Genomic DNA, 128,253 nt, shown 5'->3' with positions numbered 1-128,253 from the left:
ATTGTGTGAACAGATCATAAAAAATAAATTGCAAATCTGTGTAATTGTTTTACAAATTTGATGAATTCCTGCATCTTTAAGTGTTTTGTGACATTTCTCCACGTCTTGACGATTCTTTTCCAATCCCTCACACACCTGCCGTAACTCATTGTTGTAAATCCCTCACTTTTTCATTGAAAAAATTCAGTGTGGCTCCAGTTACACACACTGGGGGAGGGGGGGGGGGGGGGGGACCAGTTTTTCAATAAGAATCTGGTACACGTGTGGGTGTGTAAATTCAGTGCACCAGGCCACTGACTGATGGAAAGCTAGACTCACAAAGATGTCTCAGATAATCGTCAATTCACAACGGACCTGGTATTTATCTAGAAGAATAGAGGGCGTGCAGGATATAACGTATCCAGTGGTAGATGTGTTGGAGGCCTTAGAAGCAGCAAGACTGAAAATTTTTGCTCCCTTATGTACAACTGAGTCTCAACTGAATTAAATGACAGACATGAGTTTCATGCTTTTCTTTAACAGTAAATTCCCAATTATTGTGCAATTTGCTCACTGAATTTTTTCTCTCTTATATATCTGAGCGGGCTGCACAGTGGGCGAATGGTTACCGTTTTCGCTTTGCAGCAAGAAGCTCCCCGGTTCAAATCCCGGCCTGGGCCTGGGATCTTTATGCATGGAGTTTGCATGTTCTCCCTGTGCATGCATGGATTTTCTCTGGTACTCCGGCTTCCTCCCACAGTCCAAAACTATGCTGACGTTACTTGATAACTCTAAATTGTCCGTAGGTGTGAATGTGAGTGTGATTGTTTGTCTGTATATGTAGCCCTGCGACAGACTGGTGACCTGTCCAGGGTGTCCCCTGCCTCTGCCCGAGTCAGCTGTGATAGGCTCCAGCATCCCCCGTGACCCTAGTGAGGATAAAGCGGTGTATAGAGAATGGATGGATAGATATCTGAGCTGGCTAACTTTGCCTAAGTTGACTGTACTGTTGTCATAATTTCTGTTGTCAAGATTAGTTACAACATTAAAACCACCGACAGGTGAAGTGAATCACAATGAAAATCTTGTTACCTGTCAATTGGTCTGATATATTACACAGCAGGGGAACAGTCAGTTCTTGAAGTTGAGGTATTGGAATCAGTAAAAAAAAAGGTCATTGTAAGGATCCGAACGATTCTGACAAGGGCCAAAGTGTGTTGGCTACAGGACAGCAGATCTTGTGGGGGTTTTCGAGCATGAACTAGTTAGCAGATGGTACAAGGAAGGACAATTGGTGAACTGGGGACTGAATCATGGCTCAGTGATGCATGCAGGGAGTGAAGGCTGGGCCATCCCACTGAAGAGCATCTGTAGCACAAATTGCTGAAAATCTTAATGCTGCTATGGTAAAAAGGTGTCAGGACACACACACGTATTTGCAGCTTCCTGTGTATTGAGCTGCTTATCCACAATTTGGTGAAATGTCCATGTTGATACTTATCCACCCCTATAAGAGCCTACAGTAGGCACACGAGTATCAGAAACAGACCGTGGAGCCACAAAATAAGGTGTCTGGTCTGATGAGTCATGTTTTCATTTCCATTACATGGACAGCTTAATGTGTGCATTGAAAGCAGCAGGATGTACTGTGGGAAAAAGCCTGGCCACAACAGGCAATGCGATGTTGACTGGAAAACTTGGGTCCTGATATTCATGTGGATGTCACTTTGACGCATAGCACCTAAAAATTGTATTCATGTATTCATGTATACACCTTTTTGCTCTATACTGTATAACACTGATCCCTAAGGAGCCCAGACTTGCGACATTTATAGGAGGATAACATGACTTGGCTGTCCAGAACGTCACTGTTAGGATTCGGCCCCAGTTTCTGCCCTTTCGTCCTTTTTCTATTTTTCCTCGCTTCTTGTCTTGTGCCTCTGGCTACCCCTGTCTGCTGCACCCTGTCGACTGATTGCTGTCAGCTTCTGTAATCAGCTCAATTCCATTCACCTGGTCCCCTCCTCTGCTATTTAAGCTCTGCCCTTTCCCTCAGTCTTTGCTGGCTCATTGTTGGACACTCACGTCGTCACAGACTCCGCTCCCTCGCCTTCCCTATAGCTCTGGATTACATCAGCTTCATGGATCTCCTTGCTTTTTCCCCCTTTTGTGGATTACTCCCTTTTGGACTCATTTGGACTTCAGTTTGTTTTTGCCTTCAGTTATTAGTTCCCTCGTTAGTGAGTATCTTTCCGTAGCACAGTTGTTTGCCACAGCTTAGTTTCTGTTTTGTCACTTCAGTCCCGTTTTCTGTTTTATAGAAGTTTGGATTAATAAACCTTTTTTTCATTATGCCTGGTTGTCTGTCTGTTATGTCTGCATCTGGGTCCAACCACAACCCCCCCACCCCACCCCCCCACCCTCCCATCGTAACAGTCACATTGCACAATCTACAAGGATCGTATATTCCAGGTATAATGCACCATAGCCCCAGCCACATCCAGCGGAGTACCCTCAAGAGGTCCATCTCAGGTGATTGTCTCATTTAGAATCAGCATAAATACACAGCATTTTCACCATCATTGTCCTCCTGAACTGTATGTCTACCAGGTGAGGCTGAGATCCGTCTGACTGCCAGGAGGTCTCCAGGTCATCATCTACAATTCTAAAAGTCTACAATTTCATTTAGCAGATACTTTTGTCCAAAGCAACGTACAACACAAGCAAGAATTCAGACATAAGGAAAAACCTTTAGTAAGTGCAAAAGTGCCTCAAGTGCGATTGGTCAAAGGTGTTGCCATCAAGTTGCAGAAGAGTTGTCAACCACCACCACCCCTTTTTTATTAACTTTGTCAGCGCTAAATAAGTGCTGGGTTTTGGACCACCTGACTTATTCTACCCCTAAGGTGGAGTCGGATTAAGTGCCTAGGTGTACTCTGAACAATTGAGTCTTCAATTGTCTCTTAAAAGTAGAAAGGGACTCAGCAGAACGCACAGAGTTTGGTAGTTTGTTCCACCATTTGGGAACAACAGAGGAGAAGAGTCTGGTTAGAGATTTCGAGCCGTGCTGGGCTGGAAGCACCAGGCGTCTCTCACATGCAGAGTGAAGTGGGCGTGAAGGGGAGTAGACCTGGATCAGGGAATCCAGGTAGGCTGGGGCCGTTCTTGTAAATGTTTTGTAAGCCAGGAGGAGAGTTTTGAATTTGATTCTGGATGCAACTGGAAGCCAGTGAAGCTAGATGAACATGGGAGTGACATGAGCTCTTTTGGGCTGGTTGAAGACCAGATGTGCTGCTGCATTCTGGATCATCTGTAGAGGTTTGACTGTACATGCAGGGAGACCTGCCAGAAGAGAGTTGCAGTAGTCAATGCGTGGCATCACAAGAGCCTGAACCAGAAGTTGTGTGGCCTGTTGGGTCAGGAAGGGTCTGATCTTCCTGATGTTGTAGAGGGCATAACGACAAGATCGAGAAACCGAGGCCATGTGAACCTTAAAGGTCAGCTGGTCATCAATCGTGACACCCAGGTTTCTGGCTAAGTTTGTGGGCACAAGTAGGCTTAAGTGAAGTTGGACACTGATCATCTCTCAGCTGATGGACTCCAAAACCAGGTATACAGGAGGGCAGGGACCACACCACCTTGGAGCTGATCTACCTCAGGTGTGGGGAGTCTGCAGTGAACATCCAAAAACATCCCACCAAACGATTATGCTCTTAACCCTCAAGCGACCGAGTGGGGTCATTTATGACCCCAGCCATATAATTATATTTGCCGTTTTTATATCTTTTATCTGAAAAATGTTTCCTACCATGAATTTGTCAATCTACTTGTCCTACAGCTGCTCATAGTTTTTTGTAGAGATCGGTCAACTGGTGTGACAAGGATAATGGAAACTTGTCTGGGGTCACTTATGACTCCTACAACCCCTCTGACCACCACCAACATTACACAGCATACACATTCATACACCAGTGTAAGTGGCAGCACTGGAGGTAAGGTGGGTAAAGTGTCTTGCATTGGACGAACGGCTCTGCCACATGAGCCACAGCCGCCCCTAATCTAAATACTTCTCTGCATGTTACATTGCACACATACAGACAAGATGTTTGTGTAGATTTTATTTTTATGTACTTTTGATTTACTATTGAGGAAACAAAAGGAATAAAGTTTTAAATGAAGTGGCAGACAAAGCGTGTCTAGATAAATGTTATTGTGTTCTTACAATGCATCATATTGTTCATATGGTTTTACTTTAGCTCTGAGTCAAAAATGATTAAAATCCATGAATAATAAAAGAAGGTTATTTTAGAATATCCATCTTAAAATGCAGTGGAGTGGAATAGGTAAGAAAGCACAAAAAAGGCACTAAAGTCGGCATCCATCCATCCATCCATTTTCTATACACCGCTTCATCCTCACTAGGGTCGCGGGGGGTGCTGGAGCCTATCCCAGCTGACTCGGGCGAAGGCAGGGGACACTCTGGACAGGTCCCCAATCTGTCGCAGGGCTACATATACAGACAAACAATCACACTCACATTCACACCTACGGCAATTTAGAGTAACCAATTAACCTCAGCATAGTTTTGGACTGTGGGAGGAAGCCGGAGTGCCCGGAGAAAACCCACGCATGCACAGGGAGAACATACAAACTCCATGCATAAAGATCCCAGGCCCAGGCTGGGATTTGAACCGGGGATCTTCTTGCTGCAAAGTGAAAGTGCTAACCACTACCCCACTGTGCAGCCCACTAAAGTAGACATTCCTGTGTAAAATATAGTGAGGTCATAAATGACCCCAGTCGGTCATTTTAGAAAAATGAAATAGCTTGGTCGCTTGAGGGTTAACAGTCTCTGATCACAGCTGCCTCTTTCAGCAGAATAACACTCCCTGGCACACTGCAAACATTGTTCAGGAACGGTTTGAGGAACATGACAAAGAGTTTAAGGTGTCGACATGGCCCCCAAATTCCTGAGATCTCAACTTGAACGTGCATGTGTGGGATGTGCGGAAAAACAAGTCTGATCCATAGAGACCTTCCAACTTCCAGCACTTAAAGGATCTGCTGCTAACATCTTGACACTTGATACCACCGAACACTTTGAGTGGTCTGTAGATTCCAGGCTTTAAAAGATCAGAGCAGTTTTTGGCGGCAGCAGAAGGCTCTAGACCAGGGGTGCCCAACCTTTTTTGACCCAAGATCTACTTTTCAAGTAGCCAACCTCCCGAGATCTACCAGTCCAGTGTCAACGTCGCAAACCCACACACATCGTTTCCAGCCTGCAGTAACAAACCGAACAACATTTTTTCTTGTTGTCACAAAACCACTTGACGTCACATCACAAACCCTCCCTCTCTCATACACACACACACCCACTCTCTCTTTTCCTCTCTCTCACACACACACGCCAATCTGCATGGTGAGCAATAGCCATAACAAACCTTGATATGATCTAAACAGAAAAATAAACGAGACAGGTAGATCTCTGAGTTTGAAAAAAGGAAATCCCTTCCTAGCTTAGTGGGAGACCTGGCACTGGGAGGAGGAATCTAGCTTCTCGTAGTCAGGAGTGTAGGAGTTGGTTGCAAGGCGTAGACAGGCTGCAAGGTGGTCATCTGTCATTGCTGATCTGTACTTGGACTTGATCATTTTCATGTGCGAGAAAGCACACTCGCACAAATAAGTTGATCCAAAAAGAGATGTCAGGTTGAAGGCACATCTTCTGAGATTGGGATATTTCTCCTCCACCACTAGTTTCCAGAACAAAACATGCTCTCCAGGTTGAGTGGATGTTGATCTGGCTTTGATCTCAATGTCATTTTGTAATGTCAGAATCTCATCCTCAAGAGCAGAGCTTTCCAAGTCGAAAAGTGATTTGACTTTGGCGGCAATGTCACCAACATCAATACTTGCCCCAAATGGATTACACATATAGCTGGCTATAGGCTCGATGGATGCAAAATCAGTGAAACGTCTCTCAAACTCTGAAAAGATGCTCTGAACATGCTCCTCATAATGTGCACTGTCAAGCTGTGTCACACCTTTACCTTGGCGTTGTAGTTCTGCTTGCATGTGAGGGAAGTTGCGCAGGTTACCACGCTGCAGCCTGCTGTACATCAGCTGTAGCTTGCTTTTAAACGTGTTCACTGAACTCATCATGTTGACTACATCTTTACCCTTACCCTGCAGCTCTAAATTCAATTCACTGAACTCGCCAGTCAGATCAGTGAGGAAAGATAAATCTAAAAGCCACTGGAGGTCCTCTAGCTTTGTATGGTAATCCACATGTTTTGAAACCTTCAGGAAGTTCTTGATTTCAGGCAACATCTCCATAAATCTGGCCAAAAATTTACCTCTGCTTAACCACCTGACATCCGTGTGAAGCAGCAGGTCTGTGTGTTCAGCATCATTCTCCTCCAAGTGAGCACGGAAAAGCCTTCTCTGCAGACTCCTGGCTCGAACTGAACACACAATCTTCATCGCAATATCCATCACTTGTTTCATATTTAAAATCTTTCCACACAATGCTTGCTGGTGAATTATACAATGATAATTCAGGATATCCGGGAAAGATTCACATTTTTTGCACAGTGCTATGAACCCACTGGTGCGGCCCATCATAGCAGGCGCCCCATCAGTTGTGATGGAGATCAGCTTGAAGAGTGGCAATTTTGTCTTGTTAACAAAGCCCATGAAAGCATAAAAAATATCCTCACCTCTGGTGTGTCCTTTTAATGGCAAAATGGTGAGTAGCTCTTCCTTGGTGCTCATATCTTCAAAAACCATCCTGATGAAAACACACAACTGAGCCACATCCACCACACAAGTTGACTCGTCAAATTGGAGGGAAAAACACTCGCAAGCCTCAATATCCTTCCTCAGTTGCTCCTTAACATCCACAGCCATTCCCTCATATCGCCTTGTAGCAGTATTACGGGAGAGTTACACTTCTTTAATGACCTTCACGATCTCAGTTTTATTTTTAAAGTCATCAAACAAGCTATCTGCTGCCTCGAGAAAGGCTTCCTTCACAATATCTCCGTCACCGAATGGCTTCTGGTGTTTAGCAAGGACGTGACTGACTCGATAGGAAGCAATAGTTGCAGCCTTACCCTGGGTCTTCGGTTTGGCGAACACTGACTGCCGTGCTGCAAGCTGTGCTTTCAAATCTCGCACTTTTGTGGCACGCAAAGGCGTTTTTGTCGGGAAATCTCTCTTGTAGCTCCCGTGGACGGTTTTAAAATGGCGCTTCAGATTGCCTTTCTTTGCCAACGCCACCGTTGCATTGCATATCAAACAAATAGGCTTTGAATGAGAGCAAACAAAAAATAGTCTTCCTCCCATTCAGAGTGAAAATGGTAGGTCTTGGCTCATTTCCCTTCGGCCATGTTCACGTTTAGGAGTACGTGACTGCTCTAGCTTATAGCTGTTAGCTACTGTCGACTTCCTGTCATACATGTCACGCGCTACCATAGGTTAAACGTGACCAATTTCTTCTTCTTCTTCTTCTTGTAAATTTCCGGCAGGCTGGATGCTTTGCGGCACATTTCGTGACCAATTTTTTTTCATCCATTTTTAAAATATTTTCTTTCATGTGGAAGTGTGTAAGAGACTGATAGGGTGCACAACAAAATATACAGTCACAAAAAAAAGATTTTTAAAATTTTTTTTTCCTACAACCCTCGCGATCGACTTGGGATCAGCCTGCGGTCGACCAGTAGACTGCGATCGACTGGTTGGGCACTCCTGCTCTAGACAGTATCAGACAGGTGTTGTGGTTCATTAGTGAAAGACAGTAATCTCAGCTCATCCTCTCACACTAAATTAAACAGACATTTTCAATTTCTGTGCATCTTTATGATAGCAAACGACAATCACGTAACAGAATTTTAGATTTTTTTGCAAACGTTTGCAAACAAGCGATGAGCATCACTTAACTGTTGTCATTTCAATGGTAGAAAACATAGCAGAAGCTAATCTAAATATAATAAAAATATACCAATATAAATATTGACCTTAGCAATTCATTATGTTAATATATGAATATAAATATTAGCAATAGCAATTCATAATGTTCCTTTAAAAACCTAAAGTGAGGCCTGCTGTGTTAAGCTAACAAAGCTCAAGCTATCAAATCCCAAATGCTCACTTAATCCTCAAGGAGTGCAGTCTGAAGCTAACAGCTAACAGCTAACAGCTCTAGCTAGCAGCCTCCCAGTAAATCAAAGTATACATCATGTGAAACTAATTTTACCAGTTAGTGCACAAATAACTCATAGTTTATAATTTATTTATTTTTTCAGAATTTACATATGTTCTTTTTTCTTCGGTTTGGCAAATTGCAGAAGATGCCGAGGTCATGCTAAACAAAGCATTAGCATTTGTTTGTTGAAATGATATATGGCCCATATTTTTTATTTTTGACATTTTAGTCCAAGACTGAAAACTTCACCCATAGGCGAAAAACATACTTGGAATTATGTATTTAATGAAAAACCAAAATTTATTTAATATTTTTCACTAGTCAAAGTAGCCACTGTTTGCCTTGACAACACTATTGCACTATTGGCAATATATCTTTCATATAATTAGCATTTTATTTAGTATTTTTTAGTATAGTAGTAGTTAGTATATTAGAATGGGGTGATGGCCTGGAATTGTTCTCAGTTAAGAGATTACTCTTGTCAAAAGTCGATCTGTGGACTTTATTGCCTTTTTAATGTGTCTGACATTTTAATTTTTGCTTTTATAAGGTTGTGTTTGGTTCGATTTTTGTAGTAATCCACATTATTGCCCAACTAAGTAAAGAGAAGCAGCAGTCCATCATTATTTAAAGCCATGAAGCTCATTCAATGTAGAAAATTTTAACTTCTTTGAAATCTAAGGCACATTTAGTTTCATTCTAACACATTCCTTGTCTTCCACATGAATTGGTGCACAGTTTCACATGTCAGTGCCTTTAGTTCTTCTGTACAGTCAGTGTATTGAATAATTACAAGGTGTGCCCATACTTTTCACTTGGCACTGTTGTTTACCTGCATACCTGTTTGATGTCTCCACAGCCCTTATTTCCTCATGTCTTAAATTGTGAAGAAAATCTGCTGAAAGATGGACTATCGTCGGCAGCTTCTCTCTGGTGACTTTTTGCAACAATAATCATCCACAAAAATGACATGAACAGTAATGAAGAAAAGAATTACGAGAAGGAAGAAGAGGAGGTAAAGAAGGATACATCTGGTTAAAGCAAGGGAGGACAGAAATTTAGCTACACTGTAATAAAACCAGTGTCCCATATAATTTTCCCTCAGCAATTTGCTTTCTAACCACTGCACCACAGTTTTAATGTTGTTTTACTCTACTGCTGGTCAGTTCATGCTTCACTTCAGGTTAAATGAGTCAGCAGCTCAATGTGTCAAACATGGTTCAACCTGAATGGCAATTTAAACTCAACACGAACTGCAATGAGACAACCAAGGTATTAATTGAACACGTAAGAGTTTGTTTCCTTCGGTAAAACAAGTCTCTTGTTGTTCCTGTTGGCTTCTTAAAGCAACTAGCAATTATTGTCTTCCCAGCATACCTATAATTAAACCAGTATCAAACCAACCAGAAGAGATTACTTGAAAAGTGAATACCAAACTGCTGCGCTGTATTGTCATGCCTGATACTTACTTTCAGTTTTTTTTCTCATGTTATATAATGCTTTCTGTCATTATCTTATTAGTATATCCATCTTATAGGCTATTTGTTTAATTTAGTCAATTTTATTCCACTGTGTGTATATCTTGTGTGCAGATTTGGGATGACAAAGTTGGCTTGACTTGATTAACTTGAAATTGTTGCACAGAAGCTGTAATAAACTTAATGCACAAACAGGCTGCTCAGCAGTGAGTAAATGCAAATTCATGTTGCATCTGTGCTGTATAATGATTTTTTTTCAGGGTCACATTGGCAACACAAATAAGAAGTGTCCCTAAAATGTCCAAAAGACATCGCAAAACCTAAAGACATTTGTTCCATAGTGCCTGTCAGATGTGTTAATTTGATTAGCTTCAGTTTATCACAGTTGTAATTTTTAAAACAACACACTGAATAATGTTCTTTGCTTTTCTATTTATTTCCCTTGTGTGTGAGAAGGTTTAAACTCAGATTTACTTTGCAACTTCTGTGACCTTCTGTCTCAGCAGATAAACACACCAGATTTGACACTTTTTTCAAGAATTTCTGTATTGGTTTGGCTTTAGGTATGTGAGCCTGATGGGAGAAGAAAAGTGATTTTGTCAGACATCAGTTGTCAAAAGGAAACTAGCTAATTCAGACTAAAGAGTCTTTGCTGCTGGCCACGCTAAGGCCTAAAGCTATAGAAGTAGATCCACTAAACACTGGTTTTAAATTACACTGATGACAATCAGAAAAGAAGAAAATGTGATCAGAGAGAATACAAATATCAGAGTCTTACTGGAAGTGCAGAGAAACCTGCAAAGCAAGTCCTCCAGCCTTGATGCTAAGTGGAGGTTGTGTTTGCGTTTGCTGTGTGTCAGTGCCACTGTATGGTGGACTCTATGGAGTCTGTTGCTGAGATTGACCAAACACAGAGAGATTTAGGCAGGGGTTTGGTGTCCTGTCTGCAGGTACAGGGTGACACAAAAAAACGGGAACTTTTAAACAGTCTAATAAAACCAAGAGTGATGGAAGAAAAATATTTTATTCATAATAATTGAAACCTTAAAACATGCCATTTAAGAAACAATGATGGAATTTATTTATTTTTTTTATTTACTTCCTGTAGATGGAGTCCTGTACGAATGCTTTCTTGAAGTCTACCTGGGGCCATCTCAAGAGTAAAGCGTACACGACTCGACCAAGACCTCTGGATGAATTAAAACAGAGAATTCAGGATGAAATTCACAATATCCCGGCTGAGATGTTGCAGCGGTCAATGAGGAATCTCAACAGCAGATTTCAAGAATGCATTCGTACAGGAGGACTCCATCTACAGGAAGTAATTTTTAAAAAAATGAAAATTCCACCATTGTTTCTTAAATGGCATGTTTTAATGTTTCAATTACTATGAATAAAATATTTTTCTTCCATCACTCTTGGTTTTATTGGATTGTTAAAAAGTTCCCGTTTTTTTGTGTCACCCTGTATTTTCAAGTTGACGGAGGCAAACCTGATGACTTCTGAGCTCTGCCATTCCTGTTTGTGAATAAGGGCTATTCTAGCTACTCTATCCTCTTTGTTCCCTTTGCTTTCCCATACTGTTAGAATCACTTCATTCTCAATTTCAGTGTGACTACTATTGTCCAGTGATCTATAGGTTTGTGTACTCTAGGCCAATCAGCCCCTAGACCCGATTTCTTTAAATTAAATTCATTGTAATTCTGCATTGCTCCCTTTTCCTCAACTCTGCTCCACCAGCATCGAGACTCTGGGAAGATGCTGCTCTGATGTCCCTTCTCACTGAGTCAAACTGCCAAAATACCTTTTTTTCGCTCATTTTTCAGCTATAGATTTACCCTTTTACTCTTAAATGATGTCTCATTATTGAACTTTAAAAGTGGGCAGTTACATATATGAAAGAGTCGCTTTCATCTTGCATGACACTTGATGCCTAACTATCCTGCCAGGTTGTGTGAAGTGATGCCTTCATGCTCAAACCGCATGCTCAAATCGAAGATTTGGAGAGTTTTTGTACCAGAAGCTTAGGACATACAGTATCAAAAGCAGAACTAAAGTCTGCAAAGAGAACACATGCATAGGCCTTTGGTTCCTCTAAGTCAGTGGTTCTCAACCCTGTTCCTCAGGACCCACTGTCCTGCATGTTTTAGATGCTTCCCTGCTCCAACACACCTGATTCAAATGATCAGCTCGTCATCAAGCCTCTGCAGAAGCCTGATAACACAGGTAACACAGGCTCAAGTCTACAGTGGTTAAGATCACCTAGTACAAAAGTAGGAGCGCCAGGAGTACGTTGCATTTGAAAGTGAATACAGTCAGCTAGCCTGCTGGCTGCTCTCGCTGCATTAGCGCTGGGTGGTACATAAGCAGCACAAATAATAATGTTCCTGAATTCCCTTGGTAAATAAAACGGTCTCAAAGAGAGGCAAAGCAGTTCAAGGTCCGGGTCACAGTGCTTATCTCTGATCGTGTATTGACTGCACCAGCGTTTACTCATGTAGAAACATAGACCTCCTCCTCTGGACTTTCCAGACGTTTCTTCCCGATCTGAACGAAGTAATGAAAAAACCTCAAGATCAAGGGTAGAGATGGGTATATCCTCACGTAGCCCCGTTTCAGTAAGTACCATGATGTTAGCCTCCCGGTACTCATGGCTGAATCTTGACAGTAGACGTAATTCATCCATTTTACTTCGAAGGGACCTCACGTTGCTTAGGATGACAGAAGGCAGAGGAGGCTTATTGCCCCTCCGGCGAACACTTTGTCTGACGCCACCTTTCCGACCTCTTTTCCTCCTTCTCGTTCTCCAGGCAGAACTGCAGGAGATAGCCGTGGGGAGGTTCGCTGGCGGAGTTTTTCCTTCAGGCCGTAGAGTGAGCAGAGCCTCTCTCGTATAAGTTCTTGAGAGTTAGCCCCGAGCCAGAGACTGGCTGGTTGGGCTAGCTAACTAGCACACCACACAGTTGCTTACAGCAGAGCACGAGATCATAGCATCCAACAGTGTCAGTCATTCCTCTCCATTAATGTCTGTACAATGCAGAACGAGACAAGTAAAACACTAAAAGAACGATTAAAACATGATGCAGCCGCACGCAGCCCGAGTCTCCACTGTGCAAGCGCCTCAAACAGGATCAAGTATAGTGAGGCCGATGTATAGTGAGGCCGATGCAGAATAGACTTGTGGAAGTCAGGAAGGTCAGCAGCAGCATCCCACAGTGGACATGATGGAGGCTAGACCAGTTGGTGGAACAGCAACCACAGATCTGAAGCATACAGCTCTGGAACCAGGGACACTCAGAGAAAAGACACAGGAAGAAACAGAGTGAGTGTAATGCAATAACGGTATATTTATTGAATACAAAGGTAGACAGAGAAGGGCTCAGTGCATCCAGAGAAGTTCCCCAGCAGTCTAGGTCTATAGCAGCATAACCAGGGGCAAAACTAAAGAACATCAAAAGGGGAAGTCAGTTGTGCAAATGAAGACACCAGCTGACCCCCTCAGGGTCACCCGAGTCGGCCCTGACTATAAGATAAAAAATAAAAGGAAGATTTTAAGCCCGATCTTAAAAATAAAGAGGGTGTCCACCTCCTGAACCCAAACTGGGAGCTGGTTCCACAGGAAAGGTGCCTGATAACTGAAGGCTCTGCCTCCCATTCTACTTTTATAAATTCTAGGAACAACAAGTAAGCCTGCACTCTGAGAGCGAAGAGTTTTGCTGGGATAATATGGTACTGTCAAGTCTTCAAGATATGATGGAGATCGGTTGTTAAGAGCTTTATATGTCAGAAGAAGGATTTTAAATTCTATTCTAGATTTAACAGGAACCCAATTAAGAGAAACCAGCATAGAAGAGATATGATCTCTCTTGCCAACGTCGTCAGTACCCTGGCTGCAGTGTTTAGTCAGTACTGTAGCTGCAGCGTTTTGGATAGTAATTAAACTTTTTTCAGCTGTAGAGATCAGCCCTTATACTGATGTCTACGACCTTTAAACTCAGTGTGGGCCTCAGCACCATCGTCTCTTGTGGCTGCTAATACAAATTTAACTTTTAGTTTTATTTTTTGCTTCTTGATGGCCTGAACAGCAGAGCACACTGACAGGCTGTAATTAATGTTAACAAAAAGTCCCTTTGATTTTTTTCTACTTCTATTTGCGTCCTCATTCTTCTTGTTTTTAAAATATGCTGCCTATTGTTTAACATTAACTAGGAGGTGTTTGGTATGTTTTTTGAACACAAAGGAAGGCAGTCGTGACCTAGATACAATAGACCGACAAGACGTTCACTCTGCCAGCAGCAATATATTTCATGCCATTCATTCATAAATGTATTCAAATCCTTCCACTCTGTGCACACTTTATTTTGCTGTAGATTTCATTCCTGTCACCGATCTACAGTCAGATATCTATAATGACAAAAGTTTTGTTTTTAGAAGTTTCTGCCAATTATTAAAAAATCAATAAGTAAAATCTCATTTACAAATGTATTCAGACTTTTTGCTGTGGCTCTCCAAACTGTGAAAAGCTGCTTTCTGTATGCTTTAATTTGTCTTGAGATGTGTCCAAAACTTCATTGCTGTCCATGTGTGACTAACCAAACTGACTGGACATAGTTCAGTGAAGAAGACATTGATGTGTATATAAAGGTTCCACAACCTATGACACATTTAGGGACAAAAACCAAGCCATGAAGTCTAAAGTACTCTCTGTCGACCTCTATGATAAACTTGCAGCTAAGGTGTAGATGCAACACAATAAAGTCTGCAAAAAGTGAAGGGTCACTAACAATACTGCAGGCCATAGACCTAATATAAACTGTGGTTCAAACTAGTGCTGGGGCTGAGGAATGTCACCTCTGTATGAGACACTACATAAGATAATTGCACTCGTATATGGGCACCACCTCCCTAGGTGAGGAATTAATTTAAATTTTGATCAGTCTTATATCTTAAAGGCTTGAATCCTCAGTTAAAATTGACCCACATTCTTGCACAAGGAAACACTCAAAACTGTAATTTGGTCTAAAATGAAGCATTTATTGACTATTCTATGGGATAACACAGTTGAACTATATACAATGAGAAATGTGATGTGTGTGTATGTGCCTGCGTAACTACGGGTGTGTGTGTGTGTGTGTGTGTGTGTGTGTGTGTGTGTGTGTGTGTGTGTGTGTGTGTGTGTGTGTGTGTGTGTGTGTGTGTGTGTGCGTGCGTGCGTGCGTGTGTCTGAGAGACTGGCGTGTGTTCAAATTAGCATATTGAGACCGGAAATATGGTGAGGGAAGCCAGATAGCTAACCTAACTAGATAACGGCAATTTGGACAAAAATTAATGATTTGTAAAAGAATAAACTGGCTAAATGAATTAATTAATCCAGTGATTAGTAATCAACCCAGGAAATCGAATCAGAGCATTTCAGCTGGCCTTACGGTAACAGAACCATTTGTCGGAGTTGACTCCTGGCCTGGACTGTGCGAGCCTTCAGCGGACGCTTCACAACGCACCTGGACTTGCTGGTTCTGGAGCGTAGTATCGTCGTTATGGCAAAGCATTGATTTCCTGCCGTAAGTGATTGGTTCAGTGCACGGAAATCTGGTCCAGCAGATTTCCGGTGTGGTCAGCTGAAGGAGTCGGTTGATCAAGAGTCACTTGATTTAAAAATGATGGTTCTCAGCCATTAGCCAAGTAAAGGAATGGACGTTCGATGAAAAAACCTTAAAAGCTAAGAAAAAGTAAATCGGTTCTTAACCGGTTCTTGTCAAAATAACGGATAAAAAAACTTGAAAGTGAGCAAAAATGTCTAAATTAATTACAAAAATTGAAAGATCAATAGTTGACAAACTTTGAGATGAAGAAAATTCAGGAGATAGAAAAAACGCACTTTAGATAAGGAAAATAATGAGACAGAGGAGAGGGGAAGAGCAAGGTGGGAGCTGCTTGGGGTCTTATTAGGCCAAGGCGGACCATGGGCGGAGATGGAGTTTCAGCGCAAATTCTCCACTCGAAATTTGACCCTTCCTTTGTTCTCAAAGAGAGGCAGAGAAGAAGGAATGATCCATAATGGATTAAAATATTGGGATAGTAAACAATTAAGCGGTCTGTCTATCCCTCACCATAATCCAGTTAAGCAATGTACAGGTTAACAGATATGTATTATGTGAGTTATTTAATTCATAACTATATGTTCAATGTGTTCTAAATACTAGACATATATATGTCACAGTGAAACTATGATAACAAGTCATACATCTGATAATGAACAAACACAATTTTCATCCTTTCAACCTGAATAGGAAATAAATTCAGAGATTAATAATGGAATACTGTGAGACTGTGGAAGAAATTGAATTAAGCATTTTGATATCTGGACTTCTGTAAGAGATAGGATGTTCAAATTTGGATATGTTATAGAGGAAACACTTTCAGTAACTTTGGTGAACATGAAAGCACAAAATACATATCAGAAATATGAATGTTGAAGATGTTCTTTGTTTCAGCTCAGAAAGTGTCTCTCTCTGTATCGGTCTCCCATGTGCTCCAGCCTTCAGAGTCATTAAGTTTTATGGCTGTCATTTGATCCCGATGGAATGTGGAGATGTCTCCTGAGGGGGTCTCCTAAAACTAGGAAGGGGATTTTAGCATGAAAGTTCATTAAAAAACATCCATAGCATAAAAGGAAAAGTTCCTCCAGGTGTAGGTTCAGCAGGGAGATCCATCTTTCTGTGAATGAAAATACACAGACATACATATGTCCCAATCTTAGTGTAGGGAGAGAGTTCAGTGCTGGGGAGTAGAGAGTGCTTATCTGAGTTTGCCTAGGCCTTTGGAATTCCAGAGGCCTTTTCGATTCCTACACCTCCTTGGCCTGGATCTCCTAATGAACTTCCCCCGATGGTTTTCCAGGCATATCCAACTTGGAAGATACCCTGGACTGGACCTAGAACACTCTGGAGGGATCACACATCTCAGCTGGCCTTGGAATGCCTCAGGTTCCCCCAGAGGACCTGGAAATGACCTCCTAAAGCTACTGTCACAGCTACCCAACCCCGGATAAGCAGCACAAAATGGGCAGGTGGATGGATACTATAGGCCTTGTCACAAATCAACTGTGTGAAAGAAATAAAGATGCAATATTCATGTAAATGCCAATAGTTATGACCTTGTAACATTTAATATTACTTAACCTATACAAAATACTTATGTGAGTCAGTTTCTGCCAAAGAAATATAAATATGTGCTGTTGCAACTGTTAGAGTTGAATTTGTAAATACATTTATCATAATCGAGCCTTAGAGCATTAACTGTGTATGCAGTGTATTTTACATGACCATTTTTATAGAATACCACTCACTCACTTCTATCTGCACGTCTCTCCCTCTCTCTCTCTCCCTAGTCTCCACATCCCAGTACATTTCCACTCTTTCAGCTTAGCACACCCTCTTGTGTAACTCGAGCTATTTCTTATCTTATGCCATGTCTTCATTTCTGCTCGTGTATAAAATAAACCTTGTATGGGAGCAGTCTTTGTAGCTCGCACTAATGGGTGATTCTCATTAAGTCAACCTAAGCTATGTCTTCAAAGATTTTAAGGACATACTTGACCTGTAACCTGAAATATTTAATTTTTATTGAAAGATCATTACATCTGTTACGTGGCATTGTCCATAATTTGTTGCCAAAATTGTATTTTTTTTTGTTTTTTAACTGATTTTGGAGCTTTATATTCATTACCGTAATGCGTCCAGTGAAAAATTTAATGGTTTCACCTCAATGTAGCATCATGAATATTCAAGCAATTTTACAGAAAATTATATAAATCTGTTTAAAACTATATTATTTAGCAGATTATGATAAGCTATAATGGTTACCTAAGTTGTTTAAAAAAATATTTGAGGAAAAAGGAGTGTCCTAACATGCAGCTTTCATTACCGTTACACCTTGTTCATGGCCCTGTCATAATCACAGTGTTATTTTAAATAAAGTTATTCTTACCCATAATGCATCACAAAGAACACAAGAGGAAAGATGGCTACAAAGTAAGATTGTTTGGCATTGTTTGATGTTGGTAATCGTTAAGTTTATCGTTACATCTGTCTCCTTCCACACCATAAGTGATCATTACCGTAATGTGTAATATTTCATGTTCTTAAAAAGTTTTCTATTAGATAGTTTACTGTAAAGAAAGTAGTAGAGAGCTGACACTGCTGGTTAAAATTTTTTTGCTGAGGCATTATAGCATACTGCCATTTTAAGCTAGTTTAGGTAAATGTCATTCATTACCGTAACGCGTAGCTTTCATTACCGTGTAATGTGGAGGCCTGTTGCGGTAATGAAAGATAAGATTACGGTAATGAACAGTTTCTTTTAAAAAATAAGAAAACATTTAGAATACATAAACTATTCATAAATTTTGTTATTACACAATGATTAAAGTGTTTATTATTGTCCATATTGTTTTACTGACTTAAGCCAACCTAAATTCCTCAAGAACAAAAGAAAGTGAAATAAGAGGGCTGCATCAAGAGCTAGGGTGGAGAAACAGACAAAATTTATATCGTATAGAAAAAAAGAAAGAGAACGGTAGGCCTAAGTAAGGGAAAGAGAACAGCAGAACACACATTTGTGAATCTGTGTGTGTGACTGCAAAGCTGCCTTCACGTGATCAGCAGTAAAAACACTTTGTTGATCTCTACCTAGTGGTGAGCGAAGCGCCAACTGCTGATCAAGTGAAAACAGCTTAAGAACAGTCCCACACATACCATTGCACTTTTTAATGGATACTTCTCATTTAACAGATATCAAAAATGCAAGGAAAAAGGGTTGCTGAAGGCAGCAGCAGACCTGACACCCAGATAGCTGCAGAAGCAAAGACAAAAATGGAGAGAAAATTCGAACAGATACAACAAAAATAAAAGAGCTATCCAAAACATAATAAACAAAATCCCTCCTTCAGCTAGGCTTGCGCTAGCCGATCGCCACGCCATTGGCGCATCGTTTTGCTGGATGGCGCAGTCATTCTGAACCGTGTGAGCCACAGTGGCACTATATTTTTCTTGTAAAAAACAACAAAAAAGGGTTCGACTTACTTTTTCATAAAAACGCCCGAGCGATAATATAAGAAAAACAAACGTTTTCTCTCGGCAGGCGTCGGAAATAGTTGGAGCCACCAGAATCTTGATCATGCGCCCGGGTCATGACCCACTCTCGGCCAATCACAGAAAAGCATGCTATTTTTACTGCGTGAAATCTCTGAACGGTGTGCCACAAGGCGAGTCATTTGCAATCAGGAAAAGCAAGAAAGAGGAGGTTTTTGTTGAGTTTATGCTACAGTTGTGAGATATGGTACATACAGGCATGTTATTTGGTCGCGGATACGCGAAAATTCGCATATCGAGGTATCAATTTTGAGACCCAACGTGAATCGCCCAAATTGGATGAGAAAAAAAATATGGGGTGTAAGGGGTATAGGGTTGGATCGCACGTAGTTGTCAACAGTGCGCTGGCTTGTAATGTTTCCTTTGGCGTACATCGTGTTCACATACGATGAGACAAAATACAGTGACAGAGGATGCCAAGCGCTGATAGACCACATGAAAATAAAAAATCATGCCAGGAAATTGTACAAAAAGCGCTCTAACCATCAAATGGCCAGCAATTTTTTCACCCGGCGGAGGAAAGAGATGTGACAACAGGACCAAACATACGGGATCAGTAGTGTGTACGTGCAACAACCCAGTGGCATTACCCCTCAAGTTCCTAGTGCCGAGAAGGTCCCATACAGACATTTTTTTAAGCCTTCATGTTTAAAGAATTCTAGGTGTCAGAGTTCACCAGAATGCTCCATTTCAGCCTTTAAATTTCAAAAGTTTCTTGCAAACCCTCCCCCCGGCTCGGTCGCTCCTCTCCCTCGCTTCCAAGGATTCACTTATTTGGTAATTTCCCAGTGACATGCCTGTACATAGTGAGGGTTGAAGAATTGGACATAGGAGGAAAAGAAGGTAAATTGGACATGAAATTAATATTTTTATGGGTCAAAAAGTTTTGATCATGAACATGTTTCAGATACAGGTTTTTAAATGCATATATACATGGGAATGTCTCTTCACCCCTGACTGCCTGTTTTTATGAAAACAACATTAAATTTGGATCTGAAAGTTTAGCAAAATGATATAGACTCACATGTTGTGATGATATTTATATTCAGGACTTAGACTTAAACATTTCACGTTCGGGGGGGGGGTGTAAAAACAATGAAAATAACAACATGCATACATACAAGTAGAAATAAAATAGTTTAAATAGAACTGTTTATTGTTTACTGTTTAATTAAAGTAGTTAAGTTTGAAATGTTCATTTCCGAAACATTGTTATTCATTACCGTTACATTTTTTTTCATTACCGTAATGTACATTTTTTGATGAATTTTTACAGTTACATTATTTAATTATTCATAACTTCTAATCTTTTAATTAAATGTGAAAGAGCCTTTTCACTATTGTGTTATTGTTTTTTCAGTGCAATGTTTATATCCAAAAACACAATGAAAATCGATGTAAAAAATTGTTTCCATGTTACGGAGATGAAATAAATGTTTGTACAAAAATAATATGATTTGTTAGTAATAGATATTTTTTGTGGTACCCACTACCCTTGATCACAAGAAAGTCTTTGTTGTCAAAAAAAAGGCAAGAAAAAGTTTTGTTCTTTCATAATTAAAAACATGTTACGGTAATGAATGTATTTCCTCAAAGTCTCAAGAAAAATGTCTGAAAATACCTAAAAAATGTGAATATACTTTCTAATTTCAAACTGAATAATGACATGAGATCCTATTTTATAAAAAGAGGTGGAAAAATAGTGAAATTAATGATTTTTCAATTTCGCTAAAAGTTGTACCATGTTCGTGAGAATCACCCCAATGTGTCTTGTTACACTGTGCTGTGGTACCCTTGCAAGTAAAAGTTACAGTCTCCGTGTCTTTCTGGTTCGGTGAATATCTTCTTATGTTATGTGGGAGCTCTCAGCGGAGCTTCTCTCTGACAGCAACCTATCACTTTTTTGACTTTTTCTTCGTCAACAAACCGAAACATTGAAAACACACACACGCCTGCATCTCCAATTCTAATCTGACACCTTCATGAGCAGGCCCGCATCATTTTGGCTGTACCTGCCAAAACCATTAAAAATCACAAGGTTTGGATCAGTTTAGAGACAGAAAAACTTTGTTCAGACTCTTAGTGGAGGTTAAGGGACTAAAAGCATCCATCCAGCCCAACTTTAGCCTTACACGGTGCAAGGACCTTGCCCTTGAACTGTCATGATTTCTACATTTACTAAATGGTTTTTACACTTCAAGGACCTTGCCCTTGAACTGTCATGATTTCTACATTTACTAAATGGTTTTTACACTTGAACATAACACTAAATAGTGTTTGAAAACTACTGCTGCTTTCATAATAACTGGGAGGACTATAAAGGCGAATAATTACCCCTTAAACACGGTGACCTAGGAGCGTAGAGGTGATTTTCACAGGATAGACTAAACCCCTGCAGGTTCTACATACACAGCATTGTGGATTAAAACATTATTTTATTACACAACACAAATCTAAAGTGCTCTTAAAGATTAAACTGCAGCTTTGATGACAGAAACAGCCTCAGGTGTTTTCCAGACCTGGCAGTGGCTTCAGCTATTTGTAGACAAACATGCTGCTGGCAGCCACATCAGGGTTGAAAGCCAAGAACCGGTTCTGCGTTGGTATGAAGTCATAAATTAAACTACCCAGAGCAATGTGTAGAGATGCTCATGGTAAAAATTCTGTTGTTGTTGGAGTATGTTCCTTGTGTTGTGGTGAAGAACAAAAGGGTGCGTTGTGTTCGGATGAAGCTTTATTCCGATGAATGAAGTTATACAATTTACACTTGTAGTTTTATGTCATCACCTTGATCTATTACGGGAAAATGTCCTGTAGGATTTATTCATCAAGTTCTTTCTATGATCTCATGCTCTGGTTTTTCACTTTTATCTTCTTTTACACTGAAACAAACATACAATATCAATCGTCTGTACTGAAGTTGTGTGATTCCTCCCCAATCACTACCTGGTGCCGTGTTTTATTTCCGCCATTTTATTTGAATGTCTGAAATCTCAGTTTTAAAACCCATTCACCATGCATATAAACTGTAAAAGGTGACCTATTCTATTTTTTTAAAAACATTGCATATTTTACATTTTATACTTTTTCTATTTATATTTATATTCTTAGGACCTATTTTTCCACTCATGTTTATCGATATATTTTTGTGTTGCTTAAATTCCTAATACTTTGAATGGGAGCAGCTGTAACCTAGGCAACTTCCCCCTCGGGGATCAGTTAAGAATTTCAGATTCTAGTTTGGATTCTATTCCCACCACTTAATGCATGGTTGCACGATTTAATAAAAAGGAATCCGATTTAATAAGTCAGATAAAACTTTTAATTTGTAAACATGATTGTGATGGGTTGGTTTGACATAACAACTTTGATCACTGCATCAGTTAAACATTGTGTGCAATTTAAATTCATATTTCTGTATTAGTTGATCCAAAATGTGATTTAAATTGAGTTAACTCAATGAGATTGGTTGAATAACTTGTTTTATATTTTGCTTCAGGTGAGGGTTTCAGGTTTATAAAACAGTCAAGCCTTGCAATTAAAAAAATGCTTTGACTGTAAATGAAAAACTCTTTCCTCAACTCAATGTAGTTTGTTGGCTGAACATAATTTTTTTTAGAAGTTGGCGCAACTCAAAAAAGATTGACTGTTGTGTAAATTTTTGTTGCGGTTGAGCTGAAATATTATTTTTCCAACAGTGAAATACAAAAAGTATCTTCTATCTAATTTAAACCATCCCATAGTTCAGTGATTCACATCTGCCAGATGGGAAAATGACAGTTCTGCGGCTCAGTGATGATGATACCAGTCTGATGTCTAAGCTTACTGCTAAATATAGAGGAAACCCTCCACAGTCTGCTATACTGCATAGATAAATGTCACATTTGTTCAGAATTGGAATTTTTCCAGTTTGTCTTGCAGGTTGGACATGTTTTCTGTGCTTTTGATGGGTGAGCCTTGCTCAATGCATCTGAATGTTGGGGTTTTCCATATTTGTTTCCAACAAATGGCTACACAAATTATGTCTAGAAGAGTTCAGCATACAATAAAAGCATTAAATGAACAACGTAGCCGAAATTTTGTTGGTGATTTATGGCTTTGACTTGCATGGGACCCCTGACTGCTTGGCCTGACAGTGGATTTATCTGAATTTAAATCTTGCTCCCACTGATGCTGTGACAAAGTCTCCCTGATGCTTTGTGATATCAACTTACCATTAAATCGTTTGCAGATTTCTCAGATCAGGAAATATTCCTTTAAAAAAAAAATCAATAAATCTGCATACTTGTAAGAATTTTTTTTAATCTCACTTTCACGCACATTTGATGAAAGGTGACAAGGAAAGCTGATAATATTTGGATGAGGAAACTGAAGGAATCATTAAACCTGTTGAGTCACTGCCAGCTCAGTGCTACTATATTTCAGGAAGTTCTCTTGTTTTCTTGCGCTGCATGTTTCCCATAGTTCAGCATACGGGTTTGACAGCCTCTCTGATCCACTACTGTTCTGCAGAGCGTCTTTTAAACACATACAGGGAATAATTACAGCAGAGAAGACAGAAGAGTCATGGTAAGGAGGATGATTTACACCTTTTTTCCTGCGAACAGGCTGACTTTCAGTAATAGTATTTTTCAACAGAATGGGCTGTTTACACTGTATCCTCTCATCTGATTATACAAGTTGCATTGTGTGTTGGTGTTTGTGCATTAGCGTGAAGTAACAGTGAAGTCAGTCTGTTTGCTTTGACTCCTCTGCATCATTAACTCGAGCTGTCCGGTATTTACTGTCTGTTCAAGGTGACTTTATAGGATAGTGTCAGCTCAGTCACACCGACAGTGTCATTGTGGACAGACAAAGGCTACACTTACCATGGATAATGATTTCTTGACATGAAAGTGAGTTAAAAGAATCATTTTTATTTGTCTCTGGGGATGCATGTGTGTTTCTACAAACTGAAATACAGTGTGGAATTACTGCAGGATGTCTGAAATTATTCCTCTTTAGCCCAGATTAAAGAGAGTACTTGTATTTTACATTTGATTCTGTGAAAGTTTGGCTCACCTACACGATGAGCCATCAGTAATAATGCTTATACTGATATTTAGTTAAAGCTGTTAACCAAAATTAGTTTGATTTAACAAACTGAAAGTAAAGTGACGATGCTGTGAACACTTTGTCTTTTAAACAGTTCAACTTCTCATTGGTATACTTGAACACAGTTTTTTTTAAGCATCTCTGAGAACAAGCTAAGGTTCCTCTGTGATTTAATTTGTCAGTGTCTTCTGTCACTTCATATAATCGCAGACTGTCGTTTGGGAGCCATAATGTCTGCAGAAAGACTCATTATGATTTGTGCTGATTGAATGCTTTGGGTTTGTGTTCATGTTGCTGAATGATTTTGTTCAAAGGCTTCATCAGCGCTTTTGCATGATGTTTCATATAAAAACACAAAGACTTTACGAAGCACTCTTTGTATATATGTAATAGTATAGTAAATATCACAATATACACAATGAGTCTAATCAAGCACAATTTAAAAATACTCTAAATTTCTGTTTTAACTTTGACATGATGACTGGTTCATTATTCTTAGAGAATAAGCAAGAAAGCAAGTGCTTTGCAGCATTTCACTCTTTTAAAACTTTTATATTGCTCATACTGCTGGGTGGTTGAGGCTATTGAGATAAATGCATACGGTACTTGTAATTAAACTTACCAGAAAATGATGGATGAACAGCTGGCAAAGGGCAACACGAAGCCAGGCAAGGGTAAAGTAATGCAAGACAATTATGTTTAATGTCAATAGGTGCGCACTCAAAAACACCAAAGAGAAAGTAAAGGTTTCTGATACAAGATGAAGCTAAAAGAATGACTTGTTTGAACAACATGATTATATTACCTTCCTATATTCTATTGCATCAAATATCTTCAATTTGAGAACGGCAATGGCTAATTGAGAAGTCTTTTTGTCTTATTCTTGACTTTGTTTTTTTCTAGAACATACAGTATACTACAGAAGTGAGCACAACCTTGTGCAATATTCCATAAATGTCAAATGATCCAAGACAACTTTTGAAAAACTGCACTTTTTTTAAGTTGACAAATACAGTATTTTCTCTTAACAGTATAAGACAAGTACTTTAAAAACACTTAACTGAAAACATAGCTACAATGCGTATTTTTCATATTATATTTTACATTGTTCATACATATTCTAACCTTTTATACTTTTACTGTGCCTTATTGTATTGTAGAGTAATGCACTGTTGGATGCCTCAATTTCCTTTGAGATTAATAAAGTATATTTTGATTTTGATTTGATTCCATGAACGTTGTTATAAAATGACTTGTGAACACCAGAACTTTCTCAGTTTTGGGCATATCTGTTACATAGCTCTACATGAAAAAGCTGTGAACCACACAAAGCTAATGACAAAAAAAAAAAAAATTATGACAAGAACAACTTATTTTTTTCCAAAAAATTACTCTCTTGTTATATTTCATATTTTCAATTAATTGGCCTAAGTTTCTAGAAATTGATTTTCACTTTGACACAAAAGAGTCTTTATTTGTAAATTGTTGTCAAAAAGGCCAAATTAAAGTGACCATGATACAATGTTGAAAAAGAATGAAAATTCTAAGGGGGTGAACACTTTCTACAGGTACTAAATGTATTACAGTGTGAAAGAATATAAAATGAAGTGTAATAAAGATTCACTTTTTTTTTTTATCTTGTATTTACAAAAATATCCCTTCACTTAACCGCTTTATCTCACTCTGACTCGTTTAATTTTCTAAGTTTTTGTCACGAGTGGTGGGGGTAGAACCCAGGCGCAGAAACCAACAGGCAGGCACAGGTGCAAGTAGTGAAAAAAGGAGTTTATTTAACAAAAATCCTAAACTCTGTAACAGGAACTACACAAGGGACACGTACTCACTACTGATAATCCTCTCCAAGAGACGTACTCACAACAGGAAGGAAACAGAGGCGGCAAGTCCAAAAACGCAGAGTCTTTAAAAGGAGTTGAATCCACAAACAAAAACCAATAACGTCAAAAGCGTTAGAATCAAACAGCGGAGAATCCTCAAAAGTCCAGAGGCGGGGAAAACGGAAGGAGTGAGGGAAAAGCCATATATTGGAAGGTCTGAACTGTGATGCTCCCACACACACTGAGGGGAGCAGAGGACTTTTAAACAGAAAGGGGAAGACAGGTGAATCGTGTTGGCTGATTACTCCACAGCTGAGTCTCATGCTGCAATTGTCTGTCCTTCAGCAGGTAATCAGCTGAGAGAGAGGGAGACAGGAACAAACACCAGGCAGGAGCTGAGACAGCATCCTGACAGGGGCAGAAACAAAAAACCAGTCAGGAGTCGGACGGCTTCCTGACAGTTTTGCTTAGTTTCTTGTTTTGAAGATCTTGATGTATTTGTTTGACAGTTTTCCAAAAGTATTGTAGACAGCACACTAATGCTAGGAAAGTTAGTAAATGCACACTAAAACATTTTAATCAAGATTTTTAATTTATTCATTTTCATTTTTGCCCTAATATGAAAGCAGCCATTAAATCATAAACAGACTCCAAAGTCAAGGACATCACAAAAAAAGACCTTTTCCTGTTGTGTCTTTTGATGGATACAGGAAACATTTCATTTACTGCATTTTTTCATCTCTGGATCGCCGTAATCTGTGGATAAAGAGCTCACAACAGAGAGCGATTCTTTTCGAACATATGAATCAGACTTTAAATCACATGACAACAGCTCATTGTCGAGCGCTGCACCTGTTCTCTGATGCTAATGACTTTTAATGACATGTTCCTGACACTGATGTCCTGACTGACAGCTGCTGTAGGTTTAGTTCATGTCACTGTGTCGTGCTGAATTACCTCGACAAAAATGGATTTTTATGTGCTACTGGAAGCGCACATTCTATATCTTCATTTACACATGCACATATTTCTAAATTAGTCTCTTTTCTGGCATCTTAGACATGAAGAATCTTCCTCTGATGTGCCACCAGGCAACACTGGATCTTGCTGACTCACACTCAGCACAATGTGTTGAGTGTTCCAATTAGCCAATGACTGTTTAGTGCAATTACTGTTAACTTGAGGAGGACCAGCCATAAAAGGTGAGCCCACTGGAACAATGTTGGATTTTGTACGAGAGTATACTATAGTATGTGAATTACATTTTCATCATTTTTCATTGGCACTGTATTCTACTGAAAAAAATGAGTAAAGGGACTTAACAACTGGAACCAGTTGTTGTAACTAATTGTGCTTTTTGGAATTTAGAAAATCCAACTTCTTGAAGCCAAAAGTTATTTGAAAAAAAACAAAAGGACTTAAAAAGCAAATAGAATACTTTATACAATACACAGTGAGTACACTCGTATGCACCATCATTAATTTCAAATGAGCTCAAATTGTTGCATGTCTCAACAATTGCATTATTTCAAAGTTGACAAGTAAGTTTCTTCTAATGAACAATCAAACCTAAATATGTTGAAAAACTATATTGAAAATACAGGCCCCAAATTTGAAAATTAATTCATCACTAAATACACCAATTATTGCTCAATCTAAGGTGTGCGCTGCGTTGATTTCCAATTAGCCAAACTGCACAAACATGGTTATAAAATGAGCAGTGGTCATCTTCCAAAAATGATACCATAGATGGTGTGTATCACTTTCACAATCTGAATCTGATAAACAAGCAAGGAAATGGTTTAGACTTGGCACAGTTGTTATCAGTGGAGTTTCTGGAAATATACTACATAATTTGGCATTCAAGAAAAATAAACCCTTGCTTCCTCTTCAATACTAAACCTGCAATATTAAACTCTGCTAAAATGCATGAAAAGAAGCCTGATCAATACTCGAAGGGCATGCTTTGGTCCTTTTAAATTTATTTAGCTGAGATTGGATCCAGCACGTTTGATGGGAACCTGACCTTGACTTATCACAGTGAAAGCATAGTCCTGACAGTGAAGCACAGAGGCTGCATGATCGCAAAAGACACTGAGTAGATGGCATAATGAATGCCTGCAGATTAACCACAATACTAGCTGACAAGATGACTTCCAGTCTGCTGAGGTTTGGCAGAAGAATATTCCAGCATTACAATGATCCAAAACACACTGATAAAATCACCCAAGAGTTTCTAAAGAAGGAAACAGTGACCTGACCAAGCATGTTGTCAGACAAGACAAAACAAAACAACGATGCATTTGAAATGTGTTGATTCTTCCCTCTGCAATCAGCCCCTGAGAAACAAAACTGAAACAGTTAAATTTGACAGAGTTGTGTTTTTCTCTGTGAAGCAACACAGACATGAAGAGATTTCAAGAATGAGGAATAAGCATATGTGAACCTTTGTACCTCTGTTGATTGGCATCTGAATAGCAGCTTTGTACTATTATCTCATCTTTCTCTAACTTTCTTGGAAGGAATGGAACTATCCAAGAATGTCTTGGTCATCTTTGTCCTTGCAGTGACACTTATTTTGGAAACAAGGAACTTCAATGAATATTCGAGAGTCGTTTTACCGGTAAGCCAACAGTCTTTAGTAATCACGATACTCGTGCATGATCTAAAGTTTTAGTTAATAATCATGTAAATTTTGAAAGTTTCATTTTTTGTCCAAGGAAAATCATGATGAACACTTTCTACCTCACACCCGGCAAAGAAGGGAAGGTCAGTCAGACCACTGAACAGGAAAATAATATTTTAAATTTTGATAATTTGATCATTTTTGGGAGATACACTTATGCAATTACTCAATGAGACTTAAATCAGAGGATTTATACTACTCTCATAATCCACCTATTTAATTTTAATCTTTCATCTGGAGATTAGATTAGCTTAGCATGAAAATTCTAGTTAAGGAAAATCATTACATACATACATGCATAATATGGATATATCTCTGCTTCTGCCATTTTATAGCAGAGTTCTGAATTGTTTGAAAATAGAATATACTTTGTGCTGTTTGGATGTTTTAATGAAAAAAATACCAAAACCAAGGGAGACAAAAGAGGACAATTTACAGGTAAGAAGTTATCTTATGATATTTTACTGTTTTGGACTCTGAAGTTACCATATATCAATGAAAGTCATTGTTGATTTTCATCAAAGATATTCTTTTTTTTTTGTCTAATTGTATTCTTCTTAGTTGCACAAAATTGTAAAATTGTTTCAGAGCGGGTCAGAGGCTGTTTCAGAGGCTCAAACACGAGATGACAAAACAACAAATAGATATTTGAAATACAATTTACACGAAAGCTGCGAGCAGCATTGAGCGAGTCCTTGCATCCTTGCTGGTCAGCGAATCCAAGCACGTCCACCAAGTGGTGCTGTAATTGAGAGTGTATTTTTGACATCTGGATGTGATGAGGGCTGGAGTCTCTTGACATATGTAAAGTTTGAGGCAGATTGGAGCATGTACAGGCTAGTTATACAGCATTTCCTGTGTCATGGCCAATTGTTGAAATTCCGCCAGCCACTATTTTCACACCCTCAAACTTTTGGGGAGCATTTTCATAACTTTTGATCACCCATGCCTGGAGTGCATCTTTGTCAAATTTCAGCTCTGTCAAGGTTACCCTGTTTGACTTTATAGCTTTTGAAAAAGTGCTAAAATTGGAAAAGTGTCGTCCAAAAATTGACACATAATTCAAAATGGCCGACTTCATGTTTGCTCTAAATGGGGCCATAATTTACAACATGAACATTATGTTGTATTCAAAAACTCTGAAACTACCAACTGAGACCATAAACTCCTGATGAAAATGTTTATTGACATAACAGATAGAGTGACAGTTGGGATAATTTTCTAATAGACTTCAATACAATGAAATCAGATGAGTCAAACCCTGCTGATCAAAGAAAGAATAGAGGTTTTAATGATGAAAAGCCAAAAGCTATGTCGATCTTTTTAAGATACAGCCTATAACAGGGGTGCCCAACCTTTTTTGACCCAAGATCTACTTTTCAAGTATCCAACCTCCCGAGATCTACCAGTCCAGTGTCAACGTCGCAAACCCACACACATCGTTTCCAGCCTGCAGTAAATAACCAAACAACACTTTATCTTGTTGTCACACAACCACGAGACATCACATCACAAACCCTCCCTCTCTCAAACACACACACACTCTGCCAGTTTGCATAGTGTGCTGTAGCACAAACATGCTCCCTCTGCTCCTCTCTCATACACATGCCAATCTGCATGATGCACAATAGCAATAACTGACCTAAATATGAACCGAACAGAAAAACAAACCAGATACAAAACAGATAGATCTCTGAGTTTGAGAAAAAAAGGAAATCACTTCCTAGCTTAGTGGGAGACCTGGCACTTTGAGGAGGAGGCTAGGTTCTTGTCGTCAGGAGTATAGGAGCTGGTTGCATGGCATAGGTAGGCTGCAAGGTGGTCATCAATCATTGTTGATCTGTACATGGACTTGATGATTTTCACGTGTGAGAAAGAACACTCACACAAATAAGTTGATCCAAAAAGAGCTGTCAGATTCAAGGCACATCTTCTGAGATTGGGATACTTCTCCACCAGTAGTTTCCAGAACACTATATGCTCTCCAGGTTGAGTGGATGTTGATCTGGCTCCAATTTCAATGTCATTTTGCAATGTCAGAATCTCATTCTCAAGAGCAGAGCTTTCCAAGTCGAAAAGTGATTTGTTACCATGTCTTCAAAAACCCTTCTGATGAAAACACACAATTGTGCCACATCCACCATATCAGTCGACTCCTCAAATTAAAGGGAAAAGCACTCACACGTCAATATCTTTCCTCAGTTGTCCCTCCACATCCACAGCCATTCCCTCACATCGTCTTACAGCGGTATTGTGGGAGAACTGCACTTCTTTCTTGGCCCTCAATATCTCTGTTTTTTTAGTCAACCATTGCCTCAAGAAAGTCTTCCTTCACAATATCATCGTTTTTTAATGACTTTTTGTGTTTAGCGAGGATGTGACTGACGTGATAAGAAGCAATAGTTGCGGCCTTACCCTGGGTCTTTTTTTGATGAAGATTGACTGCCGTGCTGCAAATCCCACACTTTTGTGGCGCATAAAGGCGTTTTTGCAGGGAAATCCCTCTTGTAGCTCCCATGTACCATTTTAAAATAAGGCTGTCATTTCCCTTTCTTTGCCAGTGCCAATGTTGAATTGCAGATTAAACAAACAGGCTTTGAATGAGAATAAACAACAACAAATGGTAGGTCTTGGCTCATTTCCCTTCAGCCATGTTGACGTTTAGAAGTGCATAACCGCTCTGATTGCTAGCTACTAGCTACTATTGACAGTTGTCAACTTCATGTCATGCATGTCACACACTACCGTAAGTTTAATGTGACCTACTTTTTTCTTTTTCTCTTTTTTTTAAATACTTTTTTGGACGTGTTTAAGAGTCTGATAGGGTGCGCAACAAAACTCATAGTTACACATAGAAATCTTTATTTTTTAAAATTTTTTCCTACACCCCTTGTGGTCGACTTGATCAGTCTAAGGTCTACCAGTAGACCGCGAACAACTGGTTGGGCACTGTTGACCTATGGTTATGGGAAGGGTTTTTGTTGTTACTACGAGTTGGATAGGCAACCAACAAAGTCTAGAGAAAGTCACTGCATCTTGCTAAATAGACCAATGCAAACCAAAAGTTGCTGGTTTTCAGTTAAGTTTTGATATAAATCACACAAATACGAGATACCATGTGAATGTGGAACGTTAGAGGTGGTTGTAGGTGTGTTTTTAGGAAACGATAGTCTCCAGTTGCTAAGCCAAAGTAAATATCTCCTGGATGCAGCTTTTAACAGACAGACATAAGAGTGGTATCAATCTTCTTTTTCAACTCTCAGCCAGAAAGCATACAAGTGTATTTCCCAAGTTATAATTTTATATCTTGTATACCCTATGTAAATAGCTATGGTAAAAACTGACAATGTTTCTTTTCTGATTTAAATCTTTGCAGCACTCTCAGACCACAGGAATTACACTGTTGATATTATAGTGAATGTGTCTGATGCAGAAACATACCAGAACATTCAGTTTGCTTTGAATGCTACTAGTTTTCCCATTCACCTCAATAACAACACAGAAATCACTGAGATTAGCGTCACAACAGGTGAGTGTCAATCCTCAGTTCCTTTCGAGAACAATCATAACAAACATTGTCCAAATTGCTTGTTTTTGAATACAGATCTTCTCTTCTCACAGTTTGTTTCTCAACCGGCTCCAGCTTCAAGTGTAATTGTGTGGAAGAGTTTGCTTGGTCTTACAACAACTGTGTTACATATGGAGCCTGTGATTCCATATCCAGTGGTATTTGTAAATGCATCAATGCCATTCCACCTGATGGCCAGTCCTGCCAGCCAATATCAGGTAATCAGGCTGTTTCTTCTCTATTAAATGCATTCACAATGAAGACATATATTTCTTGCAATTGGTAATAATTACCATTGTTTGTCAAGTCTCCTACTGGATTTCTGAACAATATCACCTGCAAACATTCACGTCTGCCCAATCGGAAGTCCCACTGATTTTGTCATTCTCCACCCTGCAGGGAATACATGTCATTTTATGGTGTAATATTAATAAGGGGTGCATACATGTCTGCAGTAACGTAGCAAGATTTCAACTGCATTCAGATTTATTACATCTGAAATCATCATATTTTTGGGAACAATTCCTTCTTGACCATCTCTGATTTGACTTGAGCCACAATCAAATATTATTTAATCAACTTGTCCAATATTGTAAATTCTGAATGAATGAGATGATAAAAACTGTGGTGAACATTTCAGGCTTCTATCTGTAATAGTTTTAGAGACATTATCAGTCAAACATAGACTCAAATTCTAAGATTTCACAGAAAGAATTTTAAATATCCATAATTCATAATTAAAAAGCTTAAAGCAAATCAGAGAGTGTAATGCAGAAGGCCTTTGATTTGAGATGTTCATACAGTCTTTGATAGTACTTGTTTAACATAGGCAAGAAAAAGTGCTTTGACTTTGAAGGAGAGTTGACTTTGACCAGGATTTAAAAAAAAGGGGTGGCATGGATCAGTGGGTAGCGTGGCCGTCTTGTAACTGGAAGGTTGCCGGTTCGATCCTTGGCCTGTCGTGCTCATGTTGAGGTGTCCCTGAGCAAGACACCGAACCCCTAATTGTTCCTGGTGGGTTGTGGTTAGCGCCTTGCATGGCAGCTTCTGCCATCAGTGTGTGAATGGGTAAATGTGACATATCATGTAAAGCGCTTTAGATAAAAGCGCTATATAAATACAACCATTTACAAAGGCCATCTCAACCCAGACATGGCAGATTTTGGCTGGTTCTATATCAACACTTTGCATGCAACAAAGTCAAATTGATTTCCGGCTTTGATGGTTGATAAATTTATCCACATCGGACTTGCCTTGTTTTGCTTTTGTATTGGAAAGAGCTGCTTTAATCTTCTTTCAAGTCTATTTATTGACTCCATCCTTGTGATTGAAGTAAATTCTGGCACCTGTATTTCAATTTTTGACTACCTGATAAACCCAGAGCAAAGTTAAAACTGTCTGTTCCCATCAGGCTCACGTTGGGTCCTGCAGGATGCCATTGCAGTCCTCTGTTATGGACTGCCATTGATAAATATCATTTAACATTCTGCTTTCTCTTTACTCAGCAGAGATTTTTAGTATATTTTAGTTCATGTTTTGGTGTCCTTAAACACAATGTTACTATTTTACTGTAGTCCCATTGCTCTCACCTGTTTTAATATTGACATTTGCATGCAAATTATAGTTAGTGGTAGCGACTAGCTGGTGTACATAGTGGAGTATTTAGGTTCTCAAGTGTTTCTCAGGATTTGATGAAGTTTACAAACAGAGATTAAAGGAACATGAGTACTGAAGTTGTGGGTATTCATCATGTGGTTCAACAATGAAATGATAAAGGGTTCATTTTTCCTAATGTAGCACTTGTAATGGATCGGTGGGCTAAGGGCTAGGCTATGGAAAAGGTTTGGCTCTGGGAACTGTCTGAAAATTAATGAACACAAGACTCAGAAATTAGATTACCGGTAATGTATTAAAAAATAATCAAGGCTTTTGAAAAGTGAATGGTTTCCAGAGATGAGTGGTGTGGGGTGATCCTGTTGTTCAAATTACTGCTGTGTGTGACTGAATGAAGCTGATGTGCTTCAAACAAAGGCATGGGTGGATTCCAGGTGAGAGAGAGACTGCTGGTGATTGGTTCAGGTGTTGTGACTGACAGTGAGAAGGTCCAGTAATATGGAAGTGACTGACTGTGACTGCTTGTGACTGGCAGGTGTCTTGTTCATGTTGGAATCTTGATGGCCAACAATGAACTATTACAGTGCTACACTAACAAGTAACATATATTGCCATGCACATATGGAGATAGTATGTTAGTTTTATGTATATGGTTTGTTTCTGCTTTCTAGACAAAATGATTTTTTAAAAAGTATGAAAACCATATAATTTAATATGAAGGTAGCTCCTTACATTACTATATTTGAATCTGGATTTCTGACAGAGTTCACAAGTCAGTGAACTTTGTGTACCTCTGTAAAAATGATTGGGGCATATGACACATATCAAGGCCATGCAGTTATAATAAAAGCCTTCATATGAAATTCAAAGTAGACATTTAAGGCAATTATAGATTCCAAGAATGTTTCACCTTCATCACAATGTTGAAATTATACGTGCATTTGTCTGCAATGCTGTAAAGGAAAGAAAAAAGCTAAATAACGTTGTCATTTTCTTGCAGAGCTGCTTGCTCAGGTTGAGTATGAAGTTGAAGTGGAGCTGAATGTAACAGATATCGAAACACTGAACCACCTCAGGAGCCAGCTGATCAATGGCAGCTATTTTTTGGCTTTGGGTCCCACTGTGAATGTCACACACATTAACATCACTACAGGTAAGAAATGAGCTTCTTCTGGCCCTACCAACAATAGTGAAGTTCGTCATGTCATTTTTTTTCCTTTGGTGATACATTCCATAAAATCAATTACTGGGTGTATTCAAGTGTGATATTAGGTATTTTTGAATAAAAAGCAATGTCTTATGGTAGATGGTATTACTGTCACTTACAAGAATGTCTGTGGAGATCAGTGCAATATCAAATGTTGACTTGGCAGTTCCTCGCCCACATTACGAACTCCAGATCACTGGAGGAAGTGTTACTGTGATTAAAGTCACGAACAGAGCTCGATACGCCTTCTTTACACATTAAACTGAATATTACTGGGAGTTTCCCTGCTTTGATCCATTTGTGATGAATAACTGCAGATCAGTTTTCAACTAGAAGAATTAGGTACACAAGCTTGTCCTTGGAGGAACTGAAAAGGGACACTTCTTTTAAGTGTTCTCGTAAACAACATTCAGTTACTCAACTACAAGGTGTGGAGCCCTAATTAATGTGTCAAGTCCATTTCTTTCTTCATGATTATACAACAAAAGATATCCTGTCACATGCAGCATTGTTTGCATGCATGTTTACCAGCTTGCAGTCTGAATTCCCACTTTCAGTCGCATGTCGTTCAGTGGAATAATATGAAAAAACTTATAGGTCCATGTATTGGATGACTGACTCATGTATGTACGTCCTCATGACTGTACATAATATCAATTAAAAGTGAACCCACAAATTCACAGAAAAACAGCTCTGCAGTGCTACTGGAGGTCAACACTTCTATTTCCTTAGAACACAAAACAAATAAGAAATCTATTAATAATCTGCAGAGTTTTGACCTGTTCTCTCAATAAAACCCGCTCTGCCCCCTTAGGTCATCATATGGTTGTTTTCTAGTTTTTTTCTGAGAAGAGGGCTGTGATCTGATACTGTGGTTCTGTTTTCTGAGATGTGTCAATTAACAAAATGAGAAAAGGAGACAAACTGCTTCCAACAGCAAGAACCAGAGAAGCCGTTTCTGCATGGTGAAAAGATAGTCAGATCTTTTGTTTAGCAAAAGTACCAGCACAGCACGAGGTCTCTTTAATGTATTGCTCTTATATTACACGTTACTGATGCAACATTATGTTTCACTGTAGTAGCAGGTAGAGGTGGAGTTATTTTAAATGATTTGATCTTACATTTAGTTAGTTTCGTCGGGTGGTTTCCAACCTGGCAGTTCTTCAGCTGTATGAGATGGAAGCCCATATTTTACCCCCTTTTCTTTTACATAAATGCTTTTTTGTGCATCTAAAATGTCTGCAAACTTCTAAATCCACACCAAAGAAGGAGATTTTTTTTTCATAAAACGACAACTCTGCCTTTTACCTTTAGTTCAGAGAGGTTTGCTTCAGGATTTGGTGAATTGAGATGAAGTAGGAAGCTAACAACTCAAAATACTCGTGAGCTTCTCTGAATATCAACCATTTCCTCTTGGGATTCACACAGTTAGGCACCTGCAAAGTGTTTGCATACACCCGCTAGTTAAAGTTCAACAAGGAACAGAGCAAAATCAAATTCAAACAAAGTCAAACTAAAGCATCTGCCCAGAGGCTGTTCAAAGTATCAATGATTAATATAGTTGTTGTGTTACTATTTGTATTCAAAGTTCTCAGTCATGTGTCCAATTAATAAGCTGCAGATGTGCCACATGACTACTTCTGCTGGCTCTGTTTGTTGTTTTCTGTTCTAAGCTCTTTAATGATATCCAAATGGTACCAACTTCCAGTGCAGATGTGACAATGACATGTGAGGATGTGCTGATCACATCAGCATTCTGTGCTGATAAAACTAAATGCATTCAATTTAGTCTCATTTCTTTATAATTGATAAATCAATTTTTTGTAATTGATAAATCTAAAAATAATAGGTTAATGGTGGTGGGATTCCATGTAGCTGCTTTGCCTTTAAAGTAGTGGCAATGTGAATAGACAAGAAGGACTTTTTTAATTCTCAAGGGGAAATTCTGTAAGGTGCATGTTGGCTCTCTGAAGCAAGAAAATCTATTAATAATGTTATTAGCAAAGCCTGAGTATCTCAGTGTTTGCCTATATTGCCATGTGCTTTGGGGCAGTCATAGAAATGGCAGCTTAAAGCTTTATTGATTGAATTTTGGTCTTGGAGATACATTCACAATATATCAGAGGTTAAAAACAAAACCAAGCCAACAATGAATTGGAAACTTTTGTTTTTTCTCCTTTTAGCTTTGTTTTGGTCTCCAACAATTCCTGAGAGAAGCATCTGGGTCTTCAGCATGCAAGCTAGATTTATGACTTTAATAGATCAGTTGTCAAGTTTGTTACATAGTCAACTGTTTAGGTAGCCTAGCAGCGCTAGACAACCCACAGCAACGAATTTAATTCTCTGCCATGGTGGGTCTAGTTACCCTCCATAAGGCTCGAGGTTGGATGCTCCTAAAACTGGCTGACGAATCACCATGAAGTGTAGAGTCAGAAGGCGGGCGTAACTAAGTGATGACAGAGGCACGACGATTCTTACAGAAACAACCGGAAACAACTAGCCTAGCCGCGCTAGACAACCCACGGCAACGAATTTAATTCTCTGCCAGGGTCGACAACAAAAACGACAACAGTCGTTGAGCTACATTAGCACCGACTCTGAATAATCTTTCTGTTAACATGTCTGTAATATACTTGAGCTTCACCCATTGACTGTATAAATAAGGCTTCACCGAACTACCGCATCCTCGGATTTCCGGCGCTCTAGGAGCCTATTCGTTGCGCTGATTGGTTGTATACCTGCCCAATTGCTGCAGAGTGATTTGCTAGACAACCTTTTAGCCCGCCTCCCTCCCTGTCGAGCGTGCCTAGACCCTTGCGTCTTCAGAGCATGGGTCTAGCGCGGCTAGGCTACTGTTTAGGGTTTGTAAGTTAAAAATTGTCTGAATCTCTGGCTTGAGACAGACGATTTTCAACTTCTCTCAAGTAACTTTGTCCGTTTGCTGTTTGGTCCTAGCTGGTAGCATATGTAAGCTTCAGTAGAGTGTTTTTATATACATATTTTGTAGCTTTTTAGCAGCTGCCTCCTGCTACAAAATTAATGAGGTAATGTTAAGCAAACATGGCTAAAAGGACTGCTGTTAGGTGGTATTTGTTATTACGTTTGCCACTACACAATAATAATTGTACTTTAAAACATTTTTCACTTTTGTTGTGTAGTACTCACTGCTTTACGTAGCAAGCAAATACCCACTAAAAATATGTTCATAGTACAATTTTACACAGGCGTTAAATGCTACCAAATTGATTTTGATTTTGTTTTGAAACTCTGAGTTCTTTCTTAAAGTTGTATATGATACAGTTGTAAGCTGAATATGTTACTGTTTTGTTTAATTTGCTTGCAATCATTGCAGCTAAGTGTCAAATTTTCCACTTCCGTTTCCAGTTTGCTCTCTGACCATCGATGGCTTCCAGTGCAGATGTGAGGATCAGTTTCGCTGGTCATGTGACCAGTGTCTAAAGTACGGATCTTGTGACAATATCACTGATGGCACATGTGGATGCATTGGTACTGTTCCGCCTGATGGACAATACTGTCAGTCTGTGTATCAGCACAGTAAGTTCATTTGTAGTAATTAATATTTGAGATGAATCTTACTAAGCTTTAAGCAGCACATTGAAAAAATCAAGTGAGATATGAAAATAATAGAAACATGGCCCCAATTTTGAATCTATAAGTGGTATCAGAATTGGGGATTGTGCTGTTAAATGATTTATTAACTTTTGGGATCTTTTTGGCCTTGGAATGTTGGAATGTGACTCTGTTTGGCACTGTTTCTGGTCTGGTTCTTGTTTCATGATTTGGCCTTGCTGACAAGCATTAACAACTTTTTCGTGCTGACTTGGTTTCATCTGCTTTGTAACTATGACACTTGCTCTGTCCCTTCTGGCTTTGGACCTGTCGAGCTTGTTTGGGTGTGAAACAATCTTTGGGGTATGGTGCCAGCTGCTGAAATACATTTTAATCTTCTTTCCTTTGAACGAGGAGGCCCTTCTTTTTTTCAAATCTCATTCCCAGAAAAATACAGAAAGTTATGCTAAGGCTGATTCAGCGTGTAAGGCATGCTGTAAGTGTTCTGACTACTATCTTAGATGTGTCAGTGTCTACATCTGTTTATTCAGTCACTGCTATTCTCTCTCTCTCCATCATTACAGACTTTACAGCTTGTCCTCTCACAACAACGAATCTACCATCAACAACAAGTAAGGCTGAAAGAGAATATTTAAGCCAAAGCCATACACTATACAAAAACAAGCAAACAAAAAAAAACACCTTAAGAAAAAAAGAAAAATTGGCTGCAACGAAGCCAGTAAAGAAAATACTACAAAGCTTTTAATACTTGAGAATGAGTGTTGCTTTATGATTACCTAAACTCAAAATGTATGATTATACATTTTATTTTCAGACACAACCTCAAATATGACAAGAACAACACTGCAACACCGACAACTACAACAATAGTTAAACATAAGTCTGACATGGCAGCTCCTAATCTATAACAAAACCTGCTTCTGAAACACCAGTATGTTTCTTATGCCAAGTTTCTTAAAACATCTTCCTGCAGCTCCTGCAGTTGTCTTTGAATACCTGATTACTGTTGAGCTGAACACCACAGATGTCACACTGATCGATGGACTGAGGAACGTTCTGAACTCCACCAATTACCCCATCATCCTCAACGAGCAAATACAACTGTCTGACGTCAACTTTACTACAGGTGAGAACTCTGAGTGAGTCAAATAAAACACAGTAACAGTGTAAACATTCATTCTACAGACTGACCAGTAAATCTGAAACAGTAGTTTATTGTTGTGACTGAATATACTCAGTTTTCATTTTAAGTTTGGAAGTTACTTTCTGAAAACATGGTGCAACAACCAAGAAAAACATCCTTGCAGATGATCCAGATGTTTTCTGTGTGTGTTTTCAGTTTGCTCTATGAGCAGTGATGGTTTCCAGTGCACATGTGAGGATCAGTATCGCTGGTCATGTGACCAGTGTCTAAAGTACGGATCCTGTGACAACATCACTGATGACACATGTGGATGCATCAATGCCTTTTTTCCTGGTGGACAACACTGCCAGTCTGTGTATCAGCACAGTAAGTTCATTTGTAGTAATTATTACATTCACTCCAGTGCAAGATGAATCTTACAGTAAAATCCATTCAGCAACATGTTTTTAAATTAAACTGAGAACATGACGCACATTCTTTTATAAACAGATCTTTACATATATTGTCACACTGAAGGAAAATTACAATCAAGGAGTCCATAAAGTATGAACCAATTCGGTTACTAAACTACAAGAAACATGACAAATACCATTTTAAAGAGAATCTGGACTGAATCATGCATCTGTTTAACAATGACGTCATGTGCTTTTTACATTGTTTGAAGATCTTTACTGTTTAAGTTTGTCTTTTTAGACCTAAAATCTCCTTATGTGACGGTGTGTGACACTGTTTCTGTCCAGGCACTTATAGGATGGCCTCACAGACAACCAGGAAAAACAAGCCTGAAATAAATGGTATCAATGACTTGTTTTGGGTCAGTTTAGTGCTTCCAAACACATACTTTGTGCCTCTGTGTTCCACCTGGCTCTAAAGCTGTTGAGCTTTCCTCAGTCAGACAGAAACTATTGGAAATGCTGCCATCTGCTGTTGAGAACACATGAACACATTTTGATTTCTATTCCTCTGATGGGAAACGGATCTTTCCTTTAAATGTAATCCCCATAAAGGCGTAACGAGTTACACTCAGCCTTTTTCAGTGTGTAACACATACTGTTAATATTGTGGCTCTTATCTCTGAAGCTTCAGTTTCTACATCTTCTCTCTCTCCATCATTACAGACTTCACAGCTTGTCCTCTCACAACAACTCAACCACCAACAAGTAAGAATGAAAGAGTGTTTAAAATCTGAAAACGCACAAATGTAACACAGTACAGATATTACAGTCATATACTGTAGCAAATTTAGTTCAATTTCTGCATTTCTTCTGATTTCCCTCACAACAGCTCCTGCAGTTGTCTTTGAATACCTGATTACTGTTGAGCTGAACACCACAGATGTCACACTGATCGATGGACTGAGGAACGTTCTGAACTCCACCAGTTACCCCATCATCCTCAACGAGCAAATACAACTGTCTGACGTCAACTTTACTACAGGTGAGAACTCTGAGTGAGTCAAATAAAACACAGTAACAGTGTAAACATTCATTCTACAGACTGACCAGTAAATCTGAAACAGTAGTTTATTGTTGTGACTGAATATACTCAGTTTTCATTTTAAGTTTGGAAGTTACTTTCTGAAAACATGGTGCAACAACCAAGAAAAACATCCTTGCAGATGATCCAGATGTTTTCTTTGTGTGTTTTCAGTTTGCTCTATGAGCAGTGATGGTTTCCAGTGCACATGTGAGGATCAGTATCGCTGGTCATGTGACCAGTGTCTAAAGTACGGATCCTGTGACAACATCACTGATGACACATGTGGATGCATCAATGCCTTTTTTCCTGGTGGACAACACTGCCAGTCTGTGTATCAGCACAGTAAGTTCATTTGTAGTAATTATTACATTCACTCCAGTGCAAGATGAATCTTACAGTAAAATCCATTCAGCAACATGTTTTTAAATTAAACTGAGAACATGACGCACATTCTTTTATAAACAGATCTTTACATATATTGTCACATTGAAGGAAAATTACAATCAAGGAGTCCATAAAGTATGAACCAATTCGGTTACTAAACCACAAGAAACATGACAAATACCATTTTAAAGAGAATCTGGACTGAATCATTCATCTGTTTAACAATGACGTCATGTGCTTTTTACATTGTTTGAAGATCTTTACTGTTTAAGTTTGTCTTTTTAGACCTAAAATCTCCTTATGTGACGGTGTGTGACACTGTTTCTGTCTAGGCACTTATAGGATGGCCTCACAGACAACCAGGAAAAACAAGCCTTAAATAAATGGTATCAATGACTTGTTTTGGGTCAGTTTAGTGCTTCCAAACACATACTTTGTGCCTCTGTGTTCCACCTGGCTCTAAAGCTGTTGAGCTTTCCTCAGTCAGACAGAAACTATTGGAAATGCTGCCATCTGCTGTTGAGAACACATTTTGATTTCTATTCCTCTGATGGGAAACGGCTCTTTCCTTTAAATGTAATCCCCATAAAGATGTAACGAGTTACACTCAGCCTTTTTCAGTTTGTAACACATACTGTTAATATTGTGGCTCTTATCTCTGAAGCTTCAGTTTCTACATCTTCTCTCTTTCCATCATTACAGACTTCACAGCTTGTCCTCTCACAACAACTCAACCACCAACAAGTAAGAATGAAAGAGTGTTTAAAATCTGAAAACGCACAAATGTAACACAGTACAGATATTACAGTCATATACTGTAGCAGATTTAGTTCAATTTCTGAATTTCTTCTGATTTCCCTCACAACAGCTCCTGCAGTTGTCTTTGAATACCTGATTACTGTTGAGCTGAACACCACAGATGTCACACTGATCGATGGACTGAGGAACGTTCTGAACTCCACCAGTTACCCCATCATCCTCAACGAGCAAATACAACTGTCTGACGTCAACTTTACTACAGGTGAGAACTCTGAGTGAGTCAAATAATACACAGTAACAGTGTAAACATTCATTCTACAGACTGACCAGGAAACTTGAAACAGCAGTTTATTGTTGTGACTGAATATACTCAGTTTTCATTTTAAGTTTGGAAGTTACTTTCTGAAAACATGGTGCAACAACCAAGAAAAACATCCTTGCAGATGATCCAGATGTTTTCTGTGTGTGTTTTCAGTTTGCTCTATGAGCAGTGATGGTTTCCAGTGCACATGTGAGGATCAGTATCGCTGGTCATGTGACCAGTGTCTAAAGTACGGATCCTGTGACAACATCACTGATGACACATGTGGATGTATCAATGCCTTTTTTCCTGATGGACAACACTGCCAGTCTGTGTATCAGCACGGTAAGTTCATTTGTAGTAATTATTACATTCACTCCAGTGCAAGATGAATCTTACAGTAAAGTCCATTCAGCAACATGTTTTTAAATTAAACTGAGGACATGACATACATTCTTTTATAAAGAGATCTTTACATACATTGTCACATTGAAGGAAAATTACAATCAAGAAATCCATAAAGCATGAACCAAGTCGGTTACTAAACTACAAGAAACATGATAAATACCATTTTAAAGAGAATCTGGACTGAATCATTCATCTGTTTTATCAATTACTTCATGTGCTTTTTACATTGTTTGAAGATCTTCACTGTTTAAGATTGTCTTTTTAAATCTAAAATCTCCTTATGTGATGGTGTGTGACACCATTTCTGTCCATGCACTTATAGGATGACTTCACAGACAACCAGGAAAAACAAACCTTAAATAAATGGTATAAATGACTTGTTTTGGGTCAGTTTAGTGCTTCCAAACACACATATAATTTTAAAAAAAATGTATTTAGCCTTTATTGAACCAGGTTGGTCCCGTTGAGACACAATGACCTCTTTTTGAAAGGAAGCCTGGTCAAGACAGCTGCCTGAGAAACAATAAAATTGCAACAATTGAAACAGACAACACCAACTCACACAAGAAAATAAATAAAATGTATGTTAGATAAAAGCACAGGATTAGGAATTTACATGAAAAACAACAGCACTTAGTGCCTCTGTGTTCCACCTGGCTCTCGCTTTCCTCAGTCAGTCAGAAACTATTGGAAATGCTGCCATCTGCTGTTGAGAACACATTTCAATTTCTATTCCTCTGATGGAAAATGGCTCTAAAAAATGTAATCTCCATAAAAATGTAGCAAGTTACACTCAGCCTTTTTCAGTGTGTAACACATACTGTTAATATTGTGGCTCTTATCTCTGAAGCTTCAGTTTCTAAATCTTCTCCTTTTCCATCATTACAGACTTCACAGCTTGTCCTCTCACAACAACTCAACCACCAACAAGTAAGAATGAAAGAGTGTTTAAAATCTGAAAAACAACAAACGTGACAGCCATATAATGTAGCAGCTTTAGTTCAATTTCTGCATTTCTTCTCCAATTTCTCTCGACAGCTCCTGCAGTTGTCTTTGAATACCTGATTACTGTTGAGCTGAACACCACAGATGTCACACTGATCGATGGACTGAGGAACGTTCTGAACTCCACCAGTTACCCCATCATCCTCAACGAGCAAATACAACTGTCTGACGTCAACTTTACTACAGGTGAGAACTCTGAGTGAGTCAAATAAAACACAGTAACAGTGTAAACATTCATTCTACAGACTGACCAGTAAATCTGAAACAGTAGTTTATTGTTGTGACTGAATATACTCAGTTTTCATTTTAAGGTTGGAAGTTACTTTCTGAAAACATGGTGCAACAACCAAGAAAAACATCCTTGCAGATGATCCAGATGTTTTCTTTGTGTGTTTTCAGTTTGCTCTATGAGCAGTGATGGTTTCCAGTGCACATGTGAGGATCAGTATCGCTGGTCATGTGACCAGTGTCTAAAGTACGGATCCTGTGACAACATCACTGATGACACATGTGGATGTATCAATGCCTTTTTTCCTGGTGGACAACACTGCCAGTCTGTGTATCAGCACAGTAAGTTCATTTGTAGTAATTATTACATTCACTCCAGTGGAAGATGAATCTTACAGTAAAGTCCCTTCAACAACATGTTTTTAAACTAAACTGAGGACACACTTTCTTTTATCAAGGGATACCTTGTAAGTATATTGTCACATTGAAGGAAAATTACAATCAAGAAATCAATAACCAATCCACAAGGCATGTGCCAAGTCGGTTGCTAAAGTACAAGAAACTTGACAAACGTGATTTAAAGAAGAATCCTAACCGAATCATTCATCTGTTTAACAATCAATTAGTGCATTTTTTAGATCATTTGAAGATCTTCACTGTTTAAGATTGTCTTTTTAGACCTAAAATCTCCTTATGTGACGGTATGTGACACCATTTCTGTCTAGGCACTTATAGGATGGCCTCACAGACAACCGGGAAAAACAAACCTTAAATAAATGGTATCAATGACTTGTTTTGGGTCAGTTTAGTGCTTCCAAACACATACTTTGTGCCTCTGTGTTCCACCTGGCTCTAAAGCTGTTGAGCTTTCCTCAGTCAGACAGAAACTATTGGAAATGCTGCCATCTGCTGTTGAGAACACATGAACACATTTTGATTTCTATTCCTCTGATGGGAAACGGCTCTTTCCTTTAAATGTAATCCCCATAAAGATGTAACGAGTTACACTCAGCCTTTTTCAGTTTGTAACACATACTGTTAATATTGTGGCTCTTATCTCTGAAGCTTCAGTTTCTACATCTTCTCTCTTTCCATCATTACAGACTTCACAGCTTGTCCTCTCACAACAACTCAACCACCAACAAGTAAGAATGAAAGAGTGTTTAAAATCTGAAAACGCACAAATGTAACACAGTACAGATATTACAGTCATATACTGTAGCAGATTTAGTTCAGTTCCAGTAATTATTAACTTTATTAACTTATGAAGTTATTGTTTCAGATTCAACAACAGTTTCCACAACAAACAGCAACACAACAGTTACCACAACACCGATAACAAATGTAACAAGTACTTAAATGATCTTTTACTGTACTTGATGCAGTATTTAAACACTCGACCACTGCTGCGAAAAATAATCTACAAGTTCTCGTGGTTATTTGCTCCATTGACAACTGTACCAAACAATTTTTGAAAATTATCTGTTGTGATAGGATTTCTTGTTCCATGTTATTTATGGTAAAATATTTAAAACCTCACGGTGAGTATTTTTTCATTAATGTGTCATCAGTCATAATGCATGATTTTACATTTTCTTTTCAGGCCCAACCCCAAATAGGACAACAGTGAACAACACCACAACACCCCCACCTACAACAATAGTTACCAGTAAGTATGAAAAATAAATGTTCATCTTGGATACAGCACTGTTTTGCAGAATAAGTTGAAAAGACACTTCAAAAGCTGAAAGTATCACAAAATGATGCTTAAAATTATAGTTACAGTAGCCTAGCCGCGCTAGACAACCCACGGCAACAAATTTAATTCTATGCCAGGGTGGGTCTAGTTACCCTCCATAAGGCTCGAGGCTGGATTCTCTTAAAACTGGCCGGACCAATCACCATGAAGTGTAGAGTCAGAAGGCAGGCATAACTAAGCGACGACAGAGGCGCAACGATTCTGACAGAAACAACCAGCACACAATAAACACTTATCTTTCGACTCGGCTTTGGCCACAGCCCTTAAAGATTTGAAGCTAAAATTCAACTTGAAAGATAAACAAAGGACGGCACTGAAGTGTTTCATTGAGAAGAAAGACGTATTTGGCCGACGGGGTATGGCAAATCCTTAATATACCAGTTGGCTCCGCTGGTTGGGAAGCTAATGGGACTTAGCCACAATCCGCTGGTGCTCGAGGAACTACGTCAGCCTATTCGTTGCGTTGATTGGTTGTATACCTACCCAATTGCTGCAGAGGGATTTGATAGACAACCTTTTAGCCCGCCTCCCTCCCTGTCGAGCTTCCCTAGACCCTTGTCCCATCAGAAACATGGGTCTAGCATGGCTAGGCTATAGTTACAGTGCTTTTCTGAGTTATAATCAGGCAGACTTATGTCGTTTGTAGTAATGGAATGGCTGCATTTCACATTGTTAAAATGTGTAGCAGTAATTAACGTTCACTTATAAAATGATCGTTTCAGATTCAACAACAGTTTACACAACAACTGGCAACACGACAATTACCACAGCACCGACCACAAATACAACAAGTAAGCACCTAAAAGCATTCTTACTGTACTTGATGTGGGCTTTGGTGCTCTTTTGCCACCGTAATAACACATGATTATACATAGGCTGTTGAATGCTGTATATCTGAGCATTGCAGCACTTAAACTAGACCAAGAGCAATGATTTATTCTGCATTTATCACATTTGTACCTTGTGGTGGATTGGACTGATCATGCTAACTGTCACTTACTTACCTACTAAAGGCCAGAAAAACCCCTGGCTGCATGACGTCAGTATCTATGGATCAGAGCAACTGCAAATGTTACTCTGAGGAAACACAAAACTTAATGCAAGAGAGTACAAGCAATCCAGAAAAAAAAATATTCCTGAGAGGGCTTCATTGATTTTCCCTAGCATTTAATTTGCCAGCTTTTCCAGTATTTTTATAACCTGCAATTGTTTTTTCTCTCTTGATTCAACGACAGTTCCTACGCCTTATGTGAATACGACACCAAGTACAACACCAACAACAGACGTAACAAGTAAGTTCTTTAGGATGATTGTTCAAATGTAAAACATCTGTCACAATGGTCTTTGCACACTGTTGCTACAGGGCATGTGAGCAGCACAGCACTCGCATCTTAACCAATAACTGTTTTTAGAGTAAATGAATCAGGATTTATTTTAAATAAACTGTAAAAAGAAATGAAAATAAAAATATTAAAGTAACATAATTTCATAATCAAAGCAGCTATCTAGCTTTAATTTTATATGCAGTCATGTATTTTTTTTTGCTTGTTAACATTTATTTTATGAATATATGAGTAAAAAACGGAGGTTTCTTCATTATCTTTCACTTCATTTGATTGTATTTTTTTAAACCAGATTCCACACCTGTTGTTACAACAGCTGCAACAACTGTAACAAGTAAGGGGCTCAAAATAATCTTCACATCATGGTTTTATGTGACATACAGTCATATTTAAAAAAAAAAAAAGATTACTCTGGGTGATTTGTTCCTGCTTGCCATTTGGTTTTTCTTAATTATCTCTGATGCAATAACAAATGATCATGAAGTGGTCTTTGCAGAATTAATATTTTTACAAAACCCACAAATTCACCATCAACTGTGTTATCGAGCTGTCAAACTTTTGTTTAATGAATACCGTTCTAAACTTGTCTTTTCAGATTCAACAACAGTTGCTACAACAGTCATGAATACAACAATTACTTCCCCCCAGCAACAACTGTTACAAGTAAGTGCTTAGATATACCTATTAAATTATACAAATGTATATAATTATGATGATATTGATTTAAACTATTTTATTATAGCAATAAAACACAAAGATAAACTGGTTACTGACTCAATAACAGCGTTACTACATTGTATTTGATCACTGTACCAGAATAACACTTTCCCTTGTCTCTCCCGTGTCTCTCATTGAATTTAATGTTAATATTAAACTTATGTGACACACTGATCCTGAAAATATGCAGTACAAAACAGCAAAACCATGTAGCAAGTAATATTTGTCATTTTGTTCTCTGTAATCAACATCAACTCGTAGATTCAACTCCTGGCAGTACAACAAATCTGAACACTACAACACCTCCAACATCACCAACACCTACACCAGATACCTGTAAGTTTTAAGAATTAAGGCGACAGGAATTTGTACAGCTTCTGTTTAGTGTATGCTACCATCGTTGTTCTATAAACTTCAGCTCAGGCTTACACTGTTTTCTTGTTGTTTTGCTACAGAACCCAAGCTGTGTAGAAATCTGCCATTCTGTCATATCTAATCTATTTAAGTTTGATGTTGCTGCTGTTTTTTTTGTTTTGTTTTTTTTGTTTTTTTTGTTTTTTTTGTTTTTTGTTTCTGTTTCTTTTTTCTTCTTTTGCATTATATTTTACTTTTGTATATTACAAAACATATAAAACTATGATTGCTTTGTAAGAGACATGTATTCTATCCAATGTACAATTGGCAATAAAAAGAATATTTAAAAAAAAAAAAAAAAAACTTTAAGAACATTCGTAAAAAAATCCGAATGTTGATTTTTTCCGAATGTTCTTAAAGAAAATATTAGAAGTTTTACTGATGTATATGGAATCACTTTAGATATTTTTAGGATTTCATGGGAAGATTTGAATTCATTTGTTGAAAATATTCACAATTTTTATATATTTATTTTTATTTCTCGCCAAATTTGGGGATTTTTAAAAAAATATATAAACTTTTAAGGGAAACTTCAAAGAAATTTTCTTCCTGAAGATTTTGCAAATTTTTTATAAATTTGGGGAATTTTTTGCTTGAATTTATTATTTTTTCAGACAAGGCAACAATATTTTTTGGTGCCGTAAATGAAGACAGCAGGAGGGTTAAGACACCTAAGCTTGATAATCCTGGTAAAATACAGCTTAAAATAAGTTTTCCAGCTAATTTTAAGATCTCAATATTCTACATATCAGATTTTATTTCAAGAAATCTTAACAAGACATTTTACACTTGTTCTATTGGCAGATTTTTTCACTTATTTCAGAGTAAAAGTTCCTCGAAATAAGTTTTTTTTTTCCTTGCTTTGAGAGGGGCATTTTTTCCAGTGCAGAAATAATATTTATTTTCCAACTCAGCTATGTCAATTCTAAGCTGAAGATACCTTATTGTAAACTACCAATCTCCCAGCAAACCAGGTTTTCTTTAGATTACAGGCTGCTTTTAATGACACGCAGACCTCCCAGTTACTGACAACTTGTCCTGTAATCTCCTCAAAGGGCAAAATCTTTACATGTTCCTACACCTATCTGTCTTTAAACTGAGATCTAAATGGTACACTAAAACATTATACATAGTTGGAAAAAGACTGTCCTACAAAACTCATAATGCTCCAACATGCAACAGCAAAGTTGAAACTGGACTCCTATATCAGAATGTAGTTTTGTTTCCTCCTTTAAAAACAGACAAGCCATCATACTGTCTACATTAGATTATACAGATATGTTGTTTGCTCATACTTCCCTTAATCCACTGGATACTATTGCAGTACCTCTCAGACTTTGGGAGACTTTAATAAATAAAACTTCAGCAACTCATATTTCCAATAGTATTCGTGAATTATTTTCAAATAATGTAGTTCTGAATGATTTTCATTGTTGTGATCTTGTGTATTTATAATTTGCTCTGTTGTTTGTATCTGAACTGGACATAAAAAAACAAATGTTTATCCATAACTTTGCTTGTGTTTTTCATCTTTTCATTTTTCTTTTAAATCAACAGTAATTAATGTGACGATGTCAATCAGATTAGACTTGGAATTCACTGAAAGCTTGACAGATAAACTGAGTCCTGCATACAGAGACCTTGAATCAAGGATTAATTCAGTGGTAAGTGCAATATTACATATATATCAGAATATTATATATATTAAGTGTAATTGTTAGTTATTGTGTTCTTCTACTGACTTCACTATTATCTTTCCAACAGTTACAGGAGCAGTATAGAGGTATCAGTGGGTTTCACAGAGCTTTTGTGACGGGATTCAGGTACAGTGATTCCTTCATTTGCAGAATAATACATAAATAAGAATAAATATTTGGAGTATGGAATCATAGTACATTTTACAACATAACTTTATTTTCCCTTTTAGACCAGGAAGTGTCATTGCAGATTTTGTAGTTCAGGCAACAGAGGTGAATGCGCCTGAAATAGCTGAAGCAAATAACAACCTCCCACAAGCCATGGAGTCGATTGCCCCAGTTTTTGATCCAGTTGTTGCCCAGTACACAAGTAAGTTCAAAAGAGTTAGTTTATTTATTTTTTCTTAAACTTGATTGAATTCCTGACTGATCTCTTGACTTTCTTCAAAGGTCCAACTCCACTGAATGTTTCAGGCCCCATTTATACCGGTGGAACCATGATGCTGACATGTGGCCCCCCAGACATTGATGTGGGAACAATTTCTGGTTCTGTATGGAAATTTGAAGGGCTGGCAATTAATTCTGACAGAATTAAAGCAACCACTGCTGACAGGCAGTCCACTCTTATGGTCAACAACGCCATTCCTGCTGATGCTGGTAAGCCAATGCTAGCCTCATTTGGTATTAAATCAGTGACCAAGAAATCTCCTGATATTTTACGCAATATAATTGTTGCCTAAATCAACAACATATGAGCTGGATTCTCACCTTACTTCTGTATAATAGCTGCAAAAGGCAGCTTTCCACTGCAGGAACTTCGGGCAGGTGCGAGGTGGTGCAAACATGCTTACATTTATTATAGTTTTATTATAGTTTGGGATCAGAATACTGTTTAACAAAAAGATTTTTAAAAAAGTACACTAAGTAAACATAATTCCTTTCCTAGAATAAGCGTCCTGTCCATATTTTAATACTACTGCAATTATAAATCCCCTGCTATCCACTTTGTGGTTTGTAGCATACTTGTGCATTCAATAATACCTACTTCTTTTAATTGCAGGACTTTATGAATGTACGCTGGAGGGCAGAGATTTGCATTTTGTCCAAACGGGAAAAGTGACAGAAATCATACAAGCTCCCATTGTGAGACTTCAGAGTAAAGTTTCCGTTCAATGTGAAGAGGGAGATGTACAGCCACTTCAGTGTTGTGTGCAGTCCCCCTACACAGTCAGCTGGTTTAATGGAATCAACAACTTAACATCAAGTAAGCAAAAACTGAATCTCCTTAATCTATCCATGGTGAAAAGTTGGACCTCTCTCTTAACAACTTCTTACTAACAACAATGGTAAACATCCCCAGGTTCTGCTGAAGAAGCCAACTGCATCCAGTATAATTATACAATGCAAAACTGCAACAGATCACAGACAAGAGAAGAAATTTTCACATGTAGGGTTAATGAACTAGAGGGCTATGACCAGACAACAACACTGACTGTTTTCATCCAACGTAAGAGCAATCTTTGGCACTTAACTACATCCTGTCCTTGTTGTTTTACTGTCCTTTTGACTAACTGATTATTTAACTCTCAAGCTGCTGAATGTAACGACACTCAATATGGGACTGGACGAGAAGATGACACAGTGAGCGCAAGGTGTGATGCAGGTCAAGAAGGGGAAAAGACTGCACGATGTCAGAACGGACAGTGGAGACTTGTGCAAGACACATGCATTGTAGTACAAATCAAGTTGTTATTAATTGAGTCGCAGGTAGGTGCTCCACGAATGTGCTCTATTGGTCTATATACGCAGATAAATATTACTGATGCTGCTTGGGCAGAGGTTGGGTGCCACCTGATTCTTTCATATACCAAAATCAGACAGTATAATCATTGCTTGTTAACCTTGAGGTACTAGTAGTGGTGATAACAGTTTTGCATTTGGATTTATTTGTCCTTTTGTGATTTTAATCTCTTTTCTTTTATTGCAAAAATGTGATTATCACATCATCTTTCAGGACCTGGTTGTGGAAACAGTGCCAGAATTTGTTGGGAATCTTAGTAAAGCCGTCATGACAGACGCAGCACAAATTTCCAATTCATCTGCTACAATATCCGCTATTGTTGACATCATAAATAACGTTGCAAATGTAACCATTGTTGTCAGTGATGACATCATGGAGGCAAGTAACAGATTTGTTTTGTTACATTTTACAACTGTACTTTATGACTTTTGGTCTTACAGTGAAATATTTCTTTATTTGCAGGGTGTACTAGAAACCATTGATGTCATCATTGGTGACGATTCAAGAGAGTCCTGGTCGTTTCTGAATTCAAATCAAACCAGCAATGTCAGCTCAGAACTGTTGGGTTCACTGGAGACGCTTTCCAATGGACTGAATGGGACATTGACAATCGAGACTCAACGGATCCAACTCAACAGAACTGTATTCAATGATTCTTTCAATGCAATGCTGAACTCCAGCGTTGCCATAAATATTCCAAATACCAACTTTTCCAATGTGTTCATCACCACTATCATTCTGTCCACGCTTAATAATGTTATGCCAGCAAGGGACTCTACATTTAATGTCAGCCTCTTCAATGCTACCACCAATGAGACTGTCCCTGACAATGCCATCAATGCTGCTGTGTTGCTTGTACAAATAAGTGAAACAATTTCAAACGTCACCCTGAGCTACAACAAGCTAAACGAATCCCTGTCACTGCACCCACAGTGTGTCTTCTGGAATTTTACACTTTTTGATGACCTCGGTGCTTGGATGATGAGGGATGTACATTTGTTTCTGATATAAACAATACGGTAACCTGCAGCTGCAACCATCTGACATCTTTCTCAATTCTGATGGCAACTAACATCCCTCCATCGATAAGATTCGCCTTGGATTTGATCACTTATATTGGAGTTGGGATATCTCTGGCAAGCTTAGTTATATGTCTTATTATTGAAGGGTACGTTTGGAAGGACATCACCAGAAACAGCACTGCCTTCATGCGTCACGTGTCCATCATTAACACCGCCCTGTCTCTGCTGATCGCTGACATCTGTTTCATTATTGGTGCTTCTTTCGCTAAGAACCCCCTCGAAGATGCTGGAGATGACTACACAGTTCCAGTTGGACCATGTAGCACGGCAACATTTTTCATGCACTTTTTCTACCTTGCTCTGTTCTTTTGGATGCTTGTGTCAGGCCTGCTGCTCTTTTACAGGATAGTCATGGTCTTTTCCCACATGTCAAGTCAACCATGTTGGCCATCGGCTTCACTTTGGGTTACGGCTGCCCTCTGATTATAGCTGTTATTACTGTTGCCGTCACAGCACCAGGAAATGGATATATAAGGGAAGACAATGCTTGTTGGCTCAACTGGTTTGAGACAAAAGCCCTGTTGGCCATGGTGATACCTGCCTTGACCATAGTTTTCATTAATATTTTGATCGTAATCGTGGTCTTGTTCAAAATGCTGAGAAGGGGTATGGGAGACGCTGCCCAAACAGATGAAAAACATACCATGGTGGTCATTATAAGATGTGTGGCCATCTTGACTCCTTTGTTTGGACTCACCTGGTCTTTGGGAGTGGGAACCATGATATCGTCAACAGATGTTGGAATCCATATTGCCTTTGCATTCTTCAATTCGTTACAGGTATTTGCACCCATGGACGCACAAGGCAGTAATTCAATGCTGATATTAATTGATGCACCAATACATTTTTCAGGTTTTCCACTGATACTGTGTTCATACACTAAAACAACCACATACAACCGATTTGATAAACTCTTCATGGCAATGTAGCATTAACTTCTAGTTGGCTGAGCAGGTAGCCAGAGCTGGAGTGTCGCCAATATCATTAGTTTGGAATATTAAGGGGTTAGCAATGATGACAAAAGGAAGGCCAGTGTACTCTCATCATCTCACAAAGTCTGAAAGAGTCTATGCTATCTGGGCAATAGTGTGTATGTACAGAATTCGTAGCTAACAACCATTGTGCATATATGCATCGGAGTCTTCCAAGTGGACTCCCGAGGACTAGAAAATAATACAAGTATGCATTCATTGGTGTCAGAAACGGCCTTTCTAAGTGCCTCCAAAGGAGTATAATGAAGGTCTGCAAGTGAAAAATAGCTCCTTTTTAGCAATTCGAGCAAATATCTCCAGAATCAGCACAGTGCAGAGTTCAAGAAGTTTGATAATGGTTGAAGCAACACGTGAGAGAGAAAATGTCTAGAGCAGGAATGTCAAACTCATTCCACAAAGGGCTCTAGGCTACAGCATTTAGTTCCAACATATCTACAGCACACAGTCTGACCAATCACCTGTCTGGAGACTGAGATCGGTTGATTAAATGAGTCAGGTCTGGTGTGATGCTGCTTAGTTGGAACAAAAACCTGCAGCCACACCGGCCCTTTGTGGAATGAGTTTGACATCCCTGGTCTAGAGTCTGTAAATATGACAGAACCTCTTGGAGATAATTTGGGATTTTGTTTTAAGAAAGGTCCGGTTTTGAACCAGCAGCTCCACAGGTAAACCTTTAACTCACTGCGCTACAGATCAGATTAGTTCTGACAGTAATTTGGGATTTTGTTGTTTTCTCAGCGTACTGGAACCTATGTACAGGATTCTCTAGTATTATTAAAAGAACTAATGCACAAAGCACCGTTTAGTGAAAAAGCATGTCAGCAGCCTGTTGCGGGACATTTTGGGCACCAGCTTCACCACCGATACTTGGATTAGCATTGTCAGCCAAATCTGTTTAACTACAAAGAGGATTGATTTGATCCTTAGATTCATTCTACATGCAAAGCAGTTTCACAGTTGTATTACGAAGCAGTGGCAAGTACCCAAATCTAAGTACTAATATGTGGCTTGACAAAAACTGGTTTAGAGTATCTCTACTTATAGTGCAGTAATTTTGTACATTTCATTTATTGTGTTATTTCACTGTAATGATTTTAAAAATGTTTGTTTGGTATTCCTCAGGGTTTCTTCATTCTTGTGTTTGGAACATTAATGGATTCAAAGGTATGTTGACCTTTACTAGAACAATTTGATATTTTGGAAAGTCATGCACTCTGCACAGGCGTCATAGCAAGAGCAGTATGTTAGCATAGCAGCAGTGCTGCTATGTATGTGAAATGGAAGAAAATGCAAAAGCACATGGCAGTGATTCTAACCGTAGCGATTCTACTGCAGGCACATGAGATTTTATTGATAAAGATTATATTAATACATTTAGTGATTGCACTGTACAAAAAATGAAAGTATTTTTGAACAGATTTTACTAATTTATTTGGACAATTTGGACTGGTATTTTACAAATCTTTCCTCTAAGATATTTTCTATTACAAATGATATATGTTGCAAAAACACATGATATGTATGTATGTAACACCAGTAGTAATATAAAATATGTATAGATGAATAGATTAGTGCCTCCCCAGTGTCACGTTTTTCAAAAAGACATTAGGGTGGAATCGGTCTTTTCATCTCACTGACAACAAATATAACAATATAACATCTCACTCACGCCAAGAAAGCTTTTTCAGAATGTGATACCGAGCTGAGCTAGCGTGTTTCCTGAGCAGTTGTATGATAAAACGTACATGGAGGAGATCATTTGTGTTGCATAAATACACTTTTCTCCCAATCAGTAAACCTGTTAAACTAATCTTACCCAAAATTTAGTTAGTTTATATTTCATTCACTGACAAAACAAAACAAAAAAACCCTAACAATTCAACACAATACAAAAGCAAAAGTTTCCAAAATTCTGAATGAAAGGGAGCAGAAAGAAGAAAAACTTATGTAATCTGCCCCTTTATACTAAACAAACAAACAGTTCACAATGAGTAATAAAACAAACAACAAACAAAATGACTGTAAAGTCTGAGAGTCCTGCACAACCACTCTCTCTCATATCAGTTTTCTCTCTGTATTTTGATAGTATGCTAGTTTTAATTACACTTTAAAGTCTAGCATGTAATTTTGATTCTTTTGATTCCTTGTCTAGATCATTCCATGCATTGACCCCTTTTACAGAAATGCAACGTTCCATTAATTTTATCCTAAATCTGCTTTTTTTTTTAAAAACAACAACAACAACAACAACAACTCTCTGTTCCTTTACAGTTATACTTGCTTTCTCTTTTTACAAATCTGTTGTGGACATTGACTGTTAAAGTTTGTTTATGAGCTTTATGCATAATTTGAAGATTACTGTAATCTACTATGTCGTGGAATTTCAACTATTTTAAATGAAGAAATAATGGGTTTGTTGGATCTCTATATTTTTTCAACTGATTATTCTTATGGCTCTAAAATGAATTCGGCCTTTGACATGAATTTGATTGTGTCTGTAGATCCGTGCTATTCTCTCAAGAAGCACCTCTACACCAGCCTCTGGCTCTAATCAAACAAGGGTAAGTTCTTCTGTTCTTTTTTAATATAACAAAACTATTTCTGTTGCACTAAGCTATTTTTCAGTTTTCACCTTTACATTTCTTCTACTGTAGAGCACAAGTGGTGGCATTTCCTCTTTCGGTGGGATGAATTTGATAAACCGACTCCGTGGAAGAAGAGGTAAGTTATTTTACTTTAAGCTGCTTTGCTGTTTACTCAAATCGACTGTCCAGTTGACACTTTTGCTGTTTGTCTTTCAGATGTCTACCGTGTTTCAAATGCTGCAAACTCCAGCAGCAACAACAGCGGTGTATCAGACACATTTATTAGCGTACATGAGTAGTGGCTCAGTAATGAGTCATTAATTCTGCTATAAAAACAGTCCAAAAGAAGGAAAACAAGTGTAATATATCTGAAATGTAAAGTACAGTCAAACAATCGTGTGAATGAAACTGTTAAATAGCATTTTTAAGAGCTGCCACTTGAAGCAGTGTTTTGTAACACTAATGTTGGAACAATGGCCAGAATAGTTAGTAAAGAGCCTGTTAGAAGGTTACAACTTGTAAAAACTATTGTCTGACTGCAGTTTCATGACCGCATGTTAGCATGACTGTACCTTTAAACAGAAGCAGATCAGGCTTTGCTGAAGAAGCTGACGATTGAACAAAGTACAACTCAACATCTTGTGTAAAGTGTTACTACTACTGTTTAAAAACAAAGTCTTTATGGTATACTTTTAAATTGTGTTGCATCAATAAATCTTGTTTTATTTAATACCATTGTACTGGTTAAGTGTAGTGTGTGTAGCAAGATTGTTGCAGAATTAGCCTCCTACTGCTCCAAACAATGTAGATCAAAATGTAGGCTGCAACATACCTAATAGTAGAAACTACATTTTATGATTTAAATGTCACTCGTTAATTTAGGGTTTCTAAATGTTCTCAGCTTGTCTGAGAAAATTATCAATTTAGACTAAGTCCCAAAGAGACTTTGATGAAAAAGAACTTTATCAGTCCCATTATGGAAGTCATAAACTCTGATTTCATTGACCTCTAGTTCCCAAAACAAAGAAATGATAGAACTGCTGATAATTAAGTCCAAACATGTATTAACTACTACGACAAACAAACAATAAGCAACAAAAGAAAGTGAATAAATGATTGAATAAATGCAGATAAACTAGTAAACTGTGATCTTCACTGGAAGCAGATGATAGAAAAGGTGATGAATTTAGAATTACTTTGAAAATTGGAAAACCAATTGTAATTTATAAAATCACCCATTTCGCAGAAGGAAAGTGATACTTGCGTAGCCTTTGTAGTAGCAAGAGGGAGGCCGCTGCAGGATGTGGAGTTGTGATGATCTGCTGGATGAGTTGGCTCAGAAAGGCAGAGACAAGGAGACATTTTGGCAGGTTTGTATTGCAAAAGTGTGCCAAAGTAAAACCACCGAGTCAAAGCCCATAGTTATCAAGAAAATATTTGTGCTGTCGTAGTTTCTAAGTAATTCTTAAGCCAGTTGTACTCTTCTAAGAGACAATTTTTCTAAGATCCCCATGTTGTACAAGCCCATTCTTACAAGCCCAAGTTGAATTTTTCTATTAGCCCAAGTTACATTCTTCAAAAAGCCCTCTGTTGCATTCCAGTGACTTTCCTCCTTATAGAAAGTTTTGCTCATAAGGAATCTCCAGACTTGCTCTTGCATCGCTGCTAGAGACAAAGAGTTTGATACTTCTTCACTGGCTGGTGAAGGATAGAAAACAATACATGTGCTATGGTTTCCATTCTGACAGGTGGGAGGTTCATGTGTCATGTTACATAAAGTGACGAGTGGCAATGTGACCATTTATCTATCAGAATAAATGTCAGTTTAAATAACATGTTGAAACCATCTATGGAGAACCCTGTGGTATGTAGACACTCATGGTCATTATAAAATGACCATGAGTCTGCATTATTAAAAGCTACAGCTCAGTTTTTCCAGCAGTTATTCCTGTTTTATAGGAAATCGAGACACTGACAGCAGATTTAGACCCTTTGTATCCCTGAGTTTTGTTGCAATCATCAGCACAACTGCTTTCATCAACATGTTTGTTGGAATGGTCATAGCTAAGAAGACGATTCTCAAAGTATGGAACAAGGAGATGCCTCCTAGTTTTGAGGCTTGGCTCAGAGTTTTCGAGTATGTTGCATTTAGAGAACATTCGATTTGAGATTGCTGGGAAACCAGATAGATTCCATCAAATATGGCAACCGTTTCTTGATCACATTACACAATCTGGAGGACCCTCATGACACCTCAGTTATTTTGATTGTCTTTATCTGTTTATTTTCATATTATTTTAAAATGTGATTACAGTTATAGATGTGTCTGAGTACTGATGGTTTTTTTTTTTTTGTTATTATTGTTGTTTTTCCCTTCTATCTTTTTGTTTGTCTGTTTTTTCTTTTTCTAACCTGCTTCGTGGGAGAGGGGTGGGAAGAAAGGGGTATCTGTTCGGGTTTGTTCTGTATATTTGAAAATAAAGTATTTTAAAAAAAAAACGTGTTTGTTCATTCTGTCAGGAGCTGTGGTGCTAATAACATAATGATTTCATCTGCACCACTCCATCTTGGTTATGAAGGCTAATGTAATTACTTCTCTTACCAATTCCAAACAAGAAAATGTTTTACTGGGAAGCCAGTCAGTAACAAATGAAATGGTACGTTAACATGTCATTTAAGCCAGTTGTTACTGAATACAGGTATGTTTCAACATTCACAATTGAATTTTAGTTTTCTGACACCAGTTGGATGACAGAAACCAGCTTAGTTGATCCAGCCTGACTGCATTTTATTGTTGAAATGAAGGTCTTTACACTTTTCACAACAAAGTCATCTACTGCATAATCAGTGTCTAACCTGTATCAAGAAAAGACTCCTCTTTATTAGTTGAAACCATCACAAGTTTTCATTTGTACTTTCTTCCTTTCACCATCAGTCAATCAACTAATCAATCGGTGCTGCTGACTGATTCTGAACTGACCTTAGATGCCATGCTAACATTCTAACACTAAAAAACATTAACAGTGGTAACCTCAGAAACACAGAAGAAATAAAAACAGGGCGTTCAACGTGTCAAAGCTCCAAACTTTAAAATGCTAGACAAAATATCAAGAATTCCAAGAGGAAACAAGAAAAACATCACAGGAATAAAAAACTATGGTGGATATGGTGGACAGGCCAAGCAAAGGTTAAATGTAATTTCATGTTTAGTTGGAGGTCAAAACTCAATCAAGTAAAGAAAATAAAACAGTCAGAGATGAGTGTTAGGTTTCTGGAAGTCAAATGTCAGAGTGATCAGGTGGAGTAAAAATGTCTGGGGTCCTCTCTGCGTCTTCTGCGACTTTGTTGCTCGAAGAACTCACGGATGTCATTAGGAGTCACAACCTATCAGAGAGCAGACAGCGAAATCACACAGAGAGTCACGGCATATCAGAGAACACACATTCTATAACACGTCTAACTTTCTACTGACGGATTCCTGCAGTGCTATCGCAGACAGACAGGAGCCGCTTCCACAAAAATAAAAATTCACCTTTCCATCTGCTGCAAATCTCTGCAGGAAGTCCTTCAGTTCTGCTTTCATGTCGTTGTATCCTGAAAGAAACGCACATACACTGTCAACAGAGCCACATGTCAGCATGGAAGCTGTAGCTCTATCTGGGGGACATTTCTTTTCATGTAACATTTGGCACTTTTTGTGAGATGTGAAGTGTTTTCAGTGGAAGCTCTAGTTTCATATGTGATACGAGTAATTTTATGTACCATAGGCAATTAAATTGGTTCACATTGTACTTTTATGTGTAGTACATGTAGCTGCATACCATGGATGATCTCAAGCTGCTGTACTCGGTTCAGGTTGTCCAATGCTGACATCAGAGGGTCATGTCCTTGCTGTCTCTGTTCATTGTTCTTTCCTTGGTTTTCGTAGGTGAGGACAGTGTCTGACTCGTCCAATAGGAAGGACAGATTGGCCTCAGACAGACGTTCCTGAGGAGACAGGCCAAAGATATATTTATGCCTACCCACCTGTCAAAAGTCTGGACATACCTTCTCATTCCGTGGTTTTTCTTTAATTTCATGACATTGTAGATTCTCACGGAAGACATCAAAACTATGAATGAACACATATGGAATTATGTCGTTAACACAAAAGTGTGACATAAATCCAAACATGTTTTATACTTTAGATTCTTCAAAATAGCCACCTGTTGCTTTAATTAATGCTTAGCACACTCAGCATTGTGTCAATGAGCTTCATGAGGCAGTCACCTCAAATGGTTTTCCATCAGTCTTGACATACACATACAGTATGGGCTGGAAGGCACGTTATCCTACTGGAAGTACTCATCAGATGATAGTGGTTATAAAGAAAATATCACCAGCCTGAACCATTGATACAAAGCTGGGTGGATCCATGATTTTATGTTGATATGCCAACTTCTACTTTGAATCTTCTTTTGTCCAATTTTGTTGAGCAAACTCAAGCCTCAGTTTCCTATTCTTAGCTGACCAGAGTGGCACCTGGTGTGGTCTCCTGCTGTCCCAACACATGTGCTTCAAGTTTTAACACATTTTGCATTCAGAGATGGTCTTTTGCAAGCTTGGTTGTAACAAGTGGTTATCTGAGTTACTTTTGCCTTTTCATCACCTCAAACCAGTCTGGCCGCACTACTCTTACCTCTGGCAACAAGAAGGCATTTTCACCCATATCATTGCTACTCACTGGATATTTCCTCTTGATCAGACCATTCTCTGTAAACCCTGGAGATGGTCGTGCATGAAAATCCCAGTTAAAAAAAAAGTTTCTGAAATAGAATGGTCTGTCTTACACAAACAACCATTCAAAGCCACCTAAATCACCCTTTTTGCAAATTCTGATGCTCGTTTTGAACTTCAGCAGTCATCTACATGCCAAGTGTGTACCTCCTTTACCTCACTTGATTCAAAATAGCTGCAGCCAACTGATGCTAAAAGTCACTCAGTCTCTGTTTCACCTGTTAGTGAGACTGAAGTATGAAGACTCCTGTATCTGAAAGGTCCAAACAGCGGTGAATCAGTAATCCTGGCTATAACTACATAGTGAAGACAAAAGAACACTGCAAGGAACTCCATGAGAAGGTCACTGAAAACCATAAGTCTGGGGATAAGACCAGGAAATTTTCAAGTGACTGAAAATGCTTTGAATACAGTTAAATCCATCATTAGGAAATATTGGAAATCTCACTACAGCAAACTGTCCTTCAAATCTGAACACCTGTGCAAGAAGCAGTTTAGTGAAGGAGGCCACCAAGACACCTATGACACTCTGAATGAGTTCCAAGCCTCAGACTGTGCATACAGCAACTCTTGCTGCTCTTCGACAGGCAAAGCTTCATGGGAGAGTGGCAACTGTCATGTTAAATCTTGACTAGTGTCTGCCAAACACAGAGTCTACTCTCATGGCCAAAAATTAAAATTTTGGTCTCATCAGATCACAGAACCTTCTTCGAGTTGAATCTCCCACACTCCTTCTGGTGTGGGAGACTCTGAAGCGTGAAGCATGATAGTGGCAACATCAATGTAGACTTTCAAATGAATGCAGCAAAGCATGGAAAAGTCTTGGATGACAACATGGTGCAGTCTGCAAAAGAACTGCAGCTTGGGAGATTTGTTTTAGATCAAGATAATGACCTGTAGCATACAGCCAAAAGCAAAACAGAAATGGATTAAAGACAAGGTGGATATTCCGGAGTAGTGGAATCATAAGTTGGACCTCAATCCAGCTGAATTTGTTTGACTGGACTGCAAAAAGGAGTTTCACTCACAACTTTTCATGTTGCCCGGCAGAGCTTGAGCAGTTTTGCAAATAAGAAAAAGCAAAAATTGCAGTGTCCACATCTGCAACGCTGACTGAGACCTATCAAAGTGACTCTGTTGAAGAGAATGATACTTCTGCACTCACTTTTACTTTATAGTTTTAGTTTATTGATATTACTTTGTAGAACTCTGTTTCATTTTGACATGACAGAGCCTTAATTGAATTGAGCATGACCATACGTATGTTAAATAGCAAAGGAATGGAAAAATTTCCAAGAGGGTAAATACATTTTATAGGCACTGAAATGACGTGAGCCATTGTTCATAAAGACTTGTTAGTCATTCCGGTAGACTTGTTTTTAAAAGAATTACTAAACATTTGAGCGTGTCACAGAAACTACACACTTAACCACAGTCACATCATCAATGCCCTCAGTCAATAGGAAATCAGTCGAATGTTACCTGACAGGCGTTGCAGGAGCAAAGTTTGGAGCGCCATGCTGGTGGCCAGAACACAGCTCCTGACTGCATTCTTTTCTCACCAGTCGCTTGTAGTTGCCTCAGTGTACAGTCTGGCTCCTCCTCCACACGGCTACGCTTGGAGCTGGGCTCTTTCACATCATCATCCTGACAGATTTTTGATCATGATTCAGTTACACTGATTGGTGCAAATCTGTTACTGTAGGTACAAATGAAACATTATGTATTGATCCATGTTTTTGTGTTTTCTTTGTATGCAGTAATTTTCAATGCTGGTGAAAGGATCTGCTATCATAGATTAAGATTTTTACTGCCTCATAGCTGCTCTAGTTTCAAATTTGCTGTTACTATGGTAACCACATGTCAAGTCAGCAAGACAGCAAGACAGCATTCAAATCAAACTAATCAGCTGAGTCTGCTTTCTCACCTCTTTTTCACTGTTAGGAATGTTTCTTTTTGAGTCTTCCAGTTCATTTTCGACCTTAACCTCTACTGCTGCATGTTGCACTAATGATGAAACACACACAGTTTACGACACAAGACAATGCAGATCTAATGTATCAGAAGAGCAGTATAAAACACAGCACTGGGACGATTTACCTGCAAGGTGTGCAGCATAGGTCCAGAGAAATGGGTTTTTGTTCATACAGGACTCACAGATCATCTCCTGCAACTCCACACAGTCTGGAACCACACAGCCTAGGTGCTGTGTTTAAAGAAACGCGTGTAAAGGTACGGGTACAACACTTTGGTGCCAGAAACGTTTGGTGTCACCCAGCATTTATCTGTGTGTTGTTGGACTTACCCTGCCATGCAGCCAGTCCTCACACACCACACACTGAATCATCTCATCTTCTACCTGAAGACACAAACAAGCCAGTAACAGACGGACACTGCTTCAGTTAGACCTGAGACCACAGCAATTCAATTCATTTTTTAAGAGAATTCCAATTCACAATATATCATCTCAAGGCACTTCTCAAGGCATCAAGAGCGTGTTGGAGAAATTCAACAAATCCCATATTTTATTTTAATTCCTTTAGAGCAAGCACTTCATAACAGGTGAAGTTCAGGTGTGTGTCCCACCTGGTCATCTGGGTCTGGATAAGGCCGGCCGCAGGTGCAGTAAACTCCAAAGAAGTTATGACTGTATTTATTCAGATTGTTGACCTCATCCTTATCCTTGAGCAAACACACATGGGCACACACAAAGTATCTTAGTAAGTCTTTGTATGAACCAGTTAACAGGGGTTTAAGAGTGAATCAGTAGTGGTTCATTTAATCTTATTCAACACCAGAACTCACAGGGTGAAGTTTACACTGCAGCTCTGTGAACTTCCTGTTTCCACAGTCACAGCGAAAGTTCCTGAAGAAAACACAGGAAAAAATCTAAATCAAAGAAGCAGAAAACAGAACAAGATAACGGGGAATAAAAACACAAAGAAAGCACAAATTAGATAAATTCCCATCCTATTTGGTGGGATAAATATTTGTCATGCAAACCTGCTGACACACTGACACCCATTATTACATTAGAATATAAGGATTCTGACTGAATTTTTCATGAGACTTCCCTTTTATAAACCACTCAATTGTTTCAAAACTAGATGTGATTGATCACCTCCAAGGCTGCATCGACAAACTGATCAATTAATCTGTCAGCGTATGAAACGCAGAAGTTAAGCTGTACCTTTACAATTCTAAACATTATTGTCCTTCTATGGTCATTAATTTCACCCAGAAACTTATCTCTGTATATCAGATTGACATATTCAGAAGTTTTTTTTTATCTGAGAAAACAATCCCTTCATGCCTTAGATTAACTACCCCATTTTTTCTTTCGGTATGTGCAGCCTCCATCAACCCTTCCCCAGTCACTTCAACTGGAGCACATCGCCTCACCTATGACTATGCTCAAACACTGCAAAACAACACTGTTACACAATGGGAAGTAATTTAGCCATATGTGTTTCAGCTGGAAGCTGATTCTGAAGAATTATGACACGGAGAGTCCCACACTGCAAGTTGACAGGATTGGTTTGCTGGGTTTGTTCTGTTATTCTGGAGGCCTGAATCCATGTTCTGAAAACTTGAAAATGCTCAGCCATGATGATGACTGCTTTTTATGCATTCATACGTCTTCTATCATATAAAAACAACATATGGACATGTTAATAAGATAAAAAAATATAAATATACATAAGTGGGATTCTCCAAAACTAATTTTAATCAGAGGATCAGGTCATCTGCAAACGTTGCCAAAAAAAATTAAAAATCAGTAGAGAAGCATTAGAGTGATCAATTAATTGATAGTGAGTGTAATGATAGTTCACCTCTTGGTGTAGAGTTCAAATAAATCATGACCTTCATGACATTTGTATGAACAGGCCAAACACACTCCTGCTGCCTCTGCTCCTTTTGGTGTGCAGGTGTTACAGGCATACAGAGCCTGGCGCTTCACATAGCCCTGAAACATAAACATCAATATGCAAGGAAATATTAGACCCTCCAGAAAAACGTGGGCTAAAATCCTTGATTATGTGAATAAATATGCGGGGTTTTTATGCCATTTTATGCGGGGAAATTGCGGAAAGTTGCAAAGTATGCGAATAGTTGTGAAATATGCAAAAATATGCGCGATTCACCTGCCGTCTGGCCGCGGAGGGATGTGTCCTCTAATCAGACACTGGGACTGCTGCGGGGTTACTGGACTGACAGCCTGTGCTTTGGGAGGGGGAGAAGCTCACAGCAGCACCTGCTGCTTGTTGAGGACAGTAACTGCTGAATGATCTGAGTTTTTCTGTCAGTCTCCAAAACGGCAGAAAAAGTCGTTAGATTTGTGGCTAGTCGCTTTTGACAAAAAAAGTCGCTAGGACGCTTTGGAAAGTCGCTAGATTTAGCGAGAAAGTCGCTAAGTTGGCAAGACTGGCGCCACGCTCCGCATCAGCTCGTGCTTCTAGTGTCTGTGTGAACTGATGACGTCAGGCCGGGCGTCACATAAAAACTCACTCACAACTCCATTTATATTGGTTATAGTTTTCTCATTTTATGCGGAAATTGTGAAAATGTGAGATTCTTGCAGGAATTATGCACTGTTTTGTAGGGATTATGCGGCCTTTTGGGAAATAGCTGACCCCCGCATAATCAGCGGCATTTTGGTGATTAATGCGGGAATTCATGCGATTGTATAATCGTGTTTTTCTGGAGGGTCTAAAATATAAATAAACAGAAGCACAAATACAAATATGCAAACAAATGTAATCAATTGCATTCAATCAACTCATCTCATCTGAGACTTTTTGGACGAAATCAACCAGCAATCCACATTCACAAAACACAATGTGGAGTCTTTATTTGAACGACATTGCACTGAAAACTTCCTTAGTTCACACTATGGAAGAAACAGCCTCCATTTCTACTATCTGCAGTTTGGTCTATGACCCTGACCTCACTGGATTCTTCCCAATTTAACCTCTGCTGCATTGACATTAAAGAGTAATTTGTGTGTGCGTGTATCTGTGTGTGTGTGTCTGTGTGTTTGTTTGGTATCCAGAGAGAATGCACAAAGAGATTCATTGGGCTTTGACTGAAGCAGTCGCTGCTGGACTCCGGTAGAACTTTGTTTGCTCATGTTTTCATCGACAGAACTTAAACACAGGAGGGAATACTAATTTTTCCAGAAACATACACAAGTGGCCCGTTACAAACCAGCACATTTTGAAATACACACGTGGACAAAATTGTTGGTACCCCTCAGTTAAAGAAGGAAAAACCCACAATTCTCACTGAAATCACTTGAAACTCACAAAAGTAACAATAAATAAAAATTTATTGAAAATTAAATCATCAAAAACAGCCATTACTTTTGAATTGTTGATTAACATAATTATTTAAAAAAACAAACTAATGAAATAGGGCTGGACAAAAATGATGGTACCCATAACTTAATATTTTGTTGCACAACCTTTTGAGGCCATCACTGCAATTAAACGATTTCTGTATTTGTCAATGAGCGTTCTGCAGCTGTCAACAGGTATTTTGGCCCACTCCTCATGAGCAAACAGCTCCAGTTGTCTCAGGTTTGATGGGTGTCTTCTCCAAATGGCATGTTTCAGCTCCTTCCACATATGTTCAATGGGATTCAGATCTGGGCTCATAGAAGGCCACTTTAGAATAGTCCAACGCTTTTCTCTCAGCCATTCTTGGGTGTTTTTGGCTGTGTGTTTTGGATCGTTGTCCTGTTGGAAGACCCATGACCTGCGACTGAGACCAAGCTTTCTGACACTAGGCAGCACATTTCTCTCCAGAATGCCTTGATAGTCTTCAGATTTCATCGTACCTTGCACACTTTCAAGACACCCTGTGCCAGATGCAGCAAAGCAGCCCCAAAACATTACTGAGCCTCCTCCATGTTTCACCGTAGGGACAGTGTTCTTTTCTTCGTATGCTTCGTATGACGATTTCATGAAGCAGCTAGTGAATTAACTAGGTGAGTTTCATACATGCATGTCTTTCCTACACACGTGGACAAAATTGTTGGTACCCCTCAGTTAAAGAAGGAAAAACCCACAATTCTCACTGAAATCACTTGAAACTCACAAAAGTAACAATAAATAAAAATTTATTGAAAATTAAATCATCAAAAACAGCCATTACTTTTGAATTGTTGATTAACATAATTATTTTAAAAAAAAAACTAATGAAACAGGCCTGGACAAAAATGATGGTACCTCTATAAAAGATTGAAAACTATTTGACCAGAGTGACATGATTAACTCAGGTGTGTCATTTAATTGACATCACAGGTGTTTCCAAACTCATAATCAGTCAGTCTGCCTATTTAAAGGGAGACAAGTAGTCACCCTGCTGTTTGGTGAAAAGGTGTGTACCACACTGAACATGGACAACAGAAAGCGAAGGAGAGAATTGTCCCAGGACATCCGAAAAAAAATTATAGACAAACATCTTAAAGGTAAAGGCTATAAGACCATCTCTAAACAGCTTGAAGTTCCTGTGACAACAGTGGCTCATATTATTCAGAAGTTCAAGACCCACGGGACAGTAGCCAACCTCCCTGGACGTGGCCGCAAGAGGAAAATTGATGACAAATTGAAGAGACGGATCGTTGGAATTGTATCCAAAGAGCCCAGAGCAACCTCCAAAGAAATTAAAGGTGAACTCCAAGGCCAAGGTACATCAGTGTCAGATCGCACCATTCGTCGTTGTTTGAGCCAAAGTGGACTTCATGGGAGACGACCAAGGAGGACACCACTGCTGAAAAAAACTCATAAAAAAGCCAGACTGGAATTTGCAAAAATGCATGTTGACAAGCCACAAAGCTTCTGGGAGAATGTCCTTTGGACAGATGAGACCAAACTGGAGCTTTTTGATAAGGCACATCAACTCTATGTTCATAGACTCAAAAACCAAGCATACGAAGAAAAGAACACTGTCCCTATGGTGAAACATGGAGGAGGCTCAGTAATGTTTTGGGGCTGCTTTGCTGCATCTGGCACAGGGTGTCTTGAAAGTGTGTAAGGTACGATGAAATCTGAAGACTATCAAGGCATTCTGGAGAGAAATGTGCTGCCTAGTGTCAGAAAGCTTGGTCTCAGTCGCAGGTCATGGGTCTTCCAACAGGACAACCATCCAAAACACACAGCCAAAAACACCCAAGAATGGCTGAGAGAAAAGCGTTGGACTATTCTAAAGTGGCCTTCTATGAGCCCAGATCTGAATCCCATTGAACATATGTGGAAGGAGCTGAAACATGCCATTTGGAGAAGACACCCATCAAACCTGAGACAACTGGAGCTGTTTGCTCATGAGGAGTGGGCCAAAATACCTGTTGACAGCTGCAGAACGCTCATTGACAAATACAGAAATCGTTTAATTGCAGTGATTGCCTCAAAAGGTTGTGCAACAAAATATTAAGTTATGGGTACCATCATTTTTGTCCAGCCCTATTTCATTAGTTTGTTTTTTTAAATAATTATGTTAATCAACAATTCAAAATTGATGACTGATTTTGATTATTTAATTTTCAATAAATTTTTATTTATTGTTACTTTTGAGTTTCAAGTGATTTCAGTGAGAATTGTGGGTTTTTCCTTCTTTAACTGAGGGGTACCAACAATTTTGTCCACGTGTGTACGGTCATTAAAGCAAAAGCGAGACAAACAAATATTTCTGACATTCACAGGCATTATTACAGATTTAACTTTTCACTCAATATATTAAACTGTTGTAACGACAAGCGTTCTAGTAAATAAATACCTACAATGTGTACTGATTCTACAATGTCTACTGTATGTTAAAGTACACTGACCTGAGGATATGAGCAATGATCTGAGTCACTTCCAGCCAACACAGCTGAAGCCTCTTCCTCCAACTCTTCATCTTCCTCCAGAACATCAACCAGAGACACCGTGTGCTCCTCACACATGTTTATCGTCCTCCTGACAAACAATTAAAATAAGCAAGATACATCAGGTTTAAATCAGCGGACTGTTCCAGAAAGAATGTTTAACAGAATCTGACGCCTTTAAGAAGCATGTTTGCTTAAACAACGCGCTTCCTTACGAGGGAATATGTTATATCTGAAACTTATGACATATTCTTGTTAATCTCTATGTTACTAATACCACGGAATGATGCCAGTTAGATACAGTATTCAGATTGTATGCATTCTATTGCCATTGGAACCTACCGTATTCAAAACTTAATATGTTTTTATACTGACTCGCTGCAAAGTCTGTTTACACTTCTAGTGTTGCAACTAATAGAGCAGAGATTAGAAAATTGATTATTATGTTGGGATCTATTACAGAGGATAATCTATAACATTAATTACGTTTGCAGTAGCAGCATATTAATTTACCTTCATAAATTCTTAGAGTCAGTCAAAACAACCTGTGGACGCTGTTCATTATGTGCAGAAAAAGAGACACATTATGCATTCAATGCTCTTTTTATGTGAACAGGTCACAGAGTCTGAGTCAGAAAGCCTGAGCTAACAAAGAAAGTTCATAACCACCATCGTGATAGTCGTTATTTCTGACTGGGGTTTCATATTTTGTCAAGCCCACCTACGCAAAAAAAAGCCCAGCTATGTCAATCTAGCTTCATGCTACACCTCTCAGACTTGTCGTTTGTATCAGTGATGAGTTATGATGGCAAATGTCTGTTTCAGCACTGTACATATTATTCAGTGTATTGTTCAAGTGATCTATCATTTAGCAGGTTGGAATTTACTTCAGGGAACATAAAGCTCCTAAATGTGTTTACAAATTTAAAGTTGAAACCTTCTTGTCCAAACAGTCATAATAATACCGGAGATCTGCAAAAGCTTTGAGGATAAAAGCAGCGGGATAAAAGCAGCGGTTGAAATTGCCTGACTTTTCAGAGGGAAATGTTGTTATGTATTATAAGGACAGGACAACTTTCACAGAATGGTAATATCAGTAACGGTCTGCAGCAACCCAGAGATTATGAATTGATCACAGTGTGGTAGTTTGACGTGCAGTGATGGCAATAGTGCTGCTGAATGTTTGAGTATAGGTGAACTGATCGGTGAGGAGGCAGTCGTGTGAGGACACTGATCGATTTCTTTGTCCTCACACAAAGTTTTACTTAACTATTTAGACACAAGCTGAATGTTCTAATCGGTGATCATCACACTGATCAGCGGTCAGATAACAATCCACTAACCCTCGGTCTGACATTAAGCTTCAGTTTTTTTTCCTCAATGAACACCACTTCACTCCGTTCTAATGCTAACGCTGTTAGCTGTGAGAATAAAGACAGAACTCACCGAGCTGACGGGGATCAGACCGGATGCGACTGTAAACAAATCGATAACCTCTTCACTAACGTTAATACGTAATCAGCTCCGTCTAACCGGAAAACTGATCAGGTATTTGTTATCAAACCGCTAACGACTAATCCCTGATTATAAAGACGATTTGTTTTCTTCTCCGCCTTTCTTCTTCTTCTTCTTCTTCTTCTGCTGCTGCTTCCTCTTCTTCATCAATTGTGGAGATGCCACCATTAGGAGCACTATCGCCACCAACTGTCCAAAAGTATAGTTCTTTTGAAATTATTATTTTTTTCCTTCTTTATTGACAAAATTATTCAACAAAACATTGTGTAATCTTCACAAAGGTTTTTTTTTGTAAAGAACAGGTGCTTACAGTGCAGTAAAGTAAGATACATGTCTATAGAAGAGGTAGTTCAGAAAATGAAATAGAATCAAAGCAAACGGAAAAAAGAAGAAATAAACTAAACAAAATAAAACAAAACATATAGCTAGGGCTTTTTAACAGATCGTAGTTCTCACTCAAATTGAACAGTTTCTTTGCATGTTTAGTATTCATTTTTAAGGGCTTTAGTGAAGGCTAGAAACTCCTTATGAAACATATAAAATCTAGGATTTACAATTATGTATTTGCATTTGTGTATGCAAAATTTAGTCGAGGATGAGGATATTGTTAATCAAGAAGTCATAATCTTGTTTTCTGATACAAAACGATATATAATATCTTTCTACAGAAAAGGTCCAAGTAGACTACTGGTATAAAGACAGTCATGTATATCAACCCAAAGTGCTGATGTGAACATACATAGAATGAACAGATGATCTGTAGTTTCTATACCCCCACAAAATACACAATTATTCATGTCAAATCGAAATCCTTGATGTAAAAATTCATCTTTTGAAATTAAGTGAAGACATGTTTCAAAATAGATGCATTTGAGGACCAGTTTGTGAGACAATACAATACAATAACTTTATTATTTCCTCCATTCTCTATACACCGCTTTATCCTCACTAGGGTCACAGGGGGTGCTGGAGCCTATCCCAGCTGACTCGGGCGAAGACAGGGGACACCCTGGACAGGTCGCCAGTTTTTCGCAGGGCTACATATACAGACACACAATCACACTCACATTCACACCTGCTGGCAATTTAGAGTAATCAATTCACCTCAGCATATTTTTGGACTGTGGGAGGAAGCTGGAGTGCCCGGAGAAAACCCACGCATGCACAGGGAGAACATGCAAACTCCATGCAGAAAGATCCCAGGCCCACCCCCGGGATTTGAACCGGGGATCTAGTGCTAACCAGCACACCACTGTGCAGCCCAACTTTACTAATCCCCGAAGGGAAACTCGAAAGACAGCACAACCGCCGTATCCTGCTGTATTGGTAGGATTTTGAATGGCATTAAACCAAACCCCTTTTGTTACATGTGATTGATTTGTAATGTTCGGCCTACTTATGTTACACATTTCAACATTGGCCCTGATTACTTTCAGCTGATGCATTTTGTTTAAAAAAATGTTTGATTTTAATATAAAATAAAATACAAAATTTCAGTGCTTAAATATCATTATTGTCGTTTCTTAATGTGTCCCTGTGATGAAACACTGACACCACCATGGCCTCCTCAGTAAACTGTCTGGAACCATATAGTCACTGCTTCGAAGTTTCTATACGGAAGGACATATCAGCAACACTTGGTTAGCTCATGACGGAAGCAGGAGGTTGTAGTGATGGCGGCACAAGTGTTGGCAAGGCTGAAGTACAGAGACGGACAAAGGGAGGAAATCATTGTTAAAGTAGACAATCATCTGACTTCTCTGATCAGCGGAATAAACCAACTTAACGCCAGCGTGTCGCAGCTTCTCAGCGAGCTGGTGGAACGAGAAAACACCCGCGGAGACTGCGCACAAGGTGAGCTCGTGAGGGGTGTGTTTGTTGCATGACTGTTTTCAGGCACTAAATAAAAACATCCAAATACAAAAAATAAAAATAAAAACATCCGGTCTAGTGTAATTACATCCCCAGTGCTTTCATTTATGACAGGCGGACCGACATTCAGCATCTCATGCCTTATTCTACCCGTGACCCAAAAGCAGTCCCAGCACCCATCTTTGGGACGTACATTTATACTCTACAGAATGATCCTAAAAGACAAGAAAAAATATGTAGTATGCCTAAATCACCCGGATGTTCCCCCACATCCGGATTATGAAGTACCTCCTTCATATATGTATGATATTATATAGTGTGCCAAAAAAAAGAAGTACGTACATCGGACATATTATACTGTAACTATATCTGTAACAATTATTTTCTGGTATACTACAAAATGTTTAACAGAATGGATATTCAAATGCAGCCACACTTGAGCGTAAAGAGTGCACAGACAGATGACAACTCATTTCATACAACAGACTTTGCATGCCACACCTCTTACACTTCACAGCATGCTAAATCAAAATGATGACATCCATATATTCTCATAACACTGTGCCATGTTTTGTAACTATACTAAAAGTTGTTATGAACACAGTTTAGTCTTTTTCATCTCCTCTGTTCTTATCTCTGGTGGTTAAGCAGTTAAGACGGACAGTCTCCAGCACCCTCCACTTTGTACAGGAAGTTAGAAAAACACCTCAGTATACTAAAAATGTTGTCAGATATATGTGTGTGTGTGTGTGTGTGTGTGTGTACACACACACACACACACACACACACATATCTGACAACATTTTTAGTGTATATATATATATATATATATATATATATATATATATATATATACTGCTCAAAAAAATTAAAGGAACACTTTTTAATCTAAGTATTGCATCAAATCAGTGAAACATGTGGAATACTGATCTGGTCAAGTCAGTAACTGAGGGGCTTTTTAGTCAGTTTCAGCTGCTTTGGTGTTCATAAAATTAACAACAGATGCACTAGAGGTTAACAATGAGACAACCCCCAAAACAGGAATGAGTTTACAGGTGAAGGCCACTGACATTTTTTCCCTTCCTAATGTTTTCAGACTATTTTTCACTAGTTTTGCATTTGGCTAGGGTCAGTGTCACTACTGGTAGCATGAGGCGATACCTGGACCCTACAGAGGTTCCACAGACAGTCCAACTCCTCCAGGATGGCACATCAATGCGTGCCATTGCCAGAAGGTTTGCTGTGTCTCCCAGCACATTCTCAAGCACATGAAGGAGATTCCAGGAGACAGGCAGTTAGTCTGGGAGAGCTTGACAGGGCTGTCGAAGGTCCTCAACAGATCACCAGGACAGGTATCTGCTCCTTTGTGCAAGGAGGAACAGGATGAGCACTACAATAGCTCTACAAAATGACCTCCAGCAGACCACTGGTGTGAATGTCTCTAATCAAACAATCAGAAAGAGATTTAATGAGAGTGGTCTGAGGGCCCAGTGTCCTCTAGTGCCCACTGTGCTCGCTGACTGGCACTTGCCATAGAACACAGGAATTTGCAAGTCCACCACTGGTGCCCTGTGCTTTTCACAGATGAGAGCAGGTTCCCCCTGAGCACATGTGACAGGCATGAAAGGGTCTGGAGAAGCCGTGGAGAAAGTTATGCTGCCTGTAACATTGTTCAGTGTGACCGGTTTGGTGGTGAGTCAGTGATGGTGTGGGGAGGCATATCCATGGAGGGACGCACAGACCCTTGATGCATCAATTGCAGAAGCCTTTTCTGCACCTGTGACATAAATGAGACTTGACACACAGTTGAAATATACAAACCATTTTGAGATCTGGGATGACAAATGTGTCTATATTACATATGTCACTCAAACGTATGTCACTCTTTATTTGTATTGTACTTGTTCGTGTGTCACATTTTTTAATATGTCACAGCACGTGTTTGTTACATTTTTTTAAGTATGACATCAATGCATTCTTGACACATTTTGACAAGTGAGTATATACTGTAAGTTGTCATGATCACTGTTATGTTTATTTGAGAGATAAAGTACAGTGGTAGACTAACAAAATAATGGACAGATGATGCAGCTGTGTACTGTAAGACTACTGATGACGCTGTTTAATGTGTGCAGTGATGAAACACACTCTTAAGTCTTACTTTTCTCCGAGCTCATCAAAGTGCTGCAGCCATACAGACAGGTGACACCGTTTTTGCTTAACACAGAAAATCTGATTTGATAAAACTTTACATCAAATGAACTCCAGATCAGCTTAAACAGATGCAGAGCCTTCCACCTGAGAGGTAAACTAAATTTGACATAGCCAAGCTTTTTTTGTACTGGCTGGCTTGGTTACCAAACCCCAATCAGAGATGATGGGTATCGTGACTTTGGTTATCAGTTTTCTTTAGTAACCTCGGCTTTTTTGCTGCATCACTCAACTCTTCTGCATGAAATGGGTTAATTGTGTGTTATCTACTTCAGAACATTATAAAAGAGACCTGTAAGGAATATAAACATTTTTACTGAACTCTAAAAAACACTTTTATTCCAAATGATACAAGAGAGGAATACTGTTAGAAAACTTCATATAGCAATCATATAAGTTCCTATATTTAAAATGGTGTTTGTGATAGTGACACTGTTGGACAATTAAGAATACATGTAAATCGCTTTAGTTTTTGGTAAAAGTGAAATTAATGAAATTGATTGAATGTTCTCTGTGATAAATATCAATAGATCAATTTAATCAATTTTTTATTGTGTGTTCTATTCGGTCTAATACCAGCAATGTTAAACAGAACTGGCAGCAAATCGGGACATGAGCATGAAAATAATTTTTTTTGCATTTTCTGCCTCACCAACTGAACACATCTGGGTTACTGTGGCAAAGGCAACTCGTACAGTTTGTGTTGTAAATGCAGGGCTTCATTTTTGTTGGCATTACAAACATGTCAGTGGGTTTTCAGACAATGTATTCCATAATTTTCCCCGCTGCGGGATCAAAAAAGGTTCAATCCACTCAGTTTCATTTTTAAATGTATTAAGTTTACTGTCCAAGAGCTTTACTGTACTGTAATACAGTTTTCTACTAGCATTCCTCTCCTGTTTTATGTAAATGGGCACAGTGTGAAGTAGAAAGCCTGAGTTAATGAAGTCGATAACCACCATTAGTGACACGTATCGTCTCTGACTGGGGCTTTAGATTTATGTAGCCAGCTTACATACTGAAAACCTGGCAATGTCTAACTTGTCTACCTTTTGAGTCCTGTTAACTCTCATTTAAGAGGCCAGAGCTGAATTCTGATTTGCTTGTTTTACTTGGTGCAGGGGAGGAACACAAAGAGGACAGTGATGAAGAAGACGAGCCAGAAGATTCCCCAACCTCTGAACCACAACCTCCGACTAAAAGAACTAAAACCTGTAAGATCTGAAGACACCTGAGGAGAAATGAGACTGCTGTTACGCTTCATAGTTATTCTCCCCATTTTATTAATGTATTAAAGTTGTTGTGATAACCAGTGTGTCATGTTACTCGTGTTATTAAATACAGAAAAGTGCCACAATCAGAGAATCCTGCTCTGTTAGGCTGGCAGCTGTGAGGAAAGCAATTTAATCTCTTTTGTAAATTTCTAAAAGTAGGAAAACATGATATTGGTTCTGACGCTTGAATTTGCAGCTACCTAATGAAACGCACACTATGAAAACAGAGCAGAAGGCAACCGATAACAGTACAGGATCCGCTCTGTTGTCACAATAAATTAAAAAAAAAAACCCACACACAATATGATTGACCGCTACAGGCTGTAAGATCTGCATCAATGAACAGTTGGAAAAACTGATGATCCACTTAGGTCAGTGCTGATGGTTCCAGCAGTCAGTGTTGAGCACAGCTCCCGATAGACAAAGTTTAAGTCCTTAGGAGTGTTTATTTAATGATTAAAAGGCACACAGGAAACGACATCACAAACATCAAGACAAACGTAATTTGTTTACAGCCTCGTTGTGCTGGGGTCCTACCCCTCCAACTGTCAAGGAGGCTCTCTGATTCACTGTTCTTCACGTGTCGATCAGCGACCCAGCTCTGTGTTCAGACACTTTGGCAGTGTGGCGTCGGCTGCACAGCAGGGCAATGCAGACAGGAACAATGCAGTAGCCAACAGCTCGGGGGTCAGCCCTAGTACACGAGAAGAGGAAGAGGAAGAGCTGCAGGTATGGCAGCAGGAAGACTGACACCCACATCCACACCGGAAGTAATGGCAGCCGTGCCGTGACAGCAAGGGGCAGAGCCGAGGGGCTGTTATCACCTCTTTGCACAGGCTCCAAGCTGAAACTATGGACCTCAAAGATGTAGTATGTTGCCAAGATGCTGAGCAGCAGGTAGAGAGCCATGCCCACCCATCCCATCCTCTGGCGGAAGTTCATCATCCTCCATACTGTAAAAGAAACCCATCATTAATCAAATCACGACATATACAGCATGCGTTCATTATCCAAGAGTAACAAGCCAGTAACCAATAAATCGTATATTTCTTTCTTACATAAATAATCATTGTAAATCCATTTAAATACAGTAAATTACAGTAAAACTGATTTCTAAACAGTAATAGTAGAGATTTAACTGTCTGTTCATATCGGTATTCTTATAACACTTTACATTTATTACATTGAGCCAAGCGATGTTTTCTTTCCTTCCCAAACTCCGTTCGTTTTTTTTAAAATGTTGTTTTAATGTGTCAGTGACCTTGCGTTTTAACCGTAAACCATTCAGTCACTCTTGAATTCACTGTAGCAGTGTTATATGAACTCTATGCAACACTACCGTTTCTGGTAAGCTAGTTTCACTGAAAGTCAGATGACAAACGCGCTGCGATGTTTTCTGCCGACCTCCATCTTGCTCATCAGCAACTTATTAGTTTGTTCGCAGTATTAGGTCGTGTTTTTACCACCTCTTACCTTCCTTCGCGCTGATTTTTTCGGATTAAGTTTTAGCAGCAGGGTTGTTTCTCGGTCTCAATGGGTCTCGTCTTCCTTTTCCTGTTTTGTCATGTGACACCAAGGAATGACGTAATTGTAGGATTGATTCACAGCGCCACCTGCTGTTCCAAACAGCATCCTTCAGCGGAACTGCTTTTCAGTTTTATTTTGACATCATGAAACAACATCCTTTAACTAGATCATTAACTAGCATTCTGTAATTTAAAACAAATCCTGGGGATTTGCAAAGTTTAGTATCTTTCCAGTGGAAATCCAGTATTTTGTTATACATGTCAAAATAATAGCCAGACAGAGTGCATTTCAAAATAATAGAATATAGCAGTTTTTTCCCCTTCCATCCATTTAACAAAGTGAAAATGTATTAGATTGTAGGCTTGTATTAAAATATTTTTTTCCTTTTAGTTTTGATACTATGACTTATAGCTCATGGAAATCAAGAAATCCAATATCTTAAATTATTAGAATATTTCCTAAAATCAATCAAAAAATATTTACAATACAGAAATATCTAACTTCTGAAAAGTATGTTTAGTTACAATGAATATTTGATTTGAGGTCTTTTACTACAAATTACTGCATTAGTGCAGTGTGGCATCTCAGCCTGCGGCACTGAGATGTTCTTGACTCCCAGGTTGTTTTGATAGCAGACTTCAGTTCGTCTGTGTTTTTGGTTCAGATTTTTCTCATCTTCCTCTTAACAATACCCCATATAGACTTATGTTGAGTTCAGGTCCTTCAAGTTAGCTGGTCAACATTATGGAAAAGAAAATTAGAATCTCCATAAAGCTAGTCACAAAATGGAAGCATTAAGTGCTCTAAAATCCGGATCAGTGCCCACAGATGACACGGGATCCCAAATCATCACAGACTGATTTTGTACCACTGAACAATGGTCCAGATTTTTTCTCCCTTGCCCAGGTAAGACGCTATTGTCTGAAGTCTGATGTTATGTCTAGTTCAAGAGTGGCTTGATATTAGGAATGTAACAGAGGTAGCTCCTTTCCTGAAGACATCTGTGCTTGGGACACTTGATGCACTGGCACGAGCCTCAGTTCACACGTTGTGAAGGTCTCCCAAGCTCTTGAATCAACTTTCCATGACAATCCTCTGAAGGCTGTGCTCATCCTTGTTGCTTGTGCAACTTTTCCTATCGCACTCTTCTCTTCCAGTAGCCTTTCATAAATATGCTTCAATACAGCAGTCTGCCAAAAGCCAGCATTTTCAGAAATTACCTTCTGTAGCGTACTTTCTTGTGGAGGGTGTCGATGATTATCGATTGGAGAACTTTCACGTCAATCATGGGATTCCCACAGCTGTGTATCTCCTGCTATCTTGTGGCATTTATATTGTTTGAATAGTAAATTACTGAAAATAGAAATCAAAAATTCAAACATTATGAGATATGCTATTTAAATTTTTTGAGGTATATGCTGTATCAAAATTTATAAAATGCTTCAATCATTTCACTTTAAGTGTAATTATTCTGAAATATATGAAATTTTACTTTATTTAGAAACTCTTAGAAAATACTTAATTATTTCAGAAATTTCTAATTTTTTGAGGTGCTCTGGTATATGGGGGTGGAGCAGCGGCTAGCACTGTTCCCTCACACCTCAAAGATAATATTTATGATGTGACTTCATCTATTTTTATATTGTTTTTAAAGGATTTCCTGGTAGAATGTCTTATTGTTCTTGCATAAGCTTGTCATTTTGCATTTCACTGCACATACTGTATGAGCATGTGACAGATAAAAACTCTTGAGTCTTGAACAAGAAGCTAGCATTCTAAATTGTAAACATATTTCTCTCCTGTGTTCTAATTTTCTATCATTTAAAATCTGATATAATATGATAGGTCGATTTGAGCTGCTGTTTACCTGCAGTTTCCCTACCATTAAAGAGCATGAAGGACGCTTTTCTTTGCCAACATGTTACTATGGAGATGTGTTGTTTCAGGAGAAGGTGACTTTCAGATGTTAATCAGATAAAAGCAAACACTGCTGTTCAAACTGTACGGGTCACATGCTCCAATGATAATAACTTTAATAGTCAGTCAATATATAATAACACAACGCCAACAATGATACATGCAGTCTGAATAGTTTAGTTGTTACTTTCTACTGACATTTAAACGTCACAAAATGTTTTCAGCATGGAGGACCAAGCCCCTGCTTGCTCCGCCTTGTCTACCTGTCCATCCAATCACATGAAGTAAAACAGAAAACGCCTCCAGCTATAAATAGAATCATTAGAAACAAAGTGACAACCAGCATGTCAGTTGTCAGTGTCACTTTCACAGCTGAACTCTGCTAAGGTTCGTTATTGTTTTTAGATTGTACTGGAACTACTCCTGGTGGTTCTGGTCCTAATGGTTCTGGTGGTTTTGGTCTTGGTGTTGGGGCCTCAGTTATATGGAGCATAGTCAGAGGCTGGAGGAGCAGCTCAGATGTCCCGTCTGTCTAGATGTCTTTACTGAACCCCTGATGTTACAGTGTGGACACTCCTACTGCAGGTATGACTTTGGGTTAGGGTTAACCCACCTGAATGATCGCACCTGATCTCACCTTACCTGTCCTGTTCTGCCTTGTTTTTGCCAATCCTGACGTTACCTGACTTGCATCTCTTCTGTCCTCTCCTGATGTGTCCCTTCCTTTCCTATTCTGCACTGCCTTCCCCTGTCCTTTTATGTGCTGTCCTCACCTGTTCTGTTTAACCGTGCTTCCTCTGTCCTCACTTGCTGTAACCTCACCTCTTCAGGTGCTGTGTGCGGTCCATGACAATGGACGTGCTTGGTCAGCTGCAATGTCCTGTGTGTCGCTGTTGTGTAGATGGAGACAGTCCTCCTCCCAACCTCAGTTTAGCCCGAATAATCGAAGTGCTGCAGGTAAAAATACCTGCAATCACTTTACCCATCAAACTCTGTTCAAAAACAGTAATTCAAATCAAAACAGATTACAGGAAAGTTAATAAAACATGGAACTCAATGAATCTAAACATTTTCAGTGAACATTTTACTTGTGTTTTGTTGATCTTGACAGGAAGTGAGTGTGTCAGGTGGAGATCAGCAAGATCTTTGTCCTCAGCATGACAACCCTCTGAGCCTTTACTGTGAGGCTGAGCAGGTCTTGATCTGTGGCCTTTGTGGAAGCATCGGTGCTCACCGTGGACACAAAATCACACCTGTGAGCTCTGTGTACAGCCGCATGAAGGTATGACAGATTTACACAGCAAAGTCACATCTGTGAGCTCCATCTCCAGTTGCATGAAATTACTAGATTAAATTTCTCACAGAATATTCATTTTTTATTCAGAGGCTGTTGATAATGATGAAATGAGAGATTCATTTATGTAGTAGCATTTTTTATTTTTTTTTGCTGATCTGATTTTCATCTAAATATATTTGAACTCCAGCTCAAGGCAGAACAAGATTGCTGGCTGGTAGGTAAAAGTTAAACCAAAACAGTTTGTTGTGTTGACTCAGTGGAGATAAGCATCCATTATCTCTCATTATGTCATACGAATAAATGAATGTGACCTCTTTATTTCCAGTTTAACAACAAGGTCACATACTGTTCATATTCAACAACTCACTGGAAATAAAACTGATGTGACCTTCAGCAGCAAATGCCCTTTGTAAGAAAATGGTTACTTCCTGTATACTGTGGATGGTCTCCATTTTGAGCCATATTTACAAACAGTTTTTAAAAATGTGTGTTTTGTGGGAACTAGTTGTTCAAAAGTCTCAACTCTTCTCAAACAGAACAGTTTACAGCTTCTGTCAGAGCTTATATCAGAGGTGAAGCTTGGTCTTGCTGACTAAGGACTGACTTTTGAGGTGGAGGCAAAGTTGGATGACTTGAAGTGAAACACTTGTGCTTTTCTACCTTTTGGTAATCAAAGTGCATTGTGTTTCTCATTTACCCATTCACACACACTCATAGTGGCAGAGCTACCATGCACAATTCTTGTCTGCCATCGGGAGCAACACTGGGTTCAGTGTCTTGTCCATGGACTCTTCAATATGCAAAGACGTGGGGAATTAAACTGCCAACCTTGTTCTACTATGTGAGCCACTACTACCCAGACTTCAGCAGTTTAGTGAGACCTGATGCTGGACTCCAAAAGTGTCTGAAAATAAATGGACAGAATGAAAACTGGGTCTGTAAAGGAGCACTGATGAGACCTTGAATTTGAGACATTGACTTTTGTACTTTAATGAGGTAATTCCACAGGAGTAATACATTTCTTCTCTCTCTCTTACAGGAAGATATTTCTTGTCTGATGACAGAATTCCAGCATCAAAGGCATAAGCTGGAGGATCAGATATGTAAAATGGCAAACAACAAATCAAGGATCATTGTGGGTTTGTTTACATTTACAGTTTACTGTTACTAATTCTGTTGTGCTTGAAAGATTTCTTATCTCACACTGAATTGCGTGCTTGTTTTCTAATCTTTGAACTAAACTGAATGTCTGAATTCCTTGTGCTTGAACACTTTGTAACTGTAAGGTATTGATTCATATACAGTGAGTTCAGCTCAATTCAGATTCTGAGTGTCCATATTGTATCTTTTATTCCCTGAGCTGCTAACCAATATGGATTGGTGATCTTTACTCTCTGTCTAATCAGAACGAGTCAGACGTAATGAAATGGGTGATTAGGAAGGAGTTTGGTGAACTTCGGCGCTATCTGGAGGAGGAAGAGGTGGGGTTTGTGGAGCAAGTGGAAACGTCAGCCACTGCCCTCATTGCATCCCTGCAGAATCAGACAGAGCAGTTAAACCAGAACCTGCACCGGCTAGAGAAAGCCCAGAATACCCTGCAGGACCTGAGTGACGAGGGGCACCTGGGCTTCATCACGGTGCTGTCAAGAATCTCACCGCAGTGTTTGTAGCACCATTGTTCTGTTTTCAGTTTAGCATAAAATTATTGTTGATAGAATTAATCTCAAGAGTTTTTAAATAATATCAGTACCCTCAATAAGGATGGTCATCACAAATGTCTTCTTTGTTTACAGAAGTATGCCGCAATTGCTCCGAGGTAAGAAATATCCTGACAGATTTTCAGTTAGCTAGTACAAATAAAACTTCCAAAAATTAATACTTACTGTCCTGTTCAGGTTCAGAGAGAGTCATGAGCTTCAGCAGAAGGGCGAGAGAATCTTTAGCACACTGAACTTCAAACCAGGTTTCAACCACAACGACATCAAACTCACTGTCTGGAAGAAACTACACCGAAAAGTCCTGCCAGGTACATTTTCATCCGTCCAATTCAACGTCGAATTCATGTAACTGGTAGAAAATTTGTAACTTCTGGTAGATGATTTATATTACACAACTGCTGGTTGGTTAAGACTAAGCCGTAATAGAACTTAGGTCTAGTGGAAATGTCGAGAGATTAATATTCTAGTCTTCCTCCAGCACCAGAGCTGTTGAAACTGGACCCTCAGACTGCTCACCCGATGCTGGAGCTCCATCGTGGAGACACCATGGTGGTCTGCGGGGCTCTGCTTCAAAAGCTGCCTGATAATCCAGAGAGGTTCACCTATAACTACTGTGTCCTGGCCAACCGAGGTTTCTCCTCTGGGAAACACTACTGGGAGGTAAATGTTAAAGAAAGGATGAGCTGCATATGCTTTATAGTTTTTAGTATACCAACTGTAGTTCTGCTCCCTTTCACTGTCCAGGTGGAGGTGGGCAACAAAGTCAAATGGCGTCTTGGTTTGATCAAAGGAACAACCAATCGTAAGGCCAAACTGGTGAAGAGTCCAGAGAATGGTGTATGGTTGATCGGGCTGAAGGATGGTGTTTATGAAGCCTTTACTTCACCCAGGGTGGTTTTGCCAGTGTCTACACCCCCTCACCGGGTGGGACTGTTTCTGGACTATGAGGGCGGGGGTCTTACAATCTATAACAGTGACAGTCCAGATGAGCTGCACTTCATCTACAGCTTCAGGCTGCAGGTCCAGGGGAAAGTCTACCCCCTGCTGGACGTCTGCTGGCATGACAGAGGAGGCAACAAACAGCCCCTGGTCCTCACTTAGCCTCAGCAGGAGCACAATGAAGCTCACTAAATTGGGATTATGATTTAATTGATAGGGAATTACTGTCCACCGACAGGAAAAATGAATTTTGATCATGACATGGATTTTATTTTCTTTGCTGGAAAACTCCGGTATTTTAAATGTATACTTTAAAAGAGAATTGTAGGACCAACATTAATAAAATTAAGACATTTGCTCCTGTGAATTTGTTAATCTTGTCTATACTAAGTGGGATTTGACTGTATTCAAATCAAAACTTAAATCGGTTTTTGTAATGCTTATTTTCATTGCATATGCTGTATAACATGTTGTACAATCTGAGTCAGTCAGATTGTACAACATATTTTTAAAGCCAATTAATGAAAGACAAAAGAAAAGACAAGGTTTAACCCTTATCTTAGAAGCTCGTTCAATCGAGTGTGGCTCATCCTGCACCTAAACTGAGAGGCAGTTCCAGAGGAGGCAGGAGAATGTGTCCAGCTGCTGCTGCTGACCTTCAACAGGTGCTCCGTGGGGAGCATCCTCTGCCATGACATCCTGGTGTGGTTCACAGGCCGCACTGAGGCAGAATAGAAAGCACTACACACAGTCATCAGAACAGCACAGAAAATCATCAGTACACAGTTACCATCTCTCACTGCCATACACAACACCTGATGCCTGCGCCAGGCCATAAACATTACTTTGGACACTTTCCACTCAGGTAACCACTTGTTTGTTCTGCTGCCCTCAGGGAGGCGCTACAGGTCCATCAAGACCCACACCTCCAGACTGTAAAAGAGATGCACTCAAAATTTCGTTGTACATATGTCCAATGACAATAAAGGCATTTGAGTTGATTTGAGTTGTTTTAATTAGCTGCCAACCACGATGCGTGATTTGATATGTCTGGCAGAGGGGGAAAAAGATTTAAACTGAAATAAAAGTTCTACTTACACACTGAAGAAACCAAATGCTACACACATCAAAAAAAAAAAAAATTAGTAACAAATTAGACTGAGATGAGACATGTCTCTTTTATGCCAGGTAATGCTTGCAAATGAGACTGGTTTTGAAACATTTTTACCTGATAAAATAAAGGTCAAATAAAAAATCCACTGTTTTGGGAAATACATATTTGTGTGATCTATGCTTATGTTAGGTCACAATGATTACATCATCAACTCATCTCGAACAGAGTCAGAGTCCAGATAATTTTATTTATTGTTTTACGTTTGTAGTTTTCTTCTTTGATGTTCTTCATATGGGATATTTCTTACATTTTTTTCACACTATATGTTATGATCCCTGCAACAGCCCCTGCCCTTCTTTTTCCTTCTTTCTCCCATGGTTCCTCATCTGTTTTATGTTTTGACCTGTCTGTCTCTTTGGCTCTCTCTGTCTGTCTTCTCTCCCTCCTGTCTCTCTCTCCCTCCTGTACCTGCCTGCACTCTGCTACCTGCTGATTACTGCAATGAATGTCAGCTACAGTAATAAACTCACTCAGAACACCTGCCCACAACCTCTCCTCCAGCTATTTAAACCCAGTTTAGTCAGTCACTCCTCATCGGACCATAGACTTTCCCTCTTGGATTCTGTTCTCCGCACCGAGCCCTGCTTACCTCTGGATTGCTTCAGCCCCCATGGACCCTGCTCTTCTCCCCCCAGATTCCCACCAGTTCTTGTTTTTGTTTCTTGCCTGCCTACCTTGCCCCTTTAGCTTAGCTTACCTGGTTTGTAAGTACTCTGTTTCGTTGCCTGCTTCCGTTTTTCCCTGTTTGGTTTTTGTAATTTAGCTGTGTGTTTTTGAAGGTTTTGTTGTGTGACTTCTTTTAGTATAGATTTGGTTTAGTCCCCCCCCCCCCCGTTCAGTTTTCCCTTTTCTGTATTGGTTCAGGTCCTGATTTGTTTAAATAGAAACCTATTTCCCATTTAGCCCGTCTGCCACTATCTGTGCCTGCGCCTGGGTTCTCTGACCCCTTCCGTAACATTATAATTCCAATATCTGGATATTCTTAGGAATTAAGGGTCTTCGTATAATCTTAAAATTAAAAGATTAACTACCGTACTACAGAAAACATTTTGTCCCAAAAGGTAACTATTGTGACAGGTGCATCTCTCACCCAGATCTATAATACTAAGGTAATATTCATACCATGTGGACCAGCTGGACCTTTGAGTTTCCTTTTTGCTGTCTGAGCTCTGCATGACTTCACTTCTTGACTTAATATCCTCGACAAAAACAAAAACTAACCAGACAAATTCAACACAAAAAAAGCATTTTTAACATGATAAAAACCATCTCTCTTGCAGTGTAGGACTCTTCTAGAAAAGCCTACAAAATAGTGAATGTCCACTTCTCAAATATACAAAGGTAGGCCCTACTTTAACAGGGCAAAAGGCAGTCACCTTCCATTATAACGATATTAATATCAGCAATTTTGAGAAAATTGAAAAGGTGATTCATGAATACAACGGGAAAGAACAAAGATTGAAAATAAATAGTGGTGGGACGCAATTAAACAATCAAATTAATTACAGGCTTTGTAATTAAGTAATTGCAGTAATCGCATTTTTGTCAATAGCAATATTTGACACAAAAGGTAATTATTTTCAATTCAAATGTCTTTGGTTGACAGTTGAATCAATGAACAGACATATTCATATTTAGAATTTAAAATTTCTAAAATTAATATGATTTTAAAATGGAACATACAGAAAAAAGTGATTTTGATGATTTTAAGACATGAATTTAGTTTGGTTTTCTCATTGTATGGCACGTAACAAAAGCATAAGTGGTTCAAGGACCTTCAAGTTGAAAATCCACAGATTCATTCGGTTAGTGGTTAGTAATGGATTCAGATGAGCAAAGTAAAATTGCTTCTTTCCAAGGAGAAACAGAACTGCAAGTGTTCAGAAGCTTTAGCAAATCAGCTTTTTCAGTCTTCTCCAAGGCAATTTCAAGGGTAGATACAAGAAAGAACAAAACCAGTGGAAAATTTCAGAGTGGCAGAGGTCACTGGCAGTGAATGTGAAACTGATTCCTCTGCCTTCCATCCTGTTGAAAGCCTCTGATAGCAGCTGTGAGAGACAGAGGTACATGAGACTCAGAATCACCTTGGGGACCTGGGAATGCACAGTCATACACAGAAATAGCACTTTATTCAGTAATCTTTATTTTCAAAAGGCAATCACTACATTTAACGTAATGGTTGCACAAGAGATACCGTAGCAAAGTCTGAGGACAGAGCATGTGCTTCTTGTGCATCTTAGCACAAGCAGTTCGAAAACAGAAAACAAAATGCAACGGTGAGCGTCATCCTCTGGAGCGTGTGGTGGTTTACAATCAACACCATATACATCATAATATAGCTTTGCAAAAGAACATGCCTTTTTTTTTGTTCCATGTTTCAGTTTTCTTTAAAAGCTTTGACAATTTTGAATATTTTGGAAGCGTTTTTAAGACACATGTAGTTCTTGCTTTTGCTGCATTCACACTAGCCTAGAGCTTCACTTAGTACTGTGAACAGTAGAATCAGACTGAGGGTCTACATAGAGAAAGAGTGAATATACTGACATGAGGCTGTGGAATGTATGCAAAAAACATCATGTGAGTGTCACAATATCTCTGTAATACAGTCAGTGGCACAGTTTACATATTTTTATGCATTTGATGTTATTTCCTTCAGTGGTACACAGCGAATGTGTAAATGTATTATACTTAATGATAATTACATTGCACACTTTAATGTCTTAAGGTACTTGTGATGGCCATTAAATGCTGGCTGCAAAAAAATAAAAAAAATACAACTACAAAGTTCCATTTGGTGTCCAGACAAGTCCCAGGGAGTACAATTCTTTTCATGCTAGGATTGATTTTCAGTACTTGTTTTTCTCCTTTTCTGTGTCTTTTGGGTGAGTTTTAGAATTCATTTTAGAGGTTTTAAAGCTTCTAGAGAAGTATGTTTGGGAGCATTTGAACTTGATTAACAAGTGTCTCAGCCTGTCAGTAGTTATGGTTAATTGTTCCAACTCGGTTTCACATTCAGTTGAATTTTCAAGATTGTAAATGAGGAATACGAGCAAATACAAACTCCATAATATTCCTTCTGGAATTCATGAGTGAGCCATACATCCATGTTTTGTGACAGTCTGTGACTTGAGTACAACAAAAAGTGCACATTGCACTCTAACCTGAAACTCATCCCGTACATCACTGGTATTGTCTGTACAGCATGGAACATACCCTCTATTCGCATTATGGCTTATCTTTCAGTCTGCTATAACAAATTTTCACAGAGCACAGGTAAAGCCATTGATACTTCATCTTCAAAACATGTGAACACAGTACTTGTCAGACAGTTTCAATGACAAACAGGAAAACAACAAGCCCTGAGATGGTGTCCAACATGGTCATGATCTAGTTATTATTTTTGGACACTGAGAAACCACCTTAGGTTGGGGACCATGCACAGACATGTGACATGCTATGAATCCTTTCATTCACGTTTAAATTTACATTTTTAAGAATTTAGTTAAGAATAGCTTTCATGAAAAACAACATGACAACAAAACATATAGTGAAAGTGGTACATTTAAATGAAGCTCCTTTCTATTAGTATCCTACTTTACCACAGCAGCTTTTTTGAGTGATTTATTATCCATTCATAAGTTTTTGTATGACTTAAAATTGAGTCACATTTGGAGTCACAGCATCAAGGTGTAGGTCCACGTACTTGTCAGAACTTAAGATATGTGCAATCATCTCGACATAACATTTCATATTAGAGAGTAGGATTTCATGTGAAGTGCAAGTGTCCACAACTTGACTCAGAAGCCAATAAAACAGACTAATATGCAGAGTCAAGGCCAGTGATGAACACATTTTCATGAAAAACATGAACACAACAAAACAAACAAAAAACAGGGGTAGGAAACCACCAGACCCAGGCAACTGGAGCTGTTCCGATGGTCTGCTCTTACCACCTTGTGCAATATAGAATTGGATCATATAGACATGATAAACAGGCAAGCAGACCATAACATATGGTAACACTTTTGTTCAGTATAGAGAATCTGCGATACCAGCAGATTCCCTCCTTAGATTCCCTCCAAAGCAGCAGGTACCAATAATCAGTAAGTTTGGTTCCTATTCGTAGGCACAAAGTCCACACTAGCTCATGTAATGGAAACACAATCTATCCGATATCTCTGTATTTTTAGTATTACCTCAGTAACAAGTGGTGTGTGGATCCTGAGAGTATAAACAGTAGCTACGTGTTGGTGTAGATTAAAATATAAAATACGCACTGGAAGCAAAGCAAACATAAGCAAGCACACGTAAGTTTCAAAAGTACCATCATCATTTCACTTACATATGTACATATGCACAATGCATAGAAGACACAGAACTAACCTACAATTTTTCATACAATTTGTGGGTGATGTACTGTATGCTAACATGAAAACAGAGATATTCAGTGAGCACTATGCTTTCGATCAGAGATTCCAAAGTGAATTTCATATCCTCAAGGCTAACATGTGTAGTTGAGTATAGTATCATCATTTTTGAGGGAAATAATGACCACAGCCGCAAAAAAAGAAAAATAGGTTGTTCTTCTTTAAATATCTATTAGCTGACATATTTTTTTTACTTTAATATGACTATCATTTGGCATAGCACAATTGCAGAAACCCACCATATCTTGGATTTATACAACACAATGGATGTCGATCAGATCCATAGGGCACAGTGTATATGTGAACATTACAGTATGTAGATCAAAGGGACAGATGTTGTCCTTGCTTAAGCACACACAGGAGAAAGGGAGACCAAAGGCACTAATGGTGGTATTTAAACATTTTGTTATGAGTACACACAATCTATGGGCCCATCTGAATATGCAGCTCTTTTGTATCAAGTGTTTTCTCCCTCTCATTCTCTTTGGTCTGCTCTTGAATAAACCCATTCTGTGGCGTGCAAGCTTCCACAAACAGTGGAAAATCAGACAAACTGGTGTTGCATTCTTTGTCTTCATTCTCATCCTCTTCTTCGTCCTTCCTTTTTCCTTCATTTGCAGTCAGTGCGCTGCAGTCAAAAGGAGGTGTGCTGCAGCCATAAGCCTCACTATGAGGGCGGCGTGCCTCATCTGGTATGTTTTTCTTCAGGTCCCGATTCCTGTTGCGCTTGGCCAGCTTGGTGACGGAGCCCAAGCGGTTGAAAATGTTGTCCTCAGATGTGGTCTGGTGGTTGGAGTGGCGGTCGGACTGCTCGGCCCCCCGCAGTCGAAGGTTGTTGAGCTTGGTGTCGATACTCTCTTGGGAAGCAGTCTTGTAATTGTTAGTGTCCAGGCTGTTAAAGATGGCACGGCGCTCTGGGGAAAGCATGTCCAGGGACACAGCACGCTGGTCCAGGCCTAGTTGCCGTCTTTCCATGCTCCGGATGGTGGCGGCTCGCTGCAACTTGTCATGGACCTCAACGCTCATACGCCGACGTGTTTCCCGGAATTCTGCTCTCACATTTGCTTTCCACTCTGCTGCATGAGCCTTGATCTCTCCAACCTTGACAAAGACAGTTAATAGTATAAATACATTACATGTGTACTACTGTCTGTTCAAAAGTAATGTTGCAGTACAGTGAGAGTAACAGTTTTTTAAGATAAGAAAAGGTGCATATGTAATATGTGTAATTTTCACAGTGAACTATCACGACTATGACAAAACTCAAACTGAACTGTTACACATGATATCTGTAGATCTCATCCAAAGGATCGTAAGTTGAATAATGGAACAAAAAAATAAAAAGAATATGTCTGAAAAACAGAAAACTACATATTTTTTCTGAGTTTCCTTTTGTCTTTTCCATCTTTAATACTTATCAAACAGTTTTACCTTCGATTTCCTTTGCACATTATAATATTAAATCTTCTTACTGTAAAACAATTGTTTACCATGTATAAGTTTAGCAGTTCTATCTTTTTAAAGAACAGCTTGATTGCTATAATCATTTATCATACATGTGTGTTTGTATTCGAGACAAGATATCCATATACAAATCAGATCACATATTAATGCAAGCCAAAGACAGGATCTTAACATCAAAAAGTATTCCCAGATTAATATACCAATCAAAAACTAGCTTTGAACTCTTATGCTTGATAACTTGTAATAGAATAAGGATGTCTGATATTACAAGGCAAAATGATGAATCAATTCACAAACAAGATTATGAATAATTTATGTATACTAAAATGATTATTGGTTATGATGTTGTAGTATATACGAATCATCCATAGGAATAAAACCATTTGTCAAAAAAATGTGTATGTCCTTAGCCTAGCTGTGCTAGACAACCCACGGCAACGAATTTAATTCTCTGCCAGGGTTGGTCTAGTTACCCTGGGTAAGCCTCGAGGCTGGATGCTCCTAAAACTGGCCGACGAATCACCATGAAGTGTAGAGTCAGAAGGCGGGCGTAACTAAGTGACAACAGAGGCGCGACGATTCTGACAGAAACAACCGGAAACAACCATAGAAACAAGCATTAAACAAGGATAGACAAGAAGATGGCTACGCATTCTTACAACAAAAACGACAACAGTCGTTGAGCTCCATTAGCACCGACTCTGAATAATCTTTCTGTTAACATGTCTGTAATATACTTGAGCTTCACCCATTGACTGTATAAATAAGGCTTCACCGAACTCCCGCATCCTCTGATTTCCGGCGCTCTAGAAACTACGTCAGCCTATTCATTGCGCTGATTGGTTGTATACCTACCCAATTGCTGCAGAGTGATTTGAAAGACAACCTTTTAGCCCGCCTCCCTCCCTGTCAAGAGTTCCTCGACCCTTGCGTCTTCAGACCTGGGTCTAGGCTAGTATGTCCTGCTAATTCTGCCAGAACAGCTCTGACTCACCAGAGCATGGACACACTACCTCTGGGTGCAACAAGTCCTCAAACTCATATGACCACACAGGTCGTATGTAACGTGCACCGGAATCCGACCCATGAGAGCGTATTTACGTTAGCGCCCCTACGGGAGACAGGAACGCATTACGGGATTTAATTCGTGAAACGGCTTTTTCCTCACTTTCGCAACACGGGTTTCAGGGGTAATGGTTGTGGTTAGGGTTAGGGTTAGGGATAGTGTTAGGTAAAAGTTTGTTCATGGTGACGTTTCAGTCGAGACACCGGAGTGTCGATATTTACTCAACCGCTAGAGGTCGCTTAACGTCAAAACGTTAACACTCGGTCGTAATATGGGCGTGTACAGACGACCTATGTGGTCGTTTTTTCTATGAGGACAGGCTCCTGGGTGAGATTTGTGGTGTTTGGACAGTTTAGAGGCCAGGTCAATGGCTTAGACTCTTTGTTGTGTTCCATGAGGCATTTCTAAGGAGTTTTTAGGGAGTGATGGACTTAAGTGTCCTACTGAAAGAGGCCCCTGCTGTCAGAGAGTGTCATTACTACAAAGGGTTGGGCTTGGTCTGCAGCAATGTTTGAATGGGTACTTGTACTTATCAAATAAACATCCACATGCTAGAATGCAGAACACTATTACAACAAGATGGTCATTGTTATTCACTTCACCTGTCACTGTCGTTAATGTTAGCATTGATTATGAGAGCATACCTCTTCTTTTGTCTTTTTGGATAGCACTCTTAGCCAGTCACCAATCATATTTAACACTGCAGCAAAGTAGGCCAGACCACCCAGGATCCAGAACCACACAAGGGGTCTGTACCACTTCCGGTATTCAATCCTCCGATCTCCACCTGATCAGAAAACAAAAAAATTAATACATGTGGACAATTCACTCAACTAAACAGGCAACCTGCCTTTTCAAATGGAGGTTGCCTGTAACCATATTTTGTTACAGGCAAAATATGGGAATAAAATACTTGGAGAGGTACAATCAGGTCCTGAAGGCCTTAAAGCTGTCAGGACAGGAATTGGGAGGAAGCAATCGTGACCACCTATGCAGGCCATCACTTTAGTCAGAGCTGGGGATCAGCCACAACACACCAATAGAATACCTGCACACAACCTGACCCTACAAGAGACTGGCAGCATTTGGTAGAATTTGAAAAACAGCTCTTCCCCAAGCTTACAGCAGCCTCTGCCCTGCAACCAGATGTTTTCTTTGTGTCTGAGTCTACCGAACAAGTTGTTCGGAGTCCATGGGCAGGCTCCTTAGAAGAGGCCTTTGAAAGGAAGCTTTACAAGTATGCAAGACTGGTCAGTGACTGTCAGCAGACGAGATGGAGAGTAGGTCGTTGCCCAGTGGAGGTAGGATGCAGAGGATTTGTAGCCTGTTCCTTAGCCAGAACCTTCAACCAGTTGGGCATTAAGGGTTAGAGAAGGAGAAGGGCCATCTATAGTACCACTGAAGTGGCAGAGAGACACCCAAGATAGCTGTGGCTCATAAGACAGGAGCCACGATATCAGAGTAATTAGCCATAGATTACCTGTTGAAGGGTGTATGATGTTGGTAGCTTTAGGAACATCACTAACGATGTCTCCAGTGGGCTTTAACAGATGTATGTGCAGTGGTCTGAGACTGTCTGGTATGGGCTTTTTAGACTGTTGCTGCCATTTTCTACATAACAAGTAAAATGTAGATTAAAAATGAAACTTTTGGGCGTCCAGATAGCTTAACAGGTTAAGAGGGTGACCCATGTACAGGGACTGGTCCCCGATGCAGTGGCCTGGGTTTGATTCCTGCTCACGGCCCTTTACTGCATGTCTTCCCTCAACTCTTCTGTCTCCACTGCATCTATCAAATAAAGCCCAAAAAAATAACTTTAAAGAAAATGGAACACTTCCCCTACAGCAGATGAATGTGAAACCAATTGTCTATCATTCTGCACAGTGAACTCAACAAGTGGAATAGTAATATGTAAAAATATTTTTGATTGGAGAGAGGCTTTAACAGACAAATGCATTTAATCAGAATAGGTTGTCAATAAAAAGTATGCTCAAAACATGTTCATTGAATTTCCCGTCGGAGATCAATAAAGTCATTCTATTCTATTCTATGTAATTCTACTCCAAAAGTATTTTTGATCCAGTCTTTAAGTGAGAGACAGGGAAAGAGAAAGGACTAATGTATTAAATCCAAAGAGATGGCCTCCGTGGACAGAAAGACAGATTTGTGGAGCTATCCCTGTTTGGATTTAATTCGGGCTTTCGATGTGCTCGTGCTCTCGATATTATGCTTCTCATAGTTCAAAAAAAGTATCAGTTTCATTTATGAATATTTGACTATGAATGATAAGCACTCACCTGCCACATAATCACCTATTCCAACTGTTGTCAGAGTAATGACGACAAAATATGTTGACTCCAGAGCTGTCCAGCCCTCAATGTGTTTGAAAATCACTGCTGGGATGGTGACGAACAAGATGCACCCAGCCAGAATGAAGAGGAGGGTGGACGCCACACGGATTTTAGTCTGGCTGATCTGGTTGTGTTTATTCTGTGAGAAAAAGTGACAAACACCCGCACATTGTATAAGCAATTTAAGAACCCTCTTAAAATATATTTATTTTAAGAGGGTTCTGACTGTCTTCAGACTCCAACAATATCATGTAACAGAAGGTTTTTGTTCTTTTTTAAACTTCATCAGCATGGCCACTGACTATGAGCCCTCTGCTTATGATATATGATGTGCTTTTTTGATGGTAAACATACACTTTAAGTTTTTTTATAATCCATGCTTGTCATGTACAGGAAAATCATCCATCCATCCATTCTCTATACACCGCTTTATCCTCACTAGGGTCGCTGGAGTCTATCCCAGCTGACTCGGGCGAAGGCAGGGGACACCATGGAAAGGTTGCCAGTCTGTCACAGGGCTACATATACAGATAAACAATCACACTCACATTCACACCTACTGTCAATTTAGAGTAATCAATTAACCTCAGCATATTTTTGGACTGTGGGAGGAAGCCGGAGTGCCCGGAGAAAACCCACGCATGCAGAAAGATCCCAGGCCCAGGCCGGGATTTGAACTGAGGATCTTCTTGCTGCAAGGTGAAAGTGCTAACCACTACTCCACTGTGCAGCCCAGGAAAATCAATGTTTTACATTTATTGATGTGTTTATACAGTATTGCTTGTGTATGCATTTCAGGCTTTACACGCTTAACATCTATCATTTCCCAATACTGGCCCTCTGCATAAAACTTTGAGCAGACATTTTGAAAGATATTTCCCAGGAGTAAGCTCACCACACGCCTGCCACTAATCTGGATGGCCACTGAACAAAAGCAGATATTTTGCATTTCTCTCTGTATAAGAGGATCTAGCATTTAGCAAGAGCAAAGAGGATGTGGAAGTCTCACAGTATTGTTTCCTTGTTATGCTAGAGTGCTTGAAATGCAACAATAGGACTTTAGGGAATGCAACAGCAAGCAGGACAAACTATTTTCTTAACATTGGTTAAGTTGTTTTTTATCTGAAACTTAATATACATTTTTTTAGTCTTGTTTTTGATAGCTGTGTGTAGGGCAAAGTATATAATAATTGTTGCTGTTGATGAATTTATACTGTAAGCATTTTAAATATCAGGCACTTATTCTGATATTTTGAGATACAGTGAGATAAAATAAGATTATCCTTTATTGCTCCCACGCCAGGGAAATTTGTTACAACAGCAACAAACATAATAATAATAATAGTGATGAAAATGAAAATGAAGAATATAGTGTTAATAATTGTAAACAACAGCAATACAAAGTGGATCGTAAAATATTACAGAAAGTGTAAGATGCAGTAAAAATTCCTGTGCAAATGTTATTATGGTCTGAGATGATGCTGATGATACAAGTCTGAATATTTTTACTTTGTGTCTGTGCCACAGCAAGGTGGAGCCAGTATAAAAAAACCACAAACAAACACACACAATTTGTGTTTTGCTTTTTGAATGGATAGGGCTAATAACTGTATTTTCTGAATGCAGCACTGCGGAATTATTTGCCTTCAGTAACTGAACCTCAAGTAAAACCTTATATAGCCCTCAGTCTGGGTACAAAGACTTAAGCAAATGTCATTTCAAGCAAAACATAGCTGTCATTCATTGTAGGACGTCTAAAAAAAATGTGCTTAATGTGTCAGTTTGGGTTAAATGACAGATGTCTTACCCTGTTGTCTATTACTGTGTTTACTTTAAACTAAAGAATCACAATAAAATGCTGGTAATATAATTTCCAGAAAGCTGAGTCATAGATGATAGTTTTAAAGTGTGACTCACCCGGAACATTTTCTCCACCTTGGCAATGCTTTTGACAAATATGGTACCTAGCTGATCCCCGACACCTGCCAGTAGGAATCCAAACAGCGGGATACCAAATATTGCATACAGAATGCAGAAAATCTTTCCTCCTTCAGTGCTTGGGGCAATGTTACCATATCCTGGAGGAGAACAAGGAGACAAATGTGGTTTTACAGGATAGCATGAAGCACACAAAAGCACCAGGCAAAGTTACAACTTCTAATCGACATACCACATGTATATTAATTACTGTTTATAACTCTGAAAACATGTCAGATCTCCTTCAAATCTGTTCCCCAGACAAATGTGGTCTAAATCATTTGTGCAAATCAAGGGCTGAACAAAAGCAATGAAATATCTGTTGTTTAATCAAATCAAAGAGAAAAAACAAGGTTAAGGATTGATTTTTGTGAGCTTTGTATGTGGCTGAAAATTCTTCTTCAGGACCCCGTGAGCACACACTTGAAGGTTTCTATTAACAAAGCACTCTTATGAGAACAGTGATCACTGGTGTTAGGTGTAGTCAAAAATGGAACATGACTGAAAGTTGCATTACAGTTAGTCATTTTCCAGTATGACCCCCCTGCCAGATCCAAGTCCTGCACATATTTCTTAAAGCGCCCCCAAATTTCTCAGTATTTTCCCTGTTTGTCCTTCAGTATTTAAGTCACTTTTTCAATGGAAGGGTCAACATCATTTGTGTTATCCAGTGTCCAACAGTTGGTCCACTGATTCTTCTCTAAAACAACGCCATCACATTTTTAGCATTTAAAATGCTGAGTTTCGGAAAGCTGAAAAGTTTCCATTTCTGTCCAATAATAAATGTCCTTTGTTGAGAAGTAAAACATGATGGACCTCAGGTGTGCAGCCCAGTAACACAACAGTAAGTTCGGACATTTTAATTTGAATGATTGAATGGCAAATATAACACAGACAAATGTAGCCACACTTTTCTATTGTTCCAAATGAATCCAACAAAAAGCTGTTTTTTAATTTTCAGAAATAAATCTGGTTGTGTAGACAGGGAAATGCGTTGAAAAAGATAAAGTAGCTTTCGTTAAAAAAAATATATATATATATTAATTCTTCCTGTTACTGAAATGGACAGAGACATGCATCTAACAACTGAATCATCTGTGGTCCATAATTAGCATTAATAGCTCCTATCTTTGGCATAATTTGTATCTCTAAGTATGTGAATTTCTCACATGATCCCACTGGCCTATCAACACTCATTCCCTTCTCTCTTCTACAATTAACCTTTTCTTAACACTCATTCCAGAATCTGTTCTGCCTTTGGGTCTGTTTTCTGTTACCACATAAAATAACTATGTAGTCACTGTTTTTAAAAAAATCAATTTCTCTTCAGAAATGTAAAACAACACAGCTAAGGATGAAACTAGTAGACACTGGATCATATGAATTCAAAGATGCATTATACAATGCACTGTTTATATTGAATTATAGAACCCTGTTCTGTATGAACCACTGAGACATGCCATTATCACAGTACCTATAGTTGTGATGACAGTTCCAGCAAAGAAGAAGGCACTACCCAGATCCCAGTGGCTGGAGTTGTAGGAGGTATCACCGATAGGATTTACTCCAGCATTCACAGCATCCATAGAGTGCTAGGAAGAGAAGCAGACAAAGAGGCACATAAGAAAAGATTGATCTCACTGTGCTTTAGATTGAGCATCTTGCTGGAATGACAAACTACCCACTCTTCAGTGTCTGCTGAGATATGAGGAGACAGTTTTCACTCCTAAATGGAATAAGATGCTGTGTTTGCTACTGTTGTTTTTGAATGACTTTATTCAACACAAAATATTTGTGTGTGTCTTCTGTTGCTTTAACTGCTGTGCTGCGATTTATTAATATTTAGCTTGTGATGAGGATCAACTATTGTCACTTAGGGTTTTACATGATGCTGCAGATTAACAGTGTTGCTGGTTGGTCACTTTGCTGCTGAATTGGAGTGTTTTCATTTGCATTAAAGATAAATATATACATAAAGGAATACACAATTAAGCTAATTTCTTATCGTAATACTTCTGTATCGTCTGAATTAGCCTCAAGCGTCTGTTCCCTTGTGGTTTAAAGTTTTTTCGCCTGTCATTATAGAGACCATCCATCCATCCATCCATTATCTACACAATGCTTAATCATCATTAGGGACACAGGGGGCTGGACCCTCGACAGGTCGCTATTCAGCTCTACATATACAGACAAACAATCACACTCGCATTCACACAATTTAGAGTTATCAATTAACCTGAGGATGTTTTTGGACTGTGGGAGGCAGCCGGAGAGACCACTTTAGTCAAAATGAGTTTCTGTTCATTTTCCAAATTATATTAGGTATATATTCTAGCAGGAATATCAAGGATTTCAATGTTAATATCTCTCATGCCTCTTAATGTCAGCATGCCTCTAAGTCAGTATCGATTGTCAAAATAGGTTACATAATGGTGATTGATCTTATGACCCACTGACAAAATTATATGTAAATCTATACATATAGATTTACATATAAACAATAACAAAGAGTGGAGGATGCTGATGCCGTTTGAAAAAAATTCTCATCTGCAACACTACCAGATTTTAGGCAAAAGAAATCATTCACTGCATTACTATACACATTTCAGTCACTGTGGTACTAGGAGGCCTCTTGAGCGAATGGGCCACACTAAGCTACTACAAAAAATACTACTAGATGGGTTTTTATAGCAGACATATCCTGGTGCCAGTACAGGGACCTCTAGCATCAAAGGGGTTTAAGATTATGAGGGGCATTTTCTGCCTTTATTTAAATAGCTGACAAATGTGGAGAGACAGAGAGAAGAGATGATGTGCAACAAAAGTTAACCTAATCTAAAACCATGGACGTTGCAGTTGCATGGCATCAGCTTTAAATCCCCCCCATTAACTACTAGTAGTGGTTTAATGTAATGTAGTTTTACATTATGGGATGTATTCTGAATATTTTACAACATTTGTACCATCTTCATGGCCAATGCATAAGTTGCTTCATGTTGCCTTGGAAACCTACAGTTTTGTTTTGCCATCTGAATATTGCAGCAGACACATTAAATTTGCTTTACTAAAAAAAAAAAAAACAACAGAAATTCAACATGTTGTCAGAACTACAATGTCTTATTTGCAAGCAAAAGGAAGGCTAAAATTTAACTCTAACCTACACACTGTACACAGAGACCTGTAAATAAAAACAGACTTGTTTTCATTAAGGATTTGTCAGTGTGGCTATTTAAAAGTTAAAGGAGGGTGCAGTAAAAATTCAAAACAATATTTAAAATATTACAATAAACAATGTAACAGATACATTATTTTAGTCTAGACATTGCTCTAATGTCATTTCGTATTACATATTACATATTCACAAAAATCACTTTGTTGACAGGTATGCTAACACAAGAAAGGAAAACTTAATACAGGCAATGTACACATTAAAATACATTATGCAATTTCCAAGCTATATACAGACTAAATAGCACAGTTAACATACATTATCCAATCAATAAACTAACATGTATAGTTATAAAAAGACAGTATACAGGCTGTCCGGGTCTTGAGTTGTGGGCAGTTTATTTTGACCATTTTGTTTTGACCATCTTTACTTTCTGCCTCTGTCTGTTTCCCTCCCTTCTGACTTCCCTGATCTGTTTTACCTGCATCATGTGAGTCACTTGTGTCTTTCTCCTAATTAGTTTCCTTGTGTATATATAGTTTTGCATTTTCCTTTGTTCACCATTTTGGTTCTATCATCAGTTTTGTGTTTATGCATTTGGAAGCATTACCATTTTGAGACGAAAAGACGAAAGACATTGCTCCTGTGTCTGATATACTGAGCTCTGTAGTGTCCCCCAGACTGGAGGACTTAAAAGAGGGCTATGCTGAGGGTATGAGGGATCTGCAAGTTTACCACCCCATTTTGTGGTCCTTGAAAAGAATAAGCCCTGATGGCTAGGTATTGTTCACTGCCATCTGTTCCAAGACTGCTTTGTGGATGCACCAAACCAGACCGTGATGAATGTGCACAGCAAGGGTTTGATGATTGTGGTATAGAAGTGGCTCAACACCTCCAACAGCAGACTGTATGTACCCAGTTGCTGCAGAAAATGCATTTTCTACTGGTCCTTCACTCACTTTAGGTTTTGAGAAATGGTAGGTCCCAGAAGCTGTTGGATATTGTGAAGGCTAATTCCTTTACGTGGACATAGAAAAGGTTTGCTGGAGAATTGAGAACTTTCTACTGTGTTTGGGCTCTATCAGTGGAAAGCCTGTACAAATCAAACCATCTTCATAGAGAGACAGTGGTTTCTTCAATGATAAATGTTTAAATGATGAACTATTAAGGTGTGGATCACAGATGATAGCTTCTCATCTGAACAAGCATTTTTTAAGCACTCTTTGTTCTCCTTGCATGTGCTCCACAATACAAACAGTTCACATTGTCACAAATTTTGGGCTGCGTGTGAATGTCTGTCGATGGGTCTGTCCACCCTCACAGATTTGGGTGGCTGATGAAATATACATCACAGTTACTCATGCAGATGTGGATGCATGTATAGAAAGCATGAATTGGTGTAACTGTTTCACAGCCCCTTTCACAGTAGTAAAACCCATTCATGTTTTCACCTAGGTCTTTGCTTCCCTCAGTGGGAGGGGTGATGTCTAGATGTCTGCAGAGACTCTCAGTTATCCAAGTCATAGTAATCCTAAGAACTTCAGCACAAAGCAGGCAGACTTCTTGTTTAGGTTCTTGAAGAGGCTTCTTCAGTTGTAATTGACTGACGGAGAGTTTCAGATGGGTATAGTTACTCCAGCTCACACGACTACTTAATGAGCCAGGACTCGTGCCTCAAATGTGAATAGTTGTGAAACCAGGTACAAGTGGTCTTCAAGAACCTAAAAGAGAAGTCCAAAGAAGTCCATAGATGTACTTGATATCTTGCGACTCAGCACATTGATGCATGGTCATTAGCTAAAATCTGTTTTTCAGCTTGTCAGAGTAGTTTTTTTTACGCACTCCAATCTCCATTGTTAATAGCTGTGTCTGTCAAGCAATTTTGAAGCAAACTTATTAAAATGTGAATTCGGCAAGTTTTTTTTTCAACTACTTTCAAGCAAATAAACTCACCTGCATAGTGTTTCATGTTTCATGCTAGCTGGAAGCAAAGACATTAAAAGAAGCAGAGACAGCTGATCAGTCATGTGAATTAAATGTTTGCTACATTAAAACTTAAACACCAATAAAAGATATTTCCACCTGTCTTTAAGTCTTTTTTTTAAAAAAAAGTCTGAAAAAAGCTTTCAGAAGTTGTTTTGTTTTCACATTTTGCCTTCTCCATTAGTATTGTTCATCAATGCTTCAAAATGCACAGAAAAAACATTATAAAAACATGACTAGTGAGTTCCTTGTCTGATTGACAGGGCTCTACACCCTCTTTTCTACGTATCTATCTCGACCTGACAAAGCTGTTTCAGTTTAGTTGTGGACTGTGGTAAATCTGGTCAGTAGTATGTGCAGAAGATCTTGGTTGGAACACACATCTTCACAAAAACTGATGTAAGAGGTCACTGTGTCCATCAGTTCATCCAGTTACAGGTTCAAACTATTCCAGTCATTGCAGTCAAAACGCTCTTGCAGTTCCATTTCACGTCACTGCTCTATGTTTTTTTTTTACTATATGTTGATACAGCGGAGCCCCATTTCCCAGAGATATATACAAAAGTCAATGCAATATGACTCCATCAATGGATGTGGCATTGAAATCATCTTTTCTTCAGATGTTTGATAATTACATCAGCCAGTTGACAGAAATGCCAGATCCATACAATCTTATACAAAGAATTACAAAGCCTTGACCAAGATACATGACAGATGTAGGACTCTTAACAATCAAAGTATTCTGCCTTCCATAACTTGCATTAAAGTGTCTCGGTGTGATCTAATAGTTCCATCTCAAAATACAGTGGGTACGGAAAGTATTCAGAGCCCTTGAAATTTTCACACTCTGTGTCATTGCAGCCATTTGCCAAAATAAAATAAAAAATCATTTTATTTCTCATTAATGTAGACTCAGCACCCCATCTTGAAATTTTTGCAAATTTATTAAAAAAGAAAAACTGAAATATCACATGGTCACAAGTATTCAGACCCTTTGCAGCGACATTCATATTTAACTCACATGCTGTCCATTTCTTCTGATTCTCCTCGAGATGGTTCTGCTTCTTTATTGGAGTCCAGCGGTGTTTAATTAAACTGATTGGACTTGATTAGGAAAGGCACACACCTGTCTATATAAGACCTTACAGCTCACAGTGCATGTCAGAGCAAATGAGAATCATGAGGTCGAAGGAACTGCCCAAGGAGCTCAGAGACAGAATTGTGGCAAGGCACAGATCTGGCCAAGGTTACAAAAGAATTTCTGCAGCACTCAAGGTTCCTAAGAGCACAGTGGCCTACATAATCCTCAAATGGAAGAAGTTTGGGACGACCACAACTCTTCTTAGACCTGGCCGTCCAGCCAAACTGAGCAATCGTGGGAGAAGAGCCTTGGTGAGAGGTAAAGAAGAACCCAAAGATCACTGTGGCTGAGCTCCAGAGATGCAGTTGGGAGATAGGAGAAAGTTCCACAAAGTCAACTATCACTGCAGCCCTCCACCAGTTGGGGCTTTATGGCAGAGTGGCCCGACGGAAGCCTCTCCTCAGTGCAAGACACATGAAAGCCCGCACAGAGTTTGCCAAAAAACACATGAAAGACTCCCAGACTATGAGAGATAAGATTCTCTGGTCTGATGAGACCAAGATTGAACCTTTTGGTGTTAATTCTAAGCGGTATGTGTGGAGAAAACCAGGCACTTCTCATCACCTGCCCAATACAATCCCTACAGTGAAACATGGTGGTGGAAGCATCATGTTGTGGGGGTGTTTTTCAGCTGCAGGGACAGGACGACTGGTTGCAATTGAAGGAAGGATGAATGCGGCCAAGTACAGAGATATCCTGGAGGAAAACCTCTTCCAGAGTGCTCAGGACCTCAGATTGGGCCGAAGGTTCACCTTTCAACAGGACAATGACCCTAAGCACACAGCTAAAATAACAAAGGAGTTGCTTCAGAACAACTCTGTGACCGTTCTTGACTGGCCCAGCCAGAGCCCTGACCTAAACCCAATTGAGCATCTCTGGAGAGACCTCAAAATGGCTGTCCACCAACGTTCACCATCCAACCTGACAGAACTGGAGAGGATCTGCAAGGAAGAATGGCAGAGGATCCCCAAATCCAGGTGTGAAAAACTTGTTGCGTCATTCCCAAGAAGACTCATGGCTTTACTAGCTGAAAAGGGTGCTTCTACTCAATACTGAGCAAAGGGTCTGAATACTTATGACATTATGACATGCCTTGTAACTCGCCATTAAACCACCAACCTGTTGACTGAAGTAGGTGGCATATGATCACTCCATTTTGTATGGAAAAAGACTCACATGTTAGTCTTTGTCAAGCTGACTTCTACAAAGAAAACCCAGCTATGTCAAACATGCTTCATAGTACAGCCCTCTGACAGCTTTCACTTGTATGAGTCTGTCTTTCATCATGGTTTCACTGTTTTGATCGTGTCTTACACCTTTGGCTTCAAAGTCAGTGATGCAAACACTTTATCCACATTCCTATTAGTATTTCCTCCTGAATATAGTGTTACTATTTAATGTCAACAGATCTGCTGAATTTAGATTAGGGGAATAGGCCATGCAGTATCATCTTTCTGCCCAGGCAACTAAGACCATGGTTATAGTCTCTTGTGGGTACATACAGCTGCAAAGACCAGAGGCACAAAACAGCTGTTATTGTACCCCTTTAGTCCACTTGGTTTCCACTTGAAGGACATGTTCCATTTAAGTGCAGTAGATCGGCGTCTACATATTCTGCGCATGCATGTTATTGCTGTTGTAGTGTAGTAGCTGCATGGACGTAATTTTAGACTGCACATGGATGTCCACAAAGAGGTCCATGTGGACTCTGGTGAACTTAGGGCAAATGATGAAATGTATGCTATTCTGACCCTATTAAAGGTCAGCTACACCCAAGTTCTGCTGGAAGTCTCTCTAACCATATAGCAGCTCTTGGGAGACTGAAAAAATGTTCTTCAGATTCCTGTTCATCCTGTTACATAACACTGTAGCTGCTTCTCTGTGTGCCTGTGTACAATAAATGAGTTTGGCTAAGGTACAGAAGGAAGGCACAGAGGCAGGATTGATATCAGGTGTCACACTCAGTGCCAGTCTGCCCTGCAGGTGTCTGTCCGGGCAGATGGAGTCTCAGTATAATGAGCCACATCTAGAGTGTCACAGAAAGCTGTGTAGCCAGCTCAAGGGCAAACTCACAAGGACACAACTGCAGCTCATCCACGGCGAGTCAAACTCTCCTCTAAAGCTCTACTTTGTCACAAAGTTTTGGCTGTTACTCGTTGGACTTTATGGTCTTTGAACAACATATTTAATTTGAGTTGCACTGCTAGTAAAATCGACTGTTAAAACAGTATTATACTGAATTAAAATCCCCATTGAGTGTAAATCAAAGTGTAAATATTACTTTGAAAGTGTTTTTCAATATATATTGCTATGTAAAAATTATGTTTTTGCAATATGTAGAAAAAAGATTCAAACTTTACTGAATTAAACTCTAAGGTGTTACAGGAATATGTATATTTTAAAATACTGTAGGGATCTTACCAAAACATGATTTAATAGATGAATAATATTAACTACTTACTCCTCTATTCTTAACCCTGCAATGTCTTGCAGGAAAGTTTCTGTTTAAGTATTTGGAAAGGATGGTAAAAACTGTGTGCTCTGTAAGTGCATAATTTTAAACTGTTACCATTTCTCCTGGATTAGTATTGCTTTTTATATAAAAATCGAACCAAAAACATAAAGCTTACAACTTTAGTTTTTTTTTTTTTTGGTTGATCTGCAACTATTTTATGAATACAGTATTGTTTCAGTATTATTTAAAAATGAAAACTCTGAATTACTAGTTTCAGCTGCAATATTAGTATTTTCTGCAGTGCTTTGATAAAAAAAATATCTCTGCATAAAAATGGAGAAATATGTAAAATAACTGAAAAATTGTTCAATAATTTAAAAAAAAGTTGGTTTCATTAAAACCAATGTTAGGCCAGCAATGAAAGGGTAGTCACCAGTTTCTGACAGAAGCCTCTCTTGCAGCACATCTAAAACTGATGAGATGCCAATCTGACGTGGAGAAAGATGACCTGTTTGTCAGAACTAACAGCCATTAGGAGCTGCTGTCAGACTCTTCGTTTCCCCACTGGAAAAATAACTGGACAGATGTTTTCATGGATAGAACTTTCTTTACAGCCCCATGCAGAGATACCTCTCACAGTGTTGAAGTGAGCGTCAAAATGTATGCAGTACTCATCATTTGCGCGAGATTAGACAATAGGCCAAGTGATGTATGAGGCATAATAATGCAATAACACACTAAATCTGAACTGACAGCAGCTTAAATAACTAATAGTCCTTTTGAGTCCTGAGGACAGCTAAGATGGAACAAACTATTTAACTACAGCTAATAGTGTGATAGTGTGAGAGCTCTCCTGTCTAAGGTGAAGAAAAGTACCCAGTGTGACCTGCTGTTAGATCTTGATTGGTTCTTTCACTATGAAAGGAATCATTTCTGATTAACAAGACTGTCCTGTCAGGGAAAAAGAATTTTGATTACATTCATCATTGGTGTGTATTGTTATTCTTTAAGTTTTTAGTCAACTTTTGTTTTGTGGAGATTTTGTTCTGTAGCCTAATAGATTTGAAATTGTGAAGCAAAGTGAGTATGTTGGGACATTTTGGCACACAAACTGTGTATTAAGCACGCTTTGTGATGTCTTTAGACCAATACCAGTATACCCAAATGCAGAAAAATCCTCTCCTAAATCATTCTGCACAACTCAAAGTACTGCTGTTTGTTAATCTCAGCATGACTTTGGACTGTGGGAGGAAGCAGTAGTACCTGGGGAGAACCCACACAGGGACAGCGAGAACAAGCAAACCCCATATAGAAAGAACACAGGTAGAGATTAGTACCTAGGAATTTCTATCTGTGGGGTGACAGTGCTAGCCCATGATTCAATATTTTAATAATAATACTAGCATAATAATCAATGTAATAATAATCAATATAATAATAATAATAATAATAATAATAATAATAATGTCATGCCCTCTGCCGTTTCTCATTGGCAGCGCCTCCCATGTGGACATGAAGGAGGTGTGTGTGTGTGGAATGTGTGCAGGTTCAGGTCACTGAGTAATGACCTGACTGAGGACACTTATGGTGGGGAGTGGCTCACCTGCCAGCCGTTATCTTTCACCATAACAGCTGAGCACAAACCACCACTCAACATTGACCTGTTGGAACTACTCCAGTCAGACAAGTGTCAATATTCTGCTCTTGCTTTGTTTGCCCCGGGTCTAAAGGCCTCTACACACTGTGTGATTTTAACAATCTTTTAAGTTCACAACTTGCGACACTGTATGACATGAATCCAATAATCTTTGGCCATAATGGGAAGTTTGTTGTGTGCAGATTGCACGATGAAAATCCAAGCTGAATTGCAGCTTACGATGTACATAAGTCGACGTCAATATGCACTAAGTCTGTGCGATCCATCCATGAAAAATAAACAATGGAAGCATAAACGGAGTACCTACAATCACAGGGAAACTAGCAAAACATGAAGAGATTTCATTTTTGTTTAATACCATGAACTAAGTGTTGTGGCCACTATTTACAGCAGTGTTTCTGTGCATTTGCTAGCTGTTAGTAGGGCTGGGCGATATGACAATAGATATCGTCTGGACAATAGAAAATGTCTATCGTTTTATGTGAAGATCCTATCATTTATATCGCAGTGTTGCAAAACACGCTTTCCGGCAGTATTTTAGCGACTTTCTTGCTAAATCTAGCGACTTTCCAAAGCATCCTAGCGACTTTTTTTGTCAAAAGCGACTAGCGACAAATCTAGCGACTTTTTCTGCTGTTTTGGAGACACTGACAGGAAAACTCGGATCATTCTGCAGTTACTGTTTTCAACGAGCAGCAGGTGCTGCTGTGAGCTCCTCCCCGTCCCAAAGCACAGGCTGTCAGTCCAGTAACCCTGCAGCAGTCCCAGTGTCTGATTAGAGGACACATCACTCCGTGGCCAGACGGCAGATGAATCGCGCATGCGCAAAGTCACTACAGATCTCATCCAGACTTACGGAGTGGGATATAAATGAAAATGTTTCTTCACTGTCGTACTAAAATAAACCACACCATTTATCCTCTAGTACAAAAACATATTATTGGTGTTTTATAATTACTTTTTGATCTCTTCCACAACGTTATTCCTCTCTCCTACAACGTTGATTACAATTTCATGCAAACTGGGAAATATGCCAATTAGGCGATGACGTCATTTAGCGACTTCTAGCAACTTTTAGGACAGCCAACAGCTACTTTCCTTACTGAGGAGTTGGCAACACTGCACGCGGCTAAATCATAAACAGCTATGGAGGAAGACGGTGGACTCGACTCAGAAGAACAATCTAAACAACAAGATGACGAACAACCAGCTCAAACCAACGAGCTTGTACCTAAAAGAGGGGGAACTTCTGTCATATGGCGGTGGTTTGGATTTAAAAAGACCGACAAGGATCAGACTACCATACTTTGTAAGATATGCCGCTGCCCGGTCCCAACAACAGACTCGAGCACGAGTAACTGTTTTTATCACCTGAAAAATATGCTATATTGTGATGTATATTGTATCGGGATATAAAATTTTGGTCATATCGCCCAGCCCTAGCTGCTAGTGTTAGGTTACTAACCTGGAAGCTGCAATTCCACCGCTATATCCTTCCATACTTCGTCCTTTTTTGTCCAGTTGTAGTACGAGCTGGAGGACATGTCAAAAAGCCAGGGCTTCTGCTGCCACAGCTCTATTAGGCTGTCTTCTTTGTTAAAATCCCACATACTTGTTTTGATGTGTTTTGCCATTGTCGCTGCAACTCATCTATTTGGGTTTAGCGCCAGTGTCACGCTTATCAGTACGTCATTTCATACTGCATTTCTACTGGTTTGCTAGTTGTCGTAGGTCGCAGCAGCAGTCACACCGTGAGACAATCATCCCAATTTTCTGACAGTCAGAATTTTATCGCAGCTTGTCTTGGGTCGCAAGACCATGACAACAACCGTCCTTGGATCTTGGACCACCGATTAAGAGCCATGGCCAAAGATATCTCCACGATTCTCTCATGATTGCTATCTTTCGTCCGGGACAGCGGAAAATTGCACTGTGTTTAGTGGCGTTAACACGCATTCTCTTCTGCTTCAGTTCTGTCACTCCCTACCAGCTTCTCCTGCCTTTCACTGAAGCCTCACTACTTCCTTGCGTCACCAGACCTGGTCTACCTGCAATCCCGCCACCGATTCCCTTCCAGCCTCCCAAATTCATGCCAGGCCACACAACTCCTCCGCCAACATTCCCTCTAACCCTCTCTGCTATTCACGCTGTTAGCTAAGTAAAATTTTGCATTCGAGCGTCTATCTGTGCTGAATGAAGTTTTGCTTTTGAGCTGTCTGTCTCTGTCCATAAATCTAGGCAGAGGGGCAATGAAACACACAGCGGAGTCCAAAGGATGGAGGTGAGAATGGACAATCGTCTCTCAGTTGATGAGCTGGCAGAGAGTGAGGTCTGTGGTAGGGTTTTATTGAGTAAATAAGGGATGACTTCCAGACATCCCAGAAACTAAAACAGTACGAAAACAGCTGGCTGAGTGGAGGGGGTCTGAAGCAGGGTTAAAGCTAAATAAAAGAGTCCAAAACCAGCAACACAGTCTGGAGGGCAGTCCAAAGACAAGAATATCTGATGGCATCGTCCCAGCAGGTGGATGACAAGCTTGTTAGGCAGGCAGGACCACTCTGGAGTGCAGAAATGGGAATTGAACACTTTGGAGGGTCGGCTGGAGGTCAATGGCAGGGGAGACAGAACCCTTTGGGAGGCTGAGCTGAAAGCCAGAAAACTAAGAATAAATTGTGTATGTGCCTCTGTGGTACAGTTAGATGTATGACTGTTATGATTCTGTATAAATAAGCATATTTTGGAAGAGCCACGTATGACCTACATCAGCAATTGTTTGTCTACTTTCTTTATAAAGCTGTCCATACCAGGTCGTTCAGGACCAGTATGGAAGAAGAACACATCAAATCTGAAGTGTTTGTGGAGAAGCACATATGACACAAAAACCTCTCTCCTCTCTATCACCAACTACTGCCATAAAGGTAGAGAGATTTTTTACTCTGTGCATTTATATGGTTCCTTGGTCTTGTTTTTCTTATTATTAAATGTATGTGCTTGCATTTTTAATTACGTTACAAATGTACTTTCATGTAGCCTAACGTCTTCAATTTTTAAGGTTATCCTTATGTTTGCACCTTTTATTATTATCTGAGGAACCATATGAGATAAACATATTGGCCCGATTTCACATTCAGGTCTTAAATAAAACTAGGACTAAACTAATCTGGTTTAAATTAATCCATGCTAATCCAGTTGATTTCTGAGATGTTATTTAACTTCAGATTAACTAGTTCGAGACTACAGAGTCTCAGACTAAGGTAAACAAGGACAACTCAGATCATGTTTTGGAAGCCGAACCAGATTAACAATGTGCTCATGGTGCAAAGGTGAGGGTACTCTGAAAACCTGGGGTGGAATATTCCAGTATAAGTTTTAGCAGTGTGTGCAACTGGAGTGTGACCCTTGATCGAGAATGGAGAAAGGAAAAAGAAAGCGTTAAAAAGACTTCAGTGAAAGCGAGAAGACACCTAAAGAAAATTATTTCAAAGTACTCCATAACTGAAAACAAACATCAAGATTCTGGAGTCTATCCCAGCTGACTTGGGGCAAAGGCAGGGGACACCCTGGACAGGTCACCAGTCTGTCGCAGGGCTACAGACAAACAAGCCCACTTGCATTCACACCTACGGGCAATTTAGGATAATCAATTAACCTCAGTATATTTTTGGACTGTGGGAGGAAGCTGGAGTGCCCAGAGAAAGAGGAAGAACATGCAAACTCCATGGAGAAAGATCCCGGGAAAGCGGGGCACGAAGTCTGTAAATATAAATTATATTTAACTAATTGGGGGGTGAGTGGGCAAATATAAATAAAATTCCATACATACCACATGATACCAATGAATTTGCCTGCACCAGAACTGCACCATCTAATAAAATTGTGCCCCAACTGTAATTCTTTGCCTGAGAGAGCAGCAGCACGCAAGCGATACGTCAAATACACCAAGTGATGCAATGACACACTAAATCTAAACTAATTGCAGCTTATCAAAGTGTCCAAATAATTAAGAGTTCAATTGATTTCTGATTTCTTAAACAGTGAAACTGAAAGCTCAGAAGTAAACCAAAGCACAGCCAAGATGTAACAAATTTACCTGCGTCTGATAATCTGTGACAGATCCTCTGACGTGGTGAAAAGTACACAGTGTGACTTGCTGTTAACCCTTTAGGGACTGCAATTTTAAAGGTTCGCCAGTACATACATTTGTATTTTTGTTCATTCTGATGTCATTTCTTGGAATATCTTCAAATCCCTAATATCCCTAGAATCCTTACAACTTTATCTAAAATGGTATACATATAAATAAACCAAAAACATTAGGTAAAGATGTTCAAATTGTGTTATAAATAAGAAAATACATAAATCGGAAATGTTTTTTTTAAATTATAATTACTAAATATGCACACAAAACCCATTGATCGAAATGATTTCCACATGTAGAAAAATAAATAAGAAATTTCTGAACACACCAGTAGTGATTTACACAAAATACCTATTTTAGTTTTTGAGAGATGAACATTTTTGTGTAAAAACTGCAGACGCGTTTTTTTAGTTTGATCACTACTGCAGAACTAAGGCAACACTGAACATAGAAACTTGAACAAAATATTTTTTCAACAATATTGTTTCAACTATATTGGTTCATTCATTCAACATTCATCATTTATTGAACTATATTACATACACACAATCTCTCACTAAATCACACGACTTTCTCTCACCTAATCAAACTGCTCTCCCTAAATCACACACTCTACAGTACCCAACTCTCCCTATCACAATTGTAATCAATCAGTCTATCTATCTATCAATCTATCAATCTATCAATCAATCAATCTCGAGCTCTCTCACTATACCTCCTGCTCTTTCCAACCTACTCGCCACAAAGGTCCTTTTGGCGCCACACAGTGGTGGCGCGGAAAAATTCCCGGGGTAATCACTCGAGTTTTTTTTTTTAACATGTTGTAATGACGTAAATCATGTCACTTGAAAGACGGAAGTCTGTGCTTTTAGCAGCAAAAAGAATGAGCATTTTAGCTAATGTGGTTTTTGAGTTATATCAGTTTAAGCAGACCTATGTAGACAACGCGGGGGGCGGGGCCGCCCGTGGGATGTCCGTCCCTTGAGGGTTAAATCCTAATTGATCCTTTTTCTATATCAGAGATGAAAATTTAAACTAATTACTGAAGTTACTGCTGTTGTTCAATGCATAAATTCATGTAGCACTCTCTCTTTGAAGACACTTGTGGATCCTGCCACTGTATGATGCTCTGGGTATGGAATAAACTAAGAGAAAAAGGTCCTAACAGTTTGAAACTAAACTGCCATTCTGTGACAACCCACTTGTCTAATATGAAGACATCTAAGTCTACACAGTGTGACTTGCCACTGCATATATAATTACAAGAATTAATAAAGTTACTGGCACTGTTGTCCCACTTGCACTGCATGCACTCTGCCTGTTTTTACTGCAGTAACATTTTATGATCCTAGACATTTTATTTTGTAGCCCAGTAGATTTGAAATTGTAGAGCAGAGTGCTTGGGGAAGGCGCACTGTGGTTTTGGCACACAAACTGTGTATTAAGCTGTGATGTTATCGGACCAATACTGATGCTGAAATGTGGGGAAAAAAGCCCTCTATAAATCACGTCACACAACTCAAAGTGCATCTGTGCCTATCTGTAAATTTGATGGTGCAGTTCAGGTTTGTGCCATGTTAAAAGCGATAGTGACGTGCTACTCAGTTGTTGGCAATTTTTACAAAAATGTGATTAGGGTCATCATCCAGACATGAAGCTGACACAATAAGTTGCCATCAGTTTAACAGAATGGAGTTCACATCTGAAAGGGACTGAAGCTTGCAACATTAATTCTGTCTGAGCATAGCATTTGACATTATTTACGCCTTTACGTATTTTCACCTTCCTGTGTTCTAAAGTAATCTCAACCTGACATTGCTTCTCCTCATGATTTTATCTGTATTGGTTGTGTTTTACAGTGATTGTCCTATTAACCATGAACTGTTTGACAGTGATTTCCTCCTTTGCTACCTTTTAATTCTCATTTTTCAGGTCTTACACAAAACACACAGCAAAGGACCGCCATCACATCTAAAGACACTATGTAAACATAGCAGCCAGATCACGTTTGTTAATGTAACAGCAAAATTGAATGAATTAATAAGTAGCAACGATATAACATTTTGCACAGAAACCCAAAAGTAGTACTTCCTATAAACTGGGTTTACTTTAATTGTTTGTATATAGATATGTCAGTGCTTAACTATGTTCAATTTATTTTTTTAAAGAACTACTGTACATTTTTCACACCTGATTTCCAACCTGTCACAGTAACGAAGTAGTAAAGAGGAACCAAATCATTTTCTTTTACCATGTGAGACAATGAATACCTCACAATACTTAGTACTGATTGTGGCATATATTAAAGCTGTTAATTACATAGGTGTGTGGGTTTACGATGCAGTTCTGTGTTTGTGTTGCCCTGAGGTACAGCGGAATGTGTCAAACAGTGAAACAGAGGTGGCATTGATCTACAGCAGCTTTATGGGTTCAGCTGCAGCAGCTGTGCTCTGCATTATTCTTTCCTTTATCATACAGGGTTTCAGTGCTGCTGAAGTCAATAAGTCTCCAGACTTAACAACTGGGTGCTCAAATGCTCACAGCCACTTAGTACCGAAGAGGAGTACTTACTACCCAGTTGTTAAGCCTGGAGAATGTTATGTTCAAATATATATTCCACTGTGGTAAAATCTAAGTAGATGTTTTGAAGACTGAAAATTCATATGGGAAAATGGAAGTGTATGCCTTTGAGAGGTTCGTAGCCAGAGTGGAAATATTTAAACTTTACTGCTTTATATTTTTATGTCTTGCCTATTATTATCAATAATGCTCTCCTAGCTTCCATCGCAAATTGACATCTTGACTACAAATAGTATTCTTTGTCCAAACAAAAATTCCAAAAACAAAATGTAAATATTAAAACGTAAACTAAAATTTACTTAATCAGCTAATCATTAAAGACTCACAGTTTCCCATTCAAAAACATTATTAGACTTTTTTGAGATTAACACAACTTTAAGGAGGTTCAAGAATGGATGAGAGGCGTGAAGAGGACATCTACACTTTTGTTTGTACTAGACAACTCAGTGTGGTTTTCATCCAGCTGTGAGGTGGAGTGTGTGTGGAGCTTAAATGGCATCAGATCGATGTGAATCTAAAGTTTCAGAAGCCTGAGCCCCCACTGGGGATCACACTGAGGGCTGAGGAAAGACTGGACAATTGACGAGCGGCTACTCTTACCTTTATTATAGCCTCCAGCTCATTGTAGGACACACATGGGTGTTTTTGCAGGAAGGCTGCCTTTTCTGCTGTGATTGTGATCTTTTGGTTATCTTCAAAGGGTTGCTCCAGTGCCCGGAACACCAAGCCCCCTGCCACAAGGTACGCCACCACCACAACAAACACTGCTAGTACCGTCTTCAATTTCATCATGGTGAAAGGGGCTGAGCCATCAGCCACCGCCTCCATGTTGGCCACCATGGTAGTGGGACGAGGGGAGACAGAGAGCCGTGGCAAAGCACAACCCATTGGATTCTGCATCGTGGCCACACTGGCCTGCACTAAGCTGGACTGAAGCATACCTGGTTGCACCTTCTTCGGGGGAACCAGGTTGGTCTGGACTGCCACTGAAACAGAAGAAAAATGAAGAAGAGTGTGAGGTCACCATACACTGTGTCATCAATGTTTCCCCTGATGGTCAAAGGACATGGAAAGTCAGAAAGGTATGTGCCATGGTCTTTCTGTGACATGATAGGTTTGGCAGGCAGACCACCAGCGCTCACTGATGGGGCAGGAACACTGATTACAGCCTTTGAAGAGTCAACAAGAGTGACCCCTGCACTGGGGAATATAAAAGCCTACTCACGCATGTAGCAGGAACACATCATACTTTATAAGTCTTTACAGTAGCTTGTGGGTAATAGCTGGGAATGCCGTCAATGATGCGGGTATCGTAATGACATATGGGGACAACTACAGATGCATTATGTAGAGAAAATGGATCTATTGACACAAGAAGGAATATTACTAAAACATGATGAGTGCCCATCTCAATCTCTCCATACATTTCAGTGTAAACAGAGAGATAACACAGGGAGCGCATGGAACGCTAATGGCACCACACAAAGCTTGTTTAAAGCCCTGCCAAAAGAGGTGCAGAAGCGTGTAACCCGGGTGATAAAACTCTAGTTCTAAATATAAAATAAATAAATCCTCCATTCCCGTTTTCCATAACTGTTTTGTCAAATGCGTAATGACGTCATACGTCATGCTGTGCGTCCCGTCACGTGACGGCGTGCGGCCAGTCGGGTTGTTTTATACCCGGAAGGCACTCGCGGGCCGGGAGCTTTGAGAGGAGGACGCATTGGGAATATTTGCTGCAAGGAGCCAACTACCGGAGCCGCCAGGCATCGTGTGGAGTCACGGGTGTTGTTTAAACAAGGAATCGGCCAGGTGATGGCGAGCTAGACCCAAAGAATTCTAGGCCCACACTGCCTGAAGAACCCTGGAGCTTGAACTGAAGTGAACTGAACTGGACCTCCTGCACCTCCTCCACCTGGTTGGGCTGGTAGGAGGCTCCTTTAAGGCAGCCGTCCCTTCCTTTTCATTCTTTGCCTCGCAACCAAATCGTTCAAACTTAACAAACCTGTACAATTCACCCCCCTTCCATGGACACCTACCGCTCCCTCTGGACACCTAATTCATGAACTATTGTTGCGTTAAATGCCATCTCGGCAAAGGCTTTGGACTCATTGTGTTGTGGGAAGTCCTACGTGGACACTCAATGTTGCACATCAGATTGTAACTTGGAAGTGACACTTATTATGAATTTATTGTGTTTTCCCATATGAATGGCCATTCAAGTTATTGTTAAATGGTTGTATGTCATGTTGTCTAAATATAATGTACTGGTACCACTTAATATTTAATCTTGTGTCCAGTCTCCTTTTCTCCGCTCCTATAGCTGAACTTAGGATCTTCTGAACTCTAGCCCAACCCAATTAATAATTTACTGCAAATTAGTACCAATACAGTGCTAAAGGTAGCGGCATATAGGCTACAAGTGTCTGAACAATGTGGTTGGCCTTATGAAGTACAACTGGCCGCTATTCTCAGAACATTTTGTCCATCATGTAGAAGAAATTGTTGAAAAAAACATTAGACATAAGAACAATGCAGACATTTGTTTGACAAACTGACTCAATTGCATTTAGGAGAACTGACCAAACAAAAGAAGAATCAAGACAAGACTTAAGCTCCATTAGTAACAGCAGTAGAAGCTCAAACTCCGAGCCCCGAGAAGCCAACCATCTATACTCCTGAGATACCTCAAGTTACAGGTCAACTATGGGTCCAACAAAGGCCAGAACAACCATCACCGGCTCCAGTGACAACTACACTGCCACCTATCCACGTGCATGTTAATGAACTAACTACAGTCCTGGTCACCACTATTGGCACCCTTTCCTTTTGTTGTATAACTTGTACAATATCTTCAGAAACAAATGGAAATGTATCAAAATCATATTATCAATTTTTTTTTATTCAGATGTCCAAAGCAATTTAACAAAAAGTAAAAAAATATTATTTTTCAACTTACATGTTGTCATTTTCCAGAGGAAATAGAAAAAAAAATGACACGGACAGTAATAAAGGCACCGGTCCTTAATATTTGGTTGCACACCCTTTGGCAGTGATGATTGCCTCCAAACGCTTCTTGCAGCCATCTATAATGTTCTTGCACTTCTCAGCTGGTATTTTCTCCCACCATTACGTTGCATTTTGTTCAAGCTCTTGCCCCAATGGCAGATTTCAGCTCATGCTATAGATTTTCAATGGGATTGAGATCAGGACTCATTGCTGGCCAGTTTAAAACAGTCTATTTTTTTCCTTTTCAACCATTCCTGCTTGCTTTTTGATGTGTGCTTTGGGTTTTTATCTTGCTGAAGAACCCATGATTTTCAACGCAAACCTAGTGTGCTTATACTGGATAGTATATTTCGCTCTAAAATTCGTCGGCAGTCCTCTGATTTCATGATTCCTGTGATACGGTCAAGACCTCCAGTAACAGATGGAGCAAAGCAGTCTCACAATATTATGGATCCTCCACCATGCTTAACTGTTGGTAGGGTGTTCTTTTCCTTGTGTGCTTCTTTGCACTATCTGTAAACAAATTGTTGGTATGCATCGCCAAAAAGCTTGATTTTTGTTTCGTTTGGTTTTTCCAGGTACTCTTTGACAAAGATCAGTCGTTCCTTTTTATGTCTTTTCTTCAGCAATGGGGTCTTCCTTGGCCGTCGCCCATGAAGGTCTGCTTGGTTTAGTGTGCGGCGTATGGTACGTGCTGAAACCATTACCCTAGATTGCTCCAAGTCAGCCTTCAGGTCTTTGGATGTTTTACGTTGTGTTTGTTCCACAGTTCACACCAACCTTCGAAGACTTCTCTCATTAATTTTCCTCTTTCCCCCATGTCCAGGCAGGTTCTTGACAATTCCATGCTTAGTAAACTTCTTAGTAACATTGCACACTGTTGAAACAGGGATACCAAGGTCCTTGGAGATGGCCTTGTACCTTTTAGAAGTTTTGTGTTTGCAAATAATAAGACTTCTGATGTCCTCAGACAGCTCTTTTGTCTTCACCATTGTGACAAAGGAACAGGGAACAACATGTGGCTTTTAAAAACATTAAAGTCATCATTCAATAGCTAATTTATGTCATGTGGGCACTGACAGTTTATCACCTGGTGATTCTAATTTCTGATTAATGGCAGCTTAGTCAAAATGGCTTTTTTCCCACACTGATTTAAAGGGTGCCAATACAAATGTCACAGCACAATCTTTCAATTTTCCTATTTTTCCTCCTATTGCTTTTTTTTTAATTGTTGTTTTATTATTTGCTGTTCAGTGTTAAGAGTCTTCTGTAGAACAAAGCTGTTTCACTAGATTCACTTTTTCAGGAGATATTCTACATTATGTATTTAAATTTCATGGGTGTCAATAATGGTGACCAGGACTGTAGGAGTACAGGAAATGATTATCTGAGCTACACAATGCAAGGAAGAAGAAGACCAACGCAGAGACAGGGGAGACCCTGAAGAGGAGTATGGAGGGGTCCTCCCAAGCGGTTATACAAGCATTCACAGTCTGCCTCTGCTCTTAACCAGGATCCAACAGATAATGAATATTGGGGTTGTAGACAGATAGGCCATCGCAGACAGGATTCCACAACGAATCTGTGGTGGGATACACTCATAGCCAAGGGCCCTATAAACCCATTCAATTCAATTCAATTCAATTCAATTCAATTCAGTTCAATTCAATTCAGTTCAATTGAGTTCAACTCAATTCAAGTCAATTCAATTAAATTCTTTTCAATTCAATTCATCCATCCATTCTCTATACACCGCTTTATCCTCACTAGGGTCGCGGGGGGGTGCTGGAGCCTATCCCAGCTGACTCGGGCGAAGGCCGGGGACACCCTGGACAGGTCGCCAGTCTGTCGCAGGCTCAATTCAATTCAATTCAATTCAATTAACAGGATGAATGGAGATCAAAGATCGATTGCCTGCTCCCAAGTAGAGGCCATAACCAAAACCCCATGGCCACAAACAGTTGGGCAAAAGCTCTTTTCTGGGCTGGATAGAGCTGATCATGGATTTGTGACTACACTCTCAAAACAGCACCGCTGCAAGCACTTTAGGGTAGGTTTAACCCAGTCAGTATTAATTGTCGTTGTCTTTGCTTTACTACATTGTTTTTCATACATCTGAAACACTGTATGTTTATTTTTGTTTTTTTTCATCTATGTGTGGGACAATGGATGAAATTAGTCAAGTGCTAAATCTGGCGTATTTACTGCAAGCTTGTGTAAACTATTATTAGATTGTGTGTTTATGAATATGCACTGCCCCGTTCAAATTAATTAAATAAAATAAACGATCAGTGAAAGTGATTTCTGTAGAAAAAGTGTGAATGAAAAAATTTAAGAAGGGATTTTATAGGGTGAACATTTGAGGTTATTTTGCAGAGTGGCAGGGAATGGAATTACTGGTCCTGTAAAGTACATGTATGGAAATTAGGGGGGAAAATGAACTTAAAGAAAAATAAATAAATAATAAACAAGCAACATAAAACAAAATGATGGAAAAACCAAAAGAAAGTTGTCAAGATGCTCAAGGATGAAGAACGTTTTTTCGAAAAAAAAGGAAAAAATCTCTATTGCGAAATAAATAGAATAAAAGAAAATAAGAATGAAAATGATTTGTGCATAAACAAGAGCAAACATCAAAACACAGAGTAGAACAACTAGCACAATTTCAACTATACGACACAATGCACAGCAATGCAAAGACAAGTCTTCTGAAAGAGCTAAGAAATCAGAAATGATTGAAATTTAAATGACCAAATCAATCTCATTTATGGGTTTTGTAAGTTTTTTCATTATATAACTGCTTGCCTATTGTTAGATGGCATTTAATATTTTTGCTGTTCTGTTATTAAAGACAGCATGTAGCGTGTGAATCCCACTGCATAGGTGAGTCAAAGCTGAGGACAAAGTGGCAGAGGAGCCTTCAGAGGAGGAAGTGAGGCCAAGGCTGAGGTCTCATACCACAGACAAATAAAGCCACACTTCACTCTTCATAAACAAAGGCTTTGAGAAGTGCATTTAATGTGGTAATCTAAATCAATGGGTAAGAAACTGCCCATGAAAATTACCAAACTGTAACTAACCCTGCCTATGGCACCTCCATTGAGCAGTCAGGTGAAAAAAAAAACAACAAACTCCACAGCATAATCTTTGGAGCTGCTAGGACAGTGACCAAATTGAAACACTTGTGATTTAAGGTCCACTATTTGAACTGGCAAACATCAATGAAGAAACCGCATTGTTTCTTTAAAGTGAAATATTAAATCATCAAAGAAACTAATAGGATTGGAGGCATTTCCATGTGTTAACTTGTCTCTGATCCTTTGTTTTCTGTAAGTCCTTTCACTGAGAGCATGCCAAGTTTCACATCTTCCCACTCTTTCTAACCCTTCTATAGATCACTGCATGTGCATCTAAAACGCATTCTGACCATACTAGCGCAGACATCATTTTCTGCTCTTATGTAACTTAAAGACAAAATGGATTACCGTAAACTGGGTATGCAATTTGTGTTGATTTCCAAATTATTCTAAGTGCTATCCTGCCATCCTCCAGCTCCACCCAAGTTACACGCACTGATGCACAACCTGTTGCCTAGCAGAAGGTAACAGTTTGGCTCTCATCCAGAGACGCGAGATGGGGATCAGAAATGAAGAAATATGGCCATATTTAAAAAAAAAAATCAGTTACATGTTATATTAGGATAGCTACTTTGAAACTCCAGAACACTGTTATTATTTTGTGATACAGTATGTCCTGTCAAAAAGTGTTCTATATGTTTTGTTTTGTATTCTTGTGACATGCAGCTACATCAGCTTCTGAAAATGTCACTTGTTGACTCCTGCGTTATCAACTGTTTTGTTCTCATGATGGCTTAATTTCTTTTTCATTTTTCAACTCATCCATAATCAGAGATTCTTTGATCTACTCGTCCAGTATTGCAGGTTGTGAATTAATGGCATGATGAAAAATAACTGAAATTTCAGATATTTTTCTTTCTTTGTACTTGAGATGCTGTGGTTCAAGCACAGTTTCAAATAAACACTGAATACCATTACATAGCTTCCAAAAAAAATGTGAAAGCCCTCTGATTCATCTGCATTTTGCTGGAAGATGTATGAAGAGCCTTGTCATTGGTAGACCACATGATTATTTAGTTAAACAAAACAATAACTGTCAGATTTAATGACAAAAATAATAACAGATGTATTTTTAAACCTATGATTATAGGCTTATTGGAATTTTCATTGTTCGGAAATACTATTTAGACAGGAAGTCTTTGTTTAATTTCAACTCATTTGCTTTACAGAGCTTTTCACTGCATCTCATGGTACTGTTGCTAGATTTCATCTCATTGGTGTCCCTCATTAAGTGTTAATCTACTAAAACCAACATATTGCTAAATATCACACCTTCTGCAGTGTTCCTGCAATGCTTCTTGTTATAATTTCACACATTTCCTAAGCAAAAAGTTGTTTGTTTTTTAAATTATTTGAACAGAATTCTCAAAATTAAAACCAACCACCTCACCTAACCAGAGAACTAGCAAGTGTCCCTACTATGTCATACATAGACCTATCTACACTATGTACTTCTGTTCTTGGTTTACTGTGTCTAGAATGATAATGCCTACATTGATGTGTTTGGCTGTTGGTTTGTCTGTGTTTTTCCTTTGCTTCTATACAGTATATTAAGGGATTTATTTTTGAGATTGTGTCTAAGCAATGACAGCGGTGGAAGCTAATGGGAATCCAAATAAGCAAACCAACAAACAGTAACACTGATTTGACTTTAGTGTGAATGTTGATTAGCTTTCAGTGGCTGACAGCAGAGAAAAACAAAAGTTTTTTTTTTTTTTTAACATTTCCGTAATTCATCCACAGAACAAAAAGGCAATTATGTAACCGTGTTAGGGGGAATCGTGATGGCTGTGCAAAAAAATGAATTGTCACCAAGTACACCTATGAAACAAATAGAATCGACCGCTTTGATTTATGTAACCAATCAGCTGCATTATGTACAGAAATGCACTTTCTTTGCACTGCTCTTATGCAGATGCTGCATGGCGCTTCAGAAATCAAAGAATTAATGGTGTGGGACCAAAACTTGAAAATGTGAAAGGGGTCGTCACCGGTGCTGAATATAAATCAGATGACAGACTACAACAGCTGGGTTAACATGTGCTGTTGCTGAAGCTGTAGGTGAACGTGACACACATGCACTATTTGGAGGCATCTACCTCGGTGGTTGATGAGGTAATGTTTGAGCCCAGCCTCTACACTGCATTATACTAAAGCTTCTGCTGACTGACACCCTCTGGCTGGATCTTCATGCAAGTCCTTCTTGTGGTCATATTTAGCCTTTCTTCGCTCTGAATCCCAGGTATTCTATCAACACAGGTTTCCATCCTGTCTGGAGCACTGTACGCCACGAGAAGAAGGCTGCAGCATTCTCCCATAGTAAACTTCAGCACGAAGCAATGGCCTGTATTGTAGCATATTTATCTGGAAAGTTCATTTCTGGTCAGATTTAATGTGTAATTAGCAAGCCTTCATGAGCTGCCAAGTTGAAACAATCACATAGGCCAAGTAGAGAACAGCTTCAGTGACATTTTATATCAAGACAATGTAGCTACTGCAGAATCGAAAGGGGAATTACAACATGATAGGCGAATTTGCTTTAAGACACAGTCTTTACGGGGATATTATAAAACACAAATTGATGGTCTAACCTGGTGGAGGGTTCGTATTCCCTGGTTTTCTTGGATTCTCAGTCGGAAACTTCATCTTGATTTTTCTGTCTCTGCTCTTCGTGGAAATAAATGTCGTTTAATCTCTCGGAGCGGTTTCAGTCGATTCCGACCACTTTAACCGAGATAGGATGGAGAACGGCAAGGAGTAAAAACACATTATCCGCAGCGCGTGGTTCTGCTCTGGTGGCTGAATGGCTGGTTGGATGAAGCTTATCTTCTCTTTTCACCAAAGGCGATCTTCAGAAGCGCACCCCCACTGGTACCGCATCACCGTCTGCATTGTGCAGCCAAACAGTAAACATGAGGGACACAAGCAGCGGGAGACGATACTCCACTGAAGAATGCAACGTTTACATTGTGGCTGTTGTTTTTTTCCTTCCTATTTTGCGTCAACGTCAAGATGCAGCTGAACAGCGACTATGCACTGCGGTTTGTCAAGATTCACCACTCCCAGACGCAGCGCTGCTTCGTGTGTTTTGGTTGGGTCTCTCATGCTGTGGCGTACCGGTGTGGGCAAGCGTCTACGTGTGAGACAGGGCGTCAGTGTACTGAGAGAAGAAGGAAAGAGGAGATAGCAAAAGGAAAGGAAAGGAGACAGAGGGACAAATGAAGAACTACAGCAAGCACAATATGTTCAAGTGTCCATGTTGGCACCATATAACTGTTTTTGTGAAATACATTTTAAAATATATAAAACTATGAAGTCTGATATTCGTTTGAAAATGCTTTAATTCTTTTCACATATGTATTCCAGGTGTTTAACACCTTTGCCATGAGTCAAATACAAACCCTGTACTGTAGTGTTTCTGAGCAGGCACTCCTTGTCTTGCGCAGGAGTTTGAATTTTACGTTGCCTTGCTGAAAAAAAAAATCAGGCTTAATTTACTCAGTTTTATTTTGTCAAGTATTTGCACAAAATAAATTTATTTAAAGTCAAATTGAAAAAAAATTGTTGACTGAACTAAGATTTTTTTGAGTAAAACAAAACAGATTTTGTCAAGTAATTTTTCCTCAACAACTACGAGTAAATTCAAGTCATATTTCTTTAGCAACTTCAACTGAGCCCATTTGAAATGTTCTTGAGTAAATTGTGCTTGCTATCATTGATTTTTTTTTGAGCTCATTCAAATCAATTAAATTGCTTAATGACTAAAAAATAAATTCAGTCTAATTGAATGAAATGTATTTAGTTTTGGGTAATTCACCATCAACAAATTCAATAGTCAAAGAATCGACCACAAAATGATGATGTAAAAACAAAATATCTTTTATTAACCAAGTCAAATGCTGTAATGGCAGGAACTGCTAATGTGCAAATGCATAACAGCAATACATAATCCAAGAGTCTGGGTTTGTTCTCAAAAGACCACTGAATTATTCTGCTAGGCTTTCATATGCTAATAAGGTGTTTTTCCCTCTTAGTTTAAGTTTGCATATTTTTGACAATGAAAAAGAAAACAAAAAAAACATGGTATATTGCCATCCCATATTGTTATTATGCACTTTGATGCTATTTTTCATGAAGACATCAATGCATCGACATATAACGACAACATCAACAACATGCAACTGTGAAAATGTGCCAGTACATCATCTTTACAAACACGGTAAGCAACAGAAACAATTCAGTTGGCTCAAATACTTGTTTGAATAAATCTATTATTTCAAAATACAGACGTACATGTCCACATCACCCATGTAAACCTATACCCTTGACACAACCTAATCTTTAGGCACCTGGTATGAACAGAAACCCAAATACATTTTTTTGGACAAGAATAAAATTTCACATTCTGTTAACATAAATTCTGGCACACATTTAAGTGCAGCCTTTAAAATAATAAAACAAATTAAGTGTTCCTGATCTGAGACCAGATTTGTTCTCAATAAGAAGTCCCAGTAATGTAACTATGATTATCCTTTTTTATCTATCTCTACCATCCATAGCAAACCCATCAGTAACAAAAAAAACATAAGCCATACAGCAGCATTATTCATTAACAGAAAAACTCAAAACAAACCATGGCAGAACGGTCCACAGGAAGGAAAACAAAAGACATAGATCTCCTGGCTCTGATGCAACACACTGCAGAGACTTCCAAAAAATAAAAATAAAATAAATGTTAAACAAAATAAAATACTTTGCATGCAAGCAAAAATGACTTGGAGAATATTAAGGTGTTGTCCTGGAAGAGGAGAATAAACAACCCAAGTGGTGACTCTTTGTTGCTGCCCTATCAGGTAGAATAGGCTGGTTATAAGTAAATTTAGTGTGTTATATTCAACTGTGTCTGTGCAAATACTGTCCTCGTACTCGTTTCAGCATTTGACACCACTTCAAATAATCACTTCACCTTACAGGTGCGTGTGGCGCTGATGTGAGTTCCAGGTGTTCCTCATCTGTAATCAGTGGTTCGTGGGCAGGTGGGGGTCAGCTAATCAGCTGCTGCGGCGTCCTATAAAGACAGCGCTCAGTTGTGGTTTGATGCTGGACCACCTTTGTCCAACAGTTAGTGCTGTGAGCTGAACTCTCTGTTATTTTTTGTTGTGCCACTAATTCTGTTTTCCTGTGTTTAGTGCTGACCTCTGCCTGCCTGTGGTTTCCTGATTCCTCTGGTTCCCTGGTTTGCCATCTGGTCCTCCGGTTCCCTCATGGATTCTGTGGAATTGTGAGAATTCCTGTCGTCAGTTGCCACCTGTCACAACGACAGAAGTTTCCAAAATGCTACTTTCTCCAAAGAACAACGCCTCCTGAGAGCCAGGATACTTGAACGGAGAGTGGCGAGGATGAGGGGGGAAATAAAAACAAACATCGTTTTGCCATCTGGAGTGTCCGGTTCCATCAGTTCGCTCCTCTCCTCCTGCCACATTCCAAACGCCATACTTACTGTCTTCGTGCTCGTCAGCTGGAAGAAGGCCCTCCGGGAAGAACGAAGAGGAGACGGGCTCCCCCATGGACATTCCGCCCTTCCTCTGCTAGGTTCAGTAAATTTCTCCAGCCCTAGAGTCACCAGACGTAGGTTATACTGATTGTTTAATTAGTATAGAAGGGTACATCAGCTCTCCTCTTTTGGGTTAGTTAGGTTAGAGCTTTGTGGAGCTTTCAGTGCAGAATTATTGGGGCCTGTTTCACGAAGCAGGTTTAGTGAAAACTCTGAGTTTGTTAACCCTGAAATGAGGGAAACTCAGAGTTTTCCGTTTCACGAAGCGAGGTAACTCAACCCTGAGACAGAGGGGTAACTCTAGCCTGTTTCACAAAGAGGGGTAACTTAAATTCTCGGTCAGTTACCACAGTAAAAGACTCTATGACTCTAACCTGGTTGCCAGCAGGTTTATCTGAGAAAACCTCGAGTTTCTCTCTGTCTCCGCCCTCTTTCAGCCACACACGCTATTTGACTTCCTCATTCATTCAGTCAGTCAGTCAGCTAGGGAGTTTTGGCGTTGAATAGTTCTGCCATATGTTAAAATGGCATGTCCTTTTATTAATGATCCAGTAGACGAAGGAGCAGCTGTTACGGTTCCACTCCAGCTCCTGCCCTTCTTTCTCCTTTTTCCATCATCACTCACCATTTTCACCTCCCTACTTGTCTTGTTCCTCTGTCTGTGGTCTTCCTCTCCTGTCTCTAGTGATGTTACGCTCGAGCCACTTTGCTCGAGACAGTGCCGAGCTTTTGAAGCGAAAGTGTTCCGAGAGGGTGTTTCGATCCCTGCTTCAGCACGCCCACAATCACGTGACTATCGAGAGCGAGGCCTCGTTACGTCACATCGCGTGTCGCGGTGCTTCGTGCGAACTTTGAAGGGGTTGCAGGGCTGTACAGTATGGCAAGCCGTTTTAACATTTAATGCCTAGAGTGCACTATCCAGAACTAAGACTGCGGATATCCACAACTCCATTCTGACTAGGCGTTAATGAATTTTGGATATCCGGAATTTTCATTAAAGATATCCATAACGTAATTTTGACTATCCAAAAGGACAGATAGAGATATCTAGATGTCAGTTTCGCCTAGTCGAAACTGAATTACGGATATCTCTAGTGACGTAACTGAAACGTCATGAAACGCGTCACATATCCTAAATGAAAATTACAGATATCCGTAATTCAGTTTCCACTAGGCGAAATGTAAGTTAAAGATATCTTAAACATCACTATGACTCGTCGGAATGACGTTGCTCTATTTTAGGTAGGGGCGGACTGAACGTTATTTCATTTGGTTGTTTGGGTCGGTGCGCTGGTATTTATTAAATAATTTTACTTACAGGGTACCTGGTAGCTCCATGTATAGCTCAGCAGGTTAAGCAGGTGCTCCATGTGCCGCGGCTCGGGTTCGATTCTTAACCGCAGCCCTTTTCTGCATGTCTTGCCCCTACTCTTCTCCCTTTTACCTGTCACTCTTCACTGCCACCATCACAATAAAAAGGCAAAAATAATAATAATAATTTTGTTTATTTATCCATATGCGGCCAAATGGGATGAGCGTCCAACCATCATCAGCCCTGTACAGGCACGCAGGCACGCAGGCACGCAGGCACGCAGGCACGCAGGCACGCAGGCACGCAGGCACGCAGGCACGCAGGCACGCAGGCACGCAGGCACGCAGGCACGCAGGCACGCAGGCACGCAGGCACGCAGGCACGCAGGCACGCAGGCACGCAGGCACGCAGGCACGCAGGCACGCAGGCCCACATGCGTCACACCACAACCACGCTCATCCCATGGGGAGATTGCAGTGTTAGGTAAAGGTAAAAATGAAAACAAGACATGATACATAGATCAATCAAACCTGTCGATCAGGTTGATACTTTATTGATCTCCAAGAGAAATTGGCATTTACAGTAGCTCAAAAAGGGGAGAGATAAGTATGGTAAAGAGGCATGTAAGTTTTAAACTACATGAAGATATAGAGTACAATATAAAGCAAAATAGAAATACAAAACTTACATTTCCTATACATTGAAGATCTGCATAGTGACAGTGTGCACCATACAGTGGTGCAAAAGGCAGTTTGTACACAATTAAAAGACATTTATATAGATGTGAATGTAACCCACACAGTAAACCAGCAACTCATAGAACGCATGTTACTGTCCCTTTAAGACACTAGACGCAGCACCTAGGCAACCGCAGAAACACAGACACCTGAGGGAGAGAGCAGAGATCGGGAACTTTGATTGCTATTTATTGAATTAATTATAGCCAGAAAAATGAAATTAATTTAGCCGCGCTTTTGCTACTTTGCTAGTTCGGTGGTATGTAGCCTATGCTGGCAACACTTACTCCGAAGGAGTTGGGGTTGACGGCGAAATAGCCGTCTCGTTGCATCCACAATATTATCCGTTTTTCTTGCTGCCAGTTCCTGTCGAGCACGGGTAGTTGTACTGAAAAGTCTGTCCAGCCGGGAGGCCATGGCCGCGAAAGACAAAAAAAAAAAGGCGTCAAAAAAAGGCGTCAAAAGTTCAAATCACGCATTTCACCGCTTTTCGCCTGAAAGTGGGAGGACTAATAGCACGACATTACAGATATCTGCAACGTCATTTCGTCTAGTCAAAACTGTCATTCAAGATATCTTTAATTACATTTCGCCTAGGCAGAATTGTAATTACAGATATCTCCAGTTTTAGATATCTCTATCAAAATCCATTAAAGATATCTCTAACATAATTTTAGATATCTACAATCAAGTTTTGTCTATCCGTAATTCCCATTTGAGATATCTACAATGTCATTTTGACTAGGCATTACTTTAATTTAAGATATCTACAACGAATTCCGCCTAGTCAAAACTGAGTTATGGATATCCATAAAGAAACATGTAGATATCTGTAATTGAGGAGGGGTTGGAGATATCTCGAATTGGTATTTTGACTATCCGTAATTCAGTTGTAGATATCTGCAACTGGAATTATGGATATCCGTAATTCAGTTGCAGATATCCGTAACTCATATTGCGGATATCTACAACTGAATTACGGATAGACGCAATGACGTAACCCATACACATGAATGGCAAAAGTGACATCATTTCTCCTAGGAAGAATGTATTTGTGGATATCTGAAATGATAATTATGGATAGGAGAAATAGAGTTGTTGATATCTCTAACGTTCTTTTCGACTAGGAAGAACTGAATTACAGATATCTGTAGCGAATATCCAGTCTGGGCATTAAATGTTAAAACGGCTTGCCATAGTACAGTGCGAGCATTTCACTCGCATATGCGCCTAAAAATAGATCGGAGCATGTGTGCGAGTACAGATGTCAACCCTATCATTTGCATTTGCTCCTAAAATAAATCCATACAAAGTGGATCAAACTAAAAGTCATAGCCTACACCTTCTTCTTCAACAACTTTTTTTCACATCGGCACGCTACAACACAACATGGTCAGAAAACCCGTGAGCTCCTCTCGACTCTCAGGCCGTCTCCCCCATACAGTACCGAGCATCACACAGATCGCCGCACTTTCTTAAAGCGACAGGCTCCTATTTTTGTCTT

At 39.3% G+C, this 128,253-nt stretch overlaps 6 protein-coding genes across 7 annotated transcripts; 3 read left to right on the top strand and 3 right to left on the bottom strand.

Moving 5' to 3' along the window:
* Positions 1–34,028: 34,028 nt before the first annotated feature.
* On the top strand, positions 34,029–48,274 carry LOC127530398 (uncharacterized). The gene is made up of 14 exons (XM_051937055.1): positions 34,029–34,089; positions 34,610–34,762; positions 38,201–38,371; positions 39,381–39,533; positions 39,747–39,917; positions 40,670–40,711; positions 40,836–40,988; positions 41,202–41,372; positions 42,117–42,158; positions 42,283–42,435; positions 44,287–44,440; positions 46,597–46,665; positions 47,110–47,166; positions 48,196–48,274. Exons 1-14 carry the CDS (start codon positions 34,029–34,031, stop codon positions 48,272–48,274), a joined length of 1,629 nt encoding a protein of 542 aa, XP_051793015.1.
* A 3,137-nt stretch (positions 48,275–51,411) lies between these two features.
* LOC110959747 (adhesion G-protein coupled receptor F1-like) lies at positions 51,412–58,641 on the top strand. The gene is given in 10 exon segments (XM_022206712.2): positions 51,412–51,552; positions 51,637–51,812; positions 52,060–52,224; positions 52,309–52,822; positions 52,825–53,295; positions 53,298–53,707; positions 55,043–55,084; positions 56,422–56,481; positions 56,575–56,641; positions 56,722–58,641. Coding segments are annotated over 10 exon segments (2,094 nt in total). The 5' UTR covers positions 51,412–51,446; the 3' UTR covers positions 56,805–58,641.
* A 627-nt stretch (positions 58,642–59,268) lies between these two features.
* LOC110959743 (putative E3 ubiquitin-protein ligase UBR7) lies at positions 59,269–70,811 on the bottom strand. Its single transcript, XM_022206709.2, has 12 exons — positions 70,595–70,811; positions 69,110–69,239; positions 65,115–65,248; positions 64,087–64,147; positions 63,868–63,963; positions 63,587–63,640; positions 63,382–63,487; positions 63,209–63,288; positions 62,764–62,928; positions 60,327–60,492; positions 60,038–60,099; positions 59,269–59,889 (listed from the first exon to the last, which is right to left on the bottom strand). Exons 2-12 carry the CDS (start codon positions 69,224–69,226, stop codon positions 59,800–59,802), a joined length of 1,131 nt encoding a protein of 376 aa, XP_022062401.1. The 5' UTR covers positions 69,227–69,239; positions 70,595–70,811; the 3' UTR covers positions 59,269–59,799.
* Positions 70,812–76,009: 5,198 nt separating this feature from the next.
* Positions 76,010–77,624, bottom strand: tmem251 (transmembrane protein 251). Its single transcript, XM_022206708.2, has 2 exons — positions 77,494–77,624; positions 76,010–76,973 (listed from the first exon to the last, which is right to left on the bottom strand). The coding sequence occupies exon 2, from the start codon at positions 76,963–76,965 to the stop codon at positions 76,597–76,599; it is 369 nt and encodes a 122-aa protein (XP_022062400.1). The 5' UTR covers positions 76,966–76,973; positions 77,494–77,624; the 3' UTR covers positions 76,010–76,596.
* A 2,164-nt stretch (positions 77,625–79,788) lies between these two features.
* On the top strand, positions 79,789–84,419 carry LOC110959741 (E3 ubiquitin-protein ligase TRIM50). Of its 2 annotated transcripts, XM_022206705.2 has the most exons (9): positions 79,789–80,049; positions 80,295–80,421; positions 80,576–80,746; positions 81,801–81,896; positions 82,168–82,398; positions 82,555–82,577; positions 82,657–82,787; positions 82,958–83,139; positions 83,224–84,419. In XM_022206705.2, exons 1-9 carry the CDS (start codon positions 79,949–79,951, stop codon positions 83,578–83,580), a joined length of 1,419 nt encoding a protein of 472 aa, XP_022062397.1. In that variant the 5' UTR covers positions 79,789–79,948; the 3' UTR covers positions 83,581–84,419. The 2 variants fall into 2 exon arrangements, with proteins under 2 accessions (XP_022062397.1, XP_022062398.1); XM_022206706.2 differs by lacking the exons at positions 79,789–80,049; positions 80,295–80,421; positions 80,576–80,746 and adding an exon at positions 81,355–81,695.
* Positions 84,420–86,712: 2,293 nt separating this feature from the next.
* kcnk10a (potassium channel, subfamily K, member 10a) lies at positions 86,713–122,382 on the bottom strand. Its single transcript, XM_022206704.2, has 7 exons — positions 121,738–122,382; positions 113,601–113,986; positions 97,352–97,469; positions 95,818–95,978; positions 93,847–94,039; positions 92,194–92,336; positions 86,713–90,120 (listed from the first exon to the last, which is right to left on the bottom strand). Exons 1-7 carry the CDS (start codon positions 121,790–121,792, stop codon positions 89,443–89,445), a joined length of 1,734 nt encoding a protein of 577 aa, XP_022062396.2. The 5' UTR covers positions 121,793–122,382; the 3' UTR covers positions 86,713–89,442.
* Positions 122,383–128,253: the final 5,871 nt, after the last annotated feature.

Source organism: Acanthochromis polyacanthus, chromosome 16 (assembly GCF_021347895.1).
Source record: "Acanthochromis polyacanthus isolate Apoly-LR-REF ecotype Palm Island chromosome 16, KAUST_Apoly_ChrSc, whole genome shotgun sequence".
NCBI lineage: Eukaryota > Metazoa > Chordata > Actinopteri > Pomacentridae > Acanthochromis > Acanthochromis polyacanthus.
This window is presented reverse-complemented; position numbering and strand designations above follow the sequence as displayed.

Excerpts from the sequence above, each read along its gene's own strand:
- kcnk10a (XM_022206704.2), bottom strand. The coding sequence starts at position 121,792 with ATGAAGTTTCCGACTGAGAATCCAAGAAAACCAGGGAATACGAACCCT. Across the intron at positions 95,979-97,351 it reads AACTGTCATCACAACTATAG|GATATGGTAACATTGCCCCA; the intron begins GTACTGTGATAA and ends GTTCTCCTCCAG. Across the intron at positions 92,337-93,846 it reads AATAGGTGATTATGTGGCAG|GTGGAGATCGGAGGATTGAA; the intron begins GTGAGTGCTTAT and ends TTTTCTGATCAG.
- LOC127530398 (XM_051937055.1), top strand. The coding sequence starts at position 34,029 with ATGGGTGGATTCCAGGTGAGAGAGAGACTGCTGGTGATTGGTTCAGGT. Across the intron at positions 40,989-41,201 it reads TGACGTCAACTTTACTACAG|TTTGCTCTATGAGCAGTGAT; the intron begins GTGAGAACTCTG and ends GTGTGTTTTCAG. Across the intron at positions 44,441-46,596 it reads CCTGGTGGACAACACTGCCA|ATTCAACAACAGTTTACACA; the intron begins GTCTGTGTATCA and ends TGATCGTTTCAG.
- tmem251 (XM_022206708.2), bottom strand. The coding sequence starts at position 76,965 with ATGATGAACTTCCGCCAGAGGATGGGATGGGTGGGCATGGCTCTCTAC.
- LOC110959741 (XM_022206705.2), top strand. The coding sequence starts at position 79,949 with ATGGAGCATAGTCAGAGGCTGGAGGAGCAGCTCAGATGTCCCGTCTGT. Across the intron at positions 80,747-81,800 it reads CTGTGTACAGCCGCATGAAG|GAAGATATTTCTTGTCTGAT; the intron begins GTATGACAGATT and ends TCTCTCTTACAG. Across the intron at positions 83,140-83,223 it reads CTGGGAAACACTACTGGGAG|GTGGAGGTGGGCAACAAAGT; the intron begins GTAAATGTTAAA and ends TTCACTGTCCAG.
- LOC110959743 (XM_022206709.2), bottom strand. The coding sequence starts at position 69,226 with ATGTGTGAGGAGCACACGGTGTCTCTGGTTGATGTTCTGGAGGAAGAT. Across the intron at positions 65,249-69,109 it reads ATCATTGCTCATATCCTCAG|GGCTATGTGAAGCGCCAGGC; the intron begins GTCAGTGTACTT and ends TTTATGTTTCAG. Across the intron at positions 63,488-63,586 it reads AGGACTGGCTGCATGGCAGG|CACCTAGGCTGTGTGGTTCC; the intron begins GTAAGTCCAACA and ends CTTTAAACACAG.